Raw genomic sequence first — 144,179 nt, 5'->3', positions numbered from 1 at the left:
CATCACCAAACTGAGATCATGAACTGTACATCTGTCATCCACAAATTTGACTACAAGTCCAAGTCTAGAAAGTGTGGATACAGACAAGAGATTCTTCTTGATCCCAGGTACATAAAGTGCATCAACAAGTGTGAAAGAACTACCATTTGCAGCAGTAAGCACAATCTTTCCAATTCCCTGAACCGGATAAGAGGAATTGTTGGCACAAGTGACTGAATTCCCATGAGGGACAGACTCAAGAGAGGTGAACAATTCACGATGTGAGGTAATGTGCTTTGTAGCACCAGTATCAAAATACAACACATGTGAATCTGCAGCAACTGACAGGCATGCATCATGGACAACAGGATTGTAAGTGCACTCTGTGCTAAAACCCCATTCTGCATCAACATCAACATCACAGCCTCCTTTCACAGAAGACTCAACAATGGCTGCATTTGTAGTAGAACCATCATTTGCAGTGGAACCACCCTCTTTCTTCTTATCCTCTTTGGCCTTCAACTTAGGACACTGCTTAATCAAGTGATCATTTTCTTTATAATAATGGCAATGCATCTTCTTTTTTCCCTTATCACCAGAGTTTCCAGACAAATTGCTACCAGCAGAAGCATTAGGAACAATATTTTTTCCACTCGCAATAGAACCATAAGAAGTGGCTGCATTGCTGTTACCACCTTTTCTTTGAGAAGCAATAAAAGACTGTTCAACTGCATGCTGGCTAGTCTTGCTTTTTTTTGGAAAGTGACTCTTGCAACAACAATGTGCATAATGCATCAAACTTGATGACTTCAGGATTTCTTTGGGTGATAAGTCTCCAAGTACTACAAAAAGTCTGGTAAGGATATAGTTTCATTCAATCAAACCAAGGGGAATGACTAGCTAGTCTAGGTGGGAGAACTTAAAAAGAAGGATAAAACCATACACAATAGATAGCTTCAAATGGTAGTGCACCTCAAAGAACTAGATTATATATTATTGACATAGAGTTGAACCATCAAAATAGCGAGGACCCAAAAGGTGAGGGTTAGTTACTATTTGAAGGAGATCGATAATAGCCAGTGTAGACATTTCTTACAATGGATATGTAGTTCGAATATGAATTGAAAAGGAGATAGAGCCTTTAGCCAAATGGATAGGAGATGGGCTACCCAACTTGCTATTACTAGATGACCAAGAGGTAGAAAATGTTGACTAGGCACGGAGGTTGATTTGAAAGTCTTATGTGGCCTGAAAATCATGTAAAATTCCCTCAATAGAAGTATCTGGTAGATCTAATGGAGGTAGGCCTACCCTTATGTGCTTTCTTTCTATTGCAGGTGGCGGTGGAGTAGGTACAAATGCTTGGGTACTCATTGCCGTGTCTTTCTTTTGTAGTCCCAATGAATGTTCTGCTTTACAAGAAGCTAACTATGCCTATGCTTTTGCTAATTTCACTTTGAGATGCCTGATATCTTGATCTTTCTAGGGTTGGATGGCCATGTGTCCTGCAATCAAGTTCTATATATCATACTTTTTTTGAGCTAATTCTTCTTTAAGTGCTTTCAACTCTTTTAGCATTGTCACTGGAGTTGATGATGTCAAAGATGGGGTAGGTGCATCTTGCATTGTTGAAAGCTTTGAGAGTTTATTCTTCACCACACCATAAGACTCCCTAAGATTTTCATTATTCTGCTACTCTTCATCCATCTTTTTTTTTAGTGACTTCCTCTCTACCTACATTTGGCTATTTGCCTCTATATGCTCTTGTAGGGTTAGGTAGAGGGTAGCCATTTATTTATTTTCTTCTCTCAAAGCTATTGAGTTGGACTTGACTGTCGTGGAGCTCTTCCACTTGCTAAAGGAACTTCCAATTTTCTTCTTTTAGTATGAGTGCCTTCACTTGGGAATCTTTCACATCAAGCTCTCTCAAACTAGTGACAACTCTTTGGTACTTGAATTGTGTCTTGGTGTGCTTTAAGTGCTCATCAATGTCAAAATCTTGGAAAACTCTTGCTGCATCTTCAATGATTTCCCTTGAATGCAAAGATAGTGGCCCTCTTTGTGATGTAATCTGGTGTTGAGAGGTGCCAGCCTCCGGCTCTATCTCTTTTGGTACCTCTTTTGTCTCTTGCTTTGTCTCAACAACTGGAACCTCCTCCATCTTTTTAGCTTCCTTTGGTGATCTTTATGATTATTTTTAAACTCTTGTTGGAATGAAGCTGGGTAGCTTCATTTTTTGTTTCCTCTTTCTCTTTATCTTCAGCAATGGGCTGCTCTCGAGGTGGCTCCTCTTCAAATTTTGCTTGCTCGTATGCTTTATCCTTTGTTTCTAAACCAGGAGAAGGGGTGGTTAGCTTGGGAGAGAGGTGTGGCACAATTTTTGTGTGCATTTTGAGATCATCCACACCTTTCTCCTCCCTTGCCATCTATTCATCACTCTTGTCCTTATTCTTTGAGGACATGTCCAAGGATTTGAGGTCGTTGATCTTCTACTTCGAAGACTCCTCTGGATCTCTCTAGTCCACTTTACACTTGATTACCCTGTGGATGTGTTTCCGTATGGTGTTAGCAAGCTCCACCTTATCCACTATTGTCTTCCTCTTGTACTGCTTTACCTTTTCTAACCTTTTCCCTTTTCTTTGTTGTAGCAGATTTTTCTAATCATCTTTCTCTTCATCATCCGCATCATCACTCTCTGCATCTACCTTTTCTTTTCCTTAGACATCTTTTGCCTTATTTCTTCTCTCATTTTTTGTGCCTCTTTTGTAGATCTTTGAGCCTGGGAGATTGAAATTTGGTATTTCAGAGCAATTTATATATGCTTGATCTGCACTAGTGGTATGGTAAAATCTTCTCCTTCATCCTCATCTTCCTCATCCATCGTGGTTTGGAATTTTGACCGGGTGTGTCTCTTCTTGGGTTTTATCTCACCACTGAGCTCAATGTCAATTTCAATCTCTTCACTATGTAAAGTCTTATTTTTGGAGCTCTGTCATCTTGTCTGCTTCATACTAGGTACTAATGATTGCCCACCTATTGCCCGGACCATATGATTTGACTTGTGCAAGAGATCAATTTGGGAATTAGCCGACAATAGTTGGTCGATCATGCCAAGGGCTTGGATGCTATCCTAATAAGAATTGGCCCTACATTCATGTATGTTTTGTTCCTCTTGCAACTCTTGAGGTTGGCCTTGAACAAATTCTCAAGGATGTAGTTCCCCAAGTCACATCAGAACATTGTTTGATTAGAAAGCCCCATCACCATGACTACTATAGTGTGAAAATTTGGCTATCTGTACCTTGGCGGCTTTTGTACCTTGATGTTTTGAGATATCAACCGTAGTGGCAACTCCGTTTGTGAATAGACTAAGTCCTTGTATGTGAATTTCTGCCCATGCTACTTGAAATATGCTTTGTCATTGTCTATGGCCTTTGTCTTGAGTAGCAGGTTATGACTCCCAGGAGTGTAAGATCCCCAATTTTTGGGTCTGTTTTAATGTCTCTTTCGTAAAATTTTGGTTAAGAATGTATTTTTAGTAAGCAATGAGCAACAGACACATGTCCCCTTGAATTAGAATCTTTTTCATATGAATGTTCCTCTTGTAGACTCGGCCGACTCCACTCTCTCTCTCATTGTCTTTGTACACCGTGGAAAGGCCCATGCACTAACACTAGCACTAGTAGGGCTCCCTTTACCATTCAAAAGGGTTGGTGCAGGAACGACTGCCACGAATGCCGCATCAACAACTGTTTCGCCTATCGAATGATAATGTCAGAGTGCAAGCCATACATCAACGCCACGATTGGTACCAACACCATTGCACATGCCTTAAGCAGCACCTATGAATTTTTGTGCCATGGCATTGAGCTCCAATATCTCCCAAGGCACCTCATTGCATATGAGGATGATTCATTTTCACAGTATATACCCCATAGGGTGCTCGTCAGCAATCCCATGTGGGATTTCAATTTCCACATAGAACCTCAAGGGGTGGCCACTCTCCACACCTCCAAAGTCCACAAAACATCAAGGAAGAAAATGACAAAACTTCTTATTTTTCCCTCTCTTTCAGTCACTAGCAAGATCATACTCAGTAACCCGATCGTTGAGCCATAAATTCACAATGGAAGTCTTGCTAGATGGATTCAAACCATGCCGATCCCACCACTTTTTATTATTACCAAGCCCTCCAACCAGAAATACAAAGATCGGGAAGATTCATCTGATGCATCCCTGTGACTGATGTCGACTTCAACCTTCAATACCTTGATAATCCGGTCTTCGCTTGGTTTATCCATAAAATCCCTTGCCCTTCACATTCCATATAGTCATTCCATATAGTCTCCTTGAAAACCTTGGTGAGGCTACAAAACCTTTAGCAGGCACACCAACCAGGGCAACCAATCTAGCACAATATTGCCCCCCCGGTGAAACATAAAGTAGAAATATCCTCAGGGGGTTCACCATTCAAGGCCCCCCTATATAACGTGCATTTGTGGGGTACTGGAAACGCCCCCCTCTTTTAACATGTTTGAATGAATAAAATGACCCCTTATTTTAGGAAAATTTTGCAAAATTGAATATAAAAACCCCTTATTTTAATGTATCTATGCTAGATTGCTTTTTTTTTGCATTTTAAAACCCCTCCTTTCGAACTCACGTTATACATTAACATGATTACATAGTGCAGCCCCCGAGGAAATATCTTGGCAACCAGAACTCTAATTTTTGATATGCAAAGATCAACATGCTCTATATGATGAGGACTTTAGGCCCATGTATTCACACCAAATTGACCCTTCATCAATAGATAACTAATCCAGTACGGTTCTGCAATCAAGTCAAACTTAAAACTTTCATACTTCCTCACCGTATCTCCAATTGACAAGCCATAAAGGCAAGCCTATACAAACCTTTGAGTACTACAGCTATATTTCAAATCTTCCATTTGTGCTTACTTTAAAATTTTTAGCATCATTAAGGCATTTTTGGTCCTTTAAAGCCACATCTGGCATACATAAAGATTAAAATTGGCTCGTTATCAACCCTTATCATTGATCAATAATCTGGTAAGATTTAATGAAGAACAATGTGCATACTTCTAGTCTTTTTCTCATCATGGAAGCGGATTTGCACGACATCCATACCCTCTGAACCTACACAGCCTTTGGTCTATGCCAATCGGTCTTCAATTTGCATCTTGCTATAAAATTTTTAAGTTTTTTTCTATTCTCAAGATCACAAAACTGGTAAGTACATGCGAAAGAAAGGCTTAAACCCCATCATCAATGGTCTGGCATAACCTTTAGGTAGTTATCCATTGCAAACCTTTGAACCGTATCTACCATATCTCCAAAGTACTCAATTATGGAAAACCTGTTTAGTGAACCCCGCCAGACTCAAGTGCTCCAGTTAATTATGCACACGACTTGACCATCAAGCTCAACTTAAGGAACTCTATCAAGCTCAAGTATGCCTTAGTCTGTCTTTTGTAAGCACATCAACAATCAAGAAAATAGAGTCATATCCTAGAGATGTAGGAAGTCATGTATTGAGATCCATGGATATGCATTCCCATTTCATATGTGGTGCATCAATAGGTTGAAGCTTACCAGGGTATCAAACTTGCTCAGCTTTAATACGTTGACATGTTAAACATCTTGTAGCATAGTTCAACACATCACGCTTTAATCATGGCCATAAGAAACTCTTTTTAACAGTAGTGTAGGTTTTAATATAGCATAGATGTCCTTCAATTGGTATATTGTGAGATTCCTATAGTACCTGCCTTTGATCCCATCATGATTTGGAATACAAATATGGTTGTTGAAATAAAGATCATTGTCTCCTAGATGGAAGCCTTTGATTTGACTTTCTTACTTCTCAGTGCGATTATTCAAGCTCATTAAATACAAAATCTTTGTGTAATATGGATATTGATGCATAGCTTCATCAATAGTATCAATTAAAGAGGTAGTGGAGGTTGTGATAGCCACTACAAATACTCTTTCTCCTTCAAGTGTGAGCCACAAGGTTCTGCTTTCCAGGTTTATATTGATCATGAATCCCAGAATCATATTTGTATAATAATTTCATCCATCTTTGTCGTTGCATATAAAGATTAGGCTGCATGTATATCCACTTGAGGATCTTATTTCTTTATATAATTTAAATCTCCCTCCAAGAAGATAATGTTTCCATACTTTAAGAGCATGAACAATGGCCAACAATTCTAAATCATGCGCTGGATAATTCAACTCATGAATGAGTACATAACTTACAATATTCATAATCTATTGGCCTTCCTTCTTGATATAGAATTCCACCGATTGATTATCTACTTGGATCAGTGAGCACAATGAATTTCTTCGAGGAGTCTGGAAGCTATAGTATTGGAGCATTTATCAAAGCCTCTTTGAGTTTATCAAAAGTAGATTTAGCACGTTCATTCCAAGTAAATGATTTAGCCTTCTTAAGGGTATTAGTCAATGGAGATGAAATCTTAGTATAGCCTTCAATAAACGTACGATACCATCCTATTAAGACAATAAATTTGTGTACTTCTTTGACTGATTTAGGTGTAGGCCAAGTTACAACAACCTTAACCTTACTTGGATCAGTCAAAACACTATCCTTGGATACAATAAATCCCAAGTAGTCCACTTTGTTAGTGAAGAAGGTGCATTTGCTACGCTTAGCATAAAGCTAATTCTGATGTAGAAGTTCAAGTACTCATTGTATATGTTGTTCATGTTCTTCTCTGTTCTTCAAGTAAACCATAATATCATTGAAGAAGACAAAAAACAAAATCATCAAGATGTTCCTTGAACACATCGATCATAAGACAATTAAAAGTTGCATGAGAATTTGTGAGGCCAAAAGGCATGACTATAAAATCATAATGTCCAAATCGAGTGTTGAATCATGTCTTTGGTATATCTTCCTCCTTGATTTGGATTTGATAATACCCTAACCTAAGAACAATTTTTGTGAGGATAGAAGCTCCATGTAATGGATCAAGTACCTCGTAAATGCTTGAACACCATATTAGAGGGTTTGAGACTTTAGAGCCAATTAGAGAATCACCAAGGTCTTGAAGATTTGGCCATATGGAAAAATCTAAAACTGATTTTAAAGATGAAATCCTTCCACAAGGTAGTACTTGAAATGATATTTCGAGCCATGCTCTCAAAATTGTGGCTAAGATTTGGCCATGTGGTCAAATCTTAAGCTTCTTTTGAAAGTGGAAATTGGAAAATTTTCAAACTCACTAATATGGTGTTCTTTTTATTGCATACTTATTCTTGACTGTTACATGATTCAATCCACGATAATCAACACAAAGACGTAGAGTACCAGCATTCTTTTGATTAAAGACAACATGAGTACTCCATGGAGAAACATTGGGCTGAATGAATCCTCATTCAAGAAGTTGAGTAAGTTTCTCTTTGAGTTCTGTAGACTCAGGCTACACATCATATATGGACTTACAAGAAACACTACAAGAGGTTGTGTACTCTTGTGACGCTTATAGCGATAGAAATACATTGGTTTTTTAATCCCTCGGCGTCGCAAAAAGCGTCGCTAACAACGTCAATAAGAGAACATCGCTATAAAAGCCACTACAGACGTCTCTATAAGCGTCTCTATGTGCGTCATTATATAGCGATGCAAATAGCGACGCTCATAGCGACACAACAGGGCCATAAATACCGACGCTTATAGCGACGTTGCAGTGCACAATTTAGCGACGCGCATAGCGACGCCCAGGATTAAATTTTTTTGGTGACAGGGCATTGAATGCCCTGCCATCCATCAACCATATTGAATGTTTCATTGGTCAATTGACCTTTGAAAAAAAGTACAAAGGTAAATATATACCCAAAATAGTCAGCCACAAGAAAATATAATCATTAACTCCATCATCCATAGTACGTATTGTTTATAAAATAAAGATACAGAAATGACAAGCGTGAATTGATGGAAGTAAATAAATGACAATTATACACAGCAGCAAAATCACTTGATTGTTAATCATTGTAAATGTAATAGATACAAACCATTGTCATTATTTAAAAAATTTACATGGTTTTCAAAAATACATAGTTACATGGTCTCATGATACATAAGCTAGGACAAAAAGAAACTAATGCTATCTAGCTATGGCTAAACTGACGTCGTCTAATCAGACGTCTCATCGCGTCCAAGCGGCGTATCTGTCGGATTCTGCAAAAAAAAACCAATAACATAGCTTTTTGTAAGTATAATTAAACATATAGCGAGTGACGTTTATAAAACAATACAATAAATAGAAAAGAATAAACCCTAATACTAACCATGCCGCCGCAAGAAGTCGGGATGTCTATAAGGGCGTTTAAGCCCTTCCTGCCTGCGTACTCACGCTCGTACGGAGTGGGATCACGTCCTGTAAAAGACCACTGTCAAAACATACAAAGAATCCGTTATGTTAGAATTTCAAATCCCATAAACCCTAAACTATCAAACATAGATGCGAAAACACTTACAAAATCGACCTCAAATGATGCCCACCCGCCACTCCCCGAGTGGTGCGAGCTCCCTGCCTCTACTCGCGCTCTGGTTGCCTCCTTTTGTTGCTTCCACTTGTTGGGATTCTCGCGCGTTTCTTTCTTCGCATGCTTCCAATCTTCTTTGGCCAACCAATTTGGTCTGTTCCATCCATGCTTGATTGCTTTTTGCACTTCGGAACGCTTATGCTTGTAGTATTCGCGCATTCGAACCTTCATCACATCTTCATTGAAGCGGTCATCCCGTGCTGGAACGGGAAACTCGTCATGAAGCATGCTGATGACTCTGTCTTTTAATTCTTTTGGTATTTCACTCCAGGAGTTTAGTATGTAGTGTCTAAACACCTGAGAGCAAAGACCGCGCATGTGCGAAATCACCTTCTTGCCGTCATCATCCAAGATGATGCCGCCGCTGAAGTCAACGGAGTAAGGCAAGCCCTCTCGCCGTTGACGCGTGAACCTGGGTGTCTCGACAGGGGTCTCTCGCGGCGTGTCAATGGGGGTACGGACACTAGGTGTCTCCACTGGAGTCTGAGCCCCGAAGCAAGGAGTGTCCACTGGAGTGACTCCTGGAGGAGTAGCTAGTGGTGTGTAGCTGTGGGGAATGGCACTCGGCCGCGCAAAACCTGGTGTCGATGGCGATGCCGTAGCTGGTGTTGAGATGCCGTAGCTGGTGTTGAGATGGGCAAAGAAGGGGAGGGTAAAGAGACTCGTCTAACACGAGGTGGTGTCGAAGCATCGGTGGCGCCACCCCCACAACAACCACCACCGCCACCGCCACCGCCACCACTAGAGCACCGGTGCCTAAACGAGTGTGAAGATCGTCTCGTCGACACTGAAGCTTCGGAGCGCGCTGAGGACTCCGAAACAGAGGGAGATGCAGATGGAGTAGGAACGCACGATGGTGCGCCTGAGCGATGACGCTCCAAGTACCACTGTCTCTGCTGGGGTGACAAAGAAGAAAGAAACTCATCATCATCCATACCTGCATTAAACACACGAACATTTAAACTTAATATTGAATGAATGGAGTAGAAAACATGGACAAGTAGATAGATAGATAGATAGAGAGAGAGAGAGAGAGAGAGAGAGAGAGAGAGAGAGAAAGAGAGAGAAAGAGAGAGAGAGAGAGAGAGAGAGAGAGAGAGAGATAAATACATGACACAATGACACAAATACTTAATGAGCCGGAGAATCGTATAGCCGGTGTAATGACGCAATGACGCAAATACTTAAAGAGCGGGAGAATTGTACAAGAAGACTCTAGTGCTTGTAGCTTTGGAATGTTCAAAGGCTAGCAGCAACAGAAAGCGTTTTTCTTCTATTCAACTTGAGTGATGAAAGAGGCAAGTGCGTAACTTTGAATTTACAAAATGGAGCACACTTGTTCAAATACAATATTTATGGCTTTAAGAGATCTCTCTCTCATCCTCGCATAGCTCATCATAACTTCCTATATCTATATAGAGCTCTCCGTTTAAACAGATGTCCTCTGTTTCATTTTGTAGATCCTCTGCATGCACCCCATAGAGAGTAGCAGGTTGATGTTCGTCTGGCACCACCTCCACGGCTTCTGACTGGGCATCTTCTCCGATCTCCTCCATTGATGCCGCTGTGATTGGCACATGGTAGCCTTCATACGTCCGTGCACTATGAGGGGCTACCTCTATGACGTACCACCAGTTTGATGCAGACTTTGTGGGATGAAATATCACCTGCCAGAGCCACATAACTTACATGAGAGCTTCCAAGCACATAAATTCTAAAACACATGTTAACTATTTACATACTTGTTCACAATGCTCGGGTAGTACAAAAGTGTCTCTTAGGTCAGTCCATTTCTTAGTTGAATCCACCTCAAGAAAACCAGACTCTCCTCTACGCACAGTAGCGTTGCGACCCTCCATGATTATCTTGAACCATTGCACGTGGAACAAGTCGACAAAAAATCCTCTATAATCGATCCTCAAAATCTCTTGTAGCATGCCGAAGTAAGTGAGTTCCGCCACCACAGGATCTGCATCAGAGGACCTTCGTCGACTAGACTATTCAAATTTTGCCATGATTCCACAATCTTGAGTAAAACGTTTTTTGTCGATCCGTTCCACCCTAAAATGTCGACCTTTACACCATGCTGCTGTGTATGACTTATACTACAACCAACAAAGATTATGAGTGGCCGTTCAAACATCTAGAAAGTATTTAGTCGTACATTGCAAACTTACCTTGGTCGCGCAACCCCTAGAGTACTCCCACTCTTCCTCAGTCACTTCTTCACCGCATTGTTGTGCGCTTTTCAATTGGTTGTGCAACCATCTTAAGCTCATGAATGTTGGTAGGCTCTCCAGACCCGTCGGATAGTGCATCGGTGGTCGTCTTCCCCGTCTCCACCTGATTCTTGCCCTTTGTCGCTCTTGCTTTTCATCCTCATATTGTGAGATCCACTTTTGCATGACTGGATTGTGAAGCATGCAAAATCGGTTGATTTTAGCCTCTAGATCTTCTGTCATCTTCTTCTCAACACCAAGATTGCACATGACAATTCCAGATATGCACTCATTATCTATGGTTCGCCATAGCGTGTCCCAGGCTTTATCAAATCTGTCTAGCCACTTTCCAATGTACACTAGGGACTCTGATACCAGCCAACCTTCTGCCATGCTACCCTCCGGACGTGCCTTCTGACGCACATATCCCTTGAGCGTTTTCATGAAACGTTCTAAAAAGAACATCCATCTGGAATGTACTGTGCCTGCTATTTCCACCTCATCAACTATGTGAACAAGAAGATGCACCTGAATGGTTAGCATGGTAGTAGAAAAATGTTTCTCAAAGATACACACAATCTCCGCAGCATTTAGTTTGGCGAATGGTATGGAGTCTACGTTGATCTCCTTTTGTGAGATCCATTGTACCAACTTCGCAAGTTTGTAGATTGTGTTACGGATGTCAAGAGACAGACATCCCTCAATGGAAACCGGTAAAATAAACTGCAAAACACGTGCAACAATGATATTAAAGTATGTCCACACACGAATTTGTTACACAATTCTCACTATGATATACTCCACTATGAACATACCTGACACATTTTATGCCAGTCGTGTGACTTCAAACCGATAAGCTTTCCTTCTTTAGTAAAACACGTTCGGAGCGAGTGCATTACGCGAGTGGGGGTCTGCAAAGATCGAATGGTCTCTTTTACTTTGCGTTCTTGGGTTCCTGTGAAAATCCATGGTGATTTAGGGAGTTTTATCGATCCATCGGACGCTGTTTGAGGCCAATATTGCTCACTACGATCCACATTTTTAAGGTCAACTCTGGCTCCCAAAGTATCTTTCTTGCCGGTCAGATGTTCCCATAGTAGATTACCCACATTCTTGAATATGTGCATTGGATCGAGAAAGTGATTGATCATGAGTCGGGGCCAGTATGGTAACTTGTACCATAGAGATAGTCTCTTCATCCCTGGCGGCAATCCGTCATCACACATCTCCTTCTGCTCTAACCATGCTTGTGCAGACATTCTCGGTGGCTCTCTTCCCAAAAAGCCATAGTGTAACACATGATTCTCTGGAAGATACGCTTGATGACCTTCATAGATTTGCTTCTTCAGTGAGGGTGGCCTACGTGCATTCAATCTAGGTCCACATGTGATACATGCTTTGTATCCGCTTGTTTGAAGCCCTGCATGTATACACATGATAATTGATCAACTTGAGAAAAAGCAAGATTTACAGTGTCTGAGCGAGGAGTGTAAATAGATCACCTCAGCATTCTGTTAGTCCGGGATAGTCATGCATGGTCCACATTAGAATGCCTCTGATCAAAGCATTCCGTCGACCTCTGTGTCGGCTCATATCCACCACCTCTATGCCAATCCACAATTGTTGTAGCTCTTCCAATAGTGGACAAAGATACACATCCATATTCTTCACTTTATATCGCCCCGACACAATCAAGCTTAGCCATAGGTGTCCCTTCTTCGTAGTCAACCACGGGGGAATGTTGTAGTTGACAATGACCACGGGCCATACACTGTAAGATGTTGATCTTTGACCAAATGGATTTACGCCATCCATAGCCAGGCCTAAGCGCAAATTTTCGAGCTTCCCGGGCAAAATCCGTCCATGTTCCATCTATATGTTTTTAGGCTACACAATCTGCAGGAATCCGTAGCACACCATCCGAAGATTTATTCTCCTCATGCCATGATGCTAGGGCGGCCATGGACTTACATTCGAAGAAATGCTTGATGCGAGGAAGCAGAGGAAAATGTCGCAAAACCTTTTGCAGAATTTTTTCTCCGTGGAGATCTACTCGATATCTTTCGGAATCACATTTCGGACACTTCTCCATGTCTATGTATTCCCCTCTGAAAAGAATGCAGTCATTAGGACAAGCGTGGATCGAATTATAATCCATCCCCAAGTTTTGCAAAATCTTTCTTGCTTCCTCTCGAGAATCTGGCATCACATTATCAATTGGTAGTATGTGCTCTTTGAGCAATCTACACAACATAAAAATACGGTACAATTGTGTAAAAATCTATCAGATCATTATACATTTAGAGTTTTATTAAAGTAAACTAATTATTGTAATAGATCACCTGAAAAGTGCTGTGACGCTAGTGTCACTCCATCCAAACTTTGTCTGCATGTTGAGAAGAACTAGGAGCGCTTTCAATCTAAACACACGTGCTCTATTATACAATGGCGTATCGGCTTCACTTTTCATATCATCATAGAAAAGCCTTTCTGAATCCATGATCGTCTCGATCATTTCATCAATTTCGGGCTCAAACATTGCCTCGTTGGGAATGTGTTCTGCATGATCATCCCCCAAGCTGTCAGAGGCTACATCTTGTGGCCTCACATATGCTGCTTGACCAAAGCGCCTGCGAACATGTCTATTGGGTTGCAAGATTGCTGCCTGTTGGCCAACATCAAAGTCCGACGAGTTATACTTGGCAAAAACTTGATCTATAATAGATGGATCAAACTCGCCAAATTCGCGAACGTGCTGCAAAGAAACGCATCTTGTCCGTTGCACAACATGCTTGCAATGGTTACAGGGACATAAGATCCTCGTTGAGAGATAGGTGTTTTGGTTGGAGGGCCCCACATCTTCGTCACTACTCATAATGAGGGAAAAAATCTTATAACCTGGACAAAAAATTTAATCTTCTATTGATATTCTTCGTCTTTTATCTCTCTCTCTCTCTCTCTCTCTCTCTCTCTCTCTCTCTCTCTCTCTTTGTTCACACTGTAAACTACCTCACATTCTCTAGTCATGTCCAATCCCCGCACACCTCGGTCTAGAGGTGCACGGAGATCAGAACCACTGGGTTATAATCTCGTCTTTATTGGTCAATGCCTATATTTGTGGGTACAAGAAATCTACACACCCACGTCTACATGATACTGCATGTAGTGGACAAAACCCCTTTGCCTCTTCTCTAGTTGTAGCATTTTACAGCATCTTAACATCTTTTCATAGTAGATCTAAGTTTGTAGCATGCAGGTACGTCATTCTTGCAACGTAGCTGATGTCTGCTCAAGGCACTTAATTCTTATTCTAGATTTGACGGAATGTGGTGTGTGTGTGTGTGTGTGTGTGTGTGACCCTTGGAATCGTCATCTTGCATCACTAATTTCTGTGTATGCTCAATTTGCTCTTCCATTAGCTGAACATGACGGCTTATTGTATGGTAGCAGCAGTCAAACATGCAGGTGGAATTGCTGGTCCGCATGGACTGTCGAGGCTGTGAGCGCAAGAAATTTTCTCGTCATTTTCTTGCCATTTCTTCTAATCTTATCTTAAACGATTTCCTCGCCATTTCTTCTAAACTTCATTAAATAACCTAAATCTAATTTAATATAACATATATAAACCTAAATTAATAAACCTAAATCTAATCTAATATAATGTAAATTTAAATCTAACGTAAATAAACCTAAATCTAATTTAACGTAAATCTAACTAAAAATGAACCTAAATCTAATCTAATCTAATTTAAATAAACCTAGATCTAATTTAATGTAATTAAGTCTACTAAAACCCTAATCTTTAACGTCTTTTGGGATAGTTTCTTACGGCGTTCAAACTCTCTTCTTCTTGTGTGTGTGTGTGTGTGCCAATAAAAAGAGAAAAATGGTATAACCTTTCTATCACTCAAGTGTGGTAGATTGGTTATGCCATTTTTCTCTTGAATAACAAGTCTTGGTTTCAACTCCTCGTCGGCTATATTTTTAGCTCTCTTTAATTAGTTTCCTACGACGTTAAATTAAACTCTCTTCTTCTCGAGTGAGTGTGCACGCCAATAAAAACAGGAGAAAAATTTTATAACTATTCTATCACCGAAGTGTGATAGATTGGTTATGCCATTTTCCTTATGAATAACATGTCTTGAGTTCAACTCCTATCGACTAGATCTTTAAAGTCTCTTGGGATACTTTCCTACGATGTTAAAACTCTCTTCTTCTTCTTCTTTTATCTCTCTCTCTCTCTCTCTCTCTCTGTTTGTTTTATATATATCTCTCTCTTTCTCTCTTTTCCTCTCTCAATGTGTGTGCATTCTTTGATTATGCATGTGTGTGTGCATTTTTTTGGTTTATGCATGCTCTCTATCTCTTTTCCTCTTTCAATGTGTGTTTGCTTTCTTTAATTATGCATGTGTGTGTGCGCATTTTTGGTTTATGCATGCTCTATCTCTTTTCCTCTCTCAATGTGTGTGTGCTTTCTTTGTGTATGCATGTGTGTGTGCGTTTTTTGTTTATGCTTGTGCTCTCTCTCTTGTTCTATCTCTCTCTCTCTCTCTCTCTCTCTCTCTCTCTCTCTCTCAAAAACACAATGTGTGTGTGTGTGTGTGTGAAAGAGAGGGAGAGAGAAAGAGGGGAAGGGACCATGAGAGTAAGGAGAGGGAAGGAGCATACCTGGATCTCCTTCCTCTCCTCGTGTGTGTGTGTGTGTGTGTGAGAGAGAGAGAGAGAGAGAGAGAGGAGAGAGAAAGAGGGGAAGGGAACGTGAGAGTGAGGAGAGGGAAGGAGCATACCTGGCTCTCCTTCCTCTCCTCGTGTGTGTGTGTGTGTGTGTGTGTGTGTGTGTGTGTGTGTGTGGAGAAGAAAGAGAGAGAGAGAGAGGGAGAGCGTTACCTTGCTTGCTTGAGCGCGCGTCGAAAACTCATATCTGAGATCTGAGTTTTCGGACGCCCTCGGTAATTTTTTTTTCCTTGCCGGCGTCGCTATTACCGTCGCTATGACCGTCGCTATGTTACTCTTGACATAGCGACGGTCATAGCGACGCCGTGCATTTACATATTTGAGCGTCACAGTATGAGCGTTGCTAATGTTAAGCATGGCTTGTAGTGAAACTGGTTGAGCTCCTAGAATAAGCTCTATTGCATGATAAACTTCACTCTTAGGTGGTAACTATGAAATTTCTTCACAAAATACATCATCAAATTTTGTCAACCACTGGGGTTTAGGTGTGTCATGCTTCTTTTTTGTAGGTTTAAGCTTTACCTCAAAAATCACTTCATTTAGCCCTTAATTAGTTTGGTAAATTTCACTAGTAAAAGTTTAAATTTTTCTCATTTCACGATAATCATAGCTCTAGAGTTTGGTCATTCACAATGTCAATCAAGCATTTTTGTAATGTATGTGAGCATCATTTAACTTAAGCCAATCCATTCCTAGAATTCCATCATAGACTCCTATGGCTAGACTCTAAAAGAAGCTCAAGTATTGTGACCCTCCAAAACATAGTTCAAGTTACTCATTGAAGTAGAAAACTTAACCTTCCTACCCATAGCTAATTTCACTGTAAGGTTTGAATCAGGGTGTTCATATAGAATGATGTTTCTAATGCATATAGGAGAGATGAAAGAATGCGAACTACCAGGATCAAGCAATAAGATAAAAGGGTTACCTTGATACTTTGTTGGGATTTGAATCTTTGAAAATTATTCATTCACTCTGTGATGTTCAATTGCAGCATGAACATATGCATTTTCTTGATTCTCTCTAGCACCTTCACCTCTATTGGTCTGAAATCTCCCCTAAGGTCTTTGATTTCCTTCTCCTCCTCCTGGACAAGGTTGAGGGTTGAAGCTATTCCCATTGTTTTTGTTTTTGTTCTTGTTGATTTTGGGTGGCCCATTTGGAACAAAAGGTGGATTCTTTGGTCTAAAGTTCCCTTGGTTTTGAGGGGGTTTCCGATTTTTGTTGAAGTAATGCTGGTTGAAGTTTTGTTGAGCTATAGGCAGTCTACTTCTATTTTTTTTTTAAAGTTTCAGTTTGGGTTGAAGTTCTTGGTTCATAATTATCCACCAATCCTTTGAAGCTTGAATTGTTGAATGGGCAATGTTCCAGTTTGGGTTGAAGTTTTTGGGTTCATAATTATCCACCAATCATGTGAAGCTTGAATTGTTGATATCAAAATCCAATTTTGACGATACCCAACCATGCGTAAGTGATGCTCTATTATTGCACCTCACCTCCCTAGCACATAGAGCTAGTTTTGACCTAGAAGGGTGGAAAACAACATATACATGCACATGAGGCATCCACATCCATCTGTGAGGTTCTATAGATCAGATGACATAACTCCATCAACATAAACATGATGAAAAACAGGACCGTCACTTTGATCAACAATAAACAATAACATCATATCTATGAAAAAGCAACTTTTTTCCATTTTGGATGCATGCATAACATGTAGATGAAAATATTTTACCTCAAACTAATGTATAAGGATCGGTATCATTATGTATACTAGCATCTTATCACATCACTTTGAACATATGAGACTCAAGCAACAAATGGTAACATGAAAAGAAAGCCACTTTATTCATATCTGCATGTACGATTCATGTTGGATAACCATATGCCCCCATATAATTTTATGGACATCAAACACTTGAAATAAACTCACCAAAACAAACTATAAATCATGTATGAGTAGCCCATCCAACTCTTGATGCCAAATGGTACCTACACTCATGAAGTGATATCGGAGATCTAAATACATTTATCATCAAGTTGAATTTCTCATTCGATGAGTCTATATAGTGGTTCTCCAAGGAGCCTGGGGTCCAAAAATTTGACCAAGTGCAGTGGGTGGGCAACAAGTTGTTTTTTTACCACAACTTTTAGCTCTTGCGGAATTTTCACGACACCCAAAAAATTCTCCAAATGATGTGTTCTACCTCTTATTCAAAGGGTTTGACTTGATTCAAAGTGGTTTGTGAGATATGACTAGAACAGTGTTCCTACCGTCTACATGATGTGAAATGAAAAGTGCTTTTTATGTACACACGTGACCATGCACACATTGTGTGCATAAATCAGCGTGATGAAACAAACATGGAGTAACCTCATACACACTCAGAAAGTCCATACATGCCCTGCTATACCAAAAAGCAACCACCAAGAAAGTAGCTACTCAGAAAATGACATAGAGAGAGAAAGAGATGATGACTATGGAGTTTAGAGATTCTTACCGTGCTTTAGAATTGATTAGGTGTGGTTGAGAGGATTATTTCTTCTCCGCAAGAGAGCGGGGATGAGAGCTATGTAGAGTTTTTCACCACAACGTCGTTGGAAAATGCACCTACCGTGAAAAGAGAAGAAAAGATAGTAAGAAAGTCGAGAGAGAATGTTCTTCTTCTTCTTCTTCTTTCCACAAACAAGGGAGAAGATCTTATGGAGATGGTGATGGAGAGCTTGCACCACTACGTATACTAGATACATAGCCTTGTGCAGTAGTAGACGCAATTGTCGGCATTAAAAACTGCGGCCTACATGTCAATTTATAGGCATTTTGACAAGCCAGAGTGATGCCCAAGGCAAGTACGTAGCACTACCTTGTCTCCTGGAATAGCCCCCAACTTTTTGGCAATCAACTCTCCAATTTTCCTCCAATTTTTACAATAAAACTTGACTGTTTGGACATTATCCTGACAACTAATGTAACTATGACTAGACTATGTTCCACCATGATGCCCCGATTTAATTATGACTTTTTTGTACTGCCTCGATGTATTTAAAATGTCTCTTTCTATAAAAATAATTCCCGTAAAAATTTCGTTGAATCCTGATTTTTCCCTGAGTATTCGTTTTTAAATTTGACGTTGATTAAAAGTAATATTTTATATTTAGGCCATCCTGAAAAGTATGTTGCTTTTCAAAAACACCAGAAAGCACAAAAAGCTAAAAATAGCATAATAAGAAAAAAAAGAAAAAAAATGAACCACGGGCTTCTCTCGTCCACTGAAATAAGAAAGTGGACTCGCTTTTCACTAAAAAGCATTAAAAACCATGAAAATTTAAAAATAACATGAAAAGCGTTCGAAAAGCCAATTTTTATAAAATTAAACCATAGCTTTCATAGGAGTCGTAGATTAAGGATCTCACCCTACTTTTTGCAAAAAAAGAGCCGAAAAGCACAAAAAACATGAAGAAGCTTAAAAAATGGAATTTTCTAAACCTAGCTCAACGTTTGTCTGATCTATCAAAACACAAAAATGACCTTTCTTTTCACTTTAGAACCTAACAACACTGCTAAATAAACTATTCAAAGAAGTCAAATGGAAGCTAGCCATGTAAACTTACGGACCACAAAACCAAAAATCCTTTCCATCATAGCATAAATTCAAAAAGAAAAAACTCCTACCAAGGAACCTGCTATAAGAAAAAATTGATATCCTTCAGTGACGCCCTTCAGGATCAAATGGGATAAGAAGGAATTACCCCAGTATTGGATCAACATAATAATAACCTATTCAGAATTGACATGATCTAAACAATTTTGAAACTCATCAATGTTAACCTCTACTTCCTCATATGTATCCATACTACTGAACAACCCATCATAATACTGCAAAGTTATTTTGGCACCCCCTTTGAAGGGGTACGTCATGCATCAAAAATCTCTTTTATACTGTTATAATCATCTCTTTTGGATATGGCCAAGAAACCATTAATTATGGCATCTTCTTTCACAATAACAACACTTGCAAACATATTTCTACTAGCAACCATGAACTCATTGACAATCTTAGGCTCATCCTATGTTGGCTCCACAATATCTGTCACTTCATCCGCTGTTGTATATATAATAACTTTAGTAACGAAATCATCTCCATAAAAACTATTGTCCTACTCTGCTATAATGTTGATAGATCCATTAGTATCCTATAGAGGCTCATATTCTTGATGAATTCCTTGAGAAAATCCCTTGCCAAGGTCACTAGTTTGTGCAATACTTGTTGTACAATCTATATCTTTACTGGATCCATTATTGGAGGTAGCTTCCATGCAAGCAATCTTTCAAAAAATTTCACAACTTTTGTGTCTTAGCATTAAATTTACTATTTACCTTTACTAGGTTGCTCAAAATATGGTCCTCCAAGATTGAATCTGCATCTCCCAAAGCCGTATTTGCCTTGGATTTACTTCTTGCAAAAATGTGCTTCCAAAATTCATCATAGCTCAGGAACTGCATCTGATCCGCTTCATCTTTATTGAAGACAATCTGGCTTTATTCAGTAATTTGCTTCATTGCCAATTCAATAATCCTTGGGCTTTCATGAACAAATCCATTTGAAAAATACTCCCACCGCTTGTGGGATGTGTTTTTGCCAACTCTCAAACCTTGTCTTTAGTCTTGAAGGTCATCCGATCTTCTAGCACCCCTTGGGTCTTTATCTCCGCTTTATGACTTGCAAGAAGGCCATCTTGATCATGCCCTTGAAAAACACCATAATGCTCCCATGTGACATCAAGTGCCATCTCCATTGCGTTGTGAGCGGGATAAAAACACACATAACGCCTCTATAATCACCCAATACACACTCTTGCGATGACACACACACACACACACACACACACACACACACACACACACACACACACACACACACACACACACACACACACACACACACACACACACACACACACACACACACACACACACACACACACACACACACACACACACACACACACTATGGGTCACCACTTGGCTTACACAACCCATCTGGACGAGACAGGGATCACACCGATGGAGTGAGAGGAGAGAGACGATTCATTCACCCACTCAACACAGACACACACACACACACACACACACACACACAAAACTCATGTCAAAAGAGAGATATTTCCCATAATTGGATACAATTGAGCTTAAGCCAACACCAATGGGGCAAATAGCTCACACAATATGGATGAAATACGCTAGATACAATCACAAATTGAAGCAGAGATTTTGCTCACAGGAGAAACTCACACAGCCAGAACAGTAGAAAAAAGTGAGGAATTTAGAAAAATGGACAGCACCATTGCATTCGGAACAGCCAAAAACCCTAGTCTACAGTATCAAAATGCTCAAATCCGACCTCAGATGAGCAGTTTATGACCAAAACAGGCTCCAGAAACAACAAAAACTCAGTTGCGGTTGTTCCTCCTCTTCTCTCCACGTGTTGTTGGTCCCTTTCTCAGATTTTCAAGTGTCCACACTTCACTTTATCCCTTGGGCACCTTCAGCCTTTTGATTGTCCTCAAATAGACCCCGAACATGCCAAAATTTGGCCACGTAGTGCATTTTTGTCCCCCTTCTACATCCATCCGCACACCTGGCACTCAACTATTTCCAAAAATTCATCCCGCAACCACATGAAGTGGCCTCCAAATAGAGTTCTCATGATGATCTTTCTGCATAATCATCACAAGAAAACACCCATGTTGTGTCCTCGCTTACCCACATGCAAGTATTGACCCCATTCGACCTCCTCACACCACTAGATGCCATCTGACGCACCTGCCTACCTCATGTCGTCAGCCGGTGGATAGCTTCCTGGAGAATTTTTACATGCTACCAAATCCTCATTGTTACAGAAAAACACGCTGGTACTGGTGATAGTGAAAATTGATGCACTATGTACATGTTGTCCTACTTGTACACATGTGGGCCCCACGTAACCACCCGACCTTGGAAAATGGGCAATTCTTTATTTGATGCACCATGCATGGGTATGTACATATGCAGAATCACTTCTTCCATAAATTTCCTAACATAATTTTCCCATCCCCTAGCTTGCTAGATCATTCATAATCAGCAGCAGTAAAAAGAGATATGAGACTCGCCGTGTCACAGGTCTCCTCATCGGTCACATACATTACTTGTTCTGCAAACAACTCATCTTGCTCCGCCATCATCAATCTAGCATGATACAATTTAAGATGTAATCCATTTACCCTTAAATTATGTAGAATCCCATCCAGGTTAGCCAATTGATATGTACCATTCAAAAAACACTCAACTACCTTGAAAGGGCCTTCCCACTTAATTTGAAACTTCTTTTGGAATGTTTTGTCCAACTTAGTATTGTAGCACAAAACCAAGTCATGTTTCTTGATACCCTTACTTTTGACCTTTTCATTTATCTTTGCTAAAGCCTTATCTTGCATCTATCCATAATGTTCCAATGCGCTCATCCTATCCAGATGAACCTCTTGTAATTGTAAGAGCCTCTCTTTGAATGTATCATTAGACTACCCAAGTAACTTCTCTAACATCTTGACGTTCCTTTCCATATACCAAATGAAATGGAGTAAACCCTGTACCTGTCTTCATTGAAGTACGATAAGCCCACAATACACTAGGCAATTCCAAATCCGAATTCTTTACTTGGTGCTCTGTCACTTCCGAAAAAATTTGTACCAACTCACCATTAAATATTTCACTTAAGCTATTACATTGTGGGTAATAAGGAGTGGTATGCTGGTGCCTAATCTCCATCTGCATGCATAAAAGTATAATAGTTTAGCTCTAAATCCTGGCCCCTTATCCGAAAGTAGATCTAGTGGAACCCGAAACTTGGAGCATATTTCATCGTACACAAATTTCTCCACATCCTTTGCAGTGATTTGTTTTACTGGTATAGCCTCTGCCCATCTATAGAGATAGTCCACTGCAATCAAAATATAGCTTTTTCCCCTACTTGTGATAGGTAACGGGCCTATTGCATCAATCCCCCACCTCTCAAATACATCAGACACCATAATGGTTTTTCGTAGCTCTGGCTTCAACACTCTTCGCAAATGCTTGACACCCATTGCAAAACCTACACCAATGGTGAGCATCCTTGTTCAAACTAGGCCATACATATCCCTCTTGCAAGATCTTATGCAAGGTGATTTTTAGATCAAAATGTCCGCCACATGCACCTTCATGATTCAGCTCCTCCCGCCAAGTTACAGATCTCAACACGAGATCAGCCCCTTTCATGTACAAGAAATCACCAATCAATCTATACCTAGATGCTCTATGCACAAAACCAAACTTCTTATACTTTTGAATGTTCCTTCGTAATGATTCTTGTTAGTAAAAACTCCTCTTCTTGAGCCAAACTTTCCCGGCCATCATAAAGAGGCAATTTGGTCCTCAGCACAAATAGCTCCCCAATCATGCTTTGAGTTTCTTCATGTGCCTCTCCATTTAGAGCACGTTCAATGTGTTTGATGTTTCATGATTCTAACTTTTTAAACAATCCTTTAATTTTGAAACACATTTCCTTGAGGTGTTCTTGCTCTTCCACACACCCAACACTTTCTTCACAACTAATAAGGCATCACCTTTTATGCTCAACCTTCTAATCCCATTCTTTAAATAAATGTGTAGTCGGGCTTCCAACGTAGCATATTTAGCCTCATTGTTACTACGTGCATCCAATTTGAACCCTCTTTTTCATACTAGCTTCCCCTCTGGATCATAAAGTGTGATATCCCTTGAAGCCGCATCATGGCTCTTTCTGTATGAGCCATCAAAGAACAACACATGTGCATTGCTGATCTGTGGAACTTATTCAACTACCCTTCTCACCACCTCTTCCTTAACAAGAAGGGGATTCTTCTTGTAAGTCAGCAAATCAGCTAGGGTAGCTCTTGTATAGTCTTCCACTAAAAAAGAGAACTCAAACTCTTGCAGCTCAATTACCCGTTTGTTGACCACATTTGACATGTTAGTGTCAATAAATAAATGTGGAAAAAAAGGTGTAACTTGTTAAAAAAACAAAAGGTCATGGTAGCAACAAGTAATGACAAAATTGTCGACAGGCAAATACTGCACTGGCCATCACTAGCTCTATTTCCGATAATTTTCTCTTCACTACCAACTTCACTCGGCTTGCACAATACACTAGCCTCATATAATGGCTGTCGTTCCCCTTTTTCAATATCATGGCTCCAATGGAATCATCCCCTAATGATGGATTTACATAAAATGCTTGCTCACAATCAAGAGCCTGCATGGATGACAACCCCCCTAACACCTCTTTCACCTCTTGAAACACATCTTCACACTTGTTATCCCATTGCAATGGATCATGCTTTGCCACTTGTTGTAATGGATAAAGAAGCCATGAAGAAAATGGATTAAACCACACCATGTACTTCACTTTTTGTATAAAGGTTTCCAATTGCTTCATACTCGTAGGTGATGGAAGAATAATAATAGAGTTAACCTTGTCTGGATTAGCCTCAATGCCATTTTTTGACACCATATGGCCCAGTAACTTCACCCTTGGCTGTGCTAGATGAAATTTCTTTGGATTTAGTTGTCCTCCACATTCATCATATTGAGCCAATACCATCTTCAACTTCTCATGGTGTTCAACCCTATTGCTGTAGACATAGAAGTCGTCCATAAAAGCATTAACACAACTACCAATGAATGGTGTCAATACCCAATTTTCTCTCTCTTGATAAAAGGATCGTCCATTTGTCAACCCAAATGGAAATACCACGTAACAATAAGAACCCCATTCCATAATGAAAGATGTCTTTGTTCGGTCTTTAAAAGCTAGCTTCAATTGAAAATAGTCTGAAAAACCATCACACACACTCTACCTCTCATAACCTACCACTGTATCCAAGATCTGATCCATGAATGGAAGAGGATATGGATTCTTCTTAATGGCTGCATTTAAGGGCTTAAAATCTACACAAATCCTGCACTTTCCATCCTTCTTTGGCTGACTACTACTACTGGACTCACCCATTCCGTGGTTTCCACTGAGACTATGAACCCTACCTTCAATAACTTGTTCACCTCTTCCCGCAAGGCTTCCATTTTCTCTTGACCCATACTTCTTAGCCTTTGCTGCATTGGCTTAGCACCTTCTTTCAGCTCTATATGCATCTCTTCTCCTTTGAACCCTCTAATCTCTTCATATGAAGTAATAAACAAATAAAAAAAACTAGCCAGCATGTGAAAATATATCTCTTTCTCCATAGCTAAGAGGTCTCCATTTATCATTTGTGTCATCAATTCATGCTTCTTTGACAATTTAACCTTGGTTTGCATCAGCCCTTCAATCACTTCATAAGGCCCTTCACTTTCATATTCAATATCGTTTGCAAATGCAACTAAACCAGACTCATGGATTTCTTTGTCCATCAAAAGAAATGCAACAACAAAATCCTCATCACTATTGATAGTACTATCACTATCCTCATCAGTCACTGTGGAATAGTCTTCATCACTAGACTCATCCTCATCTTCATAAATCTCTTCCAATACTTTCCTTATCTCCATATTATATAGCTTCTTGTCACCTGTCTTTCCATAGAGGCTAATTGCACCACGTCACCAATCTTGAACAGCTCCCACTGCACGTAACCATGGTCTGCCCAGTATAATAGGATATGCTTCTAACCCCGCTGGCATCACATGAAAATCAACCACTACCTTTGCATCATATGCCTCCACTTCTAAGCTCTTTACAACACCCAAACATATGAGTTTTTGATGGTTTGCCAATCTGATCCGGAAGCCTGACACCCCAGTCACTATAAGACCCATCTTCTCAATGCGTGAGTGAGTTACAACACATATTTGGGCTCCACCATCATCGTAACCTTGTCCCAGATTTTTTCTTTTGTGCTACACATCTACTATTGGGCAAATGTCTCGTAGCTCATCTATCGCCAACACCTTCATTGAACCTCTCTGGTTCTTTCTCCATTGGGTTAACCATCCTCTTCCACTATCGCTTTAGCTTAGTAACCATCTCTATAAGATTTCCAAAAGTAACATCTACTTTCCTACTTGTCAAATCCTCCTTCAAGTCATAGCTTAATTGCCCATCCTGTAGTGGAAAATCTGAAACATGAAACTTGCCGACAAGCCCTTCTTTTCCTCTTGGCCTTGACATCATCATCATTATGGATCTTTACCTTCTTCTTACTAGGACCTGAAGTACTTCTTCCTTCCTTATCCAGTGTGGTCGTCTTCCCAATAGGCATCATTAATGTATCCTCCATCTTTCCTGCCTTCTCCAAGGTGACCATGCTTATCACTTTTGTCTTTTTCTTTTCCTCTTGGGATAATCCACTGGTTCGTTCATCTCCCTTAATTTTGATGCCATAATCATTTGACATAGTTAGCACATGTCTTGGCAATGGATACATGCCTCCCACCATCCTTGGTGGCTTATCACATTGCGGTCTGATGTGGCCCAACTCTACACAATTATAACATGTGGGTGTCTGCGTCTAAAACCTACCATTTCTTTGACCAACACCATTCCTGGGTTTTTCTTCATCTCCTGGCTGATTTGCAAACCTCCCTCGACCTCGATTATTTCCCACATTACCTAGCATGTTTAGAATAAGATTCTTCATTAAATCTACCACTTGCCTCATGTCTTGCCTTAGCCCATCATCTTGCACTGCTGTAGTGACCACTTCTGGCATAACTTCAGGAGTAACAGAAACCATTGGTTCATGATGAACCCTTGGCATGTGACCTTGCAAAGAATCCATAGGCTGAAATTCAGACCTTATGGGAAAGACCCTACTCCTAGCTGATTCATTCTTCTCATCTTTCACTCTTTGCTCCTCGCTACCTCTAGTGCATCTTCATATGTCCTAGGTTTCTTTAGCTCCACTCTCCAAAGTATATTCTCCCAAAGACCATCCAAGAACCTGTCCTTCTTCATCATGTCAGGTGGGGGTACCTGTGGTGCTAAGGCCTTGCACATCCTCTCCAATGCCATTGAAAACTTATGTATGTACGCATCTACTTGCTCACCTCCCTTTTGCACCAAACCCAGTACTTCTTGCCACACTTTTTCAGGATCTTCTGTCTTCACAAACTCCACTTTCAATCCATGACTTAGATTTTCCCAATTTAACACGCAACTCCTCCTTAAATGCTTTGGACCAAACTCGTGCATCACTCTTCAAACAGATTTGGAGAAGATGTAACATCTATGCGGGATCATGAATTTGATTGCTAATGTAGGCAACCTCCATCTTTCCAAAAATTCTTCCACATCTTCATCACTTCTTCCATGAAATTTTGGATAAGAGAAAGCCGTGGTTACTCAAGTTTTAATGCCTTGAGAACCCCTTTTAACACACGTGCAAGAACCCAAACTTTTTACTGACTCAATCCGGAAGAATTTTTAGAAGGTGGTAGTCTAAAAAAGAAAAATTGCACTCTTGATAGGACTGCTCAAGATGAGGCATATATAACAAAGCCTTTTCTAGAAGAGATGTTCAAACCTTTTGGATGGCAACAAATACTAGCCACTCTTGATGTTTGTGTAAACAAGATGACCCTCACCAAATTCTGTGATGAGGAAGGGTATGATATTATTCCATTCAAAATGATGGGTGTCAGCCTAACTCCTAGGTCAGAGGGGGAAGTCCTTGACAAGACAAGGTTGCCAAGTGCTGACGCATAGTGGATGAAATCTCTGTAAGAGATCTTGACCAAACGAAAAAAGATAATTTCCCAAACTCTACTGATAAGATGCTAGAGAATAATGCGGATGACGAGTTGTCTAGTAGCTCGAGTCATAACATCAAACGAAAGGATTGATGGGTGATCTACTATGATTTTCCAAACCAAAATCCTCGAAGATAGCACAGATATTGAGATAAATGAAGAAACAATCAAGACAAACAAAACGAGGACTCAATACCTTTATTAACTGACAAAACATAGTACTTAAGATTAGTAGAAGTGACTGACTACCTCAAGGACATGATATCAAAGAAATACATGAAACCTGACTCAATCTTACAAAATCAAGGAAGGTAAACATAGAAAAACCAGAAAAAGGGAGTAATACCAAAAAATCAATTAAGTTGTCCAAAATGGAGCACAAAAACAAATACACTGAATTGAAGCGAGCCTTGAAGGAAGTTTGGACAACAGAAATGGAAACTAATTAGGAATCAAATGATGATAAATTCGATGGACCTTCCCACTATAAGAAGTATACCACTCAGAATAGGAAAATTGTGGTTCAAAAACCCAAACGAGATTCCAAGGAACTAGGAATTTCATATGATGGGCCTAAAAATGTAAAATTCGTCAACTTAGCAAAACCAGGCAAGGAGCCTAAACCAGCATACATGGACCTTACTGATGAGGAAGAGAAACTTCTAATCGATACGCTCAGATGGTACAAAGAATATGTCTTTGCATGGTCATACAAAAATCTAAAGGGGATAGATCCTGAGATCTGTCAGCACACGACTCCCCTTAAGAGTGATGCGAGACCATGCACACAACGTCCTTACATGTACAATGAAACTTTTGCCAAGAAAATTAAGGAAGATATAGACAAACTAAAGGATGCCGAGTTTATCTACGAGATTGAACAGACCGATTGGGTGTCCCCGATTGTGGCGGTACCCAAAAAGAACAACAAACTGCACCATTGAAAATCTCTGATTTTCAACACAAGGCTCGTGCATGTGTTGCTTCTACACCTCATTCAAAAGGAACACTGTCTACCTAATAATAATGAAGTTTCCATGTACTTCATCCAACACGTTTTCATACAAAATATAATGAAGAAGCGCGTCCTTTGGACAGACCGTCCTTTCAATGCTGGTATTGGACTTGGAAGAGCTAAAGAAAGGGCACAAGCGCACTGTGGGGAGACAGATCCAGATGCACGAAAGAGGCCAGTGGTGCTCCTACTAGAAGAGCATGAACAAATTGTTAATATCATGTCTCAGGGGAGTACACTAGCCAGCCAAGGAGAGAGCGTTGTCTTGCTACAAGAGAAGTTGGCTGCCAAAGAAGCACAAGTAGTTGTTTTATCCAGAAAACTTGTAGATACAAAGCGCGATATGGTCCTCTCTCTCCCCTACCTAAGGAGGTAGGACCAAGTCATGAGGCAAATATTCAAGAAATGATGGATATTCTTGAGGAAGCATTGAACAAAGATCTTGAAGAAAGCGGTGGATATCACAGTTTCTCAAAGACATTCTAGTTGGAGATTTTAATGGCAAATTACCCCGTTCAGATGCATTATATTCTCTCTATGTTTATGACAATGAATTCTTTTTGGAGTTTCTAATTGATAAATTTGTTGAGAATTTTGGTTTGTAGATGTCATTTTGTTTAAGATGTCCAAAGGTGTGCATGCTGCTCTTAATTCAAAAAAGTGAGATATATAGTTCAATAGTGAGCTAGAGTGAGATAGAGTAGATACATCATCATGAAAATATTTTTACATTTTTCCATCTATCACAAGAACCAGGTCATCAACCTCTTCATTATTTGAACATTCTGAAGATACTTCCCATTCCATCTCATCGTCGCTACACCTCTGTTCCGCCACTGTTTCATGAGTCCGAAGCACTCCAAAGTGTACTTCAGTTGCCCATGTGTCTATCTTTGTGGGTGCATGAACAAATAACATACACAAGGTCTGCAGCATGAGCAAGAATTAAACAATTTCTATGCTTTGAGTGCACAAAATCATAAGAGGATCAATTGCGCTCAGAGCAGCAAAAGCACCCTGGTCGCCACGTGTTGTAACTGAACTGCGTATCCTCCATATTATTTCAACCATATTAGGACTAAAAGACTTTTTACACTATTAAGATCCCAGGGATCTTTGAAAGTTCCCTACCTATTGGCATAATCCACCCTTTGTTGGAATGCATCCATGTCATCGTCGCCTGGCAACAGCTCCGAGCGGGCAGTCTCCTGATCCAATAGACCTTACAAATGACAAACTTATCTGTGTCAACAACCCTTAGTAGTTCCACATAGGGCCTACTAACCCCAACAAATTTTTCAATGTTCCACCAAAAGAGAGGAGATTGCACCAAGGAAACACATTTTTAGTTGCTTCACGGTAGCTTGAATACTTGTTGAGCCAAGCCTCCCAATGGTGATCTGCAATAGTTTTTGTGAGAGCCGCTTGCACTTCGATGAGATTATTCAAAAAATAGTATGATGTAGCCAAATTATGCATGACTAATATTCACTAGGAAATAAGAGCTTTTGCTCATCACAACCTAGTGAACTCTATAGGTGATCCATGGAATATTCACTTAGAGGTAAGAGCATAAGATCAATAACAACCAAGTGAATCCTATTTCATACCTTAAACCTCACTTGGAAGTAAGAGAATAATCTCATAACAACCAAGAGGCACTAAGTGGACCTATTCTATGTCTATATGGACGTAAGAACATTTGTTCATGACAGCCAAAAGACCCTACATGTATGTGTATATCTTATCCATACTTAGAAGTAGAAGACCCTGCTCAAACAACCAAGTATACAAGTTATACAATTTAAATAACCTTTGGTAACCTTTTAATTGCTCTATTCTAAAACAAATAGCACTAAGAGGATAGCCTCTAATGTTTAGAGCTATACACTCGCACTAAAACACTATATCTAAACAAATAGCCTCTAATGTTTAGAATTATACATTTGCACTAAAACACTATAGCTAAAAAAAATAGCCTCTAATGCTTATAGTTATTTATTTATATATTCTAACAAATAGAGCTAAGAGTATCGCCTCTAATGTTTAGAATTATACATTCACACTAAGACACTACAGCTAAAAAGATAGCCTCTAGTGCTTAGCATTAATTATGTATACTAAAACAATAGAGCTAAAGAATAACTTCTATTGCTTAGAATTATAGATGATTCAAATCTACCCATTAGTTCTATTTTCAATGTTTTAACATTGAAAATAATATACTTCCTTTGAAAAATCAAAGGGTTTTTTAAATCGACAATTCAACCTTTCTATATCAGGGGTAACCTGACACTTTGGTGAAGAGAATTGTGCCCAGAACACGTAAATCTAGGCTTTCTATACTATCTCAAAATCGATTGATACTATTTCTATCAATATGATATTGTATGGATTGAAACAATATTGATCAATAGTAGTTCAATCGATATGTAAGCAATAAAACGTTATTTTGAATAAAGCTGACATGGTAGCGAATAATAGGATGAATAAATCTTTGAAACGTATTAGTTGACCATTATTCACGAATAAAATGAATGTCAAATAACGAATCATGCAACGTGGTTTAGGACTCTGGCAGATGAGATACTTAGTTCTTGCACGAGAGGACCTAACTAACCAGGTTGAAGGGTGAGCATTAAGAGCTAAAACCAGAGAAGATGTATGCAAATTCCTTCTTGATGAGGTGATTTGCTATTATGGTAGTGGAAACATCACAGCAGACAGAGGTGAGCTGGATGCCACAAAAGAAAGGGAGTTCTTTTCCAGATTAGGAATCAAGATTTCTCTTATTATAGCTTGAAACCCTAAAGGCAATGAAAACAGTGAAAGAGGGTATCCTCCTATCATCAAAGATTTGGCCAAGGCTTGCGAAGGAAGAGTTGGCGAGTGGCCAAAACTGTTGCCATGTGCTTTATGGGCTAATCGTGTAATACATAGCTCCCATATAGCTCAATAACTGGCTATATGCCTGCGGAGTTCATGTATGGTCAAAAGCCATAACACCATATTAGAGAGTTGGAGACTTTAAAGCCAGTCTGGGAATAACTGATGTCTTGAAGATTTAACCTTATGAACAAATCTCAAATTTCTTTTTAAGGCAGAAGACTTCCACGAGTTAGTACTTGAAAAGATCTTTTGAGCCATGCTCTAAAAAATTTGGCTAAATTTGTCCCCCTATGTACGTGTCACAGTACGACATCCATTTCCTCTAAACCTGCACATCCTCTGGTATGTGCCAGATTTGATCTTTACAAGATCAATCCTCTTGTAGATATTCCATGATTTCATCTTCATTGATAGCTTCCAACGCTTCATCTTCACTTTGATCTTCACCTATGTTTTGCTCTTCCTCCTCCTCAATATCTTTTGGATCACTGTTTCCTCTTCTCTTAAACACTTTGAACCTTTTTCTTGCAATGGAAGTCTTTACTTTTGTAGCATCTAGTTCATACAATCTATAAGTAGCATTTTCATGCACATGCTTTACAACATACGATCCAAACCATATTTTTGAGAACTTACGCATGATTGTGTGTTGGTTATCAAGGCTACTATCATACACTAAAACCTAGTCACCTTTGTCAATTGCTTTACTCCTGAGCCAATGTTACTTTTAAAGTAGTCCTTGTTTTTTAACCTTGCATCTTTTAATCATTCTTTTGAAGCCTCAATATCTCTAGGTCTTCTCTCTAATTCCCTTCTGCGCAATGCAAGACCGTCAAAAAGTACTAGAAGAAAAGCGTCAATAGCTTCGCCTCTTTAACTAGGGGCAAAAAGCATTGGTTCTTTATTTCTACCATCTCATTATTTTCTCACATCCTAGCTAGATCCTATATCTAGGGTAACTTTTAATATATATATATTCTATGTGTTTCTCATATTTGTTAGCAGGTCACTGTGATGGACGTTGGAGAGGGGGAATGGGGACGACACCCGGCAAGACCAGAAATGCCTATCTATAGCTCAGGGTCAACACAACACCCCAATCCACTCAAAAACACCTTCGAAATGACAATCTACACCTAATCCACTTCACTTGCTCAGTTCCCAAGCGCACACACACTATCCAGGACCGCAAAAGGAGCCAACACATCACTGCACCTGCTCTGCCTCCCTCCACACATACACTTACTCTCTCTCTCTCTCTCTCTCTCTCTCTCTCTCTCTCTCTCTCTCTCTCTCTCTCTCTCTCTCTGCAAAGCACCAACGATCCGCGCGTACACACGCTTCATCGGCATCACAGCTGGCAACAGACAAGACAACAAAGAAAAAAGGGGGGAGGGGGATGCGACACAGCACCACAGACCAAAAGGGTTGTGCATTAATGGCTTCCAAGCTCCATTACAAACCTTCTCTGAGCTTCTCTCTCCTTTCCTTTCATGTACAATGCAAAAAAGAAGAACTCCTTAGTTACAAAAAATTTTGCCCCCTTATTGGGCTCTTTTTTGAGTTTTTAGGCATTTTTCATGGTAGGCCGACATGTGGCACTCCCCTTGGGAGGCTTAGCTGGACTTTGACTAGCTTTGTGCTTATCCCGAGGCTTCATACTTCACTCTACACACAAGCACCCTCTAGGGAGCAACGACGGCGCTGTCGTTGCCCCCCTAAGGGCTCACATTGCCTTCAAAAAAGGTTTTGGACCAAATTTGTCCGCCGGAAACGGCCCCCCCATGGGCGAGCGCCACATCATCACCTTCCTCGCGCGGGTGGAGCTGCCCAAAACCACCACCTACCGCCAGCGGCAGCCAGCGCAGCGTCGGTGGCGCCTTCCGCCATAGCCCACACCGCACGGAGCTCCAAGAGCTCCTCGCTTCCCTTTGTGATACCTATGAGGCCTCATGGCCCTGCCCAAATAGCCCGCGGTCTTCAGTTTTGGCACCGCATGTGGGACCTCCCAGTGTGCCATGTGGCGGCCCATAGGGTGATGGCCCTTTGGGCTCCCCAAATTCCTCCAAAGACATCCAATTGTGACAATAAAAAAATACTTTTCCTAGTTTTCTTCCCCAGACTCCCTTTCACTGCTCCATTATCCGATAACCGAGCCTCAAAACCGCACCGGATTCTCACTGAGTTGGATCTTGTGTCTTGAAACCCCACGCCATTTTGGCTTCTCCGAGCTAGCTATCTGAGGCCACAAAAAACCGGGAAAAACATCTGCCAACCTTTCATTATCGAATGATCCCAACTTCGTCTAGCTGTATCTGACTAACCGAGCATCCAATTGACGTGGAGTCAACTCGTGCTAGCTCCACATAGCAAATAATTCCACCGAGAACCTTGGAGAGACTCAAAAGACGCCAGATGGCGCATTTTCCAATGCAGTCAAGTGGGCTCAGACCCGGCCCCCGGAAAATCTTCAAATGGCCATAACTTGCTATCCAGAGCTCCGATTCACAATCCGAGAAGACAAGCATGCTCCACAACTTGAGCACTACACACATATGCACTGACATCAGCCCGCGCCACTTGTCCATCGGGGATCTGCTACACACTTTACCTTTAAACTGCAATATCTTGAGCACCGGGACTCCGGTTGATGAGCCGTCTGGACCAGCTTGTAGAGCACGCCGAACTCTACATTCTAGAGCATTGACTTGGCATTTCGGGCACCTTGACTTGCCACCCCAACTGGACCATTCCGCTGCAGTTTTGGCCTAAAAAACCGCTTCAAACACACTTTCCCGCTATCCTTTGGCTGCCAAGGGCATCCGCACCTGCCCTAGCCTTTTGCACCGCACTCGATTTCACCCTTTGCCTGGCATAGACCACTACTTAGCCCCGACCAACTTTAGCATTCATGCTCAACTAAAAGCACACTTTTGAACCTGAAAACTGCAACACTTGACAAGCATGGAATGGAGTAAAAAACCATATCTGTATGTACATGCTATGTACAGAGTATGTACAAGGTGTCCTCTCTCTTCATAAGCTCCCTCTGTCTAGATTGGTTGCGCAACCCCCGTAGCTACAATCTAGTGTCTATCAGGCACTAACTCCCTGTCAAAGTATAGCTTGAGCCGTACACCATTCACCCTATGCCTCAAATGTTTGCCATTGGCTCTTACCAGCTGATAGGTCCCATTCGAAAAGGTTTTATGTACTTTGTACGGACCCGTCCATTTCTTCTTGAACTTCTCTTGGAAGGTGAAGTCCAAGTAGCTTTCATACTTCATCACCAGATCTCCCTCTTGAATCTCATTATTTGGCAAGCTCTCGTTGAACTTCGCCACTCGCTTATCCCTCTATTTCACATAAAAGTCTGCCGCAGCCTTCTTATCCATCTGTAAAGCCTCCAAACTAGTGATCCGATCCTGTAGAACTTTTTGTTGAGTGGCATTGACACGCCACATACCCTTTAAAGCACCTAATTGTGCATGCACTGGTAACACTACCTCCTTACCATAGACAAGCTCAAATGGAGTGAAGTTTGTAGCCACTTTGTAGGATGTGCAGTAGGCCCACAAACACTTCTCCAAGTTTACCTCCCACTCTGTCACCTGCTTATAAACATACTTGGTCAACATCTTCACAATCTGCCCATTGGCACTCTCTACCAGACCATTGCACTGTGGGTGATATGGCGAAGAGAAGTGGTGTTGGATACCCAGCTTTTCCACTAAAGCCCGCATCAATTTGCTTCGAAATCCTTGGCCTATGTCCGAGATTAGTACCCATGGAACACCAAAATGGCAAAAAATGCTGTCAAACACGAACTGAGCTACCACATTTGCATTTACCTCTTTGATAGCCTTGGCCTCTACCCACCTGGTAAGGTAGTCAATTGCCACTATAATGTATTTTTTACCGCTTGCCGACTTCGGGAGTGAACCAATGGCATCCAAACCCCACTTCTCAAAAGCATCTTGGGCAATGATAGCTCCCTGCGATTTGGCTATCAGCCTCCTCTCGCCCATAGTCTGACATTCATGGCAGGTTTTGCACCAATAGTGCACATCACGTACTAACGATGGCCACCAAAAACATGCTCTCAAGATTCGAAACAAAACCTGGTCTCTACCATGATGTCCACTCTCTTCATGGCATTGCTCCAACACCATTCCTATCTCCTCTTTATACAGCACCCTTCTAAGCACTCCAACGCACGTCATTCATGAGATCTTCACCTACCAGTGTCAATTTGCGGGCCTTTTGCACCACTCTTCTCTTTTGCAGCTTGGACAAACCCTCTGAACATTTCCCTGTACTCAAAAAGCCTTCAATCTCCTTTAGAGTCTCTCTACCTGCATAAGTGGATGGGGCCACATATAGACCTGCAACATGTACCTGTACTTTACTGCTAGCTAGTTGATCCGCCTCTTGATTCTGCTCTCTCCTCACATGCTTGAATTGAACCTCTTCAAAAGACTTCAACATCTTCTTGATGGAAAAGAACCAATGCTTCAAAGAATCGCACTTTACCTGCCATTGGCCTAACAATTGCTAGATGACTAGCAGTGCATCTCCCTTCACCACCAACCTTGAAATGCCGAACTCTATGCACTGCTTTAAACCCAAATGCAGAGTGAGATACTCTGCCTCATTATTGGTGTGGACATCCTCTAAATCATACGCCTTTGAAAATATTGTTTTGCCATGTGGATCGTGTATCACCACACCTCCTCCTGCTTTCTGCATTACCCTTCGATATGTCCCATCGAACCACATAGTGAAAGCATCTTCCAAGTCGGGTTCCTCCTTAGCTTCATCTCGCACCACTCTTGGATAAGCCAACAAATCGATAGCCTTGCTGACAAGAATGTCTGCCAGGTGAGACCGACTCGTGTGATCCACCTTAAACTCGAACTCGAACTCCTGTAGCTCCAACACCCACTTTATAATCCTTCTTCCTGGCTTCAAATGTAGCACTACCTCTGGCAATAGATTGTTAGCCGTCAACACAAAAAACTTACACACAATCAAATGGACTTTGAACTTTCGCAAGCGAAGACTAGAGCCATCACCCACTGCTCCGCCTCGGTGTAGGTAGCCTCTCCTAGGCTAATAACCCTGCTCTCAAAGTATATCAGCTTGTAGCTTCTCCCTACCTTTTGCAATAGAACTGCTCCAATAGCAACTGTGCCCACTGTCATAGATACATAAAATTCATCCTCTCGATTGGGAGGACACACCACTGGTAACTGGAATAAAATCTCCTTGACTCTATCAAAAGCCTCCTGAGCTTCCCCACCCCATTCATATCCATGCACTTGTTGAGCCCTCTTTTGAAGAGGATGCACATATTGTGATAGCATCCAAAAGAAACGTGATAAATAATTCAACCTATGAACAAATGAAGCCAAACCTTGAGCATCCGATGGCGGTTCCATCAACACCAATGCCTTCACCTTCTCGGGATCTGCGTCTATACCGTTTTGCGACACCACATGACCTAACAGCTGCGCTCGAGGCTGTGCTAGCTTGCACTTTTTGGGATTCAGCTGGCCTCCTTCTTCATCAAGCCTTTAAAAGCATAGTTGGAGCTTCGATAGGTGCTCCAACCTTGAAATGTAGCAGCCGATATCATCCATGAAGACCCTAATAAAACGGCCCAAGTATGGACCAAATACCCTGTTCATCCAACCTTGGAAGGTAGCGTATGCATTCACCAATCCGAACGGGATCCTGCGGTAAGCAAAACAACCCCATGGAGATATGAATGTGGTCTTCAGCTGGTCGTCAAGTGCAATCCCTATCTAAAAGTACCCCGAAAAGCCATCCATAATCGAGTACCTCTCATGCCCAGCCACCTGGTTTAGGATTTCGTCTTGAAACGGCAAGGGGTAGTGATTCCTCCTGGTCGCGACATTCAATGGCTTGTAGTCGACACACACTCTCCATTTCCCATTCTTCTTAGGGGTTATGACCACTGGCGAGACCCACTCTGACTCCTTCATAGGATATATGATGCCTGCATCCAATGGTTTATTGATCTCCTGCCAAAGGGCTTCTTTTTGAATTTCCCCTAATCTTCTCAGCTTTTGTGCTTTAGGCTTATGTCCCTCCTTAAGAACAATCTTTTGCTCTACTCCTTTTGCACCTCGCAAATGCTTGTACTCCGTAGCAAATAGATTTGGATAGGATTCACACAGTTGAACATAGCCCTCCATTTCCCCTTTGGTAAGGTCTTCACTTATCATGCTCGAAAACTCCTCTATGCTTAAACCATGAGCTTGAGGTTGCATACCTTCTTCTTTAGGTGGAGAGTCATCTATGGTGACTCCGAACAAATCCGCATCTATCTTCAGCATGTCATCCTCGCTCTCCTCTTCCTCTGTGCTAGTATAGCCTTCATCATAGCCCGTCTCAATCTCATACTCATAGCTCGTTGTGTCGCACCTCATTTTTAACTACCATAGGACAAGAACTGCTCTCCTTGGTCTTCAAATCAAGCACAATTTGTTTGCGTCTCTCTTTGTCAGGCAAAGTGAACACTTTGATCTCCCAATCCTGCTTTGCACCTATTGCCAACAACCATGGCCTACCCAAAATGATAGGGTAAGCATTATCCCCTGCTTTCATCACAAAGAAGTCAATCAGGCACTCTATGCCCATCACCTTGACCTTCACATCCTGCGCCACACCCAGACACCTGACTTTAGTATGGTTAGCCATCCTCATGCGCACATTTGACCTGACTACTGCCTTGACTCCCGTCTCTTTCATGGCTGCTTCTGTCATGACACAAACCTGTGCTCCACCGTCTATGTAGGCTTGTACCTGCATTATCTTCTCTATAATTGCATCCACCAATGGAAGAACATCAGTGGGGCTACCCACTCTCAAAGCCATGTTTTGCACTGCTTGGACATTTCCCTTAGCTCTTGGCAGCCTGGTGCTAACACTCGTGGACCACTGCCTTCTTAACTTTGGATTTAAAGCTAACAACTGACCAAATGTAATAATTGCCTTTTGATTTTGAACATCACTCACCAGATTGTACTCGGGATAGCCTCGTCCTAGCTGGAAATCCACTTGTTTGATCTTGCAACGCCTCCTTCTTTTGCTAGGCTCAGGATGCTCTCTGCCTTCGTCCACCTTCTCTTTACCCTTGCGAGCTCTAGTTTCCCATTCTACCTCTGTTTCCCTCTCAACTCTTGCCCTTTTATTGGCCAAAACTTCGACATCCTGCTTGTCTACCCCTATGATGTTCACTCTTGGAACCTCACCTCCGTTTTGCTGAACTGGCTGCACAGGATTCTCCACCGCTTGCTCTCTTGGACCATTGTATTGCCCTTGACCTCGACCTCTACCAAAAAGCGGGTACATACCTCCTCTTTCTCTCTGCGGTTGAGGACAATCAGGTGCATAATGCCCTTCTTCTCCACAATTGTAACACCTACCAGGCAGTGGGCGTGCCTTGCCCCTTGCTCCTCTTAGCTGTCCTCTATGCATGACATTGAGCCGCAACTCTTGCATCTGCTCGGATAAATCTTGCACTGTGCGCACCCAATTTTGTGGCACAACAGCTACACCTCGAATTCCCTGATTTTCTTCATGTCCAGCCTCTCTCGGGCTCTGCGGTTGAACATGTGCCATCGTCTCGTAACCTGACACGCCTTGCTCTATCTTCTTCTTTCTCTTTCTGCTCTTCGACCGTGCAATGGCTACTGCACCATTATAATTCTATGGGCTCTCGAAATCAACTTTTTCTCTCACCTTGGGATGCAGACACGCCATGAATTTGTCTAGCTTGAAGTAACCTCCATTGGCCAATTGCATGGCTGCTGCTAACTCTGCCCAACACTCTTCAAAATGACCTAAAAACAAATTGAACTCTTCACTTACATCTTGCTTAAGCGCCTTCAGCTTTGCATCCATTTCGACTGGGGAAGTCTCCTTGTGAAAGTTGTGAAGAAACCTCGCCCGTAGAGTTGGCCATGCTTGCTTCGGCTCACACCTTCCAATGCGTCGTACCATGCTTTAGCTCTACCACGCATTACCAAAGGAAAAGTCTGCATCTTGCTATCCTCGTTCGGCATACGCAACGATAGCATGTACAGCTCGAAATCTGACATCCACTCATCAGGGCTCTCTTCTCTTGTGAAAATTGGTCCATAGCTTCTACTTGCCATGACTTCCAACGCAAAAACCGCTTCTTTTCGATCAACTAGGAGCAATCAGTGTGCTCCTCCGTGGGGGCACCAGAAGATGGAGAGGGGGAATGGGGACGACACTCGACACGACCATAAATGCCTATCTATAGCTCAGGGTCAACATAACACCCCAATCCACTCAAAAACACCTTCGAAATGACAATCTACACCTAATCCACTTCACCTGCTCAGTTCCCAAGCGCACACACGCTATCCAAGACCGCAAAAGGAGCCAACACCTCACTGCACTTGCTCTGCCTCCCTCCACACATACACTTACTCTCTCTCTCTCTCTCTCTCTCTCTCTCTCTCTCTCTCTCTCTCTCTCTCTCTCTCTCTCTCTCTCTCTCTCTCTCTCTCTCTCTCTCTCTCTCTCTCTCTCTCTCTCTCTTTGCAAAGCGCCAACAATCCTGGCGTACACACGCTTCATCGGCACCGCAGCTGGCAATAGACGAGACAACAAAGAAAAAAGGGGGGAGGGGGATGCGACACATCACCATTGACCAAAAGGGTTGTGCATTAAAGGCTTCCAAGCTCCATTACAAACCTTCTCTGAGCTTTTCTCTCCTTTCCTTTCATGTACAGTGAAAAAAAGAAGAACTCCTTAGTTACAAAAAAATTTGCCCCCTTATTGGGCTCGTTTTTGAGTTTTTAGGCATTTTTCATGGTAGTCCGACATGTGGCACTCCCCTTGGGAGGCTCAACTGGACTTTGACTAGCTTGGTGCTTATCCCGAGGCTTCATACTTCACTCTACACACAAGCACCCTCTAGGGAGCAATGACGGCGCCGTCGTTGCCCCCCTAAGGGCTCACATTGCCTTCAGAAAAGGTTTTGGACCAAATTTGTCCGCCGGAAACGGCCCCCCCATGGGCGAGCGCCACATCATCACCTTCCTCGCGCGGGTGGAGCTGCCCAAAACCACCACCTACCGCCCGCGGCAGCCAGCGCAGCGTCGGTGGCGCCTTCCGCCATAGCCCACACCGCACGGAGCTCCAAGAGCTCCTCGCTTCCCTTTGTGATACCTATGAGGCCTCATGGCCCTGCCCAAATAGCCCGCGGTCTTCAGTTTTGGCACCGCATGTGGGACCTCCCAGTGTGCCATGTGGCGGCCCATAGGGTGATGGCCCTTTGGGCTCCCCAAATTCCTCCAAAGACATCCAATTGTGACAATAAAAAAATGCTTTTCCTAGTTTTCTTCCCTAGACTCCCTTTCACTGCTCCATTATCCGATAACCGAGCCTCAAAACCGCACTGGATTCTCACTGAGTTGTATCTTGTGTCTTGAAACCCCACGCCATTTTGGCTTCTCCGAGCCAGCTATCTGAGGCCGCAAAAAACCGGGAAAAACATCTGCCAACCTTTCATTATCGAATGATCCCAACTTCGTCTAGCTATATCTGACTAACCGAGCATCCAATTGACGTGCAGTCAACTCGTGCTAGCTCCACATAGCAAATAATTCCACTGAGAACCTTGGAGAGACTCAAAATACGCCAGATGGTGCATTTTCCAATGCAGTCAAGTGGGCTCAGACCCGGCCCCCGGAAAATCTTTAAATGGCCATAACTTGCTATCCAGAGCTCCGATTCACAATCCAAGAAGACAGGCATGGTCCACAACTCGAGCACTACACACATATGCACTGACATCGGCCGGGGCCACCTGTCCCCAGCTGCCCTGTTCGTCGGGAATCTGCTATACTATTTACCTTTAAACTGCAATATCTTGAGCACCGGGACTCCGTTTGACTAGTCGTTTGGACCGGCTTCTAGAGCACGCTAAACTCTACATTTTAGAGCACTGACTTGGCATTTAGGGCACCTTCACCTGCCACCCCAACTGGACCATTCCGTTGCACTTTTGGCCCAAAAAAACCGCTTCAAACAAACTTTCCCGCTATCCTTTGGTTGCCAAGGGCATCGGCACCTACCCTAGCCTTTTGCACCGCACTCGATTTCGCCCTTTGCTTAGCATAGACCACTACTTAGCCCCAACCAACTTTAGCTGCACAAATGTCTGCAGCATATCTCTTTTGTACTAGCATAATGTCAATATACAAGGAAGCGTCTCAAGATGGGGCACCGAGACTTAATGAGAGTGTCAATCTCACCAAAGTGAACTCAGGGGGCTACTCATTCTAGAACAAAGCAAATCAACCACTTACTAGTCAGACAATCAGTGTGCGTCGAATCTCACCACTCTAGGTCATCACGCCTTTTTGGCATCCAAACGGATCCGGAATGCAAGGAAACTTAGGGAGAGGTGTCAAAACACTTAAGGGCTCAATCCTACCAAGTTCTGTCACCATCTGAGAAGGTATATAGATCACAATTCATCACAAAAAATGTGCAAAAAACTGAAACAAGAGTACTTGAAAAGGTCCTTCTTAAGCATAGAAACACTTATCCATGGTCAAAACATCAAAAAACAACCATTTTAGCCTCCAAATCAATGCATTTAGCTCACAAACAATGCATCACAAACCACAATAGAATTGGAAATGATCACACTTAGATTGTAGAGCAAGAGAGAAGGAATGCGATGTGCTATTTGGAAACAAATTCTAATTACCAGTTCAGGAGAAAAGAAGATTACAATTTATAGCAGTAAGAGGTCTCCACGGTGCACGTTTTTTATTCTTCAAGGTAATGATAATTCTCCCCTCAAAACTAAGGGTTTTGACTTTAAAAGTTAAGGGCGCTTTTCCACGGGCATTCCGCCTCTTACAAGGGTGTAGACATAGAGAAGTAGAGAGGGTATTATCTAATTACATCACGGTTACAACTCATCCTAGGTTGAATTACATGGCTTTCTTCAAAAAAATAGAGTGTTTATAGGGTTTGGCGTGCATACGCCTGTATCCACCAAACATTCCCCCTTTCCTATTCATTACACATCCTCCTGCAAGCTGTCTTTGAGCAAGTCTACTGCCTTCTTTCGAGCGTTGCAATGAGATTTCTGAAATTTTGAGCTCTTGCTTCAATCTCAACTTTGGTGGCCATCTCTCTGAGGGGATTATTATTGAGGGTACTTTGGTAGGCAATGTGGCGGGCTGGCAAATCTTTTGTCATTGGATTGAATATGGAAGAGTCCACTTCAAAAAAGCATGTCATGAAAGCCTCTTCAAAGGTCTGCATGTAATGAGAGGATAGAAACATGACTCTTGCATACAATCCCACGATGACATTCCTGATTGGGAATTTTGTCTCCATATTATAGGTTGAAAGCATGCAATGGTAGTATAAAAAAAGGACCTTTTTTGTTTGTACCTAGTTGGTACTTCTACAAAAGCAAGAGGTTATTTTGGAGGGAACCATTTTTGGCCTCTAAAATTAAATGGTGTAGGAGGGAAGCTAGTAAAAATCAAAAATCCAGTGACCAGTCCATTTGAAGATACATCATGGGTGGGGCCAACCATGGGTTAGAGTTTCTACACGTTTGAACTCATGTGACGTAGCATGTGTGTCTTGCGTAGTATCCATGGATTTTTGTAGTGGTTCTTGACTGCACAACGTTGTCAAGCATCACCTTCAAGGTTCCCCTATGCAGTCCCATGCCACAATGAGGACGCCCGCGAGGAAGTCTGCTGCTACCCAAGGGTTCACCCAACAAAGGCAAGAATCCCAGGACAAAGGCACAAATTCTTCCCAAAGCATCAACACCCCAAACACAAGGGCTAGCAATGGGATCATTTACATGGAGAAATCAAAAAACCCTACAACAGCTTTTGTCGAGGAGGAGAATCGATCTTCAACTAAAACAAGAGGTTGGTGTTTCTATGTTTTCATGTCCTGTTAATACAGGATTTGATTTTGTTTCATGAGGGGTAGCTATGTCAAAGGTTGTAAGGTCATTGCATGCAAGTCTATGTACTGTTTCTTGCTCAAGAGCATTGCATTATGCATTCATGAAAGCATATGTGTCTTGAACCAAACACAATTTTAGGAGATATTTCAAGAATTGCACGAGTGTATTGTTTCATCTATTCATTGCATGTAAGTCAACGTTTTGTTTCCTGCTTAGGATCTTTGCATTTCTATCCTTTTTTTGCATTGCATGCATTCATGATTCAAGCATATGTGCCTCCAGCTGAACACAATCTCATGAGATTTTTCAACAATTGTAAATGTATTGTTTCATCTATGCATCTATGCAGAAGGGTCTCCTATTATCATACCCTGTAGAACAAGAGGGTTTACTAAGGAAATGAGGAATTTTAGAGTGCAAAATATGGTACTCTACACTACCAAATCTGGTACTTTACAGTACTAGATTTGGTACTGTACAATGATAACTCTGAATAGCCTCAAATTTGGTCAGTACCAAATTGTGCATTGGGAAGATCATCTGTGTGACCAAAGGGCTCTTTAGGGTGTAGCATTTAGTTTGACATTGCTAAACTGTTGCCAAGAGAAGGTCAATTAGGAAGCATGCTTAGGTATTTTGGATTGGTAGACAAAGGGCATGTCTAACATTTGAGCTTTGTGTTTCCACATTGTAGTCAAAAAGAAAATGGAAGAATACCCTATTTTGACCAAGTCCTGTTAAACAGTTGAGGAGCTTCATGAAGAGTATGGTCTCAGCATGGAGAGGGTGCTTGCAAAGGATCTTAGGGATGGAGACCTCTCTCACGACGAGTGGATGATGGTGTTCAAGCAAAGCTACCAGAAGAATGTAAAGATTTACTTGAATCATGTTCACCCAAGACTCCTTGAAGATTGCAGGTTCCTCTTCCACCAGGTATATCAAGACCCTAGATATTGTTGAGAGAGAAAAAGAGAGCACAGAAATAGAACCCCAAAGTGTGTAGAATACACACATGAAATGATGTATATATAGAGGGGATCTGGGTGCCATATATAGAGAAGCCATATATTGAGTAGCTTCACATATAAGCTTAACACCCCCGCTCAAATAAGAGTCCCTAACTGTGGATGAAAAAAACCTTGGGAGATCAAGGGAAAAACCCACAGCTCTATATATACCCACCGTTATATTATAAAAATCATTGAATGTACAAATGTTCATGAGGAGCTACATCACTCCTTTTACAATGAATATTTTATGAGGAGCTACATCACTCCTTTTACAGTGAATGTTTTATGAGGAGTTACATTACTCCTATCCTATCAAACACATTAATGAATACAAAGGTTCAATAAAGATGTGTGAAGGCTATCGATTGCTCGTAATCAGAAGTGTCTTCGTGAATCTGTTGCATAGCTTGTCATCAATATGGCATCACCAAACATGTCTTCATAATTATTTTATTGTCACTAAGTTTGTCTTCATGAAATCAATTCTTTGATCAATCCTACATAGATCAAGGACTCAAAAAATATAGTCATGAAAATTATTAGCATCGTTAGTGAAATAATTACATTCACAATGCCATAAGAGATGGTTCGCGACGCCACTCTTTTGACGACATATATACGCACGATAACATATAAGTATGAATGAAAAAATACAAGATGCGTGATTACGTGATGCAAATGACATGTGTATATACTACATAAAACGACATTTATCAATGTAGTGATGTCAATGAGTATCATCAAAGTATTAACAAAATATCATCATTGTATCAATAAAAATGAATAAATCATCATGGTATCAACGAAAAGCATCATAGAATAATCATTGTATCAACGAAACAACGTCATGGTATCACCGAGAATAACCATGGTATCAACGAAACAATATCATAATATCATTGAGAATAATCATTGTACCAACGAAACCACATGATGGTATCACCGAGAATAACCATGGTATCAACGAAGCAACATCATGAGATCACCGAGAATAATCATTGTATCAAGGAAACATCATGGTACCACCAAGAATAACCATGGTATCAATGAAACAACATCATGGTATCACCAAGAATAACCATGGTATCAACGAAACAACATCATGGTATCACCGAGAATAACCATGGAATTAACGAAATATCATCATGGCATCACCGAGAATAACCATGGTATCAACGAAATATCATCATGGTATCAACGAAAATCACCATGACCAAAGTACTAACAAAACATCATCATGGCACCATCAAAATCACTATGGTATCAACGAGAGATTATCAATAAAGTGGTGTAAACTATATCTCTAGAAGAATAATTATACGAGAATCAATGAACGAGTATATCATATAACAAAAGATCATGTACCAACAGTAGCTCAATAGAATTTGGACGATCATCAACGGCTCAACTAAATCGGAACGATATGTAACTAGCTTCTGCAGCAAAGTTACGTTAGTAACAAATATATGATTGATGAAGAGAAAATATAATCGAGAAGTTTTCAATTATGAGGAAAATCAAAAGCAAAAAGTAAAATTTGCTTTTCAAACATATTCGTAGTATGAGAACGATAACCCAAAATCGGTGCAAAATTTAGAGAAACTTTCTTCTACAAAGTTATACACCACATTGATTCCGATGGCTCAAGCGAATAGCTTCTGCAAAATCATTTGCAATTAGTAGAAAAATCAAAAAACCAAAAACAAAAGTTGCTTTTCAGGCATGTACGCAGTCCGCAAACGAGAACTAAAAATCAGTGCAGAATTTAAAAAAACTTTCTTCTGCAAAGTTGTAGACCATATCAATTTTAGTGCCTCCACAAGCTGTTTCTGCAAAATCGTTCTCAATTAGGAGAAAAGTAAAAAAACAAAAACGAAATTTCCTTTTCAGGCATGTACGCAGTCCGCCAACAATAACTCAAAATCTCTGAAGAATTTGAAAAAACTTTCTTCTGCAAAGTTGTAGATCACATTGATTCCGATGCCTTCAACGAGTAGTTTCTACAAAATCATTTTCAATCAAGAGAAAAACCAAAAATATAAAACAAAAGTTTCTTTTCAGGTATGTACGCAGTCCACGAACGATAACTCAAAATCGGTGCAGAATTTGAGAAAACTTTCTTCTACAAAGTTGTAGACCACATTGATGCCGGTGTGTCTCATGAGTAGTTTCTGCAAAATCGTTTTCAAATAGCAAAAAAATCAAAACAAAAAGCGGAAGTTTCTTTTCAGGTATGTACGCAGTCCATGAACGATAACTCAAAATCGATGCAGAATGTGAAAAAACTTTCTTCTGCAAAGTTGTAGACCACATCAGTTTTTGCAAATTTTTTTTTAATTAGCAGAAAAATCAAAAACAAAAAGTGAAAGTTTCTTTTCAGATATGTACGCAGCCCACGAACGATAACTCAAAATCGGTGTAGAATTTGAGAAAACTTTCTGCTGCAAAGTTGTAGACCAAATCGATTCCGTTGGCTTCCAATGGTAGTTTCTACAAAATCGTTTTCAATTAGTGGAAAAATAAAAAACAAAAAGCAGAAGTTGATTTTCAGGTTTGTACGCAGTCGGTGAACGATAACTCAAAATCGGTACAGAATTTGAACAAACTTCCTTCTACAAAGTTGTAGACCACATCGATTCTGGTGATTCTAGCCAGTAGTTTTTGCAAAATCGTTTTTGATCAGGAGAAAAATCAAAAATAAAAACGTACTGCTCTCATACAATGTTGAGAGAGAAAGAAAGAGCCTAGAAATAGAACCCCAAAGTGTGTAGAATACGCACATGAGATGATGGATATATAGAGGGGACCTGGGTGCCATATATAGAGAAGCCATATATTGAGTAGCTTCACATATAAGCTCAACACTCCCGCTCAAATAAGGGTCCCTAACTATGGATGAAAAAATAAAAAATAAAAATGTATTGCTCTGATACCATGTTGAGAGAGAAAGAGAGAGCACAGAAATAGAACCCCAAAGTGTGTAGAATACACATATGAGATGATGTATATATAGAGCGGACCTGGGTACCAAATATAGAGAAGCCATATATTGAGTAGCTTCATATATAAGCTCAACAGATATTGTGGGGAAATCACTGCAAAGTTTGTGTTTTGCTATGCTTTTGAGAGATTCCATGCGGCAACAAAGGACCCTGCACGCCATAAAGTCGCATGGCCGAGGTTTGGAGAGGCAGTACTGAACATGTGCGCAGCTACCCGAGAGGGTTGGAGCAGAAATTCGGAACTTGGCGAAGGGAAAATGATGCCTCCCATGGCGGTTTAGGGTCATCTATTAAGAAGCCCCACCTTATGCAAAGTGGTAGTAACCTCTGTACAAAATTAGAACCCCCACAGCTTCATGTAGAGTTTCCTGATTATGTTACAAAATTGGAAAGTATTGTTGAGAGAGTTCCTCAAAAAAGTGCAGCTGCATCGGACGGGCAAAGGGCTGAAAGCATCTCTGTAGCAGAACAAGAAAACCTTGTTGAGAGTGGAGGTTTCCAATGCTGTTGTGAAGCGGATAAAGGATGACATAGAGCACTATGAAGTGCAATTTGCAAAACTAAAGCAAGAAAACCATTTTAATGATGAGGAAATCAAAGAGGTTGAGGCTGATCAGGGAGCTAGTTGGCGCATGCTTCGTCGACTTGGAAAGAGTGAGGACATGCTGAAGCTAGAGAAGGAGGTTCATCGACAGCAAGTAATGCCTATCATGTCTTAAGAAAGTGGTTTTGGTAGTGTATGAAGCTTTTTAATATCTATAAATACTGCTTTGCTAGTTTGACAGAGTTTGGTGGTTTTGCTTCTGTATGGCAGCTGCATATTCTAGGTACATTGCTAGGTCCAGGTGGATTTTTTGAATTTTCTCTATGTTATTTTGGTACTTTTTGTCCATACTGGTATCTTTTGGGTTTTTTTGGATATACTTTCTTATTTTGGTATCTTCTATCATGTTTTTTTTAGTAGTTTGGTAGTCTGATAAATCTCCTGTTTTGGTAGTTGTGGTTGTGTTGTTAGTACCAGTAAACCCTTACATATAGCTTTTGGTAGTTCTTGGTAATGCTTTCGTAGTTTTTGGAGTGGATATAACAATGTTCTTTTGGTAGTTCTTGCTACTTTTGGGTAGTTTATTGGTGGACTTGGGTGTATTCGTAATGCTTTTGGTACTAACTAGTAGCATTTGGTACTATTCTCGAACTCCCTTTGGTAGTTTATGGTTCTATTGTAACGGTACTAGTTTGAATGTATTGGTAATTTTAGGGTTTTAGGGTAGCTTCTTACAATGCTTTTTTGGTGGCTGTTAGGATTTTGGTACTAATTGGTAGCTCATGGTTATGATTTGGTACTAATTGGTAGCTCATGGTTATGATTTGGTACTAATTGGTAGCTCCTGGTTATGATTTTTGGTACTATTGGTAGCTCATGGTTATGATTTGGTACTAATTGGTAGCTCATGGTTATGATTTGGTACTAATTGGTAGCTCTTGGTTATGATTTGGTACTAGTTTTGGTAGTTTACATTGTCTTCTTGCATTGATAACCTGCTAGTTTTTAGTACTAATTGGTAGTATGATGGCTTTGGTATTGTCTGCTAGGTTCTAGTACTGATTAGAAGTATGATGGCTTTGGTACTGTGTGCTGGTTCTTGGTACTAATTGGTAGTATGACGGCTTTGGTATTGTCTACTAGTTTTTGGTACTAATCGGTGATGGACTTGGTACTGTCTGCTAGTTTTTGGTAGTACTACTAGTAGTATGATGGACTTGGTACTATCTGCTACTGTTTGGTACTAATTGTTAGTATGATGGAGTTCGTACTTTGTGCTACATTTTGGTACTAATCGGTAGCATGATGCCTTTGGTACTGTCTACTAGCTTTTGGGTTATAATTTGGGAGTGTTTGTATTGCTTGTGGTTGACAACATGCTGAGTATGATGTGTTGGAGGCAACATGGAAGGAAGCACAAGGCCATGTCCTATTTGTGAAGCAGATGACTATTGATGTTCAGCACGGGAGACATTTATGTTTTATCCTAGGCCCCAGGTTGCTGATTCCGGGGAGATGATCCATGTGTTTGGAATGTGTGTTGCATGTGGTGAGCTCTTGGAGTCTGCAAGAGTTGTAGGAACCTTTACGCTTGAGTGCCGACATCAGTATCACCCCCTTTGCTTTAGTGCTTTGCTACTAAGCAGGGATCAATGTGCCAAACCTGGTTGTAACATGGTGATCTCCGAGGTGGAAAAGTCTTGGGTCGGTGGGCATCGTGGTCTGAAAAGTAAGTATGTGTGCGTTCTTCATATCATATGCTTACCTGCACTGAATGTGAGTTTGTTTGTAAGTATGTGGTGTCTTTCTGTATTTTTGCTGAGGAAGAGGATGCTGCACCGGCTGGGCCCGGTGGGAAAAATGAACAGGCAATCAAGGTTTCCTTTGTAGGACCTAACCTTCTGCACAATACATCTTTCACAAAAAGGAGGGACATCACTTGCGTATGTCCTCCAATCTCATTGGTTTTCCCTACAAACCCTCAGGCTTTGTGGCCTCGACAAAGAATGCAGAGAGGTCTTGAGCCCTGTAATGGAGGATCTCCCCTCTGAGGATTCCTTAAGACTCCTTGTGGTTGAGCTCACTATTGACATTGGAAGGCGTGTATGGGGCTACCATTTCCTGTTGTCAAATCACACAATAATAAAATATTAGATTGAAATGATAGATACACATTGATTTAAAAACTACAATCAATGTTCAACATACACAATTTTAGAATTCACATCTCTCTCATCACTTTTGACAACACCAATGTAATAAAATAGCATAAAATTTCAAGACAATGGACATGAGACAAGACAAAACTGTTTAATTGCAAAGTGTAAACACATTCTCAACTTAAAAGGTTTGATTTCAATCATTGGTTGACCTCAAGCATGCACTATCTGCGAGCATGCGACCAACACTCTTAATACCTTGTAACATGCTGAGGAGATCATGTGAGAACTTTCCACTGGGTGCAATTGGGAGATACACAAGTGTAGAGGACTTCCTGAAAGCATCTGAGAAAAGCATATAATTAGTGTCATCATCCTTAGGTGAATATTTAAGGAGTTCTTAAATGAATTTACAAAGGGATTAGATATCTTGGCTGTGCGTGTAGAATGGAGGATTTGTGGATATACATTTGAGAGCCACCCACCAATATCGCTTGCTCCAGGTTTCCCTTGTTGATGGGAGAAGATCTAGCATCTTCGAAAATGTGTGCAACAAGGTTGCACTACCCCAATCACATACGCCTACATATACTCTAGCGATACAAAAGTGTAGCAAGATATAACTTCCATGAACATCATTGTGAGTGATGTTATTCACGTGCAAAAAGATGAAGATTCAAAGAAATACATTAATTATAGGCCATATATTCTGCTTGAGGGATTCAATAGTCCCCTCGATGCCTTTGAAACCCTTGCTCATGGCCACATTCTTTCCCTCCTTTTGGAGTCTCTTTAGCTAGTTGTCGAGGTTTCCACCATTTCACATCTTGAAGATGAGGGTGGGAGTTTGTGTGGCATGTCCTGCCAATCCTAGAGCAACAATGATTCCACTATGAGTGATATCCATAATCGTGGCCTCATGCAACACTATGTCATTGGCACTCTTCTGACTATCAACCTTGACTAGCTTGCCAACGTAAAATTCATCTATGAAGGTCTCATGGTTGACTTTCACCTTCGTGACCATATCGTATCTACCTTCTCCAATGCTTGAAACTTGTGGAAGTTCAATGAAGCCATGCGCATGATGACGAGGTTGCATGGGTCTAAAATTCCCATTTTGGGTGGCATCTGGATGTTGCTAGAGATTGATACTTTTAAAGCAGCAGGCACTTCGGATACATCCTTGGGATCTTCTACCCGCGGTCTTTTTCCCTATTGCTTCACGCTTCTATAAAGTACCTCTACTTCCTTCATGCGGTCCATGAAGCCAGACCTCCCTTTAATTTGCTTGTGAAGGGTTTCTGCAACTTTGCAAACTTACCCTATGATTCGACTCGCATCGTGGGCCAACGGACCACCTATAAGGACTTCAATCCCACCCGAATCACTACAAGATTTTGCAACTAGTGTTGCATATGTACCACTACATAGCTCATCCAGATATGATTTTTACGAGGACTCTTGCAAGACTTCCTGGAGGTGATCACTTCCTAATCCATAAAGATGAGTGCATACAAAATCTTTGACATATTTGCGCTCAACTTTTGTATCTTGCCTATAGTAGCCATGATGTGTGTAGAAGCTAAAACTAAGAAACAAAAAACCATAACTTGTCATCACTCTAAGTGACATGTAATGCAACACACTCTAGTCATTTTGCGCAACACAACCATGAAGCAATCACCCTAAATCCTAAACCACAGGTCCACATGAATGTAATTTATGATTAGCATACACAATAACATCCACATGATTACATGCATGATATTAATTATGATTTTTCATTTCATAAAAAAATATGTTATGATATTTTGAATCAAAAACCTTGCATGTATGACATGCTCTCAAGAGGAATGTAACAAAGTCATACAAATACACATTATTTTATAAATGACAAAGAATAACATAAAACGTGGTGTGACGTGTGTATTCCTCTCATTGTAAGGATCTAAGCAAATCCTAAGCACCAGATGCAAGGGTTTTATTCCCGTTGTAAGAGAAAAGGGTAAATGTTTGATCCAAACATCGAGAACAAGTACACTTTAAAAATCAGTAGCTCATCAGATAATGGTTTTTTTTCCACAAATCGTGTCCGAGAGAAACTCCTCCTGTTGTAAGAACGGAAGATCGTGAGGCGGGGAGTAGTTTAAATATTACACTTTCTCATTATACAGATCTACAATGTAGATCTACAAATCATGTGGTCCATGAATTCATATATTGAAAAGCATATAGCTTAATAACTCACTACATAAAAAAATTATTTGCACAGATTGTGTCTAAGAGTAATTTCTTCGGTTGTAAGAACAAGGCTCAGACGCAGAAAGAAGTATGATTTTTTGTAAGCTCACATTTCATTGGAGTTTATTTTACCTAAAGCATTGTACAAAATAAGAGTGTCGTGAGACATATCAAACAAATGCACGTGCTATCTAATGGTCTCCTAAAATATCATACAAAGTATGGGTGCCGACAAGCATATCCAAATAATGTACGGTGTTATCTAAATTCTTTTAACATTGAATCAAGTAAGAGTGATGCAAAGCATATGAGAACAAGAGTCAATGTTTTCTAAAATTTTTACAAGCATATCCAAATAATGTACGGTGTTATCTAAATTCTTTTAACATTGAATCAAGTAAGAGTGATGCAAAGCATATGAGAACAAGAGTCAATGTTTTCTAAAATTTTTCTAGATTATTATGGGAGTAAGATATAGAATCAGACAACCCATAGTAATTTCTACACCCTAAATTATAAATTGTTATGTGACTAAGAAGGAATGAAGGTGTATCAGAGAAACATGCAGCTATATAATCATGTGAAAATACAACTTAAATTATTTTTTATAAAAACGCAAACGTGAAGAGAAAAGATGATCACCAATCCACGAGGCTGACCTACTCCAAAACCGGCTGCAAGAGAGAGAGAGAGAGAGAGAGAGAGAGAGAGAGAGAGAGAGAGAGAGAGAGAGATTGAAAACGCATCGAAGAATGATGTTTTTTTTTTAATGGACTACTGTATCGATCAATAGTCTTTCGATCGGTATCGGTATCAAACAATATAGTTTCAATCGATATTGTTTCGATTGAAAGACTATCAATTGAAAGAATAGAAAGTATTCAACATTACTACGTATTATACGAGAATACAAAAATAATGATGTTTTATTCGATATAAGTTGCATTATTCAATCAAATAAACGCAACCCTGGTCCTAAAGGCATTGTGACTAGATCCACAACCCATTTATAGTGCATGGCTAGTGGGTATGTAGAGTACAATCCATCATGATGTCGGACATTTGAATACATTTGACAAGTTACACATGACTCTACAAATTGAGATACATATTTATACATACCCTTCCACTAGTGTTTTTCTTTCAACTTGGAGAAGGTTGCCTACACACCCCTATGTCCAGCCCATAAGCTCTCATGAAACTCTTGCATGAGTTTTATTGGAGTCTCTTTTTTACATATAACCCTTTTTCATGTAACACCCTTTTGTCTAGGATGCTTCCACAAATAACCATCCCTCAAAAAGTACCCGTATGCTTTCCTGCATATCCTCCTGAATTCTTGTTCAAACCAATCATCCTATTTTGTTAGAGTACCCAATTAGCTTCAAATAAGAAGCCAATCACCTTCATAAAGCTCTTTCAAGAATTAATCAAGTGGATTAGTCATGTAGACATTGTTACCTTTGACATGAGAGATAGAATAGAACTTTGTGCCCACATCATCTCCCTCATCAGAATCATCTGTGACTCATCTTCAATCATACCTTACCCTTGATAACATATCTTTCACTATATTGTCTTTACTTTCAATGTGCTTAAACTCGGGATTTAATGACCTAATGTAGGCAATCCACTACAACATAGCAATGTATAGCATGGAGCAGCTTGTAATCATCCCAAGAAGTGGTAGAAAAATCTATTTCTACAACCACACATGCACCAATTAGGTACTCTTTCCCATTTTTCAAGGTTGTAACAATACCCCATAACTCTCTCTTTATCTATGTATAGTTTCTTTGGAGAGCACTTAGTACCTTTGCTCCAAATCTCACCACATACATGTGTCCTTCTTCATCATCTTGCCCTATTACTCGTCCAATTCCTGTAGGACTGGTTTATACTGTCACAATTATTGATCTTTGACACTCATAGTCTACCTTTCTCAAATTTGGTGTTGGCTAGAGAAACTCCTTCAGCCTTTTCATTGCTTTTACATGTGCTTTTGTCCATTTAAACTTTTAAATGTGCTTTTGTCCATTTAAACTTTTGATTATTTCTAAGAAATTGATAAATAGCATCAGCTATATGTGCATAATGTGGAATCCAAATAGCATAAAAGACAGATGCTTCCAAAAAACTTTTGACCTTAGTGATGCTAGTGCATGTTTCTTTCATTCTTTGGATGACATCTACCTTTGTTGGACAAGGTTTCCTACCATATGGCCCGCACATATGCCCCACAATGAGAACTTCATTGACACCAAACATAGAATTTTTTCCTGACAAAGTAAGATTCACTTCTTCCAACCTAGAATTTTTGTTATCACAATCATTTATGTGATTTACCACAAACTTGTGACATACTTTGATATCCAAAGCTTCATCTTTATCACTTTCTTCACATCCTTTGATAGGCAAATCATCAATGAAAGGCATTGTGATTTGAGGAATAAAGTCACATAAGACCTTATTCATCCCATTCATCATATGTGCAACCGAGTTGGTTGCTTCATGTGGCAAGGTACACATCCTTACAAAACCCAAAGGTGTCCTCATGGTTGTCAAGTCTCTGCTTTCAACCGCAAGCTGAAATTGATCATACCCTGAGTCGAGGTCCCCCATTGAGTAGATTGCCCTCCCTGCAAACGCCTCTAGAAACTCATCCACAATCGGTCTTGTACGGACATTTCTAATTGTCACCTTGTTCACTGGTTTCATATCTTGGATGAAGCATAGAGCACCATTCTTCTTTGGAATTGTGAACCACCTATTTGAGTATGGAGCACAAGAAGGCTCCAAAATACCCATTTTGATATTTTCATTCAATAACTGTACTAGCTTGGGCAAATGAGCCTTTGGAACCGGAATAGGCCTTAGATTCCAAGGCACATGAGGTATTGTAAAAATTACCATAGGACCTACAATAGAAGGATCAACAGATCCTATCTCATGTGGCTCAAATCCAAAAGACTTACCATGATTTGAAAGCATTTCTTTGAAGCTCTTTGTCTCCTCCTGTGTTAGAAACTCCTCACAACCAATCTACAACTCTTGAAAAGAATCCTTTGTAAAGGTATGCCCAATCTTTTTAGGATTCCTCAAACTTGGTTGCAAAGAAGCCTGCTCAATATTTTCCGTGTTATTGGGTGGTAAGGGTGAAGCTACTAGTTTCACCTTCTTTGCTACACTCTCATATCTAATTTGAACATGGAGTTCTGGGCCAACTATTTGGTTTTCTTTAAAGGCGTCTATGACTTGATACATTTCCATAGAGCATAGTTCCACAACTTCATTTTCAAGATGCAAACTAAAATCCATTATAGCATCAAGCTCACCCATAGTACCTACAAAAGAAACTTGTTTGCACAAACCCAAAACATGTTCAGTAGGCTCTAGCAACCTACTCTCTTTCATGCCCATTTGTACATTATGTACATATTGCCTCTCACATCTCTTCAAATCTTCAAGTTTTTCAAAACATACTGATCCATTGCTTGTTACCAAGGAGCTTGCTAAGAAAGTTTCACCTATTTATGGATTAGGTGAGACCCTTTTTCTTTCTATACCACTGCAATCCCGCTTTACAATGGTACTTGGCCAGAACCCAACATTTCCCTATGATCATGAACCTCTTTGCTCACCTTTGGTAGAGGATGCTCTCTGAGATTGTCACGATTTATTTCATGGTTTACACAAACTGTGAGAAATTGAATAGCACGTTTACCATCTTTGCTTTGTATCCTCGCATAGATCGAACCATCATCCATTACCTTTGTTTCCATTTGAACTGCCAGAATATAGGGTTGTCCAAGGATAAGATGATATGAAGATGTGTCATGTATAAAGAAGCTTTACACTTGGACATGCTGCATACAATTCACCTGATGAATTATTTACCACTCTGACCATCCAACCATGTTCTGTGTCCATCAGCCATTTACATTTGTTGTAAATACTTTTTGAAATTATATTTATTACAGAACCATTGTGAATTAAAGCAACAAATGGCTCTTAAAGATCACCTACCTTATTAATCAACGTCTCTATAGTAGCCCGTGCGCAATGGCTTCTAGAATAGTGTCTTCTAGGATACTTTGAGATTCTTCCCCATCACCAGAAAATTTCAATTTCCTTACATTCCATGAAGACTGGTACCATTCCACCATAGCTTCATCACATTCTTTAGCATGCGTCTGTATTCCTTGTGTCTTCACAGTATCTCCTTAAGCTTGTGGGCGAATAGACTCTCCACGTGTTTGGTTCTTTCTCTTGACAATGCCGATAATTTCTTCATGGAATTAATGCTTGGCTATGCCAAGCACCTTCCCCAAAGTAAACTTGACCTTGATATCCAAAATCCTCTCCTCTAGAACTTTCTTCAAGTCTATAGCAAGCTCAATGTCAGATAGTAATTTGCAAGCTGGACCTTTTGGCTTACCTTTTGTTGGCTCCTTTTTCTTTCCTATTGTAGATTCCTCCATGGCCACTTCTAGTGAAGGTGCCTCTTGTGTTGGTGGTGCTCGCAAAGGGGCTACATCATTCCTCCCTCCACTTCTTGTATCTCTTTTTGAAGGCCCTTCATCACCATTTTCACGCCTACGCTTGTCTTCTACTATGGCTTCATGACTTTGATAGTTTGTAATGCAGGTATGGATAGACATTGAATCCACTAGATCACTCCACCCTATTTCTAGTCGTATGCAATCACCTGCTTCATGTAGAATCTCTTTTGTAAGCTTTCCCTTTTTAGCTAATTCCATGACATTTGGAGAAAGTTGACCATGATGATTACTCACCTCTTCATCACTAAGATGCTCAATTTTTCCTCCACAAGTAGATGTCGCAGCTAAAGAGGTGGCATGGTTAGTTCTAATATCTTCAACTAAGGTTTTCATTCCCCCCTTCCCAAAGTTAGTTCTCAAGGGTATACCTGTCTCTCTGAAGTGGATTTTACCATCCTTAAAAAAGACAACATCTTTTGTCAAAGAATCACTAAAACTATCACAATCCCTTCTTACATGATCTGTACTATCACACCAAATACATATATTAACAAACCCTTCTTTGGGCTGTTGTCTTTGCCTAGGAAGTGGCCTTGATGGTTGACCTTTTTCTTCAAGTTTTGCAAGCTTCACCTTCAAGTCAGGCATTCCATTCACAAGCACATCTAGCATGGACTCATCAAACTTAGGAGCTATAAAAGTAGGCTTTACCATTTTTTCAAAGAGGTTGAGGTGGAAGGACTTGTAGTGTTTACTACCATCTTGTCCCTTCTTCCTTGTCGCTTGGCAAGCAGTGAGATAGCACCTTCAACTTCATTCTAGTCAGTCTTTAGTCCTTATTTGTCATCTTTATTTTTAAGAAGAAGCTCCAAATTTTCTTGAAACTCTTTACCTCATGTTGTAAGAAAAGATATATCTTCTCTGCATCTAGTGTGGCCTTTTCTGTCCTAGTGAGTTGTGCATAGCGCCACTCAAATTTCCTAAGTAGCTCTGTTATTGAATGTCCTTGCTTTGGCTTGACTATTCATTCTAAGAATATCCTTTTGGTCACACTCTCAGAGTCCTCCATGAAATATTGATCCTTTAAAGATACTTTAAGTTCTTACCAGTTTCTCCCATGCCCATCTTTAACTCCCCTAACATGTTCCCTAATTTTTGGAGCAACAACTAGCTCAAAGCTTTGACTCATCTCACCTTCTGAGATGCAATGCAACTCTATCTCCTTCACATACTCGCACAAGCACTTGATTACCTCTTTGTAATTAAATTGATCCATTATGTTGATGATTGATTATATGGATTTGGTTGCTGAAATCTCCCTTCTTTCATTGGCATGTTGCTGTTGCATGAACATTGCAAATGCTTGAAACTTTTGCATTGTTTCTGGGTGAAAATTCATACCAGGTTACTCCACATGATAACCCATGGTTACCCACAAACTCTCACATTGACAGGCTCGCGTCGGGTTCACAAGAAACATGTCCAGAAGTTTGCGGTCTTGCTAGGAAAGCACTGGGCTTTTGGCTGTGAGAGTTTGTGAGAGAACTCCAAAAAAACTTTATGAAGTGTCATATCATAGATGCCATGAAGTCTAGGGTTTAGAAGGAAGTGAAATCAAAGAAGCCCCACTCTTTCTCTCTTGCACTCACATACACAAAGAAAAAACACAAAAGAGAATGTCAAAATAACACAGAAATCAAAACACCAAGGCTATGGTTGTATCGTATCATGGGTAATATGAAAGGACTGATAGATGAGTTAATGGCGTTCAATTTTTTCTGACCAAACAAGATACTAATTGTTCTTTGGAATTGTAATTTTGTGCTTATCATGATATATATGTTTTGCCTAGTGATTGGGATTAATTGTGTGTACAAATTCTCTTTGTTCATAGCAAAATAACGATACTTACATCAAAAGAAAATCTATAGTCTATAAGCAGTAGTATGATGGGATTTGGTGAACGAACTATTTCATTAAGCCTTTTTGCGCCAAAGAGAAACACTATACGTTGTTGAAAGTGTATTTTATGTCTAGTCTATATGTTAATTATAATAGATCGCACAAAGTAAGAGCGATATAAATTCACATCATGTGGATTATTCATCTAGGTTAACTTTAGTATTTGAAAAATGTAGATATGAGAGAAGTAAAGGAATGAGAATTTTCCTCCCAAGCCCTATTCTTGCCCATAGGCAATAAGTATACTATAGGGACAAGGAGAATCTAGAATTTATAGAGAAATGAATTTTCTAAGAGAGAGAAATAGATATGGTTAGGGAGATAAAATTAGATAGATATATATAGTTATTTATGTTTTGGTTAGAGATGAAAAAGAAAACAACAATAAACCGACAAAATATCAAAGTAAAACACATCTTACTTGACAAACTCTTTGGGAGTTATTCACCATTTTGATGGAGAGAGAAGAAGAGGGAAGACTTCAAGCCTTGATTGATACACCAAGTTAAAGACCTTCATTGATTAGAGTTGATCTTCCAAGGGTAGCTTACAAGGTTGGCTAGTCTTCCTCTAGGAGCAAGTGTAGGCTTAGGCTTAGGCTTATGTTTATGGCTAAGTACAATTAGGAATTACTACTCTCACTCCCTCATGAATGGTTTTCAAGGAAGAAGAGGTCCCCTTTTATAGGTGAGGGAACCCTCAAGGGTTACACAAGAAAGAGAAGAGACAATGTGAACAGGAACTAGAAAAGTTTGAAATGAGCTGTCCCTACATGATGTGGACAGACTGGGGTCCACCATTTTGATCTTATCTCCTGAACCGTGGCTCCAAATAAAAGAGTAAAAATAGGGGCAAAAAATTTCAGCTCATAAGCTACGACCCCCATTTTATATACTTTTTCCAATTCAGATTGGAATCCTGTAAATAAATCATCAAAATAGGATACAGTTTTGACAGCAAAGTCTTCTTGTGGTCCCCTTAGCTTAGACTTTCATTTGATTCCAATGGGCACCTCATGCACTATAAAAGCATGACATTTCTCCTTGACAACATTTTGTAATCATGTGCATTAAAATAGGTGTATCTTTGAGTCTCATGCAAGATAGTGTCCCTATAGGATTTGACTTTCTCCTAGTAGCTATTAAAAAGAAATATAAGAAAAATACATAGAATTCATATATATTGGAAGTTACCCTAGATATAGGATCTAGCTAGGGAGTGAGATAATATTGAGATAGTATAAAGAAAGAACCAATTCTTTTTTGCCCTAGTTAAAGAGGTGAACCTATTGACACTCTTCCCATAGTACTTTTTGATGAAAAAGTAAGAATATGTTACCCTTGAGGTCAATAATAGGATGAGATAGAAAGCTTATTATTCTACTTAAATATGCATATGTACATTATAGGAAATATAGTTATGTACTGAGAGAGTTGCAATATAAATCTTGTAGCATTCGTTCCCACTATGTATGTGTTACAACACGACACCATGGCACCTCAAGGGGTGGCCACTCTCCACACCTCAAAAGTCCACAAAACTGCAAGGAGAAAAAAAAAGACAAAACCTATTCTTTTTCCCTCTCTTTCAATCACTTGCAATCTCCTTCTCATTAACCCGATCATTGAGCTATAAATTCACAATGAAAGTCCTCCTATATGGCTTCAAACCATGCCAATCCCACCACTTTTGGTAATTACCAAGCCCTCCAACCGAAGCAACAAAGATGGGGAAAATTCATATGATGCATCCCCATCGGTAACTGACGTTGACTTCAACCGTCGGTACCTTGGCAATACTGTCTTCGATTGTCAAGCCATAAAATTAGTTTTCATTAACATTCCATATTGTCTCTATACAAACTTAAGTGAGGCTGAAAAAACTTTAGAAGGCACACCAAATGAGGCAACCATTGTGGCACAAAACTCGCCCCCGTGAAACTTAAACTAGCAATATCTTGGCAACCAAAACTCCGATTGAGAATCCGAGAAGAGCAACATGCTGCATAAGATGAGCACTTTAGGCCCATGTATTCATATAAACTTGACCTTTTATCAACAACTACCCAATCCAGTACGGTTCTGCAATCAATTCAAACTTCAAACTATCATAACTTCCCTACATAGCTCCACTTGACGAGCCATAAAGATAGGCCTATAGAGATCTTTGAGTACTACAATTATAGTTCATAATATTCCATTTGTGATCTCTTTAAACATATTATTTGTTAGCATCATTAAGGAATCTGTTGGTACTTTAAAGATACATCTGGCATACATAAAGCTTAAAATTGTCTTGTTATCAAGCCCTTATCATTGATCAATAATCAAGTAAGATTCAATGAAGCACAATGTGCATACTTATGGTTCTTTTCTCATTATGGAAGCAAAGTTACATGACATCCATACCCTCTGAACTTGCAGAGCCTTCGGTTTGTCCCAATTGCATCTACTATAAGCACTTAAAGTTTTTTTCTATCATCAAGATCACATAACTCGTAAGTATATGCAAAAAAACATAAGGCTTAAATCCCATCATCAATGGTCTGGCTCAATCATTAGGTATTTTTCCATCACAAATCTTTGAAGTTTATTTGTTGTACCTCCAAAGCACTCAATTATGGAAACCTTGTTTAGTGAACCCTGCTAGACTCAAGTGCTCCAATTACTTATGCACACGGGTTGACCATCAAGATCAATTTAGGGAACTATGCCAATCTCAAGTATGCCTTAGTCTGTATGCATGTGGAGTGGCTATCAAGTCCTTTTTTTCAAGTTTTAGCAATAGAACCAACTCAAAGATGTGAAGATACCTTATCAATTGTACAAAGAAGTCAAATGGAAGCTAGCCATGTAAACATACTGACCACAAAACCAAAAGTTCTTTCTTTCATAGCATAAATCCAAAAATTAAAATCTACTACCAAGTAGCCTGCACTTCAATTTGCAGCCTGCACTTTAGTAGTCCCCCTCTAGGATCAAATTCGGTAGGAAGGAATTGCCCCAGCACTAGCACAACATAATACTCACATGAGTATACTTTGCTTGTGTAAAAAAACTTCAAGCATTTTTGTTGCAAATATTCTATTCTTGGATCCAACATAAAGTAACCACAATGTATACCCAAAAATAACCATCCATACTGAACTTGATTTTAAAGATCCTTAGAATCTCTCAGATCTACTACCCTCAAGATCACATAGCATTGATGGTTCCCACAATATATTAGAGCATCACCTCAAGCATAATGCAACTCCCACATCCCATAAACTTGTGGCTCGTTACCAGCAAGCATTAAAGAGCATTGTCTCCCTTTTACTGGCAGTTAAACCATCACTGGCCTAAGTATCATTAGAAATAGAATCCAAATCTACCCATGAATGGCATATTGTCCAAGGCGCGGGGGGTGCACTATGTAATCATGTTAATGTATAACGTGAGTTTGAAAGGATGGGTTTTAAAATGAAAAAATATTAGGAAATTTAACAGAGGTACTTTAAAATAAGGGGTATTTATATTCAATTTTGGAAAAATTTCTTAGAGTACGGGGTCATTTTATTCATTCAGACATGTTAAAAGAGGTGATTTTTTAATACCCCACAAACCATGTTATTTAGGGAGTACTGAATGGTGAACCCCTATAAGAACTAGGGGAAACTAGACTGAATATCCTCCTCCCAACCTCCCATTATATAGGTGGGCTCTCCAATTGTTTAAATACAGCTCTCCAAAAGTGGTTGTTAAACTTGGGATCACGGTCACTAACAATGTTACTTGGCAACCCATACAATTTGTATAGATTGTCCACAAATAACTTGGCTAGTTCCGGTGTCTTAACCATTGATTTGGTCGGAATAAACTTGCATGGTTTAGTCAACCTGTCTATGACCACCCATACTGAGTCATGACCTTGTATAGTGGTTGGTAAACCTACAATGAAAGCCATAGAGATACTTTCCCATTTTCCATTGGCAATTTCCAAGGATGTAAGAGTCCTCCTACTTTCAGGCACTCTGCCTTGTTACCTTGACATTTTTGGCAATGTAAGACATAAGATTGAACAAAGCCATGTAGACCTGGCCAGTAAAATTGTCATCATACTAGAGAATAAGTTTTTCTAATCCCCGAGTGCCCTGCACTTGGACTATCATGACATTCATAAAGAATTTGGCGCCAAATGTCTGTGTCCGTCGGTACACAAACACTCCCCTTGTGGAGTAGGTACCCATTGTCGATGGTAAAATGCTTCCATCATCGTAGTTCATCACTTGATAAAGGAGAACTAGGTGTGGAGGTTAACTGTACACTACCTGCATTGGAGTGAGAAAGATCCCTCTTTTGAACATGGATCCACACTTTGGAATGTGTTTCATCAGGCTCATATTTTCCCTTGAGAGAATCTAGAAATTCACTACGAAGTTCTGTGAACAAGAGTGAATTGTTCTCTGGCATTCGAATGAGAGCGCCTGCCACTACATTGTATCGGCCTTTGAGATACCTTAATTTGGTGTCATATTCCTGAAGGATCTTGGCCCACATGGCTTTTCGACACTTTAAATCTGTTTGTTGTGTAAACCATTTGATGCTTTCATGGTCAAACACAATCTCAAACTGAGCACCATATAGATAGTGCCTCCATGTCTTTAAGGCAGACACTATTGCATAGAGTTCACATTCGTAAGAAGAATAGTTCTGGTGAGTTGCATCAAGCTTCTTACTGTCAAATGCAATCGGCCGTCCGTCTTGTAACAGGACTGCTCCAATAGCACAATCACTGGCATCCGTCTCCAAAACAAATGGTTTCAAAGGATCTACAATAGCCAGTATAGGAGCTATAGCTAATGCATCTTTGAGTGTTTCAAAATTGTGCTGTTGAGCAGAACCCCACTGAAAAGCTTTACCTTTGCCTTGTAGTTGGTCTATCATAGGGATAGCAATGTGAGCATAGTTCTTAACGAACCTTTGGTAAAAACCGGCAAAGCCTAAAAAGATCTGTAATTCTTCAGATTTTTAGGAGGTGTCCATTTCCGGATGGCATCAACTTTGGATTGATCCATGTATAGGCCATTAGCTGAAATAACATGCCCTAAATAATGAATTTCCTCCTTGAGAAAATCACATTTATATTCCTTGGCATATAACTTGTTTGTGGGTAACAACTCAAATACCTGCCTAAGATGTTGTTAGTGTTCTTCTTCAGAAGCACTATAAACTAGAATGTTATCGAGGAACACGATGACAAATTTGCCAAAATATGGCTTCAAGACACTATCCATAAGTGTCATGAATGTTGTGGGCACATTGGTTAACCCAAAGGGCATCACCTAAAACTCCTAGTGTCCAAACTGTGTTCGGAATGCAGTCTTAGGTATATCGGAAAGCCAAATACGGACTTGGTGATATCCTGACCGCAAGTCGATTTTCGAAAAAATTCGAGCATGAGTTAGCTTATCAAATAACTCATCTACCCTTGGCAATGGGTATTTGTTCTTAACTAGAACCGCATTTAAGCCCCGGTAGTCTACGGACATGCACATACTGTCGTCCTTTTTCTTCACTAAAAGGATAGGCGAAGCCCATGGTGAAGAACTGGGTTGTATAAACTCTCTGCTAAGGTAGTCAGCAAGCTGACGTTCCACCTTAGCAGCCTCTGAGTAACTCATACGATAAGGTGGTTTACTAACAGGTTTACAGCCTACAATCACATCAATGCCATGTTGTACTGATGGCAAATCATTAGGAAAAATTCCTTTAATAATTTTTGTAATTGATTAGCAACGTTTGCTTGTGTAGAATTAGCAATTGGTGGAATAGAGGAGAGAGAAGCATGCGGCGTTGAAGAATGTTCAACAGAAATGTTAGAAAGAAAATGAGACAGTGAGTAACACAAGAAAACCTATTCTATTTCATGATAAAAAAAAAGCTGCATAAGCTCAACAATACAAATTAGTGGTGATGAAGGTATATCCTTTTCTCATAACAACAACACATGTGTGCCATGGGAATCAAACATCAAGCTGTTGTGCTCATAGCTACACTTCAATGATGGTCCTAGGCTATGAAATCACTCCCTACCAAGAACCACATCAACCCTTTCCATGCACATAACCTGAAAATTTAAACAAGTAGAGTACCCTTGTAGTTCCAATGGAACAGCTCGGCATTGAGTATCCCATATTTTAGTATCATGCCCATTCATCATTGCTACCTTGTAGCGATGGGTACTCGGAGTTTGAGGCAGTTTGAGCCTTTTCACCAGTCCATAATTGATGATATTGTGAGTAGCACCGTCATCTACCAAGATGCACACCTTGCACCCTTGCAGATATCCGTGCATACGTACTAACTCATGTGGTCCAAAGGTTTGTTTCCACATGGAAGCTGTGAGACAACATTCATGCACCACCTCAGTGTCTGTTACTTCCACTGTGGAGAATTTTGAGAAAGACTCAAGAGGCAGTAGTTGCACCGTGTGCACTACTTTCTCCTTTCCCTGAGCAACAGATTTCCCCTTAGGACAATCCTTTTGGCCATGGCCTCTTCCTAAACATTGAAAACATATCTTCTCTTTCTTGGCTTTATCAAAATCCTCAGGAGAGAGAGGACCCCAGGACCCTTAGATGCATCTGGATTAGCAACTAGAAAATTTCTATTATTGTGCCCGTACTGATTGCGTGTATTACCATGTATACTAGCAGGCACGTTACTATTATGTGTTTTCTTATCATCAGGGCCATCATGAATATGTGCTTTCACTATGGCTTCCTCAAGTGTTTTAGGGTCTTGGGTCTTGACATACTTCTTAAGTTTTGGAGTCAGACCTCGTATGAACCCTCGTACTTGTTGAAAGGTATCCAAGCCTTCCAACTTGAGGATGATGTCCCGATAGTGAGAGATATATTCAAGGAGTGATGGATATTGGCGCATGGAACATGTGTCCCAAGCGGTCCAATTTTGATCGGCCTCGTTTGTAGGCAAAAATTCCTTGCTAAACATTGCTTCAAAGGCTGCCCAACTGTGTGGTATGATGTTTTTCTCCTTGGGAGACATCCTCCATTTGTAGGCCTTGCCTTCCAGAGTTAAGATCGCTCGTAGATCTCTGATTGCATCTGGAGTACGCCGTAAGGCGTGAATTCCATCCCATTTACTGAGAAAGATGTTCACTGCATCCTTATTGCGGTCTCCGTCTTTGCCCTTGAAAATTGGTGGTTTAAAGTTCTTTAACAATCATCTAACTCTTTGGAAATGAGAGTATGCAGTGTTGCATTAATTGGGCCTTGCCCTTGTGTTGCAACGTGCTCATGCATGTGGGTGTCAGGAGGACTCTTAGACTGTTGTTGCATCAATTGAATGACTAATGTGGAAATTTTAGTATCATTTTCATTTAAAGCTTTAAGATTTTCATCCATGACTGTCATGCGTGTCTAAAGTGCACGAAATTCTTGAATATCGAGTAATTCGTAAGTATCTTCTCCTGCCGTAGCATCATGGGTCCAAATAAATGGTGACACAGTGCAGTGAAAGAAGTACTCAGAAAAAAATACCTGATGTTGGTAGCACTTGCCAAGTATAGCTAACTCCACTTGTGTGTCATAGCACCTGACCGTCGAAAAAGGAAGAATTTTCACAAGCGGCGTAAAAAATGAACTCCGCAAAATCGCCCGTGGTTCACAAGACGACTGAAATCTTGTAGTGGAGATGTTTGAATTGGCACCATTGTGAAGAAGCTTGATTATGGAAAGCTTTCTTAATCACTGAATGATTATGTTGCACGAACTCAAATGGAAATTGCCGCAATTGTAAAAATATGCAAAAATGTGGAATTTTTTGCAAGAAATGAGCGGAACCGTAAGCCGTCAGGCTCGAGGAAAGCCGACACGGCTTGATTCTTGCACCGAGCACGGAGGTTCTTGCTTGTGAGGCACCTTGCTTGTGGAAAGGACCACCAAGAATGTCCAAGACTCAAAAGCTTGTTTCAATTGGCCATGCCATGTGAAATCAAACAATTTTTTGAGGAAAAAAAATCGCAGGCAGCGTGGAGCAGAACTGCGAGCAAGGAGGAGACTGTGTGCGGCTTGCTCAAGCACCCCTAGGCCACGAGATCTTGGAAACAAAGAATCTTGACCAGGGTGCTCCCTTCAAGGCTGAGCGCGCGCAGTTTTGTGCACCACACACTCTCGTCCAAAACAGGAAACATACCTGATTTAGGCAAGCCCACTTGCTAAATTTGGTAAAATCTCAAAAAAAGCCACAGTTCTCACCTCAAAGCCCTATTTTTAGGAGCCAAAAGTGAGCACGCCTAGAGAGAGAGAGAGTGGAAGAGAGACTTCCTAGCCAACCTAAGCTCTGATACCAGTGTAAGAACTAGGGGAAACTAGACTAAAGATCCTCCTCCCAACCTCCCATTATATAGGTGGGCTCCTAGCCCCTTGCCCTAGACGGATCCCCTGTCCACATTGTCTAGCCCGACCCTTGGCCGTAGTACATGACCATCCTAGTTCTTAGGTTACAGGACCCTTGTAATGACAACCCCTTTGTCATAATAACTAATATCTAATTCTCCTAAATGATTTCCTCATGTTAAAATGATCATTTGATATGGGAAAGTGCCTGGGGAGAAAAGGCTAGAATATTGGTTAAGCTAGTAGACCGGTTACAGTAGGGATCCAAAGGAGGGAAAATAGGGATACAAATGGGGGGCCATTTGCAAAAGAGAAAGGTGCAACAATCGGCTGGAAAGACCCTAAGTTTCAGCCCATTAAGACTTCCAAAATGCTAAGGTTCCAGATTTCAAAGGTTGTGTCCAAAGGCCAAACACTAGGGAAATTGGATGCTTTGTATGTGTCTGAAAATTCTTCATGCATCCCGACATAAGAGGGGGTGAGCCCTACTTGTAGGAGATGTGAGAGAAACACACAGACACACACACACACAAGCTCCCTTTACACAAAGCGAATGAGGGACACATGTCAACTCCCTAGCCTAGATGCCCACAAGGTGTACTCAAATCGTATTGGATGGCCTTGGAGGTGGAACAATGAAAATTAGGCTAGAGTAAATCTAGTTTAATTAATTTAAAAACACTTAATAAAATAACCAATAGTGATTAAGCTCTCTAGAAGACTATTGGACAATCTCTCAAGGGGTCCAATGAGCATTCAGCAACACAATGGCTTGCCTGATTCCTATTGGTCGGGAGGCAAAGGGATCCAATGAGAGTTTAGTTGTATTTATTAATTACCTAAATCTCTCAAAAAAGGGGGAAGGCGGATACATGTCATAAGGCTATCACTTATGCTCCAGAAATCCTATTGGCTAAGCCTGTGGAGGTCCAAAAGGGATGCAGCATGAGCAACTAGCAAGAGGGGTCGACCAAGAGAGAGAGGGGGACTGATTTTCTCAAGGCATTATTCACTTACACACTCACACAATTATGTGTGAATCAATAAAACTCTCTCTCTCTCCTTCTCAAGCTTTAATGAAAAGCCTACCACCTACTCTAAGCTTGCGAGAAGGGAGGCCTACACCAACAACTCTTGGCTTTGTGATGTAAATCCAACCAAGATCCAAGCTTCAATGCATGCACATCTCCTCTACCATACTAATTACTAAGCTAAGGTATGATAATATGAGTGATTATGTGGGGAGATGTACATCTTTCTTGTAAGATTACTCCTTCTTCCTCTCAATCTACTCTCACACCCTGCTAGCTCTCACCATCTTTGAAGGTGTGTGAGGTCTTGGGTCTAAGACCGTGAGGGAGTTGATGTTGTATTTGATAAGTTTTTTTCTTAGTGAATGAAGTTTCAATCTTCATTGCACTAGCTAGTATTGAAGGAGCACAAAGAATTGTATTGTAAAATGTCTCTCTTGATAGGAGAAACCATAATACAAAGCCTTTTGGAGGGGGGACCGGATCCATGTAAATCCGGTCCTCAACTATTTTTGTCAATACCTTAATTTCTCTCTATTTTTCATTATTGTTCATGATATCTAACTAGGTGTTATACTTTTTGTTGCTCTCTCCACCCAAGCACTCTTATTATTCTCATTAGGAATATATTTTAATGAAATGCTCACTATGTTCATGCTATTTTCTGCTACACACAAATTACTAGGCCACTAAATGTTACACTGGTATCAGAGCACAAGGTTTCTCTTTTCTTGCTCAAGAAGGGAATTCTTCAAGCTAGCTATAGATGGTTGGTATTATTAGTTTCATGTGAGTAATTAGAGTAGGGATTTTTTAGCCTTGCAGTGCACCTGCATTTGTGCAGATAACGGGGCATCACCGTCAAGAGCTATGGTCTTAATAGTGGAGTCCTATGGGGCTTGCCTACGGCCTACCTATGGCCTAACCACTATTGATCTATTAGAAGATTGACAGGAGCCGGTGTTGTTTTGGTGTTGAACCACCCTTTCTTCTATTCCTTGCAATTAATTGTATTTGAGCCACGGGTACAGTAGCTTGAGTGCTTTTTCTAAAGGGGTAAAGAGGAGTAGAAACTAGGGATTGAAGTGCCAAAGTACACCTAAGATGTTTACACCTTAAAAGTTGTTAGAATGGCTAATAATAGTAAAGAGAGTGAAATTTATGCTGATAAAATTGATTTTGCTAATGAGCAAACTACTAGTGATGCCCCTATACTTGTTAACTACCTTATTTATAGGCTTCAACAAGCCATGGGCAATCCATCCCTCCAAAGTGAAGTGCAACGGAAGCTTCGTGCTCATGGGATTCTCCAAGGTCCCCACCATGATGAGAGAGCACCTAGGAAGCTCCTTGTGAGACTCCCAAAAGAGGCCTCTCTCCGATTCGGGAAGAAAAAGAGGATCCATACGAAGGGCTCAAAAATTTGCTCCTTGATGATGCATCTCCTTCCCAAAGGAGAACTCAAGAGCCCCCACCGAAGGAATGAGAAAGACATGAGTCTCCCGCCACCTCGATTGGAGATGGCTCCATGAAGACGGCAGGCTAAGCGCTCTCCATCACCTCTAGAATGGAGAAGACCATCACACACTTCTCACACCATAGTTCAAAGAGGGATGATAAAATGCAAGAGAACAAAAAAGTGAGAAAGAGGACACCCTCTTCTCCGTCTTCTTCATCCTCTCCCTCGTATGAAAGTGATGGTGAAGACCAAGAAGATCAAGGCAAGAAAAAGGTGAGAAAGAGGTCACCCTCTTCTCCATCTTCCTCAAATTATTCATCTTCTGAAGAAACTGATGGTGTAACTTTTGAACCATCAAAAAGAAGAGGCCATCAAAAATCCTATGCCACATGGAAGAGGTAGTCCGAGCTCAAGAAGTTCAAAGAGAGAGGGAAGAGCATATCTTTCCTTACCTACAATGGGACCTTTGGTGCTACGGACAAAGTCTTGGCCTTTATGCAACCATTCCATGCGGCGTTTGGAGTTGAGGGATTCACGGAATCCTCTAAGCTACACCATGTATCTATGCACTTTCAAACGTCCACCAAGCAATGGTGGTCTAGCCTACGGGCCAATGGTGAAGCTCCATGAACATGGAAAGCTTTAAGAGATTCCATTATGAAGCAGTTTTTGGCCACAAATGCCAAGGACAAAGTACTCACCGAATGGCAAATCTTGAAGCTTTCTCGTTATGAATCCATTCACAAATATATAGACAAGTTTTGGTACCTACCACTCAAAGCCACTGTCTCCAAAAAGTTGGATTTTGGAGAGCAAAAGCAACAATTTTGTGCGGGCTTAACCAAAGAAATGGTGGAGTATGTCAACTCCCAAAGGCCATGCACCATATTGGTGGTTATACACCATACTATGGTGGATTCTCGAATCAATTTCCAAACGGGGGCTAAAAGAAATTTTAAGCCCACAGAAAACAAGGGTTTCAATGAGCCTAAGGGGAAGGACAATGTCCAAAAGTCTCCAAAGGGTAACTTTAACAAAGCTAAGAAAAGGAGTTTACCAAGGCAAAAATAAACTCTCTCCTAAAGAGCTGGAGTGTTATCGCAAGGATAACCGTTGTTTCAAGTGTGGCGAGCAAGGGTATGCATACCACACTTGTCCCCAAAAGAAGAACCTCCATGAGCCTCCTAGAGTTACCTTGGTCAAAATCCAAGAGGAGGAAACTCAACACAAAGGATCTCCTCTATGCCATGCTTGGGGAAAGGTAAGAGAACATGATTCTTTTATTCTCTTTGACCATGGTTCTACTTATAATTTCATATCCATAGAGTTGGTGATGAAGCTAGGCATACAAGCTTATGAGATGGGAGATGTCCTACCCACAGACGATGCTTTCAAGGGGCAAGAAACTTCAGTCACTCCCTTAATCGGGAAATTGAGGCTCCATGTCTAAAGGTATGTGGATAAAGAGGACTTTTTTATCTCTCCTCTAAAGCATGAGGATGTAATCCTAGGGGCACCATGGTTTGATCTCATGGCTACCAATGTTAAATTCCCTGAAAGGAGAATCTCCTTTAAGTTCAGGGAAAAAGACATGTACATAGATGCAAGGAAATGGGTAACACCATACTCACTGTACATATGCAAGCTTTCAATAAGTGAATTAAGAGCTCTATTTCCGTGTACATGATTTTTGTTAAAGACTCTCAAAACGAACCTAATATTTTAGCAAAAGAAAATATACACAATCAAAAGGAATTAGAGTTATCCAATTTTCTCAAGGGGTTTCAAGATGTCTTTATTAACGACATCCCTTGTGAGCTACGTCCTAAATGAGGCAATGATGACAATGCAATTGAACTTCTTCCAAGAAGTTCACCGCTTAACGAACCTCCTTATAGAGTTTCTCAAGATCAACAAGAGGAGATTATGTGGCAAGTGCATGAGTTAGTTGAGAAGTTCATGGTTAGGACTAGCTCATCTCCATTTTGCTCACCTGTGCTATTAGTTCAAAAGAAAGACGACACATGTCGTATGTGTGCCGACTATATATCACTAAATAGGATCACTATCAAGAATAGGTTTCCCGTTCCACGGTTAGAAGACCTATTTGATAAGCTACAAGGGTCCACTTACTTCAGTAGGATTGACCTAAAAAGTGGCTATTATCAAATAAGGATAATTGATCAAGACATTGTAAAGATTGGATTTTGCACTACATTTGGTCTTTACGAATATATTATCATGCCTTTTGGCTTGACCAATGCACCAGCCACATTCAACCGCTTGATGGAGAAGCTATTTAGGCCTCATCAAACCTTTATTGGAGTATTCTTTGATGATATCATCATCTACTCTAATAAATTAGGAACACAAGCAACACCTCCAAGTAATATTTCAATGCTAAGAGAGAATAAACTTTATGTTAATCTAAAGAAAAGTGAATTTTTCTTGCAAGAGATTCAGTATTTAAGTCACATTATCTCTCAAGATGGCATCCAGATGGATCCATCAAAGTTAGAGGTAATAAAAGGATGGCATAAACCAAGGAATCTTCATAAACTAAGAAGCTTTATAGGTATGTGTGCATAATGTAGACACTTCATAGAAAAGTTTTCACTAATAGGAGGACCATTACATGACCTAACAAAGAAAAAATTTAGGTATACTTGGTCTTCCAAGGATAACAATGCTTTCAAAAATCTTAAAGGAAAGCTTATCTCTCAATTTGTGCTTACACTATCGGATCTTTCAAAGCCATTTGAGGTCCACTGTGATGCTTGTGGTGATTGCCTTGGAGATGTCTTGCTCCAATAAGGGGACTCCATAGGCTATGAAAGTCAGAGGCTCGACCCTGTTGAGCAAGCTCTAGGCATATATGAAAAGGAACTCCTTGCAGTTCTACATGCCTTAGACTCATGGATGCACTGTTTATTGGGGACTCCTTTCATTTTGTGAACAGATTACCAAAGTCTTAAGTACTTCATGACACAGAACAAGCTCTCTGACAAAAAAAATGAGGTGGGAAAATTTCCTTTCGCAGTTTCATTTTCATACTGCTCACATTGCTGGCAAGCATAATCAAGTAGCCGATGCACTCTCAAGACAACCAAGAGTGAATGAGGGTTCCAGGCAACTCACAATGATCTATCTTCTATGATAGATGAGTATGCTATTGATCCCAATTTTAGAGATTTGATTTCATCCCTCGCATTAGGGAAGAAAGAGGAACCATTTACCTTACAAGATGGCTATCTTCTCTATGGAAATAGATTATGCGAAAGTAATGTATGAGGAAGTAATAGACAATGAGAAAGTAATGGATGAAGCTCATGCTCCTCCTTATGCAAGGCATAGAGAGATTCAATCTACCCTAAAAGGGATTGAAACATATTTCTATTGGCCTTCCATGAAATCAAACATACAAGAGTATGTTTCTAAATGTTGGTATGCCAAAAGACAAAGTTTGATAGAGGGAAGCAACCTGTATTTCTTCAACCTTTGCCAATCCCTAATTCACCATGGGAGAGCATATCCATCGATTTTATCTTTCGATTTCCTAAGTCTATCCATGGGAATACGGGATATGGACGATAGTAGAAAGGTTCAGTAAACAAGCTCATTTTATACCTGTCAAAAAAACTATCAAGGACCATCAAAAGGAAACCCTCTTCATATCAGAAATCTTCAAGTACCATGGCTTGCCAATTTCCATAGTGTCGGCTAGAGAACCTAGAATGACCATTAATTTTTGGAAGGGTCTCTTTGAGAATTTAGGGACAAGACTAGATTTCACTTCAGCCTATCACCCACAAACGGATGGCCAAAGTGAAATAGCTAACCTAACATTTCTTGATCTACTAAAAGCCTATGTAACAGAAGTAGATCAAAGGTCCCAATGGGAGAATTACTTACCCTTAGTGGAGTATGCCTACAATAACATTGTACATACTTCCACGAGAGAAGCACCTTTTGAGGTAATTGAGGAAAGGTAAAAAATCCCCCTACTACTTAAGATACAAGGGAAGATCTTTGCTGCTGTAGATGAGTATAGCACAGACCTACAAGAATCTTTCCAAAAGACTAAAGATGCTATCTCTATCTCACAGCAAAGGCAAAAGGTTGCTGTTGATAAGCACAAAAGAGCCCAAGATCTCTTGATGGGAGAAACCATAATACAAAGCCTTTTGGAGGGGGGACCGACTCCATATAAATCCATTCCTCAACTGTTGTTAATAGCTTAATTTCTCTCTCTTTTGAAGTATTTTTCATGCTATCTAACTAGGTGTTATACTTTTTGTTTCTCTCTTCACCCAGGCACTCTTGTTATTCTCATTAGGAATCTATTCTACTGAAATGCTCACTATGTTCATGCTATTTTCCGCTACAGGCAAGTTACTAGGCCATTAAATGTTACACCCTCTAGGTCCAAGGAGATGAAGAAAAATGTGCATTTTTTGCAATACCGGTGATGATTTAACATCATCACCCCCTCTAGCTTCATAGCCATCAAAAAGAAATTTGCAATAATTCAGACTTGTATCATCAAAGGCATTTTCACTTGGGATTCTAGCTTGATCATGGAAAACAACTTCAGCCTACAAATCTTCATCCATAGCACCCTTAGGAAAGTCACCCTACAAAGCCTCAGCATTCATCAGAACCATAGGAGTTCCCTCATCATGTAACTAGCCCATGTATAAACATAAATGTAAAATTTTCTGGATAACATGTTCACAGTTAACATGATCCAGACAATCTTCAAACTCATCAATGTCATCCTCTGCTTCCTCATGTATGTATCTATACTACTTAATAGCCCATCATAATACTACAAAGGTTCTTTTGGAACCCCCTCTAAAGGCGAACATGCATCAAAAAGCTCTTCTATAATGTTATAATCATCTCCTTTGGATCTAGCCAAGAAACCATTAATTATGGCATCTTCTTCTGTAAAGCTGATAAATCCGTTAGTATCCTATAGAGACTCAACTTTTTTATGAACTCCTTGAGAACATCCCATGCCAAGGTCAATAGCTTGTGCAAAACTTGTTGTATAGTCGACATCTTTGCTGGAATCATTATTGGAGGTAGCTTCCATGCAAGAAATCTATTGAAAAAAAATAATATTTTTAAGTTTTAGTATTAAATTTACTATTTACCTTTTCTAGGTTGTTCAAAATATGGTCCTCTGAGACTGAATCTTCTACTTTCAAAGCTATATTTACCTTGTTTTTACTTCTTGGAAAAATGTGTTCCCAAAATTCATCATAGTTGAGGAACTGCATCTGATCCCCTTCACCTTTACTCAAGACAATCTTGCATAGTTTGGTAATTTGCTTCATTGATAATTCAATAATCCTTGACCTTTCATGAAAAAATCCATTTGCAAAATACTCCCACTGTGTGGCATGTGTTTCTGCTAGCTCTCAAACCTTATCTTTAAACTTGAAGTTACAACTTCTTTAAAAGATGCAATCATCCGATCTTCTAGAACCCCTTGGGTCCTCATCTTTGATTTATGGCTTGCAAGAAGACCATCTAGATCATGCCCTTGGAAAAAACCATACTGCTACAACATCAAGTGCCGTCTCTATCGTGTCGTCAATTTACTTTTTCAGCTTCATGGCTTTAACTTTGAGCAAACATACCCGAACCACTTGCAGCATTTTTGGCACATTTGGAATTTCTCAATTCCCATCAAATCCTTTTGAATTTAATCTTCAATAAGATGCATCAAATGTTATGGCATCTCCATCTTCACATCCCACCCCGGATCATTTTGCATTGGGTTCACCAAGTTGTCAGGGGATCCCAAGTTTGGAGGCAAGCTCGATTAGCATCAGGCTGCTCACTGTGGGAAAAGAGAGGAGAGGAAGAAGCAGCACACCACACAATATGTAAATAACTTCTTTGAAATGAAATTAACTAAAAAAATAATCAGATTTATCAACATGAAGAAGGTATGATGCACGTTTACTCAAGAGCAACTCCATCCTAATGTAAATTAGCTACAGATTAAGGAGTGTAAGCTCCCTTACAATGGACTAGCCTAACTGAGTATTGATAATAGAGAAACAATTTATGAAACTTTGTAGAAGAAGTAGAAGTAGATTGAGAGCTTGCGGTGATCTCTATGGTGGTAAGAAAGTTCCCCTCTCTCCGCCATCGTAAGGGCCTTCAAAAACTCTCTCCTCTTGTTCGTCTTTCTCTCAAAATCCCTCTATGATTGCCTTTCATAATAAAACTCTCTGAGACTCCTAAAAAATGCCCAAAATTTGGGTTTTATAAAGCCCTTAGGCTATTTTTAGTGAGCAATGAGCACTAGACACTTGTCCCCTTTAATTAGAAGCTTTTGAACATGAGTGTTCCTCTTCTAGGCTCAAACAACTCCACTCTCTCTCTCTCTCTCTCTCTCTCTCTCTCTCTCTCTCTCTCTCTCTCTCTCTCTCTCTCTCTCTCACATTGTCATTGTACAATGCGAAAAGGCCCCTGCACTAGCGCCAGTGCTAGCGGGGCTCCGAGGAATGCAACTGCCACAAATGCCATATCAATAATTGTTTTGCTTGCCAGACGATAGCCCCATTTTTTGTTGGCTAAGAGGGGTTTCTCATCCGATGAATCTATATAGTGGTTCTCCAAGGAGCCTGGAATCCAAAAATTTGACTAAGGTCAATGGGCAACAATCTATTTTTTATCATACACTTAGCTCTTGCGTGATTTTCACATGACACTTGAGAGATAATTTTTTCTAAATCATGTGTTTTATCTCTACTTTAAAGGGTTCGGGATGATTTATAATGGTTTGTGAGTTATGATCAAAATAGTGTTCCTATCGCTTACGTGATGAGGTCTTTGAATATCGTGGATCTCCTCTCTAATCCTCGTTGTTGTTGTTGTTAGGACAAGGGCAAGGCCAGGGAGTCATGGACTGGGCCAAGGGCTTGACTAGGCAAGGTGGAAAGGGAATCCAGCTAGGGCAAAGGGCTAGGAGCTTGGCCTATATAGTGGGAGGTTGGGAGGTGGATTCCAGGCACTAGTCTCCCCTAGTCTTTACATTGGTATCAGGACTCTTACATCCATTGGAGATTCCCAATGTTAAGTGGGAAAGTATATCCATGGATTTTATTGTGGGTTTACCAACCACTGTACGAGGTCATGACTCAATATGGGTGGTCGTAGACCGGCTGACTAAACTATGTAAGTTTATTCCAACAAAATCCATAATTAAGACTCCAAAATTAACCAAGTCATTAGGAGAAATATGAACCTTGCATGGGCCTTGTAAGGAATCCTAATTTTTAGGGATTAAGGCTAATGGTGTGTAGGGTTAAGGGGACAAGGGCATTCAAGAAGCTAGTTTTGAGTAGGCTTTTCTAGCTTTTTTTTTAGACACATGTAGGATGTGGACCTAAGAGGTCACCTTCTCTTTCTAGCTTTTTGAAAGTGAAGGGAGTAAAGAGGTGTGGCCACATCATCAAAAACGTGGATCACTAAGAGCCAAAATTTGACTTTTTTAAAAAAAAGTTATTTTTACTTATTTTTTACTTAAAACTCCCCCCCAACATATATCCATATCAAAAAAGTATTTTTTGACATTTTTTTAAACTTACAAGCACTAAAAGTCCAATTTTTCAAAAAAAAAACTCCCCCCCAAAAAAAAAAACCTTTCTTCTCTCTTCCTCCTCTCTCCTTTCTCCCTCTCCTCTCCCTCCCTGCCCCTTCTCTCCTCCTCCTCCCCTCTCTCCCTCTCTCCCACTGTCCCCTTCTCTCCTCCCATGTTCCTCCCTCTCCCTCCCTGCCCCCTTCTCTCCTCCTTCTCCACTCTCTCTCTCTCTCCCCCACTACCCCCTTGTCTTCTCCCATGTTCCTCTCTCTCCCTCCCCCCTCTCTCTTTTCATCTTTTGCTTCCTTATGCAACAACTACCATGGTGCTTAAGGACATCACAAATCGTATGCATACATATTTGCTTATTCGCAACGTTTGCATCGAAGGCCGCACGTGAGGGTGAGCAGAGGTCATCCCAGGAACGTCGTAGCATCGGTGAGATGAATGTTGACGATTCTTCAATATCTTGCCAATACCATCACATATTTGAATAAAACACCCCTTTATGCAAGGTAACAATATACTTCTTACTTTTGATTGTGTTCTTCTTATCATAAACTTTGAAGTCTAAGGTGTTGCCTCTACTTGTTTTGTAGTGCTTGGCACAAAGGTTTCTTTTATGCACAAATAGTGAAAGGCTACAGGTTAGAGAGGCCAAGTATCACCACTTTTCCTCTAAAATAGTCTTCTTTGTTACATCTTGCAGGTAGGGGCTTCAAATCCATGCTTATTAGGGGTGGTAGTCTCATCCTAATGTATATTTTTATATTGTTTATTCCCAGGTAGATAGAAATACTTGCAAATTTATACAACATATACTTAACAAGTGTCTTCATTATATAGCTTGCAAATGTTGAATTCATACAAGTTTTTGTTACAAGGTGACCTCTTGCTATTCTAGTTGAGTGGCGTTGTTTGCAAGAACGGCTCAAGGAACTGGCATAACATGAAGCTTTTACGGTGGCACAAAGCTCTCCTCAACGGCAATGTGGCTCCCACTACACCAAAAATCATTATGCTGACATGAAGAGATCCCTAGTAGGATAATGCAAAAACTTTTCATCAACAGCAACACACTCTTTCCTAACATGAGGGCACTCCTACCAAAGATATTTTTATGTGATAGGTCACCCCAGGAGCATACCATGTCATGGAATGGATGTAAGAACTATGACCACACTACTCCTTGTAAAGTGTTCACAGATGTATGTTTATCAAAGTTAATGAGAAGAAATTTGGACTTTTTTGTTTGTTGATGTGTAAGAGCACTCTAGGTCTACCATATTTTAGATTGTTTGATATGTTAAATAAATTTTTTTTTGTCATTTAAAATGTAAGTTTGTTTTTGTTTGGTAAGATTGTACATGAGAAGACATAATAAAGTATAAGAGATCTTGACGGAATAAGCCTCGATTAGATTCCTACCATGCACTTGTGACACCAGACCTCTCCTTGAACCTTTTGATTTCTATCATTGTGGGAAGTCTAAGGGTGGTCTATTTTCAAATTTTTAGCAATAACTTTTTTTAAAAGAAAATTTTGGTTATTTTAAAGTTTGTACACAGTCTAGGAGTTCATTCTGATTGTTTTCCTTCAGTTTCAATTTTTGATCGAGGGCACTCCTTGAAAGCCACTTTTGAAGGTGTTAGGGTGAGATTTTGAGAAAGTTTTGTATGTAGGAAATGCAGTCCTTAACACAATAAAAAACATTGGTTCTCTGAGTATTTTCAGATTCCATGGTTTTAATGCCCGTTCGAGCCCGTAGATTAAGGAAAAAGTAAGAAATGTCTGTTTTACATCATTTTTTAAGAAATTGCCAACTTGCACGTTGATTTTTGGAAAATCCGAGTAGGATATGATTTTTTTGCATCACACAATAGTCGAAGAGCGCGACGAGATGAACAAATTTATGTGAGACAAGCTCAGACAGATTCAAAGCCAATTGAACACTAGAAGCTCTTGAAAACAGCCTAAAAGTCCAACACTTAAAAAAAAAAAAAACTTACCACTTGAATTATGACCATGCATAAAAATAAATCCTGTACTTGTCATTTTAGGGCCCCAGGGACCCTCAACATGAGGGGCCACAAGGGCGCGCAAATCAGCCATCCAAAATTTGCGCGCCCTTGTGGCCCCTCATGTTGAGGGTCCCTGGGGCCCTAAAATGACAAGTACAGGCTTTTTTTGATGCATAGCCATGAGATAGAATTGGGCAAATTGATGTATTCATAGCAACCCCCCCCCCCCCCCCCCAATGGCAAATAGCTAAACATTGTATCATGCCATGCATAAAAATAAATCTTGTACTTGTCATTTTAGGGCCCCAGGGACCCTCAACATGAGGGGCCACAAGGGCGCGCAAATCAGCCATCCAAAAATTTTGGATGGCTGATTTGCGCGCCCTTGTGGCCCCTCATGTTGAGGGTCCCTGGGGCCCTAAAATGACAAGTACAGGCTTTTTTTGATGCATAGCCATGAGATAGAATTGGGCAAATTGATGTATTCATAGCAAACTCCCCCCCCCCCCCCCCCCCCACAATGGAAAATAGCTAAACATTGTATCATGCCATGCATAAAAATAAATCTTGTACTTTATTTTAGGGCCCTAGGGACCCTCAACATGAGGGGCCACAAGGGCGCACAAATCAGCAATCCAAAATTTGGCCACAAGGGCGCGCAAATCAGCCATCCAAAAATTTTGATGCATAGCCATGAGATAGAGTTGGGCAAATTGATGTATTCATAGCAAACTCGCCCCCCCACAATGGCTAATAGCTAAAAATTGTATCATGCCATGCATTAAAAAAAGCTTGTACTTGTCATTTTAGGGGCCCAAGGACCCTCAACAAGAGGGGCCACTGGGGCTTCAAAATGACAAATAGGGGCTTTGTTTTAATGTATGGCTATGAGGTAGAGTTGTAGTGTTTGATGTCCGGAGTATTCACTATGTCAAATTTTCCTATATCATGTCCGTTCACCACAATGAATTGAAAGTAGCCCTTACAGGCCTTACCTACACATGTTTCTGTAACTTTACAAGAATATAAATTCCCTTCTGTTGAACACATGTGCTATGTTACATATACTTTAGTGAACTCGCAAGGTCAAAGGCCTCACAAATTTTGTGCACTCAGAACATTTAGCACTAGAAATCAACCAAACAAGGAGCCAATTTTTACTTCCTTGTGTTCACCTCGTGTTCTTGGAAATGTTTTGGTTAAGCCATTTCTTTGGTATTTAAAACCACATGTGACCCCTATTGTTATAGTATCCGACCAAAGGTTTCTTGATTAGCAGTTATATAGGTTCGAGTGATACATATCTTCTATGTTAACAATGCATGTATCTATAATTTATGTTTGCACTTTCTCTATCCAAATGACCTACATAGTAAAAATCAAATCCGCAATTCAACAATTAAGTTCACAAGGTGATAGCTATTGGTATGATCTTTAACAATACCAAATAAATAGCTACCAATAGCGAATGAATAGGGATATTTAAGAAGGTTTGATACCAAAAACTTATCAACACTACTCAAAAAGGTGGAAACTCAAAGGCTTTATAATATATATGATGAAACAAGAATCAATAATAATTCACCCCTATATATCTACACCTCCATCTCAAGTTGTCATTTCTCTAAGTCAAGCTTGGCATAGGAATAGTATGGAAACAATAACATTTTGGAAAGCAAGAATTTAGCTTTCTCAACTTTTGAAATGTTGCTATTGATATATATTCAACATCCCCAAATGAGGACATCTTGACAAAGGTTATGATCCACTTAATAAGAATAACCATTAGTGATTAAACTGAAATCAAAATATTGCATGAATTTCTTCATGGTAGAATGATTAAGACTTGAAACTTCAAACATCTTACAGACAAATCAGAATATCCAAAAAAATCAACAATATTTCTCAAATTTGTATGAAACTCCAGTAATCTAAATAAAATACTCTCACTCAGTGCGACACCATTTAACAAAAAGAAATATTTATATTGCATTTATAGAGGAATCCAGCCTCATAAAAATAATTACAAATGGAGACAATGTTGTTGCTGTTAGGCTTCTCTTACAAGTACTTGTCTTTCTCATCTAGAGATTCATATACACGAGTATTTGTGTGTCTATGACACTAAGGAAGATAGTAGTACTATAGGGATGGCTTTTCTAAGAGCTCCTAGAGAGTACCTATTGGTTCAAGATTCTACAAAAATCCTACTATTCTTATCAAAATCTTTTAACACGGTAGTGAAGGTTCCTCACGGAACAAAAATAGGGTGATTTCCATCTCTGCACATGGTTGCTTGCTCATGTCCTCTCAAAACAAGTTGACTCTGTAAGTAAACAACAGATTATGTGAGCACAAAGTTATAAAGTACAAAATGATATCATTCTAATAATCTAATGACAACTACACAAAGAATAAATTACAAGAAAAATCTTTGATGACTCTCCATAGATAACACAACTTACTTACATTGTGAGACTCAATCACATGCTACAAAACTATAGATGGCGCACCAAAGCCATCAACAAAATAACACCACCCAATGTTATGAGGTGTGAAGCCTAAACATTGAAAGCCATAAAGAGGTTAATTCCCTCCAGCATGATAAACTTAAAGATGGAGATGATCTTAAGCTCTGAATGTAAGCTACAAGGGTAGCTTTCTCACCATTCTATCTTTATGTTGGAGATGAATCCTTGCAATGCCCATGCACTATTCACACCTCTTGTTCTTGTGGTATGCAAGTCATGTGAGTTGATGCTTTTTCCACCTTCGGGAGTAGAGGTTTCCATGTAGTGCGAGTGAATGAAAGTAGAAGGAGGAGAATCTTGTTTTATGCTGTAATGGAGGTGAGAGAAGGGAGAGGAGCTAGCTTGGTGTGGAACTATGTGGTGGGCAAGGGGAAGAAATGGGGAAGAAGCTTGCTTGGTGCTACAATGGAGATGGGAGAAAGCTAGTAGAGAGATAATGTTGGACTATAGGGGGTGCATGTGGTTGTTGCAGCCATGGAGAGCTTGGAAAAGGGTTTGTAGAGAGAGAAAATCACTTTTAGTTATAGAATAGGTTTGGAAAGACTTTGGAGGGTGGAAAATGATGTTTTGAAATTTTTTGAAAAAAATTTAATTTTTTGGATTTTTTTAGTGCACGTTTTTGACTTTTGGAGGTCAAAAATACTTTTTTGACCATGAAATAGGTTAGGGGACCTTTTAAGGAGGGAAAACTTGAAATTTGAATTTTTTTGAAATTTTAAAATTTTTAGTGTATTTTTAAATCCGGGCCAAAAAGTGGGGGAAAAAAGGTCAAAGTGGTCCCCCCCCCCCCCTTCCCTTTCCCCTAGCCACCTCCCTTATCTTCTCGCTAGGTAAGAGGCCATTAAGAGGTGTAAGGCTACCTTGTCCCCCTACTTTTTTGAGGGTATAGAGTGTGTCCACCACCCTCTTTCTAATGGCTGGCCTCTAATTAAACTTAATCCCAAAGGGCCCCTAGAGGGTTCATATTTTTCCTAATGAGTTATTTGTGGATAACCTACACAAGTTGTATGGTTTTCCAAGTAACATTTTTTGTGATCATGGTCCCAAGTTTAATAGTCATTTTTGGAGGGCTGTGTTTAAACGGTTGGGTACACAACTAAACCTCAGTACAGCCGATCATCCAAAAATGGATGGTCAAACTAAACGAGTTAACCAAGTGCTAGAGGATATGCTACGCACATACGTTAGCAAGAAACAGTCACATGGTGGAAATCATATTTACCTCCTCTTGAGTTTGCTTACAATAGTGCTAAGCATGTTACGACTAGAATTAGTCCTTTCATGCTCATGTATGGTTTTCAACCTAGGTCACCAGTTACGGTGGGGTTGGCAATCACAAAACTCCAAGAGGTTAAGAATTTTCTCCAAGACCATATGGATATGCTAAAACTCGCCCGTCAAAACATCCGACAAGCGCAGGATTGGTATAAGAAGTACGCTGATGAGAAACGTTGGCAAGTTACCTTTGAGGAAGGGGAGAAAGTATTTTTATGTGTGCTAGAGAATTTAAAGAGACTGAAAATTGGGCCAACACCTAAATTATCTCCATGATATTGTGGGCCTTTCAAAATACTCAAGTGAGTGGGTGATCGTGCCTATAAACTATCGCTACCTACACATTCTCGTATTCATCCGGTGTTTCATGTCAGCCATTTACGTAAGCGATCACATGGGGACGACAATATCATTGGCCAGTAGATTCTGGTCTATTTGATTGAACCTCCTACGTTACCGCATGATCCTGAACAAATTCTCAACTATCATGATTTACATACGCGTCATCATGTATGTCGACAAGCTTTAATCAAGTGGAAAGATGGACCTGAGGAAGGTGCCACTTGGGAAACCATTAGTGTTTTTAAGAAGAAGTTTCCCACTTTTGTTTTTGAGGACGAAAACTCTTCCTTAAGGGGGGAGTAATGTCAAGACAAGGGCAAGGCCAGGGAGTCATGGACTGGGCCAAAGGCGAGACTAGGCAATTGGAAAGGGAATCCAGCTAGGGCAAAGGGCTATGAGCTTGGACTATATAGTGGGAGGTGGATTCTAGGCACTAGTCTCCCCTAGTCTTTACAGTTGGGTCTCTTACCTTGGATTTTTATCGACATTCTTCTTCTTTTGACCACATTTTTGGTTGGATTTTCAACAATTCTTCTAATTTGATCGTACAAGTCACCTCTGCTGACAAAATATCCATAAATCCCTTGGAATCTACGGCCTTCGGTGCTAAATGTCTATGGGACCTTCATGTCGGACTTTGCTTCATACCCTCCCATGTAAGATGGTAGAGCCCTTTATGATTGTTGTCGGTTCTCTATGTAAATCTTTGAACTTACGTCTCCATAATATGATCGCAATTCTAGGTTCAATTTTGATCTTCCTTCAAATTCCCCTATGGGATCAGAAGGTAATGTGTCTCTTCCTTCTTTTACCTCTCTCACTACTCTTCATAACTCCTCTGGCCAATGGTCCTCCTCTATCGATACGTATGGCAAAAAGTCTCTAAAAGGTTAATATGTCATATCTGGAACAATCCTCTAGCTCTAATCCTAGTATTTCATCATTTGTCTTTTCTTGTGTTGGCTCGCTCTCACACATTCTCTCCATTGCTTGAGTTACCCTTTCTTGATGAGTAGGCTCTTGCACAGATGGAATGACTACATGTGGACTTGGATTTTTCCTAGGATGTTCTTGCAGTACTAGTGATGCTTGAACTAACTTTTGGCACATTTCTAGTCTCTGTTTCTCTGATTCACCATATGGATATGTCATCCATCTTTTCTCTTGTCTTTGATTGTTTTTGAGCCGGCCTTCAAAAGGGTATCTAATGGCTCATTAGGCTTCTTGATCAACAATGGTCCTCTTGAACTAGCACTTCTCGGTTTCTCTTCTGTGGATGGCATTTCTAGAGGTTGAGACATCCTGTAAGAGGAGGTGCAACCCTTTCCTCATGTTGTCTTATCTTCTCTTTAACTTGGGCAAGACAAGGTTTAGCTAGGGATTTTTACTCTTGTTCCCTACGTGCTTTCATCCTAGCCTTTCTAGCTTTCCAACTCTTCTGTTTGCTCTTGGTTTTACGACTAGGTGCATTGGTATTTGGTTCACCTGTCTCTAGACTCACGTCAATTTTTGTTTTCTCTCTCTCTCAATTCTAAAAAATTCCTTTTGATTTTGTGCTCTCGTAATTACTTGAATTAGTACAACATTTTTGTTTTTCAAGATAGTGGGTAGTTGAAAAATCCTTGAGATATTTGTTGTGCTCTTTATGACTCGGTTTAGTTCTTTTTGGATAGTTGAGTATCAAGTGAATGATGCCATAATCAAGACAATAGGCATCTATATGAGTGATCTCCATCTGAGGACATTGTTTGACCAAGTGGTTTGCACAGCTTTTGTGACAATTGGTCTCTAGTTGAAGACTTTCATTTCTTCTTAGATGTAAACAGGCTCTAACCTAGCTAGGATGCTATTTACAGTGAATCGCAATGTCCTTTTATCTATCTCATACCTTCTTTCTTCGAGTCAAACCGCAAGAGGTGGAGGTTGTACCAACCTTACCACTCCATGTGTTTCTCTCATCTTATTTCATTTTGAAGTGCAGTACCCGCTTTGGTTGTTATAATACATTGTAGTTGGTACTCGTGCTTTTTTATTAGATGCTTCCGTCATTGATGTGTATCTCATGTCTACCAACATTCTAGCACCTAGTAGTAGAGGTTGTCCCAAGACAGGTTGTGGCCTTGAAACTCATAGTGGACCTGGCACATCCCATGTCATGTATCTTGGTGGAGTAGGTGCTACTGGAACATGTTGTACATACCTCTCCCTAGCATATTCCATGCTATAGTAGCACTCTTACCTCATATGGTTTGTTCATTTTCTCTCAAATTTGCACCACTTAGGCTCTCCCAGATCATACCTTACAAGAAGAGTGAGGCTCTTGACTATGTTGTCGATAAGCTTTTTTGGATCAATAGGTGCGATTGGTTTTGCAATGGACTCAGTCATCTGTGAATCACTATGCTGAGAAGATGTATCATCCTTTTTACTCCTAACTTCCTTTTCTTTATGTTCCTCATAGTTAGTAAAAGAGTTTTGCTTCCGCTGCGATAGCAGCGTCAAAACTTTTAGCATCGTTGGTTAAGCCTAAAGAACTGTGGATGTGTGGAGCTTCGCAATGCAAAATCTTAAAGCGAGAGGAGTGTATTTTAGAAAGTCAATCGAAGATAATGATTATGTCTCAGAACCATTTCCTAAAGAAGCATAAGAGCCACTAGAATGGGAAAAAATCTTGGCTACTTTGGATTTGTGTGCTATTCAAGACGGTCCAGTAACAAAACTTTGTGATAAAGTTGGCTTTGATGTCATTCCTTATTTTGTAGTGAGTATGATCCTAGAAAGCAAAGAGAACCAGGCATCGACAAGTTCCCAAAAATGAAGAGAAAACAAAGGAATGTCGTGAATCAAAAGACGAAGAGAACGATGAGTTATATGACTCTTTAGAACACTTAGAGCTTTAAGAAGATGTTGACAAGAAAAATCTAGACAACCAAGCAGGTGACATGAACGATGCTTTAACCAAGAAGGTGACAAGAACGATGCTTTAACCAATGCACAGTTTTACAATTATCCACATCAAAGATCCAAAACTCAATGTCACCATCGCTGCAATGATAAGTGCATCAAAAGTGGATTCCAAAGTCTCCATTGGTGATGCAACTGCAACAAGCTTTCTCATACGCGGCTCCTATACAGGAAGAAAAGACTCATGCAGAAGGAAGATGGCCATGGAAATGAGTAACAATGTGCTAATCAAGTCCTTCCAAAAAATACAATCCAAGAGCAAAAAAACATTAAATTTCCATAACAAGCCAAACCAACAAGGGAAAGCATCGGATATCAACCTTGATAATGATCGAAGCTCAATAGTGGGGAATCTTACGATTTTCCTTATCAATAGCTTGTGCCATCACCCTCAAAATTTAACTTTGTTGAGGATAGTAGCAATAGTGAAAGAACAACAAGTTAGAACCAAAAAGTTTGACAAATTTAAACACTAAATAGCTAATTTGGCCAAAAGTAGGTATGTATCAAGAAGATGAAAATCTCTGATGAAAAATCACAAAGATCCAACAGCAAAAGGAAAACACTTGAAGTATGCAAGAATGGCTAAGAAAATCACAAAGTCGCAAGCTCTTGCTACTCAAATGTGGCTTCCAAAGAAGCTGATTCAAGCACAAAGAGGTCATGAGTTTCTTCAAACACAAACAAAGCAAGGACAAGTATGGGTTCCCAAAGGAGCATCATCAACAAAACAGCCGGTAATCACAAAGAAGTGGGTCCCAAATGAAACCAATAAAACTAATAATTGCCACCGCAACGCCACTTGAATTCTTTCAATTCCTCCTACACCTACAATACAGTTAGAAGAGAGCAGGTGGCTCACTTCACCAATATATATTGCACAAGGCTTATGGATCAGGAGATAAAGTGAATGCATAGAAAAAGCTCAAAAGCAAAATAACCAAAGACAACCAAAGAGGAGGTCCAAATCTCAATTGAGTAAGCTAAAACCTTTGAGAAAAAGTGGATTTTACAAACGTGTATGATTCCAAAGAAGTGATCCAAGAATAGAAAAATAGAGATAACATTTGGATCCCCAAACAAGCCAGCCCTACAACATAGTCATGCAGACCCACTCCAAAGAAGGCACAACACAGCTATCAAGGTCATGACAATGGACTTTGGAAATTAGAACAAGGCGCATTTGGCTACCAAAGAAGTTGGTCCAAAGGACATGCTAATTTTCAGAAGACATATGGATATTGAAGGTCAAGCTAGAACCCACTGCTAAGGAAGAGTGACAAATACAACAACCAACAATAAGGCTAAAATGAATCTCAAAGAAGCATCAAACATATAAGTAAACCGTCAAAAAATTTCTACAACCTTCAACCAAGAAAATGGCAAAGGAGCTTCAATGACCATCACCTTTATTAGAATAGGAAGCCTCACTAGAAAATACCAATAAGCAAATTGCTTATACCAAATCTTGCATAGCATAAATTTTGTCCATGCATTGACTGTGTATGCATGATAGGGATACATTATAAGGCCTGCATTGCCACAACTTTTAATTTCACAAGCACAACACATACCCTTGTTGATACCCTATTGCCCATCAGGACTTTAAATAGGAGGCAGGGGGGCATTCTAAATGCGGACCTAATATTATGAATATTATAGGGCAATGTTTTGTGACCTGCATTGAAATTTTGTGTTTGATTGTGATAAAGTTTTGACAAAACTCAACGAATATTCCCTTATAATAGCATTCCAAGAGGAGTACAAGGACATGTACATGGCATTTATAATTTTGTTAGGATGAATTTTTTTCTTGTTAAGTTGATTCTTGGTTTTATTTATTTATTTTTTTGATATTTTCTTTAGAAAAATATGGAAAAAATCCATAATCCAGATGAAAAAAAGACTAAAGAGATTCCCGAGTAGTACAAAGAGAAGAAGGTACATGAAAATGATGAAACTTTAGGAGGTATATCTCGAAATCCATATGCATAAGGCTATAATGTCAGAGGTAAGAAAAGAATGTTGACCAATCTTCAACAACAATATGAGGCCAAAAATGACCGAGAATGGTTATAAAACTTCATGATGGCCTACAAGGACAAAGAAAGTTGACGATGTGACTAAACAAAATCACCCATCAAGTGTAAATTCTCCTATCAAACACTTCACACAACTACAAGGCTCTATACAGGAAGTAGATATTTATACTATAAATCTTCTATCTTCTATGTGACTTAATGAATCCTAATGAACAAAAGGGAGTAACAATACTAACAAAGGAAAAAAGGGGGGGGGGGGGGGGGGTGAGAAATGACAATTGAGTCATCTATTGCAGTAGATGTCTACAGGATCAACCAGGGGTCAAGACAAATTCTAGTCATCAATATTGGTTCTTCAGGCTTAAAGGATGCTCAAGATATACTTCATTTGAAGTTGAACAGCCAGAAGGTGCGAGTGATACCCATTTGTTGTTTTCCAGAATGAAATCCAAAAGGCTAGCTTAGAAAGCCAAATACAAGTCCAAATCAAACCAAACTTTGTCAATAGGCTATGGAAAGAGAATACAAGCTAAGTGTAAAGAAAAATTGAAAAAGGATAGAATTATAACCCCTAGCCAAAGATGAAAATTTTCAAATCTGAAGCCATGATAGACATCTACATACCTTGTACATCATGTATATGAGTTTTGGGGACAAATGGAGAATGATAGCTCATAGATGGTCTCCATTGCGAATGATGTTAGATAAGGCCTTTTTGAAACAAGTTACTAACTTGGGGAATTAATTGGGGTTTGTCATGATTGATGTAAAAACAAAGAAGTCCCCAATGAAGAAGAGCAGACACAAAAGGTAGACAATTGAAGACTCAAATCCTTGAGTCATTCCTGAAGTTATAGTAAGGCCGACAAGCACTAGAGATTCTGGTAAGGAGTTTACAGAGGCATTCAAAAGATAATGTATAAGAAGTGGAGCACCAAAAAATAAGCAAAAATGACAATAAAGACCGCACCGGCATTGCTTATCAGGTCATCCTGTCAAGTATGGCATGAATTTGGAGGGGGGGTGTTGACCCATGGGTCAATAGTATGACATAACACAATTTTTTGACCAAAGCCTTATTTTATGAGAGTTATGAACTGATGTCGATTACGGTTCAAAACATCATTTGTAATGAGTAGCTACTCTAGTTGCAAAAGCCGGGGTGCAATGGCACTTCCAAGCCATTTGACCCATTAAACTCTATTTTTGGTCTATCGTATGGTAGCCTTGGTATATAAGGTACCTAGGTCATTTTGTAAGAAGAACTTTTATCTTAATCAAGGTATTGTGTTGTCCTCAACCATTAGGAAGAGAATGGAGTCTAGGAGGGCCTCTTTATTTAGTTGTTTAAGGGAGTAAAACCTTTAGTATTAAGGAATCAATCAAAGGACAAATTGTGAATTCAAAAAGGTAAAACGGCTAGTTTATTTAAATTCAAAAATTTTCCCCAAAATAGAATTTAAAATCTAGCGAGCAAAAGAATATCATGTAGCATAGCTATGGAAATATCTTGACGTGTACATTCTAGGTCTATAATCTCCACTCAAATCAGGGATCATTTGTAGGAGTTATGGAATGCCAAAAATCATAAATTTATCCTCCCCCTATTTGGGGAGAAAAGTGCATCCTTTGACCACTCTTACACCTCTCTTACAAACCCACCATTCTTGCACACATGGAATCTATCTATTCGTCCAGATGTTAATCACCTCCATAATCTCATGGACAATAAAGAGCCCCTCCTAGACCCCATTCTCTTCCTAATGTGTGTGTGAGAGAGAAAAAGAGAGTGTAAGCTTCATCCTGACACTACTCCTTGCTCGCTCATCGCATTGGAGCTTTGAATGCACCCTTGTGATAGTCTTGGAGAAAGTTACGTAGCAATGCAAATAAAGAGGCCCTCCTAGACCCCATTCTCTTCCTAATGTGTGTGTGAGAGAGAAAAAGAGAGTGTAATCTTCATCCTGACGCTGCTCCTTGCTTGCTCATCACATTGGAGCTTTGAATGCACCATTGTGATAGTGTTGGAGAAAGTTACACAACAAGTCTAAGCATTCTATGCGAAATGGAGCACACATGATAACGCATCTACGATCTATTTTTTTTGTAATATATCAAACGGTGTCTGTTTTCTGAATGCAAGTAGTCATTAGAAACATGGCAACATAAGCTCCTCATAGGTACTCATAGATTTTCAATGTTGGGCACTTTCAAAACCTTGCTCTGCCTTCATACACGTATGTAGAAGATGGCTTTGGGGATTATGAGTGTAGAGGCTTTAGGGAAGGTGTATCCTAGTGAGGGGATAGTGTTCCTTAAGTTTCATACGATTCTGGTATGATTTGGTGAGTTTTTTTTCTCTTGTGTGTATGTGGGTTGGGTGGTGTAGTTGAGAGCAGTGCGATTCTTGATTTTGGTTTAGTTAGCCTTCTAGAGTGTTCTATGTGTGCAATGGTCTCAGCCTGACAACCTATAGATATTGCCTCCATGTGCCTATCACGTCATATGTATCCTCAATAGATATTGCCTCCATGTGCCTATCATGTCACATGTATCCTCAATTGACATTATGTTGATCTGGGTACTGTTGCATGTACTTTATAGGTGGTATGATATGCTCCCGCAACATAGAGTACCATCCTTCTTTTGGTTAAACAGAACATGAGTACTCCACGGAGAAATACTAGGTCAAATGAAGTCTTGTTCAAGAAGTTGAGTAAGTTGATCTTTGATCTCCACAGACTCAGATACTAACATTTTGTATGGTCTATATTCTTAGGTGGTAGCAATAAAAATTCTTTGAGAAATACATCATCAGATTCTATTAGACATTTGGATTTAAGTGTGTTTGGATTCTTCTCTATAGGGTTAAGCTTTACTACATGAATAATTTCATTCTTTCTGTAACTCTTCATAAGTCTAGTAAAGCTCACTAGTTTAAGTTTATGTTTCCCTTGTTTCCTAGTAAATGTAACTCCAGAGTTTTGGTTATTGACCAAAGTCAAAGAATCATCTTTACAATGTATGTGAGAATCATTGGTCTTAAGTCAATCCATTCCTAGGATTCCATCATAGATTCCTACAGATAAGACTCTAAAGTTTGCAAAAGTGTTGTGATTATTGAAAAAAATTCAATTTTCCCACTGAAGTAGAAGATCTAACCTTCTTACCCATAGCTAATCCAATGTAAGGTTTGAATCAGGGTGTTCAGGCAAAATGAGGTTTCTAATGCACCTACACTACAAGCCATGCTTAACATTAGCGACGCTCATACTGCGACGCTCAAACATGAAAATGCATGGCATCGCTATATGCGTCACTATGTTACTTTTAACATAGCGACGCTCGTAGCGATGTATATAGCGATGCTCGTAGCGGTGCATATAGCGACGCCGACAGGGATAAAAAAGTAACCGAGAGCGTCCGAAAACTCATATCTCAGATCTGAGTTTTCGACGCGCGCTCAAGAAAGCAAGGTAACGCTCTCCCTCTCTCTCTCTCTCTCTCTCTCTCTTTCTTCTCCACACACACACACACACACACACACGAGGAGAGGAAGGAGAGCCAGGTATGCTCCTTCCCTCTCCTCACTCTCATGTTCCCTTCCCCTCTTTCTCTCTCCTTCTCTCTCTCTCTCTCTCTCTCACACACACACACACACACACACACACACACACACACACACACACGAGGAGAGGAAGGAGAGCCAGGTATGCTCCTTCCCTATCCTCACTCTCATGGTCCCTTCCCCTCTTTCTCTCTCCCTCTCTTTCACTCACACACACACACACACACACATTGTGTTTTTGAGAGAGAGAGATAGAATGAGAGAGAGAGAGCACAAGAATAAACAAAAAACGCACACACACATGCATACACAAAGAAAGCACACACACATTGAGAGAGGAAAAGAGAGAGAGCATGCATAAACCAAAAATGTGCACACACACATGCATAATCAAAGAAAGCACACACACATTGAGAGAGGAAAAGAGAGCGAGAACATGCATAAACCAAAAAAGAGCACGCACACATGCATAATCAAAGAATGCACACACATTGAGAGAGGAAAAAAGAGAAAGAGAGAGATATATATAAAACAAAGAGAGAGAGAGAGAGAGAGAGAGAGAGAGAGAGAGAGAGAGAGAGAGAGAGAGAGAGAGAGAAAAGAAGAAGAAGAAGAGAGTTTTAACATCGTAGGAAAGTATCCCAAGAGACCTTAAAGATCTAGTCGACAGGAGTTGAACTCAAGACATGTTATTCATAAGGAAAATGGCATAACCAATCTATCACACTTCGGTGATAGAGTTATACCATTTTTCTCCTTTTTTTATTGGCGTGCACACACACCCGAGAAGAAGAGAGTTTAATTTAACGTCGTAGGAAACTAATTAAAGAGACCTAAAAATCTAGCCGATGAGGAGTTGAAACCAAGACTTGTTATTCAAGAGGAAAATGGCATAACCAATCTACCACACTTGAGTGATAGAAAGGTTATACCATTTTTCTCTTTTCATTGGCACACACACACCCACACACACACACACAAGAAGAAGAGAGTTTTAACGCCGTAGGAAACTATCCCAAAAGACGTTAAAAATTAGGGTTTTAGTAGACTTACGTTAAATTAGATTTAGGTTTATTTAAATTAAATTATATTAGATTTAGGTTTATTTTTAGTTAGATTTACGTTTGATTAGATTTAGGTTTATTTACGTTAGATTTAGATTTACGTTATGTTAGATTAGATTTGGTTTGAATTACTAAAAATTGTTCATTTACTCCATGATGCTCAATTCTAGCATGAACATAGGAATTTGCTTGATTCCCTTTTCCTCTAGCACCTTGAGCTCTATTAACTTGAGGTCTTCCTTGAGGTATTTGATTTCCTCCTCTTCCTCCTAGACGAGGCTAAGGTTTAAAGTTATTTCAACTGTTGTTGTTGGAAGGTGGTTCGTTTTGGACAAGTGGTGGATTGCCTAGTCTAAAGCTCCCTTGGTTTTGAGGTTGTCTCTGATTTTGGTAAAAGTTCTAATGATTGAATTTCCATTGGGATGTAGGCGGTTTTTCAAAATTTTGATTTGGATTGAAGTTTATGGGCTCATACTTTTCTACCAACCCTGTGAATCTTGAAGTGTTAAATGGACAATCTCTAGATTGATGGTTAGGATTAATAAGTTATCTTCTTTGCTATGAATTATTAGACCTTTGTTCCTCCTCGAGACGAGGTCTTTTGACTTCACAAAAAAGAGAAGGTTTTGGTTTTGTAATGGAATTAGCCTATTCAACTTGAGAATAGCGGAAATTAATGAGAATACTTTCGAGAAATAACTTTGTGAGCATAGCGGGTAGACATAATTGAAGATAGAAACATAATCATAGCAATTAGTTAACTTGGCATGAACAATAATTTTGCAAGAGAGAGAATTTAGAGAACATGACAACAGTTGAGGACCGGATTTATGTGGAGCCGGTCCCCCCTCCAATAGGAATTTGTATTATGATTTCTCCCATTAAGAGAGACTTGTTACAATAGAGTCTTTGTGTTCCTTGTGACCTAGGTGATGCAATGAAGATGGAAAGCTTCGTGCATCACAAACATAACATAAACTTGAAGAAAGCTTTAACTATCCCAAGCCTCAGTCCCAAGACCTCAAACACCTTCGAAGGTGGAGAGAGCTAGCAGGGAATGAGGGTAGGGAAGAGGAAGAAGAAACATTTCTTAGGAGAAAGAATTAGTTCCTCACTTATCATACTCTTGTTGCTAGCATACATAATAACATAGTAATGAAAAAGAAGGAGATGGCAAGCTCAAGCATTGAAGCATGGCTCTTGGTTGGATTTGCACTCCATAGCCAAGAGTGTTGGTGTAGGCTCTCAACCTCTACTTGCTTGGAGAAGGAGAGGGAGCTCTTGCACTTTGCATAGCACACAATGAGAGTGTTTGTGAGTGTGTGTGGGTGAGTATACCCCCTAAGCAACCCCCTAGCTAGCTTGGGTCAACCCCCCCTTGTAGCTCATGATGAAAGCTCATTGGACCCCTCCAGGTCTAGACAATCACAAGCAAGAGCCATTACAAGCAACAAGGGTAGCCTTGGGACAAGTGTCCCCCTTTTCCCTTTGAGAGAGAGAGGACTTGATAAATGCAAAATCAATTAATTAAATATCCTAAATTGTCATTGGACCCCTTGGGTGGCCAACCAATAGGCTTCAGGCACACCATGAGGGCAACATGAGGAGGAACTTGACAAGTGTCCTTGCTGCCTCTTCAAGCTAGGGCTTCCCTTGCGTGTGGTGTGTGTGTGTGTTCTCTCTCATCCCCCCCCCCTTGAAGGCTCGCCCCCCTCCTTGTAGGGATCTTTTTGACTTTGGATGAGCAAGCCCCTTAGTCATCAAGCATGAAAAACCACTTGAAGTAGGGGGTGTTCCCACAAGCATCTCAAGCAAGCTTCTCAAGGCACCTCAAGCACCTTAATCATGCAGCAAGTGAAGCACCTCAAGCATGGAGCCAGCCAAGCACCTCAAGCATCTTAATCAAGCACCTCAAGCATGACAAGCACCTCAAGCACGAAAAGCACCTCAAGCACGAAAAGCACCTCGAGCTTGGGTCGGGTTCCCGCCTCAAGCTCAGCCCTAGCTTACCTAAGGTCAAAGGACTTTTAGACACATTATTGGAGGTCTTCAATGAAGCTAACCCTAAGGTCTTATGCTCCATTGGTTAGCCTTGCTCTTTGATAGACCATCTCTCATTTGGGCCCCTTTACCATTGGCCCCGTGTTGAGATAGATCTATAAGCACATATCTATATCTTAACACTTGTTCCTGTTTATTCTCCCACATGAAGTGATCAATTTAATATGAGAAAATCATTTGGGTTGGTTAGATATTAGATTTTATGACATTACCTCTCTCTTGAAATCATAGTTGTCCTCGACTATGAGGTAGAAGAGATAAAGCCTTAGTCATTAGTAAATCGTACTTAGCGGGTAGAGGATCCCTTTTTACCCTACGACATATTTCCAAGATGGATTACTAATCCATTTGGTGCTTGGGAGACATAGCTGCCGCAAGCATGTCTGCTCTTTAGTCCATTTCATTCGCCCAAGGTAGAGTGACAAATTCTACTTGGTGTTTGAGAGACATCGTCATCACAAACATGATTCTAAGCATGTATACTAGTTAAATTTGTGCACAATTAAAAAGAGAACTAGTCTTATAAGACAAAAACATGAGTCATTTAAAAGAAATTTGTACATTTGCTTACTCTAATGTAGCATTGTAAGCATTGAAAAGGTTCATACTATCCTTAAGCTGTACTCCTTGCATCCATCTAGCATCTTCAAAAGGATAATTTTTGAACTCAATAAGATACCGTCGAATAATCTTACCATGTCGGAGTACCTTGTCTTCATGCCGAAGGACAACTTCGGGTTGTAGCACCTCTTCTTGGTCTTCAACTTCGGGAGGGTCTTCAATAATTGGTTTAGTTGGTGGCTCTCCTTTGTAGGTCTTAAGTAGGCTTACATGAAAGGCATTGTGTATAAGCCAATGGTTGGGCAACTTGAGTTGATAAGCCGTTTCATTGATGGGCTTAAATATTTGGAAAGGACCATAGTATCTTTTTGCTAGTTTAGCATAATACTTTTGATGGCCCGTAGGATTTTTGCCCATCGTTTGCCTTAATCGAGCCTTAGGAAACTTGAGTAAGACCCAATCATTTTCTTTGAACATTAAGGCTCTTCTGTGCTTATCAGTAGCAGCTTTTTGACTTTGTTGAGAGATGGATATAGCCTCCCTAATCTTTTGAAAATATTCTTGTAGGTCACGGCTATACTCATCGGCGGCGAAGATCTTCCCATGTACTTTAAGTAGCAAGGGACTTTTAGGTCTTCCCTCAATGATCTCAAAAGGTGCTTTTCCCATAGAAGTATGTACAATATTATTGTAGGCATACTCTACAATAGGTAAGTCCTTTTCCCATTGTGAGCATTGATCTACTTCGGTAACATAAGTCTTGAGTAGATCGGGTATCGTAAGATTGGCTATCTCACTTTGGCCATCCATTTGTGGGTGATAGGCCGAAGAGAAATTCAATCTTGTTCCTAGATTTTCAAAGAGACCTTTCCAGAAATTACTAGTCATTCTAGGATCTCTATCTGACACGATGGATGTGGGTAATCCATGGTGCTTGAAAATCTGAGATATGAAGAGAGTTGCCATTTGATGTGCCTTAATAGTCTTTTTGATAGGAATAAAATGTGCTTGCTTGCTAAACCTGTCAACTATTGTCCATATTCCTGTATTCCCATGGATAGACTTGGGTAATCCAAAGATGAAATCCATGGATATACTCTCCCATGGTGAATTTGGAATAGGTAATGGCTGGAGTAATCCAGGTTGCTTCCCTCTATCATACTTGGTCTTTTGGCATACTACACATTTTGATACATACTCTTGTATGTCCACTTTCATGGTAGGCCAATAGAAGTACGTCTCTACTCCTCGGAGAGTAGGTTGAATACCTCTATGCCCCACATATGGAGGAGCATGGGATTCATACATAACCTTCTCACGAAGGGAATGGGTAACACATAGCCTATTGCCGTGGAGAAGATAACCATCCTGCAAGATGAATGGTTCCTCTTTCTTCCCCAAATCAAGGGCTGACATTATGTCTCTAAAGTCAGGGTCAATAGTATACTCATCTATCATAGAGGATAGATCATTGTGAGTAGCTATAGACACTGCATTAACTTTTGGTCGTCGTGAAAGTGCATCGGCAACTTGATTGTGCTTACCAGCTATGTGAGCAATATGGAAATTAAATTGCGAAAGAAAATTTGCCCACCTCATTTGTTTGTCGGAAAGCTTGGTTTGCGTTATGAAATACTTGAGACTTTGGTGGTCGGTTCGTAGGATAAATGGAGTCCCCAATAGGTAGTGCTTCCATGTGTCTAGGACATGTAGAACAACTAAAAGCTCTTTCTCATTAATGCCCAAGACTCGTTCATCACTATTGAGCCTTCGGCTCTCATATGCTATGGCATGCCCTTCTTGAAGCAAAACCGCTCCAAGGCAATCACCACAAGCATCACATTGGACCTCAAAAGGCTTTGAGAGATCCGGAAGCACGAGGACTAGTTGGGAAATAAGATTCTCTTTGAGTTTTTCAAAAGCATTTTTCTCCTTAGCAGTCCATACAAACTTAACGTTCTTCTTAGTTAAGTCGTGTAGTGGTCCTGCTACTTGAGAGAATTTTTCTATGAAGCGTCTATAGTATGCACACATACCAATAAATCTTCTTAGCTCATGTAGATTTCTTGGGTTAGGCCATGCTTTTATTACCTCTAACTTTGATGGATCCATTTGGATACCATCTTTAGAGATAATATGACCTAGGTATTGAGTCTCTTGAAGGAAGAATTCGCTTTTCTTTTGGTTGAGATAAATCTTGTTCTCCCTCAATGCTTGAAAAATCACTTGGAGATGTTGCTTATGTTCCTCCAAAGACTTGGAGTAGACGATGATATCATCAAAGAACACTCCAGTGAATTTTCGATATGGTCTAAAATTTTTCTCCATCAAATGATTGAACGTAGCTGGTGCATTAGTCAAGCCAAAAGGCATGACTAGATATTCATAAAGACCAAACGTTGTGCGAAACGTGGTCTTTAAGATATCTTCATCCACTATCCTTATTTGATGATAGCCACTCTTAAGGTCAATCCTACTGAAGTAGGTAGAGCCTTGTAGCTTATCAAACAGATCTTCTTGAGGTACGGGAAATTTGTTTTTGATAGTGATATGGTTTAGTGCTCGATAGTCCACACACATACGGTATGTACCATCTTTCTTTTGCACTAAAAGAACTAGAGAACAAAAGGGAGAGGAACTAGGCCTCACCATCCCTTTTTCTACCAGCTCTTGTACTTACCTCATGATCTCCTCTTGTTGAGCTTGTGAGACTCGATAAGGAGGCTTGTTAGGTGGTGAGCTTCCAGGAAGGAGCTCAATGTGATGGTCATCATCCCCTCGTTTTGGAGGTAAGTCCATAGGGATATCATTGATGAACACATCTTGGAATCCTTTGAGAAAATTAGACAAGTCTAACTCTTCTTGATTCCTATCATTTACATTTGATGAAACATTAGTCTTTTAGAGACTCTTTGACAAAAATCATGTACGCAAAAACTGAGCTCTTCATTGACTTATCAAAAGCAAGAGGATTTACAAGTGGAATAGTGCGACCACGCTCACTAGCATCTATATACATGTTCTTTCCTCTGTAGGTGAAGTAAATTCTCCTTTCAGGGAACTTCATGTTTGCAGCCATGCGATCAAACCATGGTGCCCCTAGGATAACATCCTGATGTTGGAGAGGAGAGATGAAGAAGTCTTCTTTGTCGACATAGCTTTGGACATGAAGCCTCAAATTCCCAATCAAGGGAGTAACGGAGGCTTGTTGTCCCTTGAAAGCTGCATCAGCCACTACTATATCTCCCATCTCAAAAGCTTGAATGCCCAACTTGGTGGCCAACTCTATTGATATGAAGTTGAGAGTAGAGCCAGGGTCAAACAAGATGAAGGCATCATGCTCTCTTACCTTTCCCCAAGCATAGGAGAGTGATGATCCTTTTCAATGAGCATCCTCTTTTGGAGCTTTGATGGTCGAAGCCCTAGGAGTCTCATTGCGAGTATTCTTCTTGGGGCAAGAACAATAGCCATGTCCTTGCTCCCCACACTTAAAACACTTATGGTCCTTGCAAAAAGCTTCAAGATCTTCAGGAGAGAGTTTGTTTTTACCTTTGTAAACTCCCTTCTCCTTGGGCCGATTGTAGTTGTTGTTGGAAGTGACTTGGGAATTATTTTGAGCATTGGTTTTCCCCTTTGCATCATTTTTATCTTTGTTTTCCATGGGCTTGACATTACATCTAGCCCCTTGATGGAAATTGATGTGTGAAGCAACCATGGTGTGGTGGATTACTTCGGTAATAGTACCGGGCCGTTGAGAGTTGATGTATTCGGCCATCTCTTCAGGTAATCCCGCAAAAATTGTTGTCTTTGCTCAGCAAAGTCTATCTTTTGAAAGACAATAGCTTTGAGATGTAAATCCAAAAACTTGTCTACATACTTGTTGATAGACTCATGAGAGAGAAGCTTCAAGCTGCGCCATTCGGTAAGAACTTTATCTTTAGTATCGCTTGGAAGAAATTGCTTCATGATGGAAACTCGTAGAGTTTTCCATGTCTTTGGAGCTTCTCCATTTCCACAAAGGCTAGCCCACCATTGACGAGATGATTTTTGGAAGTGCATAGCTACATGGCGTAGCTTGGAGGACTCTGTGAAGACCTCATCTCCAAAGGCCGCATCAAATTGTTGGATGAAGGCCAACACTTTGTCGGTAGCACCGAGGGTGCCATCGTAGGTGAGAAAAGAGATACTCTTTCCTCCCTCCTTGAACTTCTTTAGCTTTTGTGACCTTCGCCATGCAGGAAATGATTTGCGATGTCCTCCCCTCTTGTATTCTCTAGGAGAATAGCCATAACTTTCATCGGAAGAGGAGGAAGGTGAAGAAGAAGGAGAAGAGGGTGACCTCTTCCTAGCCCTTTTCTTCCTTTGTTTCCTCTCTTGCCTTTCAGAGTGATGAGGAGAAGGACTATGGGTTGCTCTTTTCCTCTTGGGAGGAGTAGGTGATCGTCTAGACCGCCGTCTTTGTGGAGCCACATCTTCAAAAGAACTTAGACTTTCATTGCTTTATTTCTCTTTGGATTCCTCCTCTCGAATGGGAGAGAGTCTTCTTTTGGGGGTCTCTTTAAGGGGCCTCCTAAGCTCTCTCTCCTCTGGGAGAGGAAGGGAAATTCCATAGGCACGAAGTTGTTGGGTAACTTCGGCTTGCAAAGCAGGGTTGCCCATAGCTTGTTGCAACCTAGTCACGAGATAATTCACAAACATGGGAGCATCTTCATTAGCACCTTCATGTGCAAAATGAAAGCTATCTATGTTCATTCTACTCTCTTGATTATTGTCAGCCATGTTAACAAAATTTATGTATGTACTTAGTGTATGCTTTGGCAATTCAAAACCTTAGTTGCCACTCCTCTTAGCCTTTAAAAATTGACTCTTAAGTATCTACACCCACGGCTCAAAGTGGTTAATTATAGAAAGTAGAGGAGTAGGTCTAACATGGCACAGTTGCCAAGGGCTAGCTCCTTTCGGACTTCTTATGGCTCAATAATGGTAAAGCCCTAGGCAAGTCTAAAAAGACTCCATTATTAAGTCCAAAGCTCCCGAGGTGTGCACCATCCCCCACATAGTGGGCTTAACAAAACCGATATTAGATCCCAGTTCCACTTACCCTATTATAATTAACAACATCAACCATTTATAGGCTACTTAAGGACCTCTCTTCTTAAGCAAGAAAAGAGAAACCAAATGCTCTGATACCAATGTAATGGAATTAGCCTATTCAACTTCAGAATAGCGGAAATTAATGAGAATACTTTCGAGAAATAACTTTGTGAGCATAGCAGGTAGACATAATTGAAGATAGCAACATAATCATAGTAATTAGTTAACTTGGCATGAACAATACTTGTGCAAGAGAGAGAATTTAGAGAACATGACAACAGTTGAGGACCGGATTTATGTGGAGCTGGTCCCCCCTCCAACAGGCATTTGTATTATGATTTCTCCCATTAAGAGAGACTTGCTACAATACAGTCTTTGTGTTCCTTGTGACCTAGGTGATGCAATGAAGATGGAAAGCTTCATGCATCACAAACATAACATAAACTTGAAGAAAGCTTTAACTATCCCAAGCCTCAGTCCCAAGACCTCAAACACCTTCGAAGGTGGAGAGAGCTAGCAAGGAATGAGGGTAGGGAAGAGGAAGAAGAAACATTTCGTAGGAGAAAGAATTAGTTCCTCACTTATCATACTCTTGTTGCTAGCATACATAATAGCATAGTAATGAAAAAGAAGGAGATGGCAAGCTCAAGCATTGAAGCATGGATCTTGGTTGGATTTTCACTCCATAGCCAAGAGTGTTGGTGTAGGCTCTCAACCTCTACTTGCTTGGAGAAGGAGAGGGAGCTCTTGCACTTTGCATAGCACACAATGAGAGTGTTTGTGAGTGTGTGTGGGTGAGTATACCCCCTAAGCAACCCCCTAGCTAGCTTGGGTCAACCCCCCCTTGTAGCTCATGATGAAAGCTCATTGGACCCCTCCAGGTCTAGACAATCACAAGCAAGAGCCATTACAAGCAACAAGGGTAGCCTTGGGACAAGTGTCCCCCTTTTCCCTTTGAGAGAGAGAGGACTTGATAAATGCAAAATCAATTAATTAAATATCCTAAATTGTCATTGGACCCCTTGGGTGGCCAACCAATAGGCTTCAGGCACACCATGAGGGCAACATGAGGAGGAACTTGACAAGTTTCCTTGCTGCCTCTTCAAGCTAGGGCTTCCCTTGTGTGTGGTGTGTGTGTGTGTTCTCTCTCATCCCCCCCCCCTTGAAGGCTCGCACCCCTCCTTGTAGGGATCTTTTTGACTTTGGATGAGCAAGCCCCTTAGTCATCAAGCATGAAAAACCACTTGAAGTAGGGGGTGTTCCCACAAGCATCTCAAGCAAGCTTCTCAAGGCACCTCAAGCACCTTAATCATGCAGCAAGTGAAGCACCTCAAGCATGGAGCCAGCCAAGCACCTCAAGCATCTTAATCAAGCACCTCAAGAATCTTAATCAAGCACCTCAAGCACGACAAGCACCTCGAGCTTGGGTCCGGTTCCCGCCTCAAGCTCAGCCCTAGCTTACTTAAGGTCAAAGGACTTTTACACACATTATTGGAGGTCTTCAATGAAGCTAACCCTAAGGTCTTATGCTCCATTGGTTAGCCTTGCTCTTTGATAGACCATCTCTCATTTGGGCCCCTTTACCATTGGTCCCGTTGAGGCGGTCCGAGGCGGCCAACAAGAGAGGCGACCTCTAAACACCCCTCAAGGCTCGCGTGCTGCTCAATTGGGGCTGGGGCAACCACAAGCACAACACAACAACAAACCCACAGCCAAACCCAAACAAGATAGGGGCACCACCTAGTTATGGTATGCGAACTAGGACGCAAGAAAGATTTTGGCACAACCAAGAAGATGCACCACACAACGCACACAAACAACCTCACACCAAGACACATACAAACTGGACCAAAGAGATCTAGAGCAAAGGGAAGAGAGAGAGAAAAGGATCTTGCATAATACCGTATTTGTGACTTGCAAATGGAGATGGTTCGTTATGATGCTATCGTAGAACTTGTATAAACTCACTCAATGCTTAGTGATTGCTAAACATTGCCAAAACACACACACACAGTCTTAGGGTGTGGGAGACCTCTCACCACAATACCCTCTTACAATGGACACAAAACTGGCAATGAAAAACACACTAAAACACTTTCTAAAATCAAGATCAACTGATAAAAACTCAAATACACAAGTCACCTTGAATTCTCCAAACCATATTGCACAAATGGAAGGACAAAGATTTGAACGTCGAATCACGCCTTTGATGCACCAAACCTCAATTTATTGATGATCAAGGAGCATATACAATAGTGGTTTTGAGGTTTGTGGAACTCACGCTCTCTCACTTGCAATGTGTAGCTTGAAGGCTTCTCTCACACCAAGAGTGAAGCTCACAAGTGGTTGCTACACCTAAGTCTCTCCTCACGCATAGAGTGTTGGGGTGCTATGTGAGATGTTGGAGGTTGTTTTACAAGAAGGAGGCGGGCCTATTTATAGGTTGGAGACCCCTCATTAACATTATTGGAAATCCTAATTTACAAGCTAACAAATCAGGATTATGATTTTTTTGAATATCAAAACATTGCGGGCCTTCTTTGTCTGCTTGAGTCATGGGTGTGGGCTCAAAAGAGAGCATTATTGATGGTAGATAAGGTGAAAGTAAGTTTTAAGGAAGGGAGAGAGAGAGAGAGAGAGAGAGAGAGAGAGAGAGAGAGTTACTATACATGTCTTGAGGTGAGGTGTCTTTTATGGTTAGGTCAATGCTATTTTGTGTTAGTATGTTAGTCGTTAGTAATCACTAGAAAGTTAATGTTACATTTACAATGGGTAGAGTGAGTTGATTTGATGAAGGAAGAGGGGTGAATTAAAAGAGAATCATTGAGATGGTGAAGCTTTGAAGAAGCTTGAACTCACCCTTGTGTAGATTGTGGAAAAAATGACCGCTGGTCTTCTTCTTCTTCTTCGCTTCTTTACGCCGCCGCCACGGTTGACCACCACGATGAAAAGAGGATTTGTTGATGAAAAATCCTCAATTTACAGAAGTTATCATGGTTAAGATGCTGAATTTTAGATATTTTAGGAGAGGTAAATGAAATTGTAACATAGAAGCAATAGAGAGAGACATGGAGAGGGTGTATGTATGTAGAGGTTCATAAAAGAACTATAGGGATGAGAGAGAAGGGTAATGGTGAAGAAGGTGGGAGAAGCCATGGAAATTTCAGGTTTGAGTGAGGGAAGGAGAGGGAGGGATGTGTAAGAGTGAGTAGGTGTGTGGAAGGGTGAGAGAAGACTAAGGGCTACTTGTGAGAAAAGTGGGCAGACTGGGGTCCACTCAAAAAATCATAGCTCACCGCTGGTAGCTCCAAAAATCATGAAACAATTTGAGGTGATTATTCAGAGTGTGGGCTACATTTTCTCTTTGACCCCTGCTCCAAATTCGGAGTGGAGATAGGTGCCAAAATTCTCACCAAAAAGCCTGTTTTTTATGCCTGCAAAAGTCTTTTAGTGGCCCCCTCCTTTGTTGAATTTGTACAATGCATCCAAGAGTGAGCCCCTCCTTTGTCGTATTATAATACAAAGCATTCAAGTTGCCCTTGACCCATGCATGGAGGAGGATTATTGGTGAAATAAGAAATATATACATGGTGGGACTGGTGTATGGACTATTCATGGACTTTAGCTCAATGAGCACATGGTGTTAGAATAATGAGTAAAAATAATAATAAAAATATGGAGGAGTTATGGATATGGAAAGATATTGGAATCATATGATATGGTCCCTCCTTGAATTATTTTGGGTGAAAGAGGAAAAGGTATGCAAGTAAATAATATAATAAAAGTAACCAATGAGTAGAAATCAATTTTTTGTTTTCACGAGGGTGAGGGTGAAAATGTGGGAGTGATTTGTATAAAAGAAAAATATGAGGTTAGAGTATGTACATATTGGCAAAAAATATAATTATGGTGTAAGAGGATGAAAGAAGGTGTACATAGGTTTAATAAAACACACACCTAAGTAGAAATATTTAAATAAAATATCAAAATAATTATAAAAAATCCCTATATTTAGGCCATATATACAATGAAATATTTACACACAAAGAGGCCATAATATACTTTTATTTTTTATTTATTTTTATTTTTTTGGCTCAACTAGCCCAGTGACTAGCTAGCTGAGGTTTTTTTAAGAAGATATGGGAAAAGCCCCCTAACTCACACACGCCTATGTACAATGAAATGGTAGGGATAGCCATAGCGTTTGGGTGAATTTGGTAGGGTGGAGTAACTTAGTATAGCAATTATGGAGAGCCGAAAAACGGCTATCACCGTGTTGAGGTAGGTCTATAAGCACATATCTATATCTTAACATCAAACGACCTATGATAATCAATAAGAGGTAGGATGACAGGGTTTGGTGATGCGAGAATTTCTCCTACTCTTTGGGCACCAAACATGAACACCATACGTTGTTGAAAATGTATTTTCCTACTAATTGCAATGTTTATTCTAATGTGCGGAGTGAAATGGAAGGGGAAAACCTCTATTCCTGGGCCATTATCCATGGTCTATGCATGACCTAATGCTTAAAACAAAACAAAAATATAGACGTCCAAACTAAGGTCGTACCTAATGAGAGGCAAAATAAAAGGATTTACTGAAGCGTTTATCTCGGCCAACCTAAGAGGACCTAAAAGTCTACGAATGACACGTTGAAATTGCAACTTAGTACTAACAATTATGTGTACCTTTTGCCTTGCAATGGGAATGAAGGGATCATACAAATTTTCATGATTCATGCAAACTACTTGACTATGCTAAAGGTTGATTCTACACAAAAATACACAAGTCGTCCTCTGTGGGGGCACAAAAATTGAGGCGGTCCGGGGCGGGCAACAAGAAAGGCGACCTCTAAACACCCCTCAAGGCTCCCGTGCTGCTCAATTGGGGCTGGGGCAACCACAAGCACAACACAACAACAAAACCACAGCCAAACCCAAACAAGATAGGGGCACCACCTAGTTATGGTATGCAAACTAGGACGCAAGAAAGATTTTGGCACAACCAAGAAGATGCACCACACAACGCACACAAACAACCTCACACCAAGACACACACAAACTGGACCAGAGAGATCTAGAGCAAAGGGAAGAGAGAGAGAAAAGGATCTTGCATAATACCGTATTTGTGACTTGCAAATGGAGATGGTTCGTTATGATGCTATCGTAGAACTTGTATAAAATCACTCAATGCTTAGTGATTGCTAAACATTGCCAAAACACACACACACTGTCTTAGGGTGTGGGAGACCTCTCACCACAATACCCTCTTACAATGGACACAAAACTGGCAATGAAAAACACACTAAAACACTTTCTAAAATCAAGATCAACTGATAAAAACTCAAATACACAAGTCACCTTGAATTCTCCAAACCATATTGCACAAATGGAAGGACGAAGATTTGAACGTCGAATCACGCCTTTGATGCACCAAACCTCAATTTATTGATGATGAAGGAGCATATACAATAGTGGTTTTGAGGTTTGTGGAACTCACGCTCTCTCACTTGCAATGTGTAGCTTGAAGGCTTCTCTCACACCAAGAGTGAAGCTCACAAGTGGTTGCTACACCTAAGTCTCTCCTCACGCATAGAGTGTTGGGGTGCTATGTGAGATGCTGGAGGTTGTTTTACAAGAAGGAGGCGGGCCTATTTATAGGTTGGAGACCCCTCATTAAGATTATTGGAAATCCTAATTTACAAGCTAACAAATCAGGATTATGATTTTTTTGAATATCAAAACATTGCGGGCCTTCTTTGTCTGCTTGAGTCATGGGTGTGGGCTCAAAAGAGAGCATTATTGATGGTAGATAAGGTGAAAGTAAGTTTTAAGGAAGGGAGAGAGAGAGAGAGAGAGAGAGAGAGAGAGAGAGAGAGAGTTACTATACATGTCTTGAGGTGAGGTGTTTTTAATGGTTAGGTCAATGCTATTTTGTGTTAGTATGTTAGTCGTTAGTAATCACTAGAAAGTTAATGTTACATTTACAATGGGTAGAGTGAGTTGATTTGATGAAGGAAGAGGGGTGAATTAAAAGAGAATCATTGAGATGGTGAAGCTTTGAAGAAGCTTGAACTCACCCTTGTGTAGATTGTGGAAAAAATGACCGCTGGTCTTCTTCTTCTTCTTCGCTTCTTTACGCCGCCGCCACGGTTGACCACCACGATGAAAAGAGGATTTGTTGATGAAAAATCCTCAATTTGCAGAAGTTATCATGGTTAAGATGCTGAAGTTTAGATATTTTAGGAGAGGTAAATGAAATTGTAACATAGAAGCAATAGAGAGAGACATGGAGAGGGTGTATGTATGTAGAGGTTCATAAAAGAACTATAGGGATGAGAGAGAAGGGTAATGGTGAAGAAGGTGGGAGAAGCCATGGAAATTTCAGGTTTGAGTGATGGAAGGAGAGGGAGGGATGTGTAAGAGTGAGTAGGTGTGTGGAAGGGTGAGAGAAGACTAAGGGCTACTTGTGAGAAAAGTGGGCAGACTGGGGTCCACTCAAAAAATCATAGCTCACCGCTGGTAGCTCCAAAAATCATGAAACAATTTGAGGTGATTATCCAGAGTGTGGGCTACATTTTCTCTTTTGACCACCGCCCCAAATTCGGAGTGGAGATAGGTGCCAAAAGTCTCACCAAAAAGCCTGTTTTTTATGCCTGCAAAAGTCTTTTAGTGGCCCCCTCCTTTGTTGAATTTGTACAATGCATCCAAGAGTGAGCCCCTCCTTTGTCATATTATAATACAAAGCATTCAAGTTGCCCTTGACCCATGCATGGAGGAGGATTATTGGTGAAATAAGAAATATATACATGGTGGGACTGGTGTATGGACTATTCATGGACTTTAGCTCAATGAGCACATGGTGTTAGAATAATGAGTAAAAATAATAATAAAAATATGGAGGAGTTATGGATATGGAAAGATATTGGAATCATATGATATGGTCCCTCCTTGAATTATTTTGGGTGAAAGAGGAAAAGGTATGCAAGTAAATAATATAATAAAAGTAACCAATGAGTAGAAATCAATTTTTTGTTTTCACGAGGGTGAGGGTGAAAATGTGGGAGTGATTTGTATAAAAGAAAAATATGTGGTTAGAGTATGTACATATTGGCAAAAAATATAATTATGGTGTAAGAGGATGAAAGAAGGTGTACATAGGTTTAATAAAACACACACCTAAGTAGAAATATTTAAATAAAATATCAAAATAATTATAAAAAATCCCTATATTTAGGCCATATATACAATGAAATATTTACACACAAAGAGGCCATAATATACTTTTATTTTTTATTTTTTATTATTTTTTTGGCTCAACTAGCCCAGTGACTAGCTAGCTGAGGGTTTTTTAAGAAGATATGGGAAAAGCCCCCTAACTCACACACGCCTATGTACAATGAAATGGTAGGGATAGCCATAGCGTTTGGGTGAAGTTGGTAGGGTGGAGTAACTTAGTATAGCAATTATGGAGAGCCAAAAGACGGCTATCATTAGCCCTCCCCCAGGATGATGGTATATTCATGTACCATCATAGAGCATATTTTCCAAAGAGAGTGCTTCAGAGTCTTTGACAAGATCTTCATTGTTTGGCCCCTTGGAATTTTGGTTTGTGTTACACTCATGCTTCATGGAACAATACTTACATGAGATAGTGGCCCTTGGACAGATCTTTGGTAGATCCTTTGGTAGAAGGCGACTCAAATAGGGCTTCAAGCGATACCCGTTTACCTTCCTGGAGTGCTCTTTACCATTCAAGTCCATAAGCTGATAGTAACTAGAACTGAAAGCCTTCTTGACTATGTATGGCCCTTGCCATCTAGTTTCAAACTTGGCATCAAAACGATTGTCAAGTCGATTGTCATACCTTAGCACAAGATCTCCGTCATTGATGCCTTTGTCCTTCAGTTTCTTGTCAAGCTTCTCCTTTGTCTGTGTGGCTTTCCTCTTATAGCACTCGTATGCTACTTCTCTTTTCCACTCAAGCTCAGCTAAGGTAAGAAGTCGATCCATCCATGCTTCTTGATCATCTTGTGCTGATTTTCCATGAAGTCGCATTGTTGGAATGTTTAGCTCAATTGGCTGTAAAGCCTCTTGACCATAGACCAAGTGAAATGGTGTGAACTCCGTGGCTTCCCTATATGTGGTTCGATACGCCCACAAGGCACCATCCAAGAAGTCATCCCACAACTTTGTCTTGTTTTTCACCATCTTTCTAATGATGCCTGCAATGACACCATTAGCTTTTTCTACCAAACCATTTGATTGGGGATAGTAGGGTGTACTGTGACGATGTAGAATGTGAAGTTCTTCACAGACTTCTGTGAGCAATCCCTTTCTAAACCCTGGACCATTATCAGAAACAATCTCCAAAGGTGTGCCAAATCTACAAAAAATGTGAGTGTAGACGAATTTGCTCACTGTCTTCTCATTTACCTTTGCCACACTTTGTGCTTCCACCCACCTAGTCATATAGTCTACAGCCACTAGAATGTAGAGTTTACCATTTTTTGTCCTAGGCAGAGGACCCATAGCATCAATGCCCCACTTTTCAAAGGGTCCATTTGCAAGCACGATTTGCCTTGGACCATAAACCAATCTTCTATTCCCATTTACCTGACAATTGTGACAACTTTTACACCAATGTTGGACATCCACATGCAGACTTGGCCAAACATACCCCGCAAGCAAAATCTTCTTCACAGTTAATTCTTGGGCAAAATGACCACCACATGCTTCTTCATGCAAACCTTTTAGAATGGCTGGAATTTCCTCAATAGTTGGTACTCTTCTGCATACTTGATCCCTCCCTCTTTGATAGAGGGAGCCTTCTAGGAAGAGATATGCGCTTGCCTTCTTCATGAGTCTCCTCTTCTGAGCCTTCGTGAAGTCTTGTGGAAACTCGCCCTCCAAAATGTAGCTAATAATGGGAGTCAATGACTCCAATCCCTGGTATCTCGGTTGCTTGACAATTGCTGCCACCATGATGACCTGCACTTCTTTCTCAACACATGTAACTACTTGCTGTGCAAGTAAATCGGCATCTTCATTCTGTTTCCTAGGAATATGATATAGTTGCACTTCTTCAAACTGATTAAACATCTTACGAATGGCATGAACTTTTGTCCTTAAGCTTTCATTCTTGCATGCCCAAATGCCTAAAATCTGTTTAACAATGAGAAGTGCATCTCCCTTTACCATGAGACGTTTTATCCCTTGGCCAATGCACATCTTCAAACCATGAAGTAGTGTGTCGTATTCTGCTTCATTGTTGCTAGTTGAACCTGGTAGATTGACCTTCTCTTTCATGACCACCTCTCCACTTGGGTTGAGCGACACTAGCCCTCCCCCTGCTTTCCCTGTGGCTCGTCGAAAAGCTCCATCAAAGAACAAGGTAAAAGCATTGGGAATACTTTTTGGTGGTGGCAATGGTAGGGTCTTTACTTGAGGCACCTTAATTTCCTTCTCATGTACCCTATAAGTGAGAATCCCTGCCAATTGTGTACGCACACTATCTTCTACCTTGAAAGAGTATTGAAACTCTTGCAACTCCATAATCCACTTTGAGATCCTAGTACTAAGATTCATTTGAGATGACACCCAAGGGAACAAATTCTCTGCGGTGAGGATTACAAAAGGTTTTGGGAGCAAGTAGGATCTAAACTTTCTCACCGCAAACATGAGAGAAAGCATCATGAGTTCTGCTTCTGTGTAGTCTCTCTCCAAAGCATTCATGACCCTACTAGCAAAGTAGATGGGTCGCATCCTTGTACTGTGGGGATCTTGTTGTAGCAACACGGCACCAATTGTTTCCCTTCCAACACTAGAGCTAACAAAGAATGTGTACTCCCAACAAGGAGGCATGAGTGTTGGTAGCTCTGACAAAATGACTTTAATGTTACAAAAATACTCTTCAAGCTCATCAGACCATGCAAATTCTACTTGTTGTGTCAACTTTTGCAAAGGATGAAGCAACTCTGAAGCTAAGTGAATAAAGCGTGACATATACTTCACTTTTTGAATGAATGATATGACCTCTTTGAGATTCTTGGGTGAGGGGAGCTCAATAAGAGCCTTTGCCTTTGAAGGATCCACCTCAATGCCTTTATAGGAAACCTTGTGACCGAGCAAGATCACTTCATCCTCACCTATGTGGCACTTGTCGGGGTTGAGTTGACCTCCCATGTCGTAGAGCTTCTTTAAACCTTCTTCTACCCTTTGTAGATGCAATGATTTTGAGCTATAAATGCAGAAATCATCAATGAACACCCTAATTGACTTTCCAAAGAATGCTTGAAACACCATGTTCATGAAACGTTGGAATGTTGCAGGAGCATTTGTCAGACCAAATGGCATGACTCTAAAAGCATAACAACCCCAAGGAGTGATAAAGGTTGTTTTCAATTGATCTTCCAATGCGATACCTATTTGAAAGTAGCCTGAGTAGCCATCACACACAGTGTACTTCTCATGACCAGCTACCTCATTTAGTATCTCATCCTGAAATGGGAGGGGAAAGTGATCTCTTTTTGTTGCCTCATTGAGGGGACGGTAATCCACACACACCCTCCACTTGCCATTTTTCTTAGGAGTGACAACAACAGGAGAGACCCACTCTGAATTCTCCACTGGATAAATGAAACCTGTTGCTAGGAGCTTTCTTACCTCCTTGAGTAAAGCCTGCTCCTTGATGACTCCTAGCCTTCGTAGCTTCTGAGCCTTAGGTGTGGCCTCAGGCTTTAACTCAATCTTGTGTTGAACAACATCTACACCACGCACGTCGGTGTAGTCTTTAGCGAAAAGCCTAGGAAACTTCCTTAGCACACATTTGAACTCCTCTCTTTCATCCTTTGTAAGTGTTGTTGATAGCATACCTTCCAGCATCCCTTCATCTTGAACACCTTCGTTCTCTTGAGGACCTACCTCCTCCAAGCCTTGACAAGAGGTCTCTTGGTTACTTGGCTTAAACCTTACCCCCATGACTTCGATGGAAGACTCCTCTTCAGTAATGCTGCTGCTACTTTCTTCTTCTGAAGTGCTATCGGTCCAACCTTCTTCCGTCTCACTTTGAGATGATTCTTCATGCAGCTCCTCTTGGCGTTTCTCCTTCATGTCAAAGACAACCTTCTTATGATTGTCATTCCTGCAAATTAATTTCCCACTCTCCCAATCCTGCAAAGCTCGCATTTTCATTAGCCATGGTCTTCCTAGGATAAATGGATAACCACTTCCCTTGGTCGACATAACATAAAAATCCACTGCCTTCTTAATGCCAAAGGCCTCCACAAAAACATTTTTACAAATTCCTACGCACCTAGCCTTGTTATTGTTTGCCATTTTCACTTTGATTTCAGGTGTCTCATGGATGTGCATGCCTAGTCTTTGCATGAGTCCCTCTGTCATGATGCAAATTTGTGCACCCCCATCCACTAGACCTTTCCTAACCAATCTTCCTTTGATGTAACAGTCTAGCACCGGTGTAATGTCCTCATTCATTTCAGCTTGTGCAATTTTTACAACAGGCACACTCTCTTTTACCTTTCTCCTAGTGCTAACTGCCCTTGTTAAATCCCTCCTAACTTGTGGACATAATGCAAGAAATTGAGGCCATGAAATATCAGGACCCTTACCTTTCATGTCTTCCAACAAGTTGTACGGAGCCATACCATGTCCAAGAGGGAAGTCTTGGAGGTTGATACGACGTCGAGTCCTCTTGGTTTCCTTGGTTTCCTTTGCCTTCTTGCCTTGTCCATGGTCACTCTGTGATGTGACTCCTTCTTTCTCTTTACCTTTTCCTCGGCCACGCTTAATGCCATTGGCTTCCATGTCAACCTCATTTGAATTTGTCACCTCTACCACATGCACATTTGGATCTGGCAAAGGTGGAACTCCTTCTACCCCTTGTGGAGGTGGTCTTGGTCCATTTGGTCTTTGTAGAAGCCTTGGTTGTTGACCAGCTCCTTCTCCTGCATTCATCACTGGGAAATTCAAGTTAGGTCTCCCTGGCTCCCCACGGGGCCAAGGACAATTATACATCCCATGTCCAGACTCTCCGCAATTCCAACATTGCAAGACTCTCCTAGGTCGTGGATCTCGCTCTTCAGACTTCTTTGCTTGTCCCTTTGGACCTACAGCTTGTGCAAGGTGAATTGACAGGCTGCTTAAAGATTCGTTTAACTTCTCAATTACTTCCGCCGTTACCTCAGGAAGCTCCCTCGATGTTGATGCTTGTGACTTACCTTTGGGTCTAAGACCTTCTATTGGAACCTCTCCCCTTAAGCACTTGAGTTTCCTATATTTCTCAGCAGCCCTAGTTTCAGCTGCATCAAAGGTAGCAGGTGCACTTGCCTCAACTTTTACCTTAAGGTCAGGAAAGAGTCCGGCTATGAACCTCTCCTTCTTTAGAAATTCTGCACCATCACCAGGGTTAGCAACATTTCGTATCCATAGAGCCCAAAGACGTAGAAACTCTTGCTTGTACAAGTAGTAGTCATCTAAGTCTTTTTGCTTATGAGAAACAATGTCTTGCCATAGTTTTTGAGTGTTTTGGGGATCAAAGAAGTATCTCTTAAAACGATTCAAAACTTCTGTGTAATTCCCCTTAACTTCCTCAGGCAAAGAGTCAAACCAAGTGCTAGCATCTTTCCTAAGGACCACCTCAAACATTTCTACACGTTCTTGATCAGTTATTATCCTCTTGATACGGCAAGACATCTTGAAATTCGCTAAAAATAATTTAGCATCCTCTCCAGGCTCTCCAAAGAAAAGAGGATACCCAGACATTTGGCGTTGGCTTTCCATTGAATTGATTTCAAAGTGACACCCGTTTTTGTTTTTCTTTCTTAAAAAGATTGACACAATAATGTATCTAGCTTGCAATCTATTCTACAACAAAATAAAGATATTCACATCAAACGACCTATGATAATCAATAAGAGGTAGGATGACAGGGTTTGGTGATGCGAGAATTTCTCCTACTCTTTGGGCACCAAACATGAACACCATACGTTGTTGAAAATGTATTTTCCTACTAATTGCAATGTTTATTCTAATGTGCGGAGTGAAATGGAAGGGGAAAACCTCTATTCCTGGGCCATTATCCATGGTCTATGCATGACCTAATGCTTAAAACAAAACAAAAATATAGACGTCCAAACTAAGGTCGTACCTAATGAGAGGCAAAATAAAAGGATTTACTGAAGCGTTTATCTCGGCCAACCTAAGAGGACCTAAAAGTCTACGAATGACACGTTGAAATTGCAACTTAGTACTAACAATTATGTGTACCTTTTGCCTTGCAATGGGAATGAAGGGATCATACAAATTTTCATGATTCATGCAAACTACTTGACTATGCTAAAGGTTGATTCTACACAAAAATACACAAGTCGTCCTCTGTGGGGGCACAAAAATTGAGGCGGTCCGGGGCGGGCAACAAGAAAGGCGACCTCTAAACACCCCTCAAGGCTCCCGTGCTGCTCAATTGGGGCTGGGGCAACCACAAGCACAACACAACAACAAAACCACAGCCAAACCCAAACAAGATAGGGGCACCACCTAGTTATGGTATGCAAACTAGGACGCAAGAAAGATTTTGGCACAACCAAGAAGATGCACCACACAACGCACACAAACAACCTCACACCAAGACACACACAAACTGGACCAGAGAGATCTAGAGCAAAGGGAAGAGAGAGAGAAAAGGATCTTGCATAATACCGTATTTGTGACTTGCAAATGGAGATGGTTCGTTATGATGCTATCGTAGAACTTGTATAAACTCACTCAATGCTTAGTGATTGCTAAACATTGCCAAAACACACACACACTGTCTTAGGGTGTGGGAGACCTCTCACCACAATACCCTCTTACAATGGACACAAAACTGGCAATGAAAAACACACTAAAACACTTTCTAAAATCAAGATCAACTGATAAAAACTCAAATACACAAGTCACCTTGAATTCTCCAAACCATATTGCACAAATGGAAGGACGAAGATTTGAACGTCGAATCACGCCTTTGATGCACCAAACCTCAATTTATTGATGATGAAGAAGCATATACAATAGTGGTTTTGAGGTTTGTGGAACTCACGCTCTCTCACTTGCAATGTGTAGCTTGAAGGCTTCTCTCACACCAAGAGTGAAGCTCACAAGTGGTTGCTACACCTAAGTCTCTCCTCACGCATAGAGTGTTGGGGTGCTATGTGAGATGTTGGAGGTTGTTTTACAAGAAGGAGGCGGGCCTATTTATAGGTTGGAGACCCCTCATTAAGATTATTGGAAATCCTAATTTACAAGCTAACAAATCAGGATTATGATTTTTTTGAATATCAAAACATTGCGGGCCTTCTTTGTCTGCTTGAGTCATGGGTGTGGGCTCAAAAGAGAGCATTATTGATGGTAGATAAGGTGAAAGTAAGTTTTAAGGAAGGGAGAGAGAGAGAGAGAGAGAGAGAGAGAGAGAGAGAGAGAGAGAGAGAGAGAGTTACTATACATGTCTTGAGGTGAGGTGTCTTTAATGGTTAGGTCAATGCTATTTTGTGTTAGTATGTTAGTCGTTAGTAATCACTAGAAAGTTAATGTTACATTTACAATGGGTAGAGTGAGTTGATTTGATGAAGGAAGAGGGGTGAATTAAAAGAGAATCATTGAGATGGTGAAGCTTTGAAGAAGCTTGAACTCACCCTTGTGTAGATTGTGGAAAAAATGACCGCTGGTCTTCTTCTTCTTCTTCGCTTCTTTACGCCGCCGCCACGGTTGACCACCACGATGAAAAGAGGATTTGTTGATGAAAAATCCTCAATTTGCAGAAGTTATCATGGTTAAGATGCTGAAGTTTAGATATTTTAGGAGAGGTAAATGAAATTGTAACATAGAAGCAATAGAGAGAGACATGGAGAGGGTGTATGTATGTAGAGGTTCATAAAAGAACTATAGGGATGAGAGAGAAGGGTAATGGTGAAGAAGGTGGGAGAAGCCATGGAAATTTCAGGTTTGAGTGAGGGAAGGAGAGGGAGGGATATGTAAGAGTGAGTAGGTGTGTGGAAGGGTGAGAGAAGACTAAGGGCTACTTGTGAGAAAAGTGGGCAGACTGGGGTCCACTCAAAAAATCATAGCTCACCGCTGGTAGCTCCAAAAATCATGAAACAATTTGAGGTGATTATTCAGAGTGTGGGCTACATTTTCTCTTTTGACCACCGCCCCAAATTCGGAGTGGAGATAGGTGCCAAAAGTCTCACCAAAAAGCCTGTTTTTTATGCTTGCAAAAGTCTTTTAGTGGCCCCCTCCTTTGTTGAATTTGTACAATGCATCCAAGAGTGAGCCCCTCCTTTGTCATATTATAATACAAAGCATTCAAGTTGCCCTTGACCCATGCATGGAGGAGGATTATTGGTGAAATAAGAAATATATACATGGTGGGACTGGTGTATGGACTATTCATGGACTTTAGCTCAATGAGCACATGGTGTTAGAATAATGAGTAAAAATAATAATAAAAATATGGAGGAGTTATGGATATGGAAAGATATTGGAATCATATGATATGGTCCCTCCTTGAATTATTTTGGGTGAAAGAGGAAAAGGTATGCAAGTAAATAATATAATAAAAGTAACCAATGAGTAGAAATCAATTTTTTGTTTTCACGAGGGTGAGGGTGAAAATGTGGGAGTGATTTGTATAAAAGAAAAATACGAGGTTAGAGTATGTACATATTGGCAAAAAATATAATTATGGTGTAAGAGGATGAAAGAAGGTGTACATAGGTTTAATAAAACACACACCTAAGTAGAAATATTTAAATAAAATATCAAAATAATTATAAAAAATCCCTATATTTAGGCCATATATACAATGAAATATTTACACACAAAGAGGCCATAATATACTTTTATTTTTTATTTATTTTTATTTTTTTGGCTCAACTAGCCCAGTGACTAGCTAGCTGAGGGTTTTTTAAGAAGATATGGGAAAAGCCCCCTAACTCACACACGCCTATGTACAATGAAATGGTAGGGATAGCCATAGCGTTTGGGTGAATTTGGTAGGGTGGAGTAACTTAGTATAGCAATTATGGAGAGCCAAAAAACGGCTATCACCGTGTTGAGGTAGGTCTATAAGCACATATCTATATCTTAACACTTGTTCCCGTTTATTCTCCCACATTAAGTGATCAATTTAATATGAGAAAATTATTTGGGTTGGTTAGATATTAGATTTTATGACAGGTTTCCTCTTTTTGTTGTTTCATAATTCTATCTCAATAGGTTTTTCCGCATCAAGACATATACAAAGTTGGTAAGATGAAGACTCTGGAGTCTAGTATTCATAGGATTATATAATCCTGACACAAAGTGAGCTACCTTGACCTCTTCATTCATCCTTGGCAGAGCATACTTGATATGGTTCAAGAAATGTTGATGTATGATTCTAGATCTCTGGTTTCTTGAGTACAATCAAGAAACTTATTCATACGATCGGAATGATAAACTTTGTTCTGATAGTTCTTCTTAAGCTGAGTCTTGAGATAATCCCAAGTTAATGCATTAGGTTCAACATCGTTCTTAGTGAAATAGTCTCTCCACCAATGCTTGGCTGTCTTTTTTAATTTGAACTTAACAAAAATAGCTTTGTTCTCTGCAGATGAATGAGCCAAATCAAAGTAATCATATATTCACTCAATCCAATATTCAAGAACTTTGCCTACATCTTTGCCTTCCTCGCTAAAGTTTCTAGATTGAGACTTGCAAAGCATAGCATTGATGTCCCTATAAATGTGGTTTGTTGAGAAGAATTAGGTGTATTGGTGCTAGCAGCAGCCACATTTCCTCTAGGAATGGTAACTTACTACAAGATATCAACCAAGGTCATTCTTAGTACAATATCCTAGTCCTCTCAAAGTTCTTTTAGCAAATTAAAATAGACATTTGAGAATAAGACAAAAGAGTAAGAGAAATAATAATTAATAAATTAAATCAATTTCTACATCGCAAAAATTTAGGGGTCCCAAAAAGCTACAAAGTTCATTGCCATTGGATGTGCCTTACAAAAGTCACTATTGCATCTAGGCTTCTCATAGTCATCAAAGGTAACAATGACATTGTGAGGATTGTATTTAAGAATAGGTCCATAGACTCTATTGAACCAGTCTTGGGGTACATAATAGAATCCTTTGCAGCCATTTTACTTCTTCCAAATTCTCATTTTAATTTTTCACAGAATCTGTATCTTTGATATAGCATGAGGACCTTTTTACTAAGAATGATCTCTTGGCTTGGTATGTTGGGAAGCGAGCACAGGTTAAGGTAAAGAACATATCCCTGTACTTTGACGTTGCCTTCCTAGATCTTTCCCTTAACCTAGAGCTTGGGTCAACCATATACCTATTAGGTACTTGAGACCGATGGTCAGTTTGGGATTCAACATATAATTCCTATGCTACGTAATCTTTTGGAACAAGGTAGTCTCTAGCCCCATTTGAAGCTCAAACCACTTCAACTCTCCGATGAACATTGAACCCGAACCTGTAGTTAAAAAAGACTATCCGTGCAAAAGCACTCTGGAGTTCATCTAGACAATTAAGAATATCCATCTAGAAAGAAGACACGGAGAGAGGTACTTAGTACATGAGTGGAAAAAAATTGAGTCTATGCTCTTTATTCATTAGAATCTACTTTTTATAATTTCATTAGAATATTAATTATTTTTTAGAGCCAACTCTCTGAATATTCTTTTAACTCTCATGACTTGTATTCTCTTAGACCTCCCACACGACAACGTGGTCTATACTTATCTTCTAGATTTTCTTTCCCTATGACAGTTGCAAGAGCTTCAAACTTCTTGGAAACTTTGGGAATCCTTAGTATTTGGTAGTGCATTGCCAAGTCGTAGAACATGTCTTCTATACCTAACCACATTTTAAGTTGAAGTAGCCTGAGGTTGGGAAAGGAGTCCCTTGAACTGTCATCAATAAAAAACTGACAAAAGGGTTTTTGGTGACATGTAAGGTACCTATAATCAACACTCTTCCAGTAAGATGTGTTTCCTACAGGGATTGGCAAGTCCACCCATCCCCTTATGCTCTACTATGGAAATAGAGAATTTCACTTCGTCGAAAGAGAGCCAGAACACCTCTAACCTACCTGAGCCACACATAGGCTAAGGCTGCTTTTGCCTCCCTCCATGAATGAAAGCTCTAAAAGGATCCCAGATACCAGTAGGTAGTAGGGTATCAACACCAATCATATCAATTTATGCACCATGCCTCTTTGATGCTCATCATTGATTATTTAGGTAAAGCAAGAGCAATATCCTCAACGTGTTGTCCATGTAGATCGTTCAACCTTGAACGCACTAACCGTGTAGATGAACCTAATAGGTAAAGAAAAGAAGACCTAGGAAACACCCTTGATCTAGCAAATCCACATGTCAACAATCCTTTTATTTAAGTCTATACGATGTAGGTGATCCTAGTGTTGTAGAGACGCTGCATGAGAAACATAACACATGACCCTAATCACAATAGCATCTTCCATATGCACAAAAAACCTTTTATAAGCAGACAGAATGTACATGGTCTCTATACTTACACGTCTACTATATACCATTCCCGGGAAGGTCACCTAATAAAAATGTAACCTTACACGTGAGTTCAATAAAAGGGTATTTAAAGTTCTTGAAACTTACAGAAATATATATACAAAAGGGCATTATTTTTTCAAATTTTAAAAAAAATTATAGATTTTAAAAGAAAAGGGTACATTATATTCCTAGCAAAATTCACAGATAAGGGGTTTTAGAAACATGTCTTGAACTCATGTAATATGGTAGTTTTACACATAGTATGATCCAATCCCAAAATCATAAACCATAATCCAATCACATCACATGGGTAAGTACTCGATCCAACTCAAGGTGATGCACAACTAACCGTGCATAGTCACTTTAGAGTATAAGATGTTGCAAACATTTCGGCAGCATAACCATATCCAAAAAAAACTCCATGAACCACACTGGATTTCATAATAAAAAAAACAACCATAATCCATGACGGATCTCATCCCTTGACCATAAATCATATTCACCCTAAAGAACTAACTCCCACATTTGGAGTTTAATATATCCATTGCAATCAAATTGAACCCACACACATTGCCTTAAGACATGAACCTTTATGCATAAAATAGGTCTGACCAACAACTAAATATGATATCAAAATAAAATTTTGATACTATCCAATCATGAATAAGTGATGCACCATACCTGCACTTCACCCTTCTAGCAAATAGAGCTAGTTTTGACCTAGAAAGGTGGAAAGTAATCATACACATACACATGATGTATCCACACCTGTCGGTGAGGTTCAAAATATCAAATGGTATCATTCCATATACAGAAACATGATGAAAAATATCTCCAACACTTAGGTCGACCATAAACACAAATGAGAGTGTTTGACCTCAAACCGGTGCATCAACCTCAACCCTATAATATATACTAACACCTTATCATATCACTTTGCCCATATAATACTCATGTAACAAAAAATAATATAGAAAGAAAGCCACTTTATTTATATTTATCCGTACGGCTCGGGTTGACTACCATATACCCTCACATAAATTTATGGACATCTAATACTTGAAATAAACTTACCAGAACATACCATTAATTATATATAAACATCTCGGTCAACTCATGACGTCATATGGTACTCTCCTCCCTTGGTAGCACCCCTAAATGCATAGGTTTAACCCGGTTATGGAATACTCAATAAGTCACATTTCCATAGTGATAACGGAGACCTAAATACAATTATCATCAAGTTTAACCAATTTTTTTTTCCTAAGAGGGTTTGATCATCCGGTGAATCTTTACAGTGGTTCTCAAAGGATTTGGGGTGCAAAAATTTGACTATTATAGTGGACAGCAAGCAATTTTTTAATCATAACTCTTAGCTCGCGTGAGATTCTCACATGACAGCCAAGAGAGAAAATTTTCTAAATGATGTGTTTATCTCAGGTTTAAAAAGTTTGGGTAGATTCATAACGGTTTGTGAGTTATAACCAAGATAATGTTCCTACCGCTTACATAACGTGAAACATAAAATGCTTTTTATATACACACATGATCATAAACGCATCGTGTTCATAAATCAACGTGTCAAGCATGATGAAATAAGAATGAAAAAACTTCACACACACTCAAAAATTCCATGCATGCACTCGTACACAAAAAAGCAACCACAAGGGGGTATTTACTCAAAAAAGAGAGAGAGAGAGAGAGAGAGAGAGAGAGAGAGAGAGAGAGAGAGAGAGAGAGAGAGAGAGAGAGAAGGGACTATTGAAGGCCTCTTGCTTTTATGCAAGAGAATGGTGATGAGAGCTATGTAGAATTTCCACCACGAGAGCCTTTGGAGAGCGCGTACACCGTAAAACGAGAGGAGATAGTAAGCAAGTAGAAAGAGAGTATTCTTCTTCTTCTTCTTCTTCTTTGTGTGAATGAGCGAGAGAGAAGAGTTTATAAAGATGGTGATGAAGAGCTTGCACCACTCCATATAATAGGTACGTATTGCCTTGCAATTGACGACAAAAAACTAAGGCTTGCACGCGAATTTATAGACATTGTGCCAGGCGAGAGTGATGCCTAAGGCAAGCTACTAGTGCCCCCTCTGAGCCTGGATTAGCTGCAAACTTTAGGGAAAAGACTTTAGTTTTTTCTAAAAGTATGGCACAACTTTTGGTAGTCAGCTCTCCCACTTACCATTCAATTCATATAGTAAAAATTGACTGACCGAATATTATTCTTGCAATTAATGAAACCGAGACTAGACTATGCCGTACTATGATGCCCAACATAATTATGAATTTTTTGGACTACCCGATGTATTCACGATAGTACTTTTTTATAAGAATAATTTCAGTAGAAATTTTTTCTAATCTCTTTTCTTTGAGTAGTTATTTTTAAGTCCAACGAAGACTAAAAAAAATATTTTTATATTTAGGTTATCCTAAAAAGCACGTTGCTTTTGAAAAATGTCAAAAAGCACAAAAAGATAAAAATAGCATTAAAAGCACAAATTTTTTCTAAAATTGAACCATGGGTTCCCCTCATCCACTAGAACAAGAGAGCAGACTCATTTTTCACTAAAAGACACTAAAAACCATGAAAAGCTAAAAAATAGTGTAAAAAGCGCTTAAAAAGCAGGTTTTTACAAAATCAAGCCATAGTGTCCGCGAAACTTGTAGATTAAGGATACAGCCTTGTTTTTGCAAAAAAAGCTCCTAAAACAATAAAAAGCATGAACAAAAGTGGTTTTTTCCAAAACTAAACCAAACGTCTGTCTGACCTACTAGAACATGGAAACGGCTTTGCTTTTCACTTTAGAACCTTACAATACTATCAAACAAGCATTTAAAACCAAATCTGGCAAAATCGATAGTAGAATCTATTTTTCTTATTTGTTTACAGAGACCCAAAATTATAGTAACAATAGCAGCGATCAGTAGACTATCTAGGTAGGATTTTAGTTCAGGCACTAGTGAAATTTAAAAGACATAACAATCATCTGCTAGATATAAATGAACAAATCATTAAGGGAATCTCATTAATAATATAAACATAGACCATTGCATGAATGACACATCACAAATGGTGCACATAAACTCGATGCAGGAAAGGAGTGGAGCATTCATGGTGAGAGTGTGTATAACTATGCACAATCCCTCACTTTATTTGCAATGACTTGTCTGCGACTCGCTCCTTGGCTAGCAGAGCTTCCTCCACCTTCGTCTGTGGCAAAACCCCCAACAAATCAACCTTCTTCTTTTCTCACACCTACTCCTCTACTGTGGTTGTTATTCTACCAAAAACCCCGAGGTGCTCTTGTTTTGATTCTCTAACATCAACAAGTGAGTACTCTCTTTTCACACAGGAATTTTTGCACAACTCATGTCTGGTAGACAAAAAGAGAAAATCTCTAAAAAGATGCAGGCAACCATGGATGAGATAACTGCATAGACAATTGCATTGTTGATGTTAGTGGGAGAAAACATTTCATGTTCAATGCCTCACCATAAGATTGGAAAATATGTATTCTAGTAGAAACAATAGGAGCTTATCAAAATGTGGAATTTAGAGGTTGTGGTGGAAGTCACAAAGATACCCTTTGATGCAAAAATTATCCAATAGGTGGTGGATACTTTCAACCATACAATGGGACAACTGAGATTAATGAAAGAATAGTAGAGGTGATAGTACGCAAGCTATCCCATGCTCTCAATCCACTCTTTTTCCACCAGAGCCACCCCATGCACCATTGATGAGGTCATTAAGTTCTTGAAAGTGGATGCATCAGCTAAAAAGAAGAGGTCTAGGGATTCCAATGGCTACATTAGAATGTTAATTGGTGTACAAATTTATGTTGAAGCTACCAGTCTCAAACAAAAATCCAGATTATTTCTCTAAGACGTTATTCAGTATGTTATTGGCAAAAAATTGAATCCTAAGAGTGGGATCAATATCAGCTAATTTTTGTACATCAGTACTATGAAAAAAACAACCAAAGTTAAGGCACAAACTTGTTCAAGGCATGGTATGCCTGAAAATTTCCTCTATTGGGCTACATGCACACCACCACATGTCACTTTTGAGAAAAACGTGCTTGATGAAGGCATTGGGAAGAAGCGAACTAGTCAATTGGACACTTCAAAATACCTTAAGACGGAGAAAAAACGATAAGTCAAATGCAAGCCCATATGAGAAGAAGGGGAAAACAAAAATATTTTTAGGATAGCTTGAGGCAAGAGTGCACACTACAAATAAAAAATCTACTCACTCTCCAACAAAAAATGTAATTGACCTAGATAGCACTCTAGGGGACAAGATAGATAAAACCAATGTTCATACCAAGGAGACTAGACCAATAAGTCCATCCCAGGGTTAAACAACTACAAACCACACTACTAGAAGAGTTAGGTGTCTGCTAGCACGTGTGAGGCTTAGATCATACATCAACTCAGTTGGTTCCACTAGATAGGTAACGATCGATACAAAAGCAATCCTTGAAGGGGAGTTTGATCATAAAAAAGTCTCCTAAGAGACTTCATGAAACTAATCAAACTAGTTGAGATACAACTACAAAGGGTTGCATAGTTGCCATCTAGTTAGGATGGAATTCAACAGTGAATTCCATATGAGAAATGTTGGAGGCCCAAAGGTTAGCTTCGTGTTTAGAAATGATGGCTCTAAAGGAGGCACTACAACCCACTAATATCAAATTTCCCAGAATCAAACTGCCAAGACAAGCTCTACTCTCCAACAAAAGGTAGAGAGTCTGACAACTGATAATGCAGTAATGATAGAAGAAAAGAGATCTTTTGAGCAAATGGCAAAAAGGTTCAAAAAAATGCTTAACAACAAGAGAACCACTTTTAGTATGCTCAGTGAGACACACATATGATGAAAAGGCTATACTGGAGAAGTATATTTATCAATCCTTAGTTGATATCAAAGATACTAATGGAGATTTAACTTTGAATTATAGTGATCTTCAAAATATTGTTGCTTCTATCTAGTCTCACCTATAGGAAAAAGCTAAGGAAAAAAACACCACTTTGGTTAATGAAGCACTTATGAAATATATAAGGAGCCGGGATGAAGTCAATGAATATTATGAAAAGGATGAAGAAGAAGACTCCAAGGATGATTTTGTAGGTCCCTATGATTAAGGTGACAAGGACAAGAATGATGATGATGATAACCCACCTTCTCCTCCGTCACTAGGATCAGTAGTAGGGAGGACAAGGACCAATCGTGCACAAGGATTATATGAAAAGAGAGATGGGTAAGCCGGGGTTAAGATACAAAGAAAAAAAAACAGACTGGAGTTAGTCCACCACAACAGTAAACCCAACAGAGTATCTACCGGTAACGATTACGTATGCAACAACTTGAATCAGTAATTCAAAGTCTGGATAAAGGTAAAACAATATTCTAGATTTAGATTTGAATTTGACAATAGATCCAAGATTCTCTATTGAATTGCTTACATTAAGCGAGTCTTATCAAATACCAAAGAAAATTTTATCAAACAATTGAGCAAACCAAGTGAGACACACACACACACACATAGAGGAGTATACAAAAGTTTGGTGGAGAACATGCGTGTAGTTTCTTATTATCTATTATGCATAGAGTATAGAATGATGTGTTAGTGATGGGTGTTACTAAGGAGATGGACGACTAGCCATGTTCGCTTCCCTGACCATAGTGGCCTTTATCCCAATGGAGAGTAATTTTCAAGGAGATGAATAGAGTTTCATATAGTGCTTTATAATGGCATACCTTGTACAAAGATTGAGAACGGAGAGATGGCACACCATGTAGCAACCAATCATGGGGGTAATAGAAACAAAGAGCATAGTTTGTTATGTCCAAAGGTACATGTACGTAAGCACTAAAATGTGTTGCAACTAACAAGTCTCATAGGGTGACTTTTTTTTCCCTCAAAAAATTTTGCACACCACTATATGAGATACATGTCCAAGTTCTAGACAAAAAGCACAATCTACATAATATGCCATCTCTCCATCGAAAAAGAGAAAAAAATGCACACATAACATGAAGACACCCACAAGAAAATAGAGACTGCATAACAACTCCAACAATCCAAAGGCCACCCGTTAAGTTGTGCTTGCCCCAATTGCACATATTGAGTTGTTAGGCCTGCATTCTACTCTGGTGGATGACCACAATCCAACCACATGAGGTGATTCAAGATCTACAGCTACCTAATGCACACATAAAGGCTACTTTACAAAGGGAACCCCAAAATCTAACCTATCCATAGAGCTAAAATCTTAGTAGATTGTTGGGCCATTTGAAACCACCCGAGCTAAGATTTTTCCCTCGCTTGATCACATGTGCATCAATTTGCTTTGATGTGGAGTCACCAAACTAAGCTTGCATAACTTCTTTGGCCTTGCACATGAGTTTGCATTTGTAGCTTGGACCCTCATTGTTGAAGAAAAAACACAATTAATGGTAGGAGTAACATACTTGACGTGGCCGTGCACTACACATGGATTAGGATATGGAACCATGGAAGGTCTTCTGTGCTCAACAAGGGGGAAGATGGCACCATCGAGGCAATAGCCCTGCCAAAAGAAGCGTTGCACAAATGAGCAACCCTACAGACTCACTATTTCTATGCTCTCTGTATCAATAGAGCTACTATTATAGGAGGGCTAAACACCAAGGATGCCATTGCAGAGCTTTGTGTTTATGAAACTTGCTAGGGGAGGCTACCTTGAGAAATTGATCTCTTTGCTTCTTCTACTCAACCCACAACTCTCTCCCATGCCAATCATTGCTTGAAATAGTCCCATGTCAAGCTTCAAATTGGTTTACTGATCTTGTTCAATCTTTTTGAAGGTGTGACCTCCATTTAATTTCACCTCTTCCCAAATGGCCTACATGATTTGGAGCATGCAAATTTACTTGAGTCAATTGTGAGAGATAAACCCTTCAAAAATTTTCTTCCTTATGTTTGGTGCCGCAAAGTTTTTCTAAGTTTTGACATGTCTAGCCAAAAAATGTTCTCTCAAATCATTAGTTTATTTTTCCCAAAATAATGATTCTCCTCCTCCACAAAAAGTGCTCTCTTTTTCTCCCATGCACTCTCTCTTTGAATGATGAGTTCTCAAGTATATGCCAACATCCCATTCTCAAGTATATGCCAACATCCCATTCTCAAATAAGTGACTTGCATAGAGGACTTTGGAGGCAACTAAAAGAGAAAAAGGCATTAAACGTTTTGGTATTGAGTCTATCTGAAGGTATCCTTTTTTCATAGTTTTCTCTTTTGAGTACAGCTTGGACCAATACAATAATTGGCATACATTTAAGATGTCTACTATCGGGCTCGAGAGTGATGTTGTTCTAGGGAACCGTATGTGCCCAAGAGGAAATTTTCAAGATGTTTCACTTTCATCATGTGCATCTTGTGGAGGATTGGCCTACCATGGAGGCACCTATTTATGATATGTATCTAAGAGAGCTTCTACATTGGTAATTTGTGAGTTTTTTGTGGACAACAAGAATGCCCAAATAGAGTTCTAGAAAATTCCTAATAAAGTTGTGGTAGATGTGGATATGATAAGCCTAAACTTAGACGATTTATGCCAGATGAAGCAAATGAAAACTAGATTGTAGTTCTTATTAACCAAATTCATGAGCAATCAATTAGGTCTCCCTAATCTCAAAAAAATAAATATTATTTCAAAACATATTAAGTGCATAAGTGAAGGGTGAGTTTTGGAAATGAAAAGACAAATGAAGGTGAAAAGGTCAAAGACAAATGAAGATGAAAAGTCAAAAGACCCTTTGTGTCTATATAAATAGTTGTTTCTCTACTCTTTTATTCTTCCTTTAGCGTTTTCTTGTAAGTTCTCTTTAGTGTTTCTCTCTCTCTCTCTCTCTCTCTCTCTCTCGCGCGGGCATAATGTTGTATTCATCTTTCTTAGGTAATATTGTTGCAAATCTATGTGCTTCGTCATTGCTTGTTATTACGTGTTATAGATTATGGAGTGCATTTGCTAAAAACCTTGTGGATGTAGTTCAATTAGCAATTCTAGAAATGCAAATACCTAGCCCATAGGTGAATAGAGATAAATAAAGAAAAGTATGCAAAAACACGACGAATATTTATTGAATCGATGAAACTCTTGAAGAAGACAACCACATACTAGAGTTTGTTACTATCACCACCCTAGTTAACATTGTACCCCATAACAAACAAGGATATTTTGTTTCTTCAATTCTTTGGCAAGAACAAAAACTTCCTTTAACTATTTGGGAAATTAGGTACACAAAGTCGGCCACAAAAATTACATGTCTTGGTGTGATCCCTGGAGAGAAACTACATCTTGGTAGGTTCATAAACATCAATTGAGCTAATATGTAAAATGGAATTCTTGCACCTTGATTTTGGGGAAGGAGAAAATATTCAATTGTGGACACAAAACCAAGAGGAACTATGGAGGGATTCATATGGTTTTGCAACAATAGAAGCACTCATGCTTGGAACATGGATGAGATGATTATTGGACCTCTTGGACCTACCCAAGGATGTGGGTTATGGAAAAGAGGACCTATTTTTCTATCATGGACCATTGATATGCTACAAAAAAATGGATTTGTACTACAAGGAAAAAATACGGCAAAATTTAGAGATTGAAAGCATAGAGATGGAGGTCAAAATTAACCAAGGACTTCCATAAGAGGATATAATTGAATGCAGGCATGCAAGAAATGTTAGTAAGAGACGTTATATTGGTGCCAAATGCATCACATTTTTCATGTTAGCACTCGTGGTGGTTAGTTCAAACAGGGTGACTTATGTTGTGACCATTGCAAACTTCCCTTGTTGTACTTGTGAAGATTCTTTTAAAATAAAGAAAAAATCAATAATTGATGGACGTGCCGTGCAAACACAAGTACAATGTGTATTTATGTGTCCTTTGTGCATATGGGAAGTGGTATTGTGATTGGACTCGTGTTATGTTTCTCATGCAAGCGTCGTTGCAAGGCTAGGATCACCTACATCGCTTAGCCTTAGACTAAAGGGTCATTGACCTAGGGATTTGCTAGAGCATGGGTGTTGCCTAGGTCTTCTTAGGGGTACACACCACCTCCCTTTACCCTTAAATTATATGATATCTTACCTATAGCCTTTAATTTTTTTACTAATTCCTTTATTAAAATTGATAGTATAGTTACTTTTGTACTAACATACTATTGAAAAATTAGCTATCTACAGTAATAATGTTTTAATGTATAGAGCACATGCTTATTTGTACTAATTTAAGATATTTTTCTCAAAAAAATATATTCCTTTTGTACCATTTATTATTGAAAATTTATATATCTACTCTAGTAATCACTCACTGCACTTTGCCCAAACACCTCTTTGTGATGGGTGCACACTAATCAGTGCTCATGAAAACTTGGTTTGGATCAATACAAGTGTAGATGCACTCCTTGGGTAAGTTCTATCCATGGATTTTTATACATGGCTCTCACTCCATGACATGGGCTTGCATAAGTATTAGTAGTTTAATGGGCAAAATGCTTCCTAAAGATCACCACATGCCTCCGTATTGCCAACGAGCTAGATCGTATGTCACTATACTCAACATGGAGTATGAGTGCATCCATGCGTACGTCAACAATTGCATACTATACCGCAATTACAACATACATGCTACATCATGTCCCGTGTGCGGGGAAGTATTGGCAAGCATGGCAAGCACCTCAAACATCTTAGTTAGCAAGCAGGACAAGCACCTCAAGCACCTTAGTCATCAAGCATGAAAAGCACCTCAAGCACCTTAGCCATCAAGCACCTCAAGCACCTTAGTCATCAAATATGACAAGCACCTCAAGCACCTTAGTCATGAAGCACGACAAGCACCTGAAGCTGGGTTCCCACCTCAAGCTCAATCCTAGCTTACTTAAATTCAAAGGAATTTTAACACTAACCTTTGGAAGTCTTTAATGAAGCTAACCCTAAGGTCTTTAAGCTCCATTGGCTAGCCTTGCTCTTTGATAGATCATCTCTCATGATTTGGGCCCTTTTACCAATGGCCTTGTGTCGAGCTAGACCTGTAAGCACATGTCTATATTCTAACCCTTGTTCTCATCTACTCTCCCACATTAAATGATGAGTTTAATATGAGAAAATCATTTGGGTTGGTTAGATATTAGATTTTATGACATAGAGACTAGGTAGATAGGGATAATACATAGAGAGTGTAGATAGAGAGTCTAGGTGTACAGAGAGAAATTGGGATATAGATAAAGGGAGTAGATATAGAGATTAGGTAGAGAGAGATATGGATAGAAGCTAGGGTGTAGAGGAAGAGTAGAGAGAGATTAGGATGGATATAGGAGTAGAGAGGTTGTAGATACAGAGAGGGAGGATATGTAGAGTGTAGAGATAGATAGAGGGAGTAGAGAGAGTCTAGAGATTTACATCTATTTACCTCTCTCTATGTTTAGAGGATAGAGATAGAGATTAGGTAGAGAGTAGACAAACAAGGTTAGGATTTAGAAAGAGATTAGGTTGCAGAGAGAGATGTGGATAGAGTCGATAGATTAGATAGAGAGAATGTAGAGATTAGGTAGGGAGGGAGGAGACATAGAGAGTAGAACTAAAGGGAGTGTAGATAGAGAGATTGAATGTAGATACATCCTCTCTATTTACCTCTCTCTATCTCCCTCCTCTCTCTACAACCTCTCTATCTTGGTGTGTAGATTAGGTAGAGATTAGTGTACGTAGAAAGAGAGATAGATATATGGTTATTAATATTTTATCTACTTCTCTCTCTCTCTCTCTCTCTCTCTCTAGAATATTACAACCTTAGACTTCTGTTTCTTACATCATTCAAATTGGATGGCCCAGTGAGCATCTTCATTTTTTAAAAGTTGTATGGCGAAAACATACGCAGTAATATGCGAGATAATATGTGCGATAATATACAAAGTAATAATTGTCCCTATATTATCGCTCCTATTATCACGTGTATTGTTGTTAAATCACTACCGCGTTGTTATTAGCATAAATGCCATATTTTCTCTTTTTATTTTCCTTTGTTAATCTGCGACAATGCTAGTGGTTCTGGAGTTTTCCTCTTATATTGAATATGACGGGATAATAGTCGCAAAAATATTTCCACGATTGTTATCGCATATATTACTGACAAACAAATATAGCGTGCTTTTCCACGGCTATTACCGCTCACGTGAATTTTTCTCTTTCTCGACTTAGGTTCTGATAGTTATATGTATCAATTTTTTGTTCAGTTTTTAATGAGAAATATCAAATGCTCTATAATTTTTTTAGTAAAATAGAAAGAAGTACTCAATTTGAATATTTTTTCTTTAAAGCATTACATGGTGATGCTAGACGTAAATAACGGCGGTTATAGCCTCTCTCTCTCTCTCTCTCTCTCTCTCTCTCTCACACACACACACACACACACACACATATCTATCTTCATGCATATTCTTTTGTGGTTGTTTGAAGAGTTATGGTTGCAAGTAGAGTCAACATTTTGTGCTGTGTGCAGTGCAAGAGTGCTCTTGCTATTGTAGAATGCTTTCATAAAACAAGAGCTACTTTAATGTGCTCCTTACTCAGCATCTCTTCGCAGAAAAAGATCTCGCTGCCACCACTGTGTAAAGCCTTTAAAATATGTGATAAATACAAGGATGGAGTTGCTCAGTTGAAATGGGTGGAGTTTTTGGGGAGAAGAGTGTGAGCATCTTCTGTTTTGTGCAGGGTTGTCCACATCGGGCCACAATGTGTGTCCTACTTGTAGGCCATCATTCATGACAAAGCTGCTAGATGCCTTGCGTAAGATAATCTATCCAAATAACTATCGTTTTATGTCTCAATACTAAATTTTTGTCTTTTTTTTTTCAAAAATATCATGTTCTTTATTTTTCTAAGTAAAATAGAAAGAAGTATCCAAATTTGGATATTTTAGTGTCAAACCGGGTAGGGGGTAATGTTTAAGGTAATCGTAACGACAAATTATGAGGTGATAACAACAATAGTCAACAGGGAAGTATATGCGACAATATTTAATTTATGAAAAACTCATTCTCGCCCCCCTCTTTCCTCTTTGGTCACCCCATTTTGGAATTACTCGATCGTGGTGAAATTTTTGAAAGTCTTGTAGTGGAGAAAGGGACACATATTCCTTGTACATTCTCAATGTGCTATTGCATAAAGGACTATATTTAATTTCACGCTAAGGCCTATTAGGTCACTTAATAATTAGCCACACCTTTGGACCAATTGAAAATTATCACCCATGGGTTATATGGATGCACCCTTGAAAATTGAAACCTTGTCCGCCCTTCCCTAGTGTTTTGCCGTGCACTTCCTGGTAAATTTTGATGAGCTCTTCCCACAGAAGACCGTCTTGGTCAAGTACCCAATGAAGGTCAAATTTGTACTAGGCCTTCTCCAGAAAGGGCAATCTCCCAAATGGCCGCCCTTCAAAGGTCAGATACTCATTCTTCCAAATGGAAGGGTAAATTTCCAAGTAGCCTTTAAAGATTACTTACTCTACTAGTAGGTACTAGGGAGCAGAGGCCGGGGACTGGGGCTAGGGCCCTATGCCACTACAAATGCTCGCTTAAATTAAAAGAACTGGGCCTGGTGACCATTTTCCTCTACCAATATGAAAATGTTGAATTGAAAGATATTATTTTTCATGCATGAACAATGTACTATTTCTCAGGGACTCGGGAGAAGCTTGGCACCCATAACATTCTGCAATATGGACTCTCTGTGACTCTGTCTATCTAATCTTGCTTTAGACTCTAGACCTTCAGCCACGTTGGGTGAACTTGGGCCTGGTTGTGCAACAAGTCTATCGTCTGATTACTGGCTCGTGAGAGAAATAGACTCCTGATTGAGACTCGGGGAGAAGTTTATCAGCGAGGTGCTCACTGTTGAGGCAAAGCTGACTCAAGATTCATGTGGCAACTGGACGGTGGAGTCCAGACACCTTAATGTAGAGGCTCTAGAGCTTGGCAAGAAACGAACAAATGCCAGGCTACCATACGATGGGAAAGGACTAATCTTCGTATTCTTACCTATTTCTTAGGAATGCAGAGGGTCATGCATGTGGGAAAAAATGGTGAATATGAGCTAGTGAATATGTATAAGGCTCTAGCTTGAGTTGGTCCCTTAGAAGTGGGAAGCCCTCACATCAACCATCAAATGCTACAAACCTTGCCGAAACTTCATCTAATGTAATTGTATTACCTGACTCGACCCAAGTAGATACTTGCTCCAACTCACACCCCACTGCGCGCACCTGCAAACCCCCCCTCGCCATTGCTCACACCTCCCCCCTCCTCCCTCACGTTGCACACTACACTACCATCGTTGTCCAGCCCTTCAGCGCGCTGCTTGCTACCCTACGTGTATCGGTATAGTGAGCCTTCGCGCCCCCTTTCTCCATCGTTACACGTGCCTGTCCCTTGGCCTCAACCCTCCTCCTCCTCCCCGCCCCCTGTTTCCCCTTTTTCTTTGCCTTTTGCCTGCCTGTAGGCTTCTTTTTTAGCTTCCTGGCCTTTGCCTTGACGCCTATGACCCTATCCTTTCAGCAACAGAAACAAAATGGCGGTCTCTGCGGAAGCCCCCTCACCTAACACAGTGGAGTCGACCCTTTGACTCGCTCTTTTGCAAAACGAGCAAGCGAGCTTGATTGTCAAAGTGGAGCACTTGCAAGCCACTTCGGTTATCTGTAATATTATTGGGATCTGACTTGATGGGGGTGAGGTTCGGGATTTACTGCAGGTCCATCTTCTCTCCAATGTGGGCAAGATCACAGATGTCCAAATCCTCAAAAGAGGGTACTACCAGGTCAAGTTCAAGTCTGCAGATATGACGATCAAGGTGATTTCGATGAGCCCACTCGGCATCAGAGAAGCTCGAGCTTACTTTTGATGTTGGCATCATGGTTTTGACCCTACTATAGATGTGCTTCAGGAGGAAGCAAAATTGCCAATCTCGGTTTGTTTCCCAGTCTTGAGGCGAGAGTATCATCCCCTCCTACCCAAGATTGGTTCCCTGTTTGGGAAAGTTTTGGAGTCTCCACGCATGGCAGCTTCAGTTGTGGCCGTGGCCGCAGGTCTACCTACTATGCGGGTTCTCCTTCATGACACACACTCCCTCCCCAAGGTGTTACTACTTCCTAGGGTGAGTGGGGGATGGATCAAACAGAGTGTGGAGTATTTGGGTCTCCCAAACCAGTGTTTTATTTGCATACAGATGGCCATATGGCAAAGGCTTGTCCTCATAGGAGACCTCGACCCACAACGCATGCACAGCCTCCCAAGGCTGAGCATGCCAAGCAACCAGGTACACAGGATACACGGGCTGGTACTTTGATAAAGACCAATGACCAACCAGTTGATGGTTGGCAGCACATGCCTAGCAGCCGCCGTCAGCGGAGAGCTCATCCCACTGCTCCTCCTAGTGGACAATGTGTTGCATCTCAGCTGCACTAGATTCCCACTGGAACCATTTTGATCCACTTCAACAGGACCTGCCTGAGGAGGCCCCATCCACTTCTGTTCCTCCACCGCTACCTCCTCTTCCCTCAGTTGTTTCCGCCCCGCCTCCCCCGCCTTCTTCCCCCCCCCCCCCCCCCCCCCCCACCTCCACCTTCATCCCCTGCCCCTCCTCTCTCCTCAATGGGACCCACAACCTCGTCTCTCGGCCCCTCCTCCACTCCTCCTCAGATGCAAGATACCGGCCACGCTTTTGCCGCGAGGCGTTCTCTTGGTAGTGCTTTCGCTACGAGCCGTGTGGTTTGTGAGGGACAACCCCACTTGAGGCCGCCTTTTTTGGTGCTCACTTCTCTCTTTGCCGTGATCCCCAGAGTTTTGGCCAGCTTCGATATTTGTAGACATTGGGATTTTTTTGACTACAGCTTCACTCGGTTTCTGGGTCATTCCTCTTCTGACTTGGAGGAGACCACCTTTTGAGTCCACGTCCTCTTTCTTGCGGCTAGAGGCAGTGAGGCCGTGGACACAACGGTGGGTTTCTCCTTTGTGTTGTGTGGTAGGGATACCGCATAGTGCACCCAGCACATAGTCCTAGACTCGCTGCAGACCCAGGCTATTGAGTTCTTGCATCACACAGGGGACTTAGTAGTGACAGATCTGGTGTAGACAATTTGGCCTCTTGCCAAATTTAGCGTGAGACCTCCATATGCAGCAGATTGCAGGCACATTATGATGCACTTGTTTGCTGACACTCAATTCCCTCGGTGTTATGTTTTTGTGCATGAGGATTCTTGGACAAAGGATGTAGCCCTTCGGGCTACATGCTTGGCTTGGTCCTGGGCGGGATAGTCACTTCTTGCACGCTTGTCTAGAGGTCGTTTGGATGCGGATTACTCCCCATCCAAACTGGCCTCAAAGATAGCAAGGTGGACTGCTGTTGCAGCATCTGTTTTCTCTCACTAACTTCATGAGGATCATCTCATGGAATGTGCAAGGATTAGGAGGGCCCCAATTTCAGTGTCAGAGGGGTTGGCTACATTAGAAGATGCAGAGATGACTTGTGGGTGGTGAGATTGACATTCTTATGCTGCACGAACATCATGTTTGTGAGTGCTGCATTTGGCGTTGTGGTCAAATTTTGCGTGGTCGCTATGAGACTTTTTGGTTAGCTGCTTTTGGACCTAGAGGCATCCAAGGTGGGGTATGTATGACCATTGCAGACTCTTTGTAGCAGGCCATTGTGGACAGAGGGATTTTTGTGCCAGGTAGGGCTCAATGGATTACTATGCAGGTTCAGGGTTGCCTGATGGGCTATCTACGTGTCCAATGTGGCGAGCGTATGTCACAGGAACAGAATAATAGAGATAGATAGCAAAAGATAGAGAAAGAGATCTTTGTATTGATAGAGTTTTGATACAACAAAGGAGCAATAAAATATATGGGCCCACTCCGTTGTACAGAGCTCAAACCTCCCGACCACCCCCGAGCTTCAGTCCGCTTGCATGCAGCGTCTCACTCGCACTCGCACTCGTAGAAGAGGAGATCTGTGTATGATCCCAAAAATGCACCACCCGTCTTTCTTTTCTGTTTTTTGGCGTTTGGTCAACTCAACTTGCGCACCATGTATAACTTGCGCACATGCGACCTCTTAAAATAGCCGCTTTTTTATTTTTGGCGTTTGGTCGACTCGACTTGCGCACCAAGTATACCTGCGAGAATAAGATAAGAACGTGATCGCGAAGCGATCCGTAAATGTTAGATTTTTGAAACTTTTTTCAGCTGTCTTCAACTGAACATAACTCCCAAACGGAGCCAAAACAGCCCAAGTCCATCTCACACAATCTTGTTGCCCTCGTTGCGCTCTTCCACGGCTATGTGATGGAAAATTTCCATAGCCTGCTCTAATTTGCTAAAAATCAACCTGCAAAACAACATTTTCTACAAAAACAATGCAAAAACAGAAAATCCCACTTTTTTCTTAATCTTTGGCCCTCAACGAGCATCAAAACATCAAAATCTCTAAAGACTCAGAGAACCAAAGTTGTTCCTTATAACACAGGCTTCAATCGCTTCATACACCACTTTTCCAAAATCCCACGTTAACACCTTCAAAAATGACCCAGAAAGTGCCTTCTGGATCAAAAAATTTTATTGGACGAAAACAATCCACACATCCTTCTACACAGTGGAACAACTTTAAAACAACCAAAACTTCCTAGAAAAACAAAATTTATTACTAAAACACTTCAAAATCAAGTCCTGTTACGGCGTACATGCAAAGTTTTAGGCCCACATTGTAGAGTCTTTACCCCAGGCAGAGCAATGGTGCATTGCGGGAGACCAACATGTTGGAAGACCCACTGACAGGGTTAGAGGTAGCCATACTACTCTGCATGGAGAGCAGTTGGCGGCTTGGGAGAGTTTATGTATGACTTTGTGGGTTTCAGATGTGTGGCAACATTCTAGCTTTGTGAGGCCAACTGACAGCTTGGCCTTGTCTCGTTCGGACTGTCTAGTAGCATGAGTGAACCTATCGCGAATGATCGCTTCTACACTAGTGATCACTTCTGTGACTTGGGAGGGACTATTGGCATTCTGGCTGGGACTTTCTTTTCAAACCATGCACCAGTTATCCTCGCCAATGACTGATAGGCAGAGGAGGGGGAGCATGATGCTATGCTTCCAAGAGAGAGTCTTGTTGGACTTTACGCTCAGAGAGCAAGTGGAGGATATTTGGACAAGAGCTTAGACGCACAAGACTCTTGTGCTGACAGAGTGGCCTCAGGACTTTCTCAGCTTAGTCAGCTCTTTCTACAGGAGTCTACAACTCGCGTGGCTGCAGCGAGAGAGGAGGTGAAGCCCCTCCTACGGGGCATTGCTTCCTTGCAGAGGATGCAGGAGCAATATCTAGAGAGTCTTTGGTTGAAGAAGCAGTTACAGCAGGCTTGCCAGGAGCTCGTCTGACAGAGGAGAGGTGCAATGAGTTTGCTTTCCATTATCAGGCGTCTTAGTGGACCTAGGAGGTGACGGAGTGACAGGCACTTTTTTTGAGGTAGTGGGACCTTGGCATACGCATGCAAAGGTTAGGCAGTTGAGGAGGCCCGATGGGTCAGTTGCTTCAGAGCCAAAGGACATGCGTGTAGTTGCTACTCAATTTTACCGTGATCTACTATATGCAGAGCCCAAGTCAGAGCATGAGGATGCATGCAAAGAGCAAGTGTGGGCACGGATGCCTTGTCTTTTGACTGACGAGATGCGTCAGAGGCTTGAGGTGCCTCTTCAGCTAGAGGAGCTGCACACGGCTCTTAGTGCACTTCCCATGGTAGCTGTCCTATGAGGATGGCTTGACCCCGAACTTCTTCTTGGAGTACTAGGACTTTCTTATCTCAGATCTTTGTAGTGATTTTCAGTACATTTTGCACACAGGTGAGATGTTTGATAGTATGAGTGATGGCCTGATTTACCTGATTCCCAAGGAGGATGGCTCCTTGGATGAGATTCCATAGTGGCGCCCCATCACCATCCTCAACTCAACCTACAAAATTATTGCCAAGGCTCTGAGTTTGAGGATTCATCCACTTCTAGAGAGCCTTATACATGGGACTCAGACAGGTTTTGTGAAGAAGTATAGTATCCTTGAAACCATCTTTACTATTTGGGAGGCTTCTGCCCTTGTACGGCTCCGTGGCGAGGATTTAGTGATTCTTCTTCTCGATTTGAGAAGGCCTATGAAAGAGTTGACTGGGATTTTCTAGAGGTCACTCTACACAAGATGGGCTTCTCAAATGCTTGGATCCGAGGGGTGTCAGCTTTGTACAGACGGGCATGCAGTCATGTGCTTTTAGCACAGGAGGTAGAGGTGATCGCTTCATGCTCACACGTTCGGTCAGACAAGGATGCCCTCTTGCCCTTTCCTCTTTCTTTTCTATGCTGAGGTGACGAGCAGGTTTATGGTTTCACAGCACGTTGGTTTACGTGGCTTAGTGCTCCCTATTCGGGGAGATGAGCTACAGAACACTGAGTTTGCAGACGACTCAGCCTTGACGGCCAAGAGGCCAACCTACACAGGTGTGAGTAGGCTATTGAGACTTTCTGTTGTGCATCTGGTGCACACATCAACTGGAGGAAAAATGTGTCTTTCTCGGTTGGCAGTGCTCCTACGCCAAATTGGATGCCAGGGAAGGGTTTGAGGTGGATTCCCCCAGGGACTGCAGTTCGATACTTGGGTTGTCAGGTTGGCTTGGACTTGTCTCCCCAGCAGCAGCAGATTTCTCCCCTTCTCCTGTCTATCAAGAGGAAGTTGTTACATTGGAGCTCCACATAACATTCTTTGGCAGGCAAAGTTGTAGTGGCCAACCAGGTGTTGTTGGCTACTATGTGGTACATCACTTCTTGTTGGATCTTCTTGAGTTCTTGTATTATTCAGGTTGAGAGGCTAATCAAGAACTTTCTTTGGTCAGGGCGTGACACTCAGATAGCCTGGGCCAAAGTGGCATGGCATGCCATCATTCTTCCTTGTTCTCATGGAGGGCTGGGGATCATAGACCCAGCACAGCAAAGCAGAGCCCTTCTTGGGAACACTATAACATATGCGCGGTATTATCGCTCACATTACCGCAAAAAAACAAACAATCTTGAAATATAAAAATTCCCGTACGCGACAAATACTGCGGCAAAGATGGCGGTAATGGTCTAGCGGTAACTGATGCGGTAATGTCTGCGGCAATATGTCCGCAAATATTACCGCGTGCTTTGCTGCAAAAGTACCTGCACATATTACCGAGTTAGGCTTATCGCGAGCATTACCGCAAAGGGATTTATTATAAAAAAACAGATGACCGTTTGGATTGTCCTTTGCAGGACCATCCAAAAGGTCATCTATTTTTTTATGTATTTTAGTTATTTTACAAAATTATTATTAATTACAACAAAATATCACAATTGGACAGTACAATTGAGCCAAAAAAAGATTGATAATTTCATTTACATAAGTGGAATTACAATTGGGGGAGGTATTGAGCCAAAAAATGATAGGTATTGCATTTACATAAAGGGCAAAAAAAGCCCGCGTGTACAAAATAGAGTATGGTCATGTGGGATAGGGCAAACGGGGCCCGCGTATACAAAATAGAGGATGCTCATGGGGGATTTGGCGGCATTTCATGTGGAACTCCTTGACTCTGCAAAACCATAAAAAAGAAACAATTAACACTTTGTTATTTAATATTTGATATAAAATCAACAATTTGATTATTTAGATAAAATTAAACTTACATGTTGCATACTTCTGCACGCATTTTTGAAGTCCTCTTGAGAGATCATTTGATTTTCAAATAATCTACACCAAGTTTGATACTCGGTATGGTTCTCTCTATATCTCTGCACTTCTCTGGTCGGGCGACTCATGGTAATGTTATACTGACAAAAAATAGAAACCAATTAATTAAATGAAAAACATTAGATTTTTTACAATAAAACTAATATTTTTACTTACATATTTGTCTTTCCAAGCCGTTTTTCCTCCCGAACCATAATGCGTAGGAGTCTGATGGGATCTGGCCTCAACTTGACGCGTATACATCCTCGCACCGGTTGCCCTTTCGTCCTTTTTCTCGCCCATAGCGGTCTCCCACTCCACATCATGGACATTTCCTGGCCGATAGCTATGCTCTGGAGACTCCATTGTCTTCTTTGCCGCTCTCCTCACACTAGATTTTTTGTTCTTTAGAAATGTTTTGACATGCTCTTGCAACCATTGCCTTGAGAATTGTTGCCCCTCAGGGTTGGGGAAACGCATGTGCATGGTTGTCTCTATATATGTGAGGTTGTAGGGATCTTGCTGATCAAATTTGAGAAAGCAATTGATATATGTGGAGTGGATTAATTGGTTGACGTGTGTGCGGAATCTCCTACTCTGCGCTGTCCCGAGATCCACCATACCTCCTCTATGAACCTGGTAGTATAACCCGCGAGCATCTGGTGAAGGCATGCCATGGTCCTCATCTTCTGCTGGAGCAAGGAGCAGTGACTGTGGAGGAGAATCTGTAGTTCTTCCCCCCCCCCCCCAAAACAACAACTAGCTCCGCTCCCTCGTCGAGATGGACCGGCACTAGCGCGCGAGCTGCCCTGACGCTGACTGCCAGAAGAGCGCCGACGTGAATCTGGGACAGAAGGTGGGATAGGTGATGGATAGGTGGACGCCCGTGGCGTCGGACCCTATGGCGTCGCACCCAACGGCATCGGACCCTCTGAAGGAAAAGTTGAACCTGGAGCTGTAGCTGGAAAACTCTGCAGGTATGGAGTGCCACCAGTCGGAGTAGAGACCTCTGATAATCCAAAAGCTGCTAGCTGCGCCGGTGAATAGCGCTGTGTAAGGGTCTGTTGTGAACCTAACCAGTCAGCCCGAAGACGCAATGCCCTCTCCACATCTGGATCGATCACAGGTACGGCAGTGGACCCACCTAGAGCGTCTCGAGACCAGCCGAACCCTGATGATGACTGCTGAGGCGATGGCTGTGGATGATAGGCAGAGAGAGCGTCGGGATATGACATCCCATCTGCCATGAAATCCTCAATGCTGCGAAAGCATGGTGTGGAAGAAGAAGACATGGTCTGCATTTATTACGACAAAGATTAAACTAGGGTATAAAATTTGAATATATGATTAAAAATTTACACATTGATTTTTTTCAAACATTGGATTCTCTATAGTATCCAATGTTGAAAGAATCCAATGTGTGTCTACAACCACACACTAATTAGTGTATGTTAACACACACTAATTGTGTGTGCATTGGCTTGTGTAATTGGCTTGTGCACACACTAATTAGTGTGTGTTAACATACACTAATTAGTGTGTGCATTGGCTTGTGTAATTGGCTTGTGCACACACTAATTAGTGTGTGTTAACATACACTAGCTAGTGTGTGCATTGGCTTGTGTAATTGGACTAATCACACACTAATTAGTGTGTGCATTGGCCAATTCCATTGGTCAATGCACACACTAATCACACACTAAATAGTGTGTGTATTGACCAATCACATTGGCCAATGCACACACTAATCACATACACTAAATAATGTGTGTATTGGCCAATCCAATTGACCAATGCACACACTAATCCAAAACTAATTAATGTGTGCATTGACCAATCACATTGTCCAATGCACACACTAATAGCATGCTAATTAGTGTGTGCATTGACCAATCACATTGGCCAATGCACACACTAATCACACACAAATTAGTGTGTGTTAATGAGCACTAATTAGAGTGTGAATTGGCCAACCCCATTGACCAATGCACACACTAATCACACACTAATTAGTGTGTGAATTGCCCAACCCCATTGGCCAATGCACACACTAATAACACACTAATTCGTGTGTGCATTGACCAATCACATTGGCCAATGCACACACTAATAGCACACTAATTAGTGTGTACATTGACCAATCACATTGGTCAATGCACACACTAATCACACACAAATTAGTGTGTGAATTGGCCAACCCCATTGACTAATGCACACACTAATCACACACTAATTAGTGTGTGCATTGACCAATCACATTGGTCAATGTACACACTAATAACACACTAATTAGTGTGTGCATTGACCAATTCATTGGCCAATGCACACAATAATAACACACTAATTAGTGTGTGCATGGCCAATCCCAAATTTAACATATTAGGTTATGCAAGTAATAAAATCTAACAAGTTTAGATTTTGCAAGTAACTAATAATTAACAAATTTAAGTTTTGGTGTGTCTTTACTTACACTAAATGCACACACTAATTAGTGTGTGTAAAGAACACATGTACTAATTAATGTGTGTAAAGAACGTACACATGCACTAATTAGTGTGTGTAATTAGTGTGTGTGTATGCATGTGTATGCACGTGTATGAGTGTATGCATGTGTGTATGCGTGTGTGTGTGTATGCATGTGTGTATATGCGTGTGAAAAATCAAAAAACATAACAACAAAACTTACATGGAATTGAAGCGCTTGTTGGGAGAGGGTAGGAGAGTGGAAGAGTAGAGATGGTGGAGAGTAGAAGAGTAGAGATGGAGGTAGAGCTCAAGGTTGTGAGGTTTGCTCTCTCGGCTTCTGTGGAGAAGACGATGAAATTCGAATTTTAGGACTTTGAACTTTGCGGGGCACGCGGGTGTCCCTATTTATAAAAAAATTTGAAATTTGATTTTTCGCTCCTATTACCACGAGCATTACCGCATGGCTTACCGCAAACATTACTGCGTATATTACCGCGACGCAAATTCGGGCCAAATAAACAGATGGCCACGTTCTGACATTATTACTATTGATCCTCAAAATCTATTGGTACTATGTTTTTTATAAAATATATATAAAATGAAAGTATTTCTAGTACTTTGAAATTGACATTTTTACCTAAAAGTTTAATTTTTCCTTTTTATTGATATTTTATTAACATTCTTTGGTAATTTGATTTTAATTAGTGTATGTAATTTATTAATGTAGGTTACTTGGGATGATTTTGGCCCATCCACTGAACCGGATAGATCATGGTGGTTGGCCGAGCGATTACCATGCCCATGCGTGCGGTGCAAATGCGCCATTGCTCAACTTCGACGGATATGCTTGAGCCATGTAGAAGATTATGGACTATGGGACGATCCTCGCAAGCGTGCACGGATGGAAACAAACGATCCGCGAACTGTAGCGGCTATTGACGTCACCCCACATTGGCGTGTGGTTGCTGGAGGAGGGGAAAGGAGGGTCGAAGAGTGCATGCGCCAGGAATCCATTAGAGAGGGAGAAAGCACATCAAATCAACCAAGTACTGCTGCTCCCTCTTATCCGAGTGAGCACATCCCATCTCCTTACGTGGATGTAGAAGACGACCATTTGCATAGAATCGTTGAGGATATCTTTGCACGAGAGGAGAAGCATGAACCAGAGTGTGCATGCGAAGAAGCTTCCGAGCAAACGAGGAGTGAGCTACTCGATTCGGCACACACCGCACTATATGATAGATGCTCTTACTCCATTTTAAGGGCTTCTCTCGAAGTCCTTAACCTTCAGGCGATATTTGGATGGAGCAATGCTAGTGTCGACGCACTTTTGAGGTATGTATACAGATTGTGAAGGATGCTTGTGGAGTGCATAAATTAGCTTCTAATGTACTTTCTTCTTGTGATAGGTTGCTAGGAAAGATGCTGCCAGCGGGAAATCACATGCCAGAGAATAGACGAAAAGCCTGCGAAGTGGTGACTGCATTAGGGATGGATTATGATCGCATTCATGCTTGCGTGAAAGTTTGTGTGCTCTTTCGTAATGAGCATGCCGATTGTGACACATGTCCATCGTGCGGGGAGCCTAGGTTCAAAGAAGAAATGCAGAGCAACAAAATTCCACGTAAAGTTTTGAGGCATTTTCCACTCATCCCTCGCATCCAACACATGTTTAGATCGAAGGGTACGAGCGAGCTTTTGAGTTGGCATGCAAAAAATCGCTCCACAGATGGTATTATGAGAGTGCCAGCTAACTCACCAGCGTGGAAGCACATAGAGGACGCATGGACAGAGTTCAAGGATGAGCCTCGTCACTTGAGGATTGGGTTAGCTAGTGATGGAGTGAATCCATTTGGGCACCGATCTACTTCATGGAGCACTTGGCCGGTGGTTGTTGTAAACTACAATATTCCGCCTTGGGAGGCAACAAAAAAGAGAAATATTTTACTATCACTTCTCATTCCAGGAAAGCACAAGGTAAAAAACATGGATGTATATCTGCAGCCTCTTATTGATGAGCTTCAAGAACTATGGAGAGGCATAGATGCCATTGACATTTCACGGCCACCACGAGACTGCAATGCCGTCATCAAGTGCATCCTCATGTGGACCATGCATGATTACCTAGGATTTGGAGAGGTATCTGGTAAGTATGCACATGTTAATTGTACTCTTTGCTTTAGATTTATCGTCTCATGTGTAACGTTTGTTTACCTCTTGGTAGGATTGGCAACATCTGGACATAGTGCGTGTCCCACTTGTGGCCCTTCCCTTGTGACAGAGAGACCTCCTCTTCTTGGGAAGGTGATCTATCCCAACAACCATCGCTTCCTACCTCCTTCACATCGTAGATATGCTCCCCCTATCAATGGAGTGTAGCCGTTCCATTGGAACATGGCTGATTGGGCGAAGCATTAGGAGGAGCATCATGGTACCTCACCGCCTCCCAATGGGTTGCCAAAGGGTATGTCGAGGTACTCAATCTTCTTGTCGCTCCCCTATTGGGCTTTGTTGAAAATTCAGCACTTATTGGACCCTATGCATGTATTCAAAAATGTTGGGCAAGCTATATGGGATCACATAATTGGCAAGAAGGATTCATTGG

The sequence above is a fragment of the Adiantum capillus-veneris genome, chromosome 3 (genome assembly GCF_014529385.1).
Source record: "Adiantum capillus-veneris isolate H3 chromosome 3, ASM1452938v2, whole genome shotgun sequence".
Taxonomy (NCBI): domain Eukaryota; kingdom Viridiplantae; phylum Streptophyta; class Polypodiopsida; order Polypodiales; family Pteridaceae; genus Adiantum; species Adiantum capillus-veneris.
This window is presented reverse-complemented; position numbering follows the sequence as displayed.